Genomic DNA, 144179 nt, shown 5'->3' with positions numbered 1-144179 from the left:
TGCCCCGTCCACTAAGAAAATTGCAAAGTTCGGATCGAGAGAGAGTGTATACTGTAGGTTTTGCTTCCACGCCTCAAATGTTGTAATAGTTTCATTTTTGGTCAAGGACCATTGTTTTGGAGCGCGATTGCCGGCCATAATGTGTTTGACCGTAAGTGTAAACTCGTAAACTATAAACAGCTATCGTGGAAACTGTCCCTGTTATGCGTTGTTTGCCGGGAATTCCTTTACCTTGATTGTTTGGTTCGAGTGTAATCCTTGTCGCTGCCACCACGCCAATAATAAAGGAAAACTGTTAAACAGGATGAGAGTTTATACAACAAGTTTTGGCTCCAAAACATAAAACAATAATATGCAAAAATGATCTCCTAAAACAAAAGAGTTCCTCGTAGTTATTAAGTAAGTCGTACATAAAACACTGGCGAAGGGCACTGTATTCAATAACTCATATTGAGTATTTCACCAAACTAAAACTTAAGGATTTTTTTCATTTGCCTAAATATCATATGTTTCTCGTGACATTGTAAAATATATTTTCTTAATTTTACAGCAAGAAATATAGAGTCTTGCGGCAACCCCCCCCCCCCACTTTTTATGCAACATGTCAATGCAACATATACATGTATACCTAATGCAGTGACTACCTGTTAAAGTTATTGCCAATACTGGCATAAAAATAAGATGATAAATCTTTGCTGTGGTTAAAATTTGAATAATTTTTTCTTGTCCAAAATAAATTGATATGTTTTGAATGTGTAATTACTATAGGTTTTTAATACGTCGATATCTGATAAACAGAAATGAAAATTACTACTATATGGTATTGAAACGAAACATATAGAGATAACCAACAGAATTCAAGATCAAAAGTCCATCAAAAAATACAAAACAGGTGCAGAGCAAACAGGGACCTCCAAACCATCAGAGAAGGATTCAAGTAACATGGAGGAGTGAGCATTCCCTACCGACGGTCGCACCGTCCGTGTGCTCCTTGTCATAATCAGTAAACAACGGGAAAATCCGCCTTGAATTCAGTGTACAAATAATCGGACTACCGATTGGTTCGAAAAACGTCACTCAGCATTTGACTCTTTAATAAATGGTATTTGCTGACAAAGCTATTGTATCGACCATGGAATTACGAAATGATGAATTTAAATGAGTATTGATATTCTTATTTCATCAACTTGTTTGTCGACAATTTACCTCGTTTTAGAAATCATTTGTTCGAAGAGCATGTTTATATATCTCAACTGAGATATATAAACTCCGTATGCAGGTGATGAAGGTATACAATAGAAAAGTTAAAGTCATCACGTTTATCATATAGTTTGGTTGTTAGATTACCATAAGTGTCTTTTTCAAGTAAAAAAGATGAAACAACTGTTCAGACTCCGTGGTATATTTTATCTCAAGCTCACCGGGATACATCGTATCGAGACAAGAATGAAAATTACCGTTGTTAATGTCAATACGTCGTCGATATATCTAAATGTCGAGGCCACATCAAGTGATATCTTCTTTTCACGTAGACATGTACACGGTTTATGATTGTGGACGAATTCTGCTTCATATGAATACAAAAATAGGTCTCCTAATAACAGGGCACTATTGGTACCCATAGAAATTCCAATGGATTATTGGAAGATTGATTGATTGATTGATTGATTATTGTTTAACGTCCCTCTCGAGAATTTTTTACATATATGGAGACGCCGCCACTTGCCCGTGGAGAGCTGAAAATTTTGTCATATCCTCGGCACTCAGAGCAAATTTTGATGATGTGCTAATTTTGAATATATTGACGATATTTCCTTTCTCGTCAAAATTTCCACTCGTCAAACTTCACATTATACATGTATAAATAGCGCCACAAAACACATTGACCGTTGTACAACTTTTCTTCTTGATTTCCCAACCCCTACCCCCACACCATTAAACTATATCAAAGTAACTGTTTAATATAATGTAAATAGTTATGAAATCACATAATCAGTTTTAATTAAAAAAAAAACATTTAATCAAATCTAAACAAATATATTACTGTAAATAATATTATCTCTGCATTCATTTTTTAACCTTGTGAAATCAAAGATACACAACTCATTATTCATATTTCGTCAAAATTAACACTCGTCAATTTTCGTAAGCAGAAAACTTTTCAACTCGTCAAAATAATTACGTTTACAGTATTTAAATACGCGATCGTAACTGCTATACAGATCAGATAAATTTAATCCATTCTGACAATTTGTCAACGTCTTTTTTTTCATATTTAGCCCATCGCCTGGCGTAATCTTCTACAGAATCCATAATATTGATGAAATTCCGACGCCAGTTGAGGATTGGGATCCCTATATTTCGGACGTTTTAAGATTATTAATCTTATTAAGTTTCTCATTATTAACTATATTTTACGTCACCTGTAATAATATGTCTGTAGGACTATAGTTATTGGGTGAAGACAAACAATAACACGATGGAGGGTAATATTAATAATAAACATATTTTGGTTCTGTATTTAAATATTTACTTAACAAGTGTGGAATCTGCAAATCAGAAGACACTGAAACTTTGTATTTGCGGCGTCTATTTATCTTTCCACGAAATGCATGGATATCTGAGTATTAATCTTAAAGGAAAAGGTTGGAACAAGGAATGAAAGAAAGTCACTCTGAGACATACGAAAAGACTGTTTGTAAGGAAAAACATTCATTTTATTAAGCTTTTGTCAATGAAAAGTAATATTCAAATTGTTGAAACAAACTGATGAAGTTCTGTGGTCCATTGTCAGCAATCGTACAATCTATCATTTAATCAAATGCCAACAGACGTTTTTTACAATACAGACACTACAGTAATAGTAAGACTATTATACGAGGGCCGTTCAAAAATTACTCGGACTTGTTGCTCAGAAAAAAAATTTGACGACATAATCGGCCAAAATGTCGCACATAATATAAAAGAATCTTTACTTATATGATCTTCAAAATTTCAGATCAAAATGTTGTGAATTAATATCAATTTTGAGTGATTTATCAGGACATATCATTGAGTCACGGAGCAGCAAAATCTTCGACGTCACAGACATTACAAAAAAATATGTGATTTAGCTTTCATTTTCTCAACGTTTTCCCAAGAGAACCTGTATAGTTTGAGTTACCTTACCTATTTAACATCCAAACACCGTTTCTTGTCGAGCTTAAAATCTATTTAACAAGTAAAGAATATTCTTTTTTTGTTTTAGAAACAAAAATTGCAGGTATTTATGAGATATAGTGTGATATTGGTGATTCTCAATCACGTTCTTCACAGTCCGGGTCAAGTTTTCGTCAATAATATTCTTCCTGTCCTCCCGTATAGCCTTTTTTACAGAGGTCTAACGGTCTAAAATTTCATTTTACTATTTGTGGACGAATGTCACGAATACCACATTTTACTACATGTTTTATAATGCATATTTTGGATCTATGTTGCCGATATCTCGAGCATTACACATATTTTAACAAAAGTGTGGTGCGCCGTCCATTCAGTAGACATCATTTTCACAGTCATTTTCACGGGAATCGCATCAGAGAAAAATCACTGTATCTCTGTTAGTACTTCAGATATCACGTCAGAAATTTAAATGGGTAATAATAGAACAATTTAAAGATATATTTGAGAAAATTGTCGAAAAATATCGCGAATTATAGAAAATTAATGAGTTAAATTTTGGATTCCGTTTGCTTGTGCTTCAATTTTTTTGTCGTGCGCCGTACCTCTCCAGCGGAGATATCAACATACTGATAATTTTCGCAAAATCTTTTTAAAATACAAAAATTTTGCCCAAAATTTATTGGAATCTTTAAGATACATATTTCTGTGACATTTCATAACTATATGACGTCTGTAAGAGTATATAATAGCACAGTCCGCGTAATTTTTGAACGGCCCTCGTATTCACACTTAATTATCAACGAACTTATTTCGTTATTTTACAAAAAAAAAAAAAAAAAAAAAAAAAACAAAAAGGAGAATAATAAGGGTGTTTACTGGCAGGGGATGCTCATTCTTCCATGGCACCTGATCCCACCTCTGATGTTTTAGAGGTCTGTGTTTGCGCTGCTTCTGGTTTTAATTGTTTGAAGGACAGTTTAGATTGAATACTCTTCGTTATTTCCATATGTATCACTTGATCTTTAATTTCAAGAATAAAGAATCAAAGAACATTTTACAAAATCTATCATTTTGGGGATCTGTCTGTGTTTCAGAAGCTTATTTCTACACGTTCAGGAATGCAACATATTTTAGACCATTGACGGAATGACCTCATGGCTTTGATTATTAAGGATCTATGCGAATATTTATTGAGTTTCATAATTGGAAGCCGCCAACCTTTTTTTCCATTTTAAAGCAATATGAGCTGCATTTTTGAGAATTTTATTTTGCTTGTAAAATGTGTTATTATGATTAATCTGATTGTAATCTAGACCCCTATGATCAATAAAACCAAAATAAAATTTAAAAATGTTTCAGAAGAAATATTTCTGTACAACTGAATATACAGTATTATATAAGAAATCATTATTGTACAGGATGAAAATAATTCAATTTCACTTCAATCAAAGCGTATAAAAAGTTCCTTCATAGCAAACATGAACAACATAAGTTTATAAATGTTTTATTTTTCTGTCATTGAAATAGTTAATTACAAATTTGCAACATTTTTATTCCGATGTCAAACATGCAGCTCATATTGCTTTAAGCAATCCAGAAGCATTTTAATCTTTTGATTCACTACTACCTTATGTAAATCAACATTTTTGTCTACATCATATTCGAACAAAACTTTACTCTGTCCCTTTGAAACTTTTAAATAGTCTTCTTGAAAATGCGAAGGAATATCCAATTTTAGATTCCTCGTCACTTGAATATAGACTCGGATTTGTGATTATGGATATTGCATATCATAGGCTTTTTAAACCCGCACGCTTCACGGAAAAAAATGCAGCTAAAATGATCCGTCTTTTCCTTCAACTTCAATATGCCAATAAAGAAATTGATGTGTGTAATATAAGTAACATTCTTAATCACAAAAGGGTCCAGTCTTGTATTCAACGATATTTCAAGTTAAAGACTACACCTTGTATGTCCTACAAATATACATCGACCATTGCTTCCAAACTTTTCAATTACAAAAACACTTTACATGGCCTGCATACCGACTATCTTGAACATAATCCTCCTTCGTGTTCATGTTCTTCTTCGCCCTATAACTATAGTCCTGCTGGACACGTTATTACAGGTGACGTAAATATAGTTCGTAATGAGGACCTTATATCACTTATTTAAGAGGTCCTAAATATAGGTAACCCCGATCCTTCAACTGGCGTCGGAATTTCATAAATATTATATGGATTATGTTAAGAATTATGCAAGACGATGGGCCAGATATGAAAAAGAAGACGTTGACTCCTTGTCAGAATAGATTAAATGTATCATATCCATGTTAAAGTCACGTATTAAAAGATTGATGGGCAATATTAAAACCATATATCCTTCCTATCCTTCTGTGTTCAATAAACCAGAAGCGAAAAGAGAATTAGATAGATTACACGATCAGTACGTACTGGTTCCTGCCGACAAAGCAGGTAACAACATTGTCTTTGTAAGGCCCATTATATAAATTGCATTCTAGAAGAACTTGAATTTAATTCTTCAAGTGGTAATCCTACTTATACTCAACCTTCCCTTTCTAAGGAAGAAATTCTTCAAAATCACCTGTCAGTTTTGAATACGCAAGTACTTTTAATATTCCACAGAGCCAAAATGAATTTTAACTACCTTATATATATTGGATTCCAAAACTTCAAAAGAATCCTTACAAACAAAGATACATTGCAGGTTCCAGTAAATGTTAAACCAAGCCTCTTTCGTTACTCCTCACTAAGATATTGACAGTAGTGAAGGAAAACCTTCAAGGGTACTGTGCATCTACTTCTATATTCTAGAAGTGGTGTGAATCAGATGTGGATACTAAAAAATTCTAAAGAACTTTTGGACAATTTGAAAACTCAAGACTTTACAAAAATAAACAGCTTAAAAACTTACGATTTTTCAACTTTATACACAATAATTCCCACGATAAATTAAAATCCAGGCTTTTTGATGTCATTGACAGCTGCTTCTTCAATAAAAATGGAACTCGTAAATTTACTTACCTTGCCATTGGTCATTTGCATAATTATTTTGTTAAAACAGATTCTGATTGCACACATTCGTAAGTACTCTGAAGTTGACATCAAGAAGATGCTTGAGTTCCTGATTGACAATATCTATGTGGTTTTTGGAGACCAGGTATTCCAACAATCTATTGGAATATGGGTACAAATTGCGCTCCGTTATTAGCAGACTTATTTTTATATTCATTTTAAGCAGAATTTATGCAAAATCTTATGCGTAAAAAGAAGAATACACTTGCTGTGGCCTTCAACTCCACTTTCAGATATATCGACGACGTATTGTCAATTAATAATGGTAATTTCCATTCCTACGTCGATACGATATATCCTGGTGAGCTTGAGATAAAAGATGCCACAGAGTCCGACACTTCTGTTTCATACTTGGATATTTAACTTAAAGATATATATGCCGTATTAGTGTTTTACTTTAAAAGAAATAAATATATGTGGTGTCTCATCAAGTTATATAAGTTATATACTTTCTGCAAATAAGACAACTCCACTCCATCACTTTTAAAAGTTATGAAATATTATTTAGTAAAAATTATTTTCTCTCCGAATCGGATAATAAACCGCCTCTTATTGAAATATTCATGATCACGTGGTCTTGCATGCTCACAGCAAACAATTAATGGTCCAATCTCGTGAATGAACCGAAAAGCATGATGGTTTACTACGTTTTTACTACAAACACGTGAGTTAGGGATTGTCAATACGTGAGCACACCTCATTGTTGGTTGCTTTTTGTACCGAGGAATAATTCACTAGCAGTACAGCACGGGGAAACTCTAAACAAACGGACCTGTACAATGAAGTGGGGAAAACTTTAATTTTTATCATTGTTAATCTTTTGTATGCAATTATGAGCATGGGATTAGTAGATAATAATGTACATAATGCATAAAGCGTGTAAATGCTTGGGAAAATACATGAAGTCTTTCCGAGAGCGATTTTAAAGATATGTATGCCGTGTTAAACAGTATTTTTGCACAGCTGAAACCGAACAAAAATTTCTGGAGTATAATAAGCTACCAAAAATGAAGCATTCTTGCAAATTCGACGAAATTTTATTCGGTATTAACAAAGTACTGGTCAGGAAAAGAACACGGTATTCTCATGCATATTTATAAAGGACTTACGTTTATCCTGGATCTGCGCATGTGCGCGGGATAAGCATCGCGAGAATCATCAGGTCGAGGAAAATATTTTTTGTGACGTCTGTTCATTGAGGGACACAAATAGACCAATCAGCTCAATGAGTTGCATTTAATGCATTTATGGGTTACTACATAAAATACTATATGTGTTTTTCAAAAAGGCTAGTTTTTTTTTTAAATCGCTGTCAGAAAGACTTGATGCATTATGTACATTATTATCTACTAATCCCATGCTCATATTTGCATACAATTAATTAACAATGATGAAAATTAAAGTTTTCCCCACTCCATTGTACATGTCCGTTTGTTTAGAGTTTTCCCGTGCTGTACTGCTAGTGCGCATTTTCGGTTGGGTGAACATTTACGGATCTTCAGTATGGAGCGAATTATGCGCAAAAAATATTTTATGTCAAGTACAATGTATGGAAAGTAATTTAAACTGCTATGTTTACAACCTGAATGGGATATCGTCAATTATCCCTTTGGGTTTTTTAATATGAACTACATAACATATGTAGATGAAACTTACATACCATACAGCTTGCCTTCTTAGAAATATAGTTGGGCTAATAAAATAAAATTGGTCAAGGAATTCCAGGCCTCTGAAAACTTTTCCAGTCTGAGGGCACAACCTAGCATTTCGATGAACACCATTAAGAAAAATTAGGTAGGTAGCATCTTTTTTTTAAAGAGGGTGGGGGAATAGAACAGTTAGAATAAAAATCAACTAGCTCAAAGAAATCTGACAAGTAAAATAGGTTCCAATATCTTTCACTACTAAATTTTCTTCATTCACTACAATACTGCCAAACTCCAAACTTCACTTTCGAATTAGCCCGAGCCAATGCTGATAACCTACTTGCAAGATTTTTTATATTATTTTCAAGGGGTCAGAAATACTGTGGTTCATATGTAAAGAATATAATTATATTATTTAGTAGAATTCTGGTTTTGGCATTCGGTATATTGTGCAGATTTATACATGATATTCTGTGGAATACTTCTTGTTTTTTAAACCATTAAGAAATGCAGAATCGAATGTATCTAATTACCATTTTGATTGATCAAATTATATCATTTGTTTGTATTAGTTATTTCATTTTGGCACAACATGGTTTCCACACTTCTTTATCCATAGTCGCTGACATCTGTAGAAGTTCACCCAGCCGAAAATATCCATTGAAAAGACAATTGCACGTGATTATTCCTCGGTACAAAAAGCAACCAACTCTGAGGTGCTCTCAATATTGACGATCCCTAACTCACGTTTTTGTAGTAAAAACGTAGTAGACCATCATGCTTTTCGGTTCATTCACGAGATTGGACCATTGTTTGGTGTAAACATGCGGGACAACGTGATCATGAATATTTCAATAAGAGGCGTTTTTTTATCCGACACGGAGAGAAAATAATTTTTACCAAATAACTTTTAAAAGTGATGGAGTGGAATTGTCTTATTTGCAGAAAGGATATAACTTATATAACTTGATGAGACACCACATATATTTATTACTTTTAAAATAAAACACTAATACGGCATATATAGCTTTAAAAAAAACTAGCCTTTTCGAAAAACACATGTAGTATTTTATGTAGTAACCCATAAATGCATTAAATCCAACTCATTGAGCTGATTGGTCGATTTGTCAGTTATATTGGTTCCTCACTGAACAGACGTCACAAAAAAAATTTCCTTGATCTGGTGATTCTCGCAATGCTTTTCCCGCGCACATGCGCAGATCCAGGATAAACGTCAGCCCTTTATAAATATGCATTAGGATATCGTGTTCTTTTCCCGACCAGTACTTTGTTAATACCGAATAACATTTCGTCGAATTTGCAAGAATGCTTCATTTTTGATAGCTTATCATACTTCAGAAATTTTTGTTCGGTTTCAGCTGTGCAAAAATACTGTTTAACACGGCATACATATCTTTAAAAAACACTAATGGTAATCTAACAACCAAACTTTATGATAAACGTGATGCCTTTAACTTTTTTATCGTCAACTTCCCTTACTTATGCAGCAATATACCTTCATCACCTGCATACGGAGTATATATACGCAAGAGCATGCTCTACGTATGAACAATTTTTAAAACGAGGTAAATTATTGACAAGCAAGTTGATGAAACAAGAATTTTGCAGTTTCGTTTAAAGTCATCATCTTGTAAGTTCTATGGTCGATACAATGACCTTGTCAGCCAATACAATTTATCACTGAGTCAAATGCTGACTGACTTTTTTCATACCAATTGTTAGTCCATTATTTATACACTGAATTGACGATGAATTTTTTCCGTTATTTCCTGATCGTGAGAAGGAGCACAGGGTGGGTGTGACCGGTCGGCAGGGGATGCTCACTCCTCCATGGCACCTGATCCCACCTCTGATGTTTCGGGGGTCCGTGTTTGCTCTGCTCTTATTTTGTATTGTTTTATGGACTTTGAGATTGAATACTTTTCGTTATCTCCATATCCTTCCCTTAACTTTCTTTTAATTTTTCTTTGAAATAAAAAACGAAAGACACAATAAATATTTATATCAAAATTCAGATATAATTCCACAACAACTTCACATAAGCTATGGTAAAGTATAAAATTAGAATTATTCCATTTTTTTTTAAAATTGTTATTCACATATTTTAAGATCGCATAACAATATAATACATATTAATCATCTATCCGGCATGGCCAGTGTATACTTGTATAATAGCATAGAAGTAATCGGAAACCTGGAATATTGATTGATTATATATTGTTTAATGTCCCTCTTGAGAATTTTTCACTCATATGGAGACGTCACCGATGCCGGTGAAGGGCTTCAAATTTAGACCTATACTCGGCACTCAGGGCCATTGAGCAGTGAGGGTTCTTTATCGTGCCAACGCCTACCGTGACACGGGACCTACGTTTTTAAGGTCATATCCGAAAGACCCGTGACTTTCACTTCTAGTGCCGAGCGCTTGGCGAAGGAACAGTCACTACCTTTGTTTACGTCTTAGGTATGACGCGGCGCCGCGATCGAGAATCGAACCCGGGCCTCCCGATCACAAAGCGAACGCTCTACCACTAGGCTACCGTGACCGGTGAAACCTGGAATAATAACAACATGTGTTAAAGAATGCATTCACAATTGATTCTATATCTTTTCTTTTTTATTGGCTATTCATACGCTGTTTGTTGTTGGCTAACATAATGAGTATCCTTACAATGTTGGCCTGTTGAATTTTGCTCGATGGGTGTGCTGTGAGAGCCTGTTGAAATGCATACAAAGCGGCCTGGTGGTTCCCCGAGATCTGTTGACAGATACCCAGAATCTGCCACGAGATGTCTCTTGTGTTCTCATCCTGATTTTTGTATACCTTATTATGTAGATTTTCTAAAGCTGCTCGTGAACGCTGTCTGTGTCGACACTTTTGTAGCACAAGAACTCTAACATATGTAACAGTATCAAAGTTGGAACCCGTAAATTTGGTTTTTTGTTTTGTAAACTGTAATATTGTTCCAGCATTAATTCACGTATATATGAGATTTTATTGTTAAGTGTTACGTATATGTCGAATGTGGTTCTCATCGTCAGTGTCGAAGAATAGTTCGTAGCGGCGTCAGTATTTCTCGCTGTACCCGAGGCAAAAGCATCCTTCATATATAGCCCTATTTTGACAATTGTCATATTCAGAAAATAGGAAGCTTCATTATATCTATGTGTCTTGTGAAAATACATTACAATGTACAGCATGTCAGAAACACATCCCAACGTTAACTTTGCTGCAAATTTCAGCATAGAAAATGATATTTTGTCAATAATGTACGCCAATTTGTTGCCCCTTCTACCTATGTTAGAGCTTATTTTTTTGAAATAGAATCAATGTAAGATCTGCTTAGTACAAAAGCGGTATTCTTGAGCATAGATAATGTTACATTTTGTAACATAATAATCTGACACTGTTTCAAAGGGTAATTCCAAAATAGGTTCTATCAAGTGCAGGACGTTGCATGGGGCCAGGTAATTGTTTGTCAAATTTTCATGAAATTTAGACATCTCATTAAACAGCGTATTAATAAATTCATCTGAAATCCCAATGGTTTCCTTGCAATTAGTGATGCTAATAGGGAGATGCATAAATGATGCAATCGTGTGACTTTCTAATAGACATGAAAACCCTTTCTCGTATAATGCATTTAGTTTGGAAAACAGTTTCTTTTGTGCTGCACCGAAGATTTTAGAAAGAAACATGTTATTTCTTGGAATAAAGAAGTTAGGACAGAGACCTTCATACACCCATTTTATGACAAGTTTAAAACACATCCAGAAACCCTCCAAAAAATTGCGTGGACCCAAGCAAGGAATTGTATTGTTTTGAATTGTCCAAAAAACGGCTGTCTTCACGTGATAGGAGCACAACAACTTGTTCTCATCTGAAGTGTTGTTGATGACCTCTCTAAGGAAAATCTTCAATAATCCGTAAGTCAAGAATTGACAGTGGCTCATTGAGTACACAAGTTTTTGTCCGGCCAAAGAAAAAAGATTCTCCATGCGACGTCTACTTGATCTTCTAATTTGTTTCCTATTGCCACAAAGTGACAACCACTTTTGAGTATATCATTTAAAATGTAAGAAGGAGGCCAATCTTGACACCTCTCTATCCATGAAGATGCATGTGGAGGCCAAAAGTCGCTGACATAACAACCAGCAAAGTCTAGATCTACTTCCATATTAATAGCTTTACCACTTAGACAAGGTCCGTGCATTTTTATTTTGAAACCAAGTTTAGTTACAAATTGTTGGAAAAACGTTTTGTGGAGAGTACTGGATATGTAACATTTGCCATTTATTTTAACACAGCCGGCGAGGACGGTTTCATCAACTGTTGGCATTGCTAATTGAAGTAAAGCAAACCCAGGTCGACTTTCGGAACTGTCGGCAAGTATCAGTGTTACCTTGGACGACTGGTAATAGTAAGCTTGAGATAAGTCCCAAATCACTCGGTTGTGTTTCATCCAAAACATTAAGTCCAAATCCGATCCTTCCAATCTGAAACCTTCTCTGTGACTTCCGCTAAGTATTTCAACAAGGCCAGATTTCTTTCCGACTTGATTGTTAATCAATTCATACATGCTCATTACATCTCGCCTCATAGCAACAATAGATGATGTGCCCACTTTTTGACACAAACCTGTAAACACACGCTCGGTCATATGCTGGGCTTCCAACCCTCTGTAAAAATTAATTTAAAACTTATTTAATATTCGTAATTATAGATATTCAAAAGCATATTAGATCAATAAGTGTCCGATCAAATGATAAGTATAAGATAATTACTATTGATATTTTAAAAATTCCAACTTACGTATTTACATGCCCTGGAAACTCCATCTTGTTCGTCTGATATTCACCTGTGAAAATTTTCATTTCTTTTTAAATCAGATATAAATTATGTTTCTGTGCCGTTTGCCAGGGAAACCAGATCTTACTTAAAGTTTTACATCTTTGCATTATTCACAATATGATTTTGGTTGAGTATTTCTTCTGCCACGTTCCTAGCAGTTCATTGTTCATTACAAATTTCGTATAATATACTCGCATAACCCTTTTTTAAGATATTTTAAAAATGAAATTAGATAAAATATTTTTGGAGCAAGTATTTGTTCTCCATGTTGAAGTCAGGTTTCAAAATAAAAACAAGAGGCCCATAGGCCACATTGCTCACCTGAATAACTTTGATTATGCCGTTCTTTACCAGACCCACCCCCCCCTCGTACTATCTTTTGTGGCCTTGTCCTACCCCCTGGGGGTCACAATTTTATCAATTTAGAATCAATACTACCCCAGGATGATTCAAGATAAGTTTTAGCTTTTCTGGCCCAGTAGTTCTTTAGGAGAAGATTTTTAACGTTTTTCCCTTATTTTTCCTTGTAAACTTTGATTCCCTATTGTGGTCCCGCTCAACCCCGTGAGGTCATGATTTGAACAATTTAGTATCTACATTTCCCCCAGGATGCTTCAACTCAAGTTTCAGCTTTTCTGGCCCAGTGTTCTTGAGGAGAATATTTCTTGTATATTTCTATGTAAAATTTTGATTCCCTATTGTGGCTCCTCCCAACCATCTGGGGCCATGATTTGTATAATTTAGAATCTACACTACCTGAGGATGCTTCCACATAAATATCAGCTTTTCTGGTCCTGTGGATTTTATAAGTAACCCCACCGTGTGAGAAGTAATGGCCTTTCAATTTAACAATTTGAACTCGCATTTACCTAAGAATGTTTTGTATCAAGTGTGATTAAATTTGGCCCAGTGGTCTTGAGATGAAGTCAAAAATGTGAAAAGTTAACAGACGGAGGGACGGACTGACAAACGGAAGGACGGACGACGAACAAAATGTGATCAGAAAAGCTCACTTGAGCCTTCGGCTCGGGTGATTTAAAAAAGAAATCCAAAAATCCAATGATATAATCCCTCGTATCCTGTTTTCGACATATAGATTACAGAGACATGCAGGAAGGAATTTTTGTGGACGAAAAATCCAGTGGTCTGTAGTTCCTAAGAGGAAGCACATTTTTCATGTATATTTAGTGGAAAAACACAATTGGAAAAGATGTAACATATGATTATTTTAAATAATTTTCTTTGTCTCGTTGAGTCTAATTTAAATTATTTTCTTTTCTCATTGACTTTCCAACTACACTTGCTTTGTATAGGCCTGTTCATGAAAACACAGGTTTTCTGTGTCTATAGAACCGAAGGTTTACAACACAATGATGTCATATGCAAAATATCGATTCCTCAGTCGTGTACCATTGCATCTTCGCTGATGGTACCATTGAGATAATTCACCACCCTAGATGATGGTAGCTAAGGAGTCAAGAAAAAAGTTTTTCTGTACTAGTTTACATGTATCATCTGAAAAAAAGCAAATTCTCTTTTTAAAAAATGTTTATTCAAAATGAGATGAAGTTCAGGTTCAAGGGACTTCTACTATTACAATATTTCACTAATTACATGTTAATAAGAGAGTGTACCTATATAAACACCCGAAATTGACTGTCACCGTATAAGCTTCCGAGGTAGAAGAAACTGGCTAAGATATGTCAATTTAACACAGATACATTTACATGTATTAAAGAAGATAACATATTTTTAAAATACTTTGACGGATGCAAAATGTTACAAACTGTACATGTAACTTTTAAGAGCTAGTGGAAGTATTAATAAAAATGTAAAAGAATTATATTAAGATTGTGGAATATTAGGCAAACATTGATTTTTGAAGAAGCATTGCTTTGCTTTTGTGGCTTTCTTCATCTGCAAGACGTTTATTAATGCAATTCAATAATTAAGTGGAAATTGCTAAAAGTACAAAAAAAACCTACACAGCTAAAATGTAATATCTTTACAGTACTAACTTTCACATACACAATATATCATTTTTCATACATGTATAAATCATTCTGAACAGTTGAATACTTCTGCTATGAATAATGTATAAAATTTTGTTAAAAGAAAGAACAAAAATATGCATCAGTGAACACAAACATCCATATGTAAACAATAAACAAATAATGCTAAGAAAAACATCGATAATAAAGTGGTGTGAACTGTTAAACAATGGTTTACTATTGTTCTTTAGCTGTACAATGGAATCACCTCTGCAACTAAGGTTAATTTGATTACGAATCTATACTCTTAGAGTAAAGTAATATGTTTAGAACACCGTTTAAATAAGAGCCCACATGAGCTTCACAATATGTCTGGAATTCCATAAATGAATCAATGTCCTCTACCGTAATTGACCTCTAAAATAAGTAAAATTATGAATGAACTCAAAGATCTAAAGACCTTCAAGATTACAAATGACATAACAAAATCGCTTTCCTTTAATTACACACTCAGTTATCACACTTGCTGGAGATGATTTTTAAAATAATTTGGATCAGCACCATGTATTATTACTTATGATATTTTAAAAACATCTAGATTACTAAAATGATTATTGTTGCTACTTAAGCTATCAAATTATGTTTGCCTGGAAGATTCTTTCCTCATATGATATTTTTCACATTTTTCATTGGGTCATTTGACAGAAATTTGAAAACCTGGAAATACCTCCGGTAATCTAATATACTGTAATTCTATGGAAACACTATTTCTTCTTAAGCTGTGAAATTTTTCACATATTATTTTTGAATGCGTCCACAGTGATAATTACCAGTAATCGTGCACATTGAACTAAAATGCAAACATAATGTAATTTTGATCAGATGGGTCTTGTAAGAACAAGATACGGTTTCCATTCAAATATTGCCCTGTGATTTGCTTAAGGACCCTCTCTACACAAGTGAAAACTTTTTTTTTGATATTGAGAAAAACATATTGTATAAATGAGTTAAAATTGAGCTTATTTATTTAATTTTTACTGTGTGGTGCGTGGCATTTACACTCGGGAAAAATTTTCAAAGACAACACAGTATCAGTGAATAGAAGTCACTGTTAATTAATTCAATAGAGAAAATACATGTAAATAACATGTTCAGTTAATTTATCTTGGCCTTTTAAATTTTAAGAATACTTGAATTCATTACAAATTTAGAAATATGTTGTAAATTTCTATTTTTTAGAACTTAGATCTAAGGGCAGATAACTCTAATTGCAGAAAAATACCCTAGAATCAGAACTCTTTAGTGTGCAGTGTAGATAGGGTTTTTAAATATGAAACTGATGTAAAAAAAAAAAAAAAGAAAGAAAAGAAAACTCATGCTTTCGGAAACATAGAAATTCCATGCAGAAAAATCATACAAATGCATTTCTAAATGCTAATTGTGACGTCATAAACCTGTGCATTCTCTCGTATTCGCCCTAGAAAGTAATATTAAGTGGATCAGCAGATTAAAAAAATAATTAAACCGTTAAACAAGCATATTTTTTCTATAATTCGTATTCGTATGCAATTTCACGAGGCAATGTCTATTTTTAGTAACAATCCTTTCAAAAGGAGGCCCGGTTGATCCCAAAATTTACACAGATCTGGAAAGTACAAATTCTTCGTTAAGATTCTGGGAATTTTCAACAAAATCTGTGGGTCTGTTATTTTCATAACATGGTATGGATCTTTACCTTAAAAGTTGCAGAAGACACCAATTTTCAATTGAAATTTTCCTTCAGATAATACTGTCCACAGCCATCGCCCATCAAGATTTTGAGTTATGATTTTTGTTGAGTTTTACACAACACATCCAAAAATTAAAGTAGACACTATTTTCATACGGGAAATTACCCTTGAAATTGGTCATTTTGAGACTCTTCTATTTAAAATAGAGAAATGCATCATATCAATGACTTCATATTCCTCGATTGATACTCCCTTGTGTCATATTTTTTCCTGATTTATCACAGTCATTAACTCAATTAATATTTGCGCCAGTTTCAAAACTTTTTGAAAACATTATATTTTAAGGGAAAAATAAAGCTACAATCATGCCTTCTTTGGAAATAGACCTATCCAAAAACTTCAAACTAGTTGCCAATCATAACCTGGTCAATTATGTATTTAGGATCCAGCATCCAGGCAAGTCCATTAGTGTGCATCCTAAGATGTATCATCCAAGCAAGTTTGCTCAAAATAGGGCTCAAACTTACTTGAAAATGAGAACTGCGTATATACATATTAAACTAATATGTTAACTAATCCAGAACATGTAGGTCAGATCCAGCATCCGACGCAAGCCTGGTAGTATACATTCTTAGATGTATCATTAATGCAAGTTAGGTCATCATAGGGATCATTATAAGTTACCTGGAGATGGGACTTGCATCAAAAAAACTAATCTGTTCATTCATCCGGAAAATGTAGGTCAGATCAAGTATCCGAGGCAAGTGCATTAGTGTGCATACTTAGATGTATCATCCATGCAAGTTTGGTCAAGATAGGGTACATAGTTACATGGAAATGAGAACTGCACCAATAAAATTAACTTGTTCACTCATCCAGAAAATGTAGACCAGATCAAGTATCTGGGGCAATTCCATTAGTGTGCATCCTTATTTGTATCATCTTTGCAAGTTTGCTCAACATAGGGCTCATAGTTTCATGTAATTGGATATGAAACTTGCACTAAAACTTTAACTTGTTCACTCATACGGAACATGTTGGTCAGACTCAATATCCGAAGTAAGTTTGGTTGTATGTATCTTTATTCTTTACTTATATCATCCATGCAATTTGCCATTTAGATATAGGGATCATAATAACTTGGAAATAAAGCCAACATCACAAACTGCACCAAAAATGTTAAACTGCTCCACAAATTTCAATTTGGCAATTCCTTTGCTGAAATTGCTGTATTTGAAACCTTATCTGGTACAATGAAACACTGGAAGCATCTTCCATGCATGTCTGATCAATGTAGGGATTAAAATAAAACTGCATCAAAAACCCTAACATGAGACGCCGACAACGACGCCGAGGGTATCACATAAGCTCCCCCAACTTGGTTTAAATTACCATGCATTTTGTTTAAATAAACATTCTGATTGTACACATAAATACTCTCAGTTGATATCAAAAAGATACTCGTGTTTTTGATTGGCATATGTAGTTTTGGGAAGGCTTTCCAACAATCTGTCGAAATTCCATTGGGCACCAATTACGCATAATTATTGGCAGATTATTTTTGTATTTATATGAATTATTCAAAATATCATACATAAGAAAACACTTGCTCGCCTTCAACTCAACTTCTAGATATATTAAAAACGTCAATTAAGTGACTTCAAGTCAATTCATCAATTAGCAACAGTTATTTCTATTCATATGACGATATGATATACATGAATCTCAGTAAACCTAAAATAATAAAGGATACCACAGATCCTGACACATCTGTTTCAGATATTTTGCTACAAAAAGACATTTATGGTAACTTAACAAGAAAGCTTAATGATAAACGTGATGATGTTAACTTTTTATTTATCAACGTCCCTTACTTGTGTAGCAACATACTCTTATCATATACTCTTATCATATACGAACAATTTCTTAAACAAGGTAAATTATTGACGAACAAGTTGATGAAACAAGAAAGCAACAATCTCGTTTAAAGTCGTCATTTGGCAAAGACCGTGTCTACACATGAAATCTATCATTAAGTCAAATGCTTATTAACGGTCTTCATAATACATTTGTATGGGCAGAGGAAAAGGCAAAAATTACCAATAATGAGAAAACAAACAATTATTTTAATTTCAAAAACTTAACAAATGATATACAATGCATGATCAACAGACCTTTTCGTAGAACATACATTAAAGCAAAACCATCGACCTCGTACGTAACAAACATATATGAATGCAAAACCAACGACCAACTTAACAGACACCCGGCTCCCGACGGTCCCGGTATTAATGATTTTTTTTTTCGATTTCTTTTTTGTCGGTGCACAGAAACTCTTCACACTTCTCAGGCACATTTCTGGGTTTTAAAAAATCATGAATACATAAAAACTTAAACAAATTTGCGTATTTATTACTGAATCAGCAGTATCATCTGCAAAAAAGCGGTAAATCTAGTACTCAGTTATAAATGCGAAAACCAATGAAAAAAAGGATACCGATGTTTTCGTAGATTCGCGATTAAAAGCAACAGACTGAGGTATATCTTTTTTTAATAAATGAAAACCCTCATTTATACATGCCAGATAATTTGTATGCACAAAAAATTCCCCCCACATTTTTTTCGTATAGTATAGACACAGATTTGAAGTTAATTTTATTTCATCTCAAAGTTATTGAAACAAGATTTCCACTTTTCTTAAGTATTAAGAATAAAATTAAAATTTGTGAGGGACGTGTCAATCAAACCCGTTTAAAAATTTGAAGTTTTAATAAATTTTATATGAAATAAAATTTTTAATATATTTTTGTGTGAAATGCTATTAAAATATGTAAGGCTTCGCCTCGGTCAATATGAATATTTTTCTGGTGAATAACAAACCATATCCAAAAGAGTCCATAATTGTATAATATTATACAGAAAATATTAACTTCAAATCTGTGTCCATGCACTATTAATATCTACGACACCTTACGTCTCTCTGCATGTATCGATGTCCGTTTTTGGTTAAACTTTCCTTTTTATAACGGAGTACTTCATTTACCGCTTTTTGGAAGGTGATACTGCTGATTCAGTTATAAATAAGCAAATTTGTTTAAGTTTTTACATATCATTGAATTCATTTAAAAAGAAAATGTGCCTGAAAAGTTTGAAGAGTTTATGTGCACCGACCAAAAAACAAAATCCGGGACCGTCGGGAGCCGTGTGTCGGGAAGACTAGGTTTACCGCGTGCACGTTTTTAGTCCTACACGTTACATGAACGCCGACTTTTGTGTGAAACAAAATGATTAATGATTTGAAACACATGAAGTGTAATAAAAAATGATATTTTCCACAAAATTTTACTACAGACTTCGTTGTAATAACAAAACAATTAAGCAATATCTAGCAGTTAAGAATTCAGTCTTTTCATGAATATTGATGAAGGAAGTGCGTAAACAGATTGATTGATTGTATATTGTTTAACGTCCCTCTTAAGAATTAAAAACGTTAAACAGAATGCCTATATATAGACACGCATGACCACGGGAAATCACAGACAACGAGGTATGTTTAATTTTGACAACATTTATTCATAAAAAGTTAATATGCATCATAACAGAGTAGATAGTTGATAGTGATTACATTAAATGTTAAGTTTCATTATAAAATAAGAGTAGGACGCTTGCCATCCACGTCAAAAGTGAGTATTATCTCAAATGGATAATGGATTATCTCAAAGGGTTTACCTTGTTTTTTTCACGTCGTGTTTGTTTATCAATCTAAAAGTAGCGACGGCGTCAATCATGTTTAAAAGCGTTTGCACCTGTCCCTGTGGCTGCATGAACCCACCAATTGCACCAAACCTCACCAAAAATTCGTCACGTGATGGATTTATTTAAAAATAGCCATTTCTCTCCTAGCAGAAATATAAATAATTATAATTTGATAACTTAATGACGCGTTTGATTTTAATGGTGTAATTTACAGTATTTTCGTAACTTTTATTGATCAACAAAATATATAAATCTCCAATCTTATTTTATAACTGGCACAAGTTATAGCGTGTATGCTTTTAAGATTTTTCCGTTTGTCGCATTATCCCTGCCTGATTTCTCAAGCAAAATTCATGTTTTTCTTAATTTTTCCTTGTCTATTGAAATCAAAATAAAATATATTTTTACGTACATAAAATTTCCCCGATCAAAATAATGAACAGAATGTAACTTCTGGCGTCATTTTTAGCCCTCCTGTGTATATGAAGAAAATGTCAAAATGTGTATCTTGATACGATTAACCAGTTAATCGGTGGGAACGTTTTGCAGTTAACCGATCAGCAATTCTGCAATCGATTGCCATCCCTAGTCTAAATACAAGAATTTCTACAGCTGTTTTATTATGCTGTACCCCCATGAAACAATACGCGTATTACCACCGTGTTGATTTCGATCACGGCAAAATGAATCGCAAAATCATTCAAATAGTGCGCCAAGTTTAACGTAAGCTAGCAAAATAAACTGCTTCATTCTATTGAATTTTTTTGTATATTAATTGATTGTAATTATTTTCTCTTTCTAACGGTACAAACAATATTCTGATATTCACATTACTTAGTATAAATTAATGAAATTATAAATGTTTGTGTACACTATAGACACTTTCATCTTTCACATGCATGTGTATTTCTTGCGATAAGCCCTTTCTCCGGATACCAAAAATTTTGACCTTTTGACCTTGGATTTTTACTTGCATTTCAAAAACTTGAATCTTTCGCCATAAGCTACCATACCGGGACATTTACAAATACATCTTGTTATACACAACACTAGAAAAGTGGGAAAGTATATAGTGATCGGGGTGTCTGTCTGTATGTCCGTCTGTTACGCTTTGGGATCTCTTATCCGCAACGTCTCTTATAACCACTGAATGAAATTTAATGAGACATTCACAGATTCTTTGATAAATAGTGCCATGAATTGTGAACTCTTAATTTACTTTTTAATCTGAAACATATGAAACATATGAACAAACTGATACTGTCTTTTTTTCTATAATATTGAAGGGCACCCATATCTTATGCACATCTCCTCCTATACCACTTGAACATTTTAATGATTAACATGATTAAAAAAAACGAAACACACTGAACAAATTAAATTATAATAGAATTCAGGTTATTCCAGGACAACTTCACCGAAACTACAGTAAAGTACAACATAAGAACAATATGTTGTTTCAGAAATGCTATTCATTTAATTAAATATCATTGATTCAAAAATTGTTATATGTTAAATTTTATAATCAAGGAATGTTGTTTATGGAATTTATGGAATTTTTTGTAAAAAGTGTGACAAAATAGTGTATGTGGGAGAAACGGATGATAGTTTATATCAAAGACATGTTTTGAATTTGTCTTTAATTAGAAGGGAAACAAATGATCCTGTGGCTACTCATTTCAATTCAGGTGTACATACAGTAGAAGATTATAATATAATAGGCATTGAAAACGTACTGTATAAGAATGACATTTACCGCAAATATAGAGAAAATCTTTGGAAGAAAAAGTTGAACACTTATACCGGGGTATACCATTTGGTATTAACAAAAGGGAACACTTCTGTCTTTGAATTAGATTTATGAACATTTGTGTGACATTGTGATTCTTATTTTTACAGATATACTTTAAAATAATCTTTTTAATATACCCCGTATTCTAGTATTTTATTCTGTATGATAAAAATTTTGATAACACAAGTACAATTTGTTCTCTCACAATATTTTCAGAGGTTTTTGGCGCAATTTTATTACATGAGTCATGACGTTGCCTCTCAATTTCTATGTTCATTGTGACGTCATAATACTGTTGAGTTGCTATGCATTTAAAGAAACACGACTGATGAAGGCCGGTAACACGGTTGAAATATTTCGAAAAGTGTTTTTAAGTTTTTTATTAAATTTTATATATATATATATATATATATATATATATATATATATATATATATATATATATATATATATATATATATATATATATATATATATATATATATATATAAAAAATCACAACACCGAAATAAACTCAACCGGTTTCATTTCCAATCTTCAGGAGTTTGACAATACAATGCTTAGTTACACAAAATCAACATTCATATTGTGACGTCATAAAGCGCCAATACTTAGTCGCGCTTTAGCAAAGTTCATTATGACGTCATGATAATACGTAAGTAAGTTATTACGGGAAATTAGATTTTTTATACAAATAGCACAGTTATATTATGCGGGTAAAAGTATATTTCTTTAATGAAATATAATTATGCTGCATTTAAAACAGGTTTATGTCTGTTTATAAAATGTTTTTCTTTAGTTTCACGTTCTTTTTCTGTAGTATCCCTTCGGAATTTATAGAAAGGAAAAACAGTAAAATTGGGGGTTTTATTTTTGGCACAGTTTCTGATGTGTTCGCTTACGGCGGTACACTGGTATCTTGGTTCCCTAATTTGTTGTCGGTGCACGGTCATTCTGTGTCTCAGGGTGTCTCCTGTCTGGCCGATATAATTTTCACCACAACCGGCGCAGGTTATTACATAAATAAGATTCGAGCTGGTGCATGACATTGATGTTTTAATGGTAAATTCGCTTCCAGTTTTAAATTGAAATTTGGATCCCTCTGTCAGGTATGGGCAAGTACTGCATCTGGGCTTGTTGCATCTATTGATGATTGCTGGTTCATTGTTGTTAGTAGAAAAGGATGCTTTTGTAAGGATGGATTTGAGAGACGGACTTTGTCGTTTACTCTTAATGATCTGTGAAGTTTCTAATATTTTCTTCATGTCTGGATCTTCCTCTAAAATGTCACATTGTTCCTAATAATGCTGAAAATTTCCGGATTTCTTGGGTTATGTGTTGACACGTATGGTATGACATTTTTTGCCTGTTTATTTTTCACTGTAAGTAGATCTTTTCTTTCTTGAGATTTGGCTTTGTTTATTCCGTTTTCAATCAACTGTTTAGGATAGTGCCTTTGAAGGAGTAGTTCTTGTAGTTCTGTGAGACGAGATTCCAAGATTTCTGCATCGGAAATTATTGTACAAAGACGTCTAGCTAAATTGTATGGGATATTATTCCTGGTGTGTCTAGGGTGACAAGAGTCAAATATTAGGTATTGTTTGGTATCTGTTATTTTGTAGAAAACATCCGTTAATAAACGGTTTTCTTTTTTAATAACCATTACATCGAGAAAGGATAACTTATTTCTATCCGATTCCATGGTGAATTTCAAAGTCGGGCTCAGGGTATTGAGAATATTAAAAAATTCCATTAGTTGATCCTCACTTTTGTCCCATATGACGAAACAGTCATCTAAGTAGCGTATCCACGACTTCCTTATAAAATTTTCAAAGTCCTGCCCGAATTTTTCTTTCACGGTTAAATACAGTTTTTCTTCTAGGAATCCTAGGACAAGTGTAGCATAAGTTGGCGCAACTTTGGTTCCCATTGCCGTGCCTAATTTTTGTCTGTAGACTATGTCATTAAAATGCATGAAATTATTTTCCAAGATTAATTGAAGGCTTTCTAAAACAAAGTTTTTCGGAAATCTGTCATTCAAAAGACTAGGAAATCTGTCTATCCAATGTTCTATTGCAATGAGTCCAAGATCATGTGGAATGTTAGAATAGAGATTGGTGACATCAAATGAAACCAAAATGGATTCAGGGTTGACTTTCTCAAGAATTGTATTAAGAAAATCTACTGTGTCTCGTATATAACTTTGAACTTTGGTAACATACGGTTTCAATAATATATCCAATAGATTACTTATCCTGTGAGTTTCACATGTTGGTCCCGCAACTATGGGTCTAATTGTGAGATCAGCTGGACTTGCAACACTTATGTATGTTGATCCGGAAATTTTACATTCATCTTTAATTGTCTGGCTTTTATGTATTTTTGGCAAACCATAAAAGTTACTGGTTTTAATGTTAAATGACAAAAGATATGCGGTTTCCTTGGCAGTAAGTTTTTGTCCGTATTCATCTATGATAGTCTCGAGTTATATATATATAAGAAAAAAATGACAAGGCAACAATGTTAGTAAAACGTAAGCGCTTTCTTCATTATTTCTTCAGACGTTTTACATTTGAAAACAATTCAAAAATGTAAACGGTAATCTATTCGCTAAGTCCAGTTTTAACTTGTATCTATAGCTAGCTGCAGATCTGTAGCGTTATTTTTTCATATATTTGTCTTTGACCATAACGTTATGGTCAAAGACAGATATATTTAAGAAATAAGGTATCATTTTAAAACATCTATCGGGATATAAATACTGGTTGGTCACGAGATTAAATTCCTTAAAGCCCGAAGGGCTTTATGATTAATTCTAATGCAATAGTTTTGTAAAACACTGTTTGATTGGCTAATGCACTGATGTTTGAAGCGGTAAAACGAGCGTTAACGAGCGTGAAAGCTTTTTCATTGTGACGTCATAAGAGAGCGACGCAAAAACACAATGCTCCGTGACGTATTTCATGTAACTAAATTCATAAAAATAAGACGTAAACAACAAACAAAATTTATGGATTGCATTAGAATGGGAATAACTGATCTTCTAATTACGCGTCGCCGGTAAAACTCAGTTTGCGACCGTTAAATCAGCATTAACGGTCGCAAATACCAAATTACAAGATAGTTATTCCCTAATTTAATCTCGTACCAACCCGTATTAATAGCCCGATAGATGTTTTAAAATGATACCTTATCACTTATATTTACATTTGTGACTTATTCATACTTTATATTTGCCTGATTGTGACTTTTAGCGTTTGAAATGCATTATTTTTCAAGCTCAACGGCAAGTATGTAATCCACTGAACGCCTTTATGACGTCACTGAGAAATTACGTCAAACGATTATCCATACGCACATCTATGACCTCTTAACCCCGTACCTGTATTTATACAGTTATAATTCCAATCTTAATTTTATTTATTGATTCCCTGTGTTTTGATTGGACGAGAGCAACTTCAAGAAAAAGTTTACACATCGATGAATTTTTCAATCAGAACTACTTTCTTGACTGTTGTAAAACCAATGAAAACAGATACTTCTAGTCCGTTTTAGCTAAATTATGATTACAAGAAACTTGAAATAAATATGAATTAATGAATGAAAAGGAGATAAACGGGACTGACAGACGGGAATATTATGTTTTATGTTTATGTCACTGTAGGATCACGAGTGTGAATTTTAAAAAATCGCTGGCTGATCATGCTGTCATTTTCTCGACGTTCCATATCAGCTCAGTTTGTATTGTTGTGATAGGGAAAAGAAACATACCTCAGACTCTTGCCTTATCAGCATCAAAATCATATATTTACATCCTACAGATCCCATACTCTCCCTAAATCTTTGAACGAACCAGAGCAAATCGAGGACGTCATCGGTCTGCTATGACGTTGTCGATAATGTCAACATGGCCATGGTCAAGGACGAATTATTCTGGAGAATACGCGTATTTACGATATTTGTTGACTTAAACAACATTCAATGAGTTTTCATAAGTTTATTTATTGATTATTTTGACATTCTAAGTTGGATTTTATCGATATTAATCTTGTATACGTTTCTTTGCGGTATAAAGTATTCCTACGCAGTACAAAATAACGGATTGTATGGCGGCCTCAAAGAGAAATAATTTTAATAATTAAAAAAAATTGTAATTGGAATTATAAGAATTAAACGTTCTTTTTTCAGAATTTATCGATGTGTAAACTCTGCCTTTTTACTCACAAACTTTACATAAAAGTGCTTCGCACTTTTATTCAGTTTGTGAGTAAAACGGCAGAGTTTACACATCGATAAATTCTGAAAAAAGAACGTTTAATCCTATAATAGATACGCATTCCTTTCAGTGGTGTAATATAAAGGAAAACATTTGCAAATGTAAATATAAAACCATAACGCTACAGATCTGCAGCTAATCTATAGCATAAAATTGATCATAAACCCCGATAATATTGACATTGAAAGAAAAAGAAAAAAATACACCGCGAATTCTTTCTATCTCATTTTGCTTTTTTGTGATTTATTATATTGGCAATCATAATTAGTATTTTTACAATGGTGGCCTGTTGAATTTGGTTCGATGGGTGTGCTGTGAGAGCCTGATGAAATGCATACAAAGCCGCTTGATGGTTCCCTAAGATTTGTTGACAGATTCCAAGAATCTGCCATGATGTGTCTCTGGTGTTCTCATCCTGATTTTTGTATACCTTGTTCTGTAGTTGCTCTAAAGCTGCTTGTGATAGTACTGAGTCAACACTTTTGTAGCACAAGAAGTCTAACATATGTAACAATATCAAACTTGAAACCTGTAAATATCGTATCGAGTTTTGTAAACTGTAATATTGTTCCAGCATTAATTCACTTATGTATGAGATTTTATTGTCAAGTCTGACGTACATATCGTATGATGCTCTAATCATTGTTGTCGAGGAGAACTCCGTAGCGGTGTCAATATTCCTCGCTGTACCCGAAGCAAAAGTATTCTCTTTTAATAGCAATAGCTTGACCTTTGTCATCTTTAGAAAATCAGAAGCTTCATGATATCTATATGTCTTGTAAAAATAAATTACAATGTACAGCATGTCAGAAAAACATCCCAACGTTAACTTTGCTGCAATTTTCAGCATACAAAATGATATTTTGTCAATAATGTACGCCATCTTGTTCCCTCCTCTAACTACGTATACATTAGAGTTTAAATTTTGTGAAATAGAATCAATGAAAGATCTGCTTACTAAAAAAGCAATATTCTGTAGAATAGATACTGTTACTTTTTGTAACACAATAATCTGACACTGTTTCAGGGGTAATCCAAAAACGTGTTCTATCGAGTGTAGAACCTTAACACTTTGGGACAGATTGCGTACCTTCCATGTTTCATAGTGTAAGGTCTCGTGGGACAGTTCTAAAATAAAGTCAATGTCTGAAATCTCAATTGCTTCATTGCAACAATTGAAGCTAATGGGGAGTTGCATGTAGGACATAATTGTGCAACTTTCTAACAGACATGAATATCCTTTCTCATATAATCCATTTAGTTTGGAAAACAGTTTATTTTGTGTTGCACCGAAGATTTTAGTAAGAAACATGTTATTTCTTGGAATGAAGAAGTTAGGACAAGAACCTTCATACACCCATTTTATAACAAGTTTAAAACACATCCAGAAACCCTCCAAAAAATTTTGTGGATACAAGCAGGGAATGGTATTGGTTTGAATTGTCCAAAAGACGGCTGTCTTCACGTGATAGGAACACAACAACTTGTTCTCATCTGAAGTGTCGTTGATTACCTCTTTTAGGAAAATCTTCAATAATCCGTAAGTTAAGAATTGACAGTGGCTCATCGAGTACACAAGTTTTTGTTCGGCCAAAGAAAAAGAAATTCTCCATTCGTTGTTTTCTTGATTGCTTGATTTGTTTCCTATTGCCACAAAGTGACACCCACTTTTGAGTATATCATTTAAAATGTAAGAAGGAGGCCAAAAGTGACATCTCTCTATCCATGAAGATGCATGTGGAGGCCAAAAGTCGCTAACAAAACAATCAGCATAGTCAACTTCCATATGACTTTCCGTATGACCCTTACCATTAAGACAAGGTCCGTGGATTTTCAAATTAAATTTACTCATATATTTTTGAATAAAAATTTTGTAGAGAGCGCTGGATATATAATGCTTGCCATTCATTTTAACATGGACGGCGAGGAAAAATGAATCAGCTGTTGGTATTACTAATTGAAGTAATGCAAACCCAGGTAGACTTTCTGAACAGTCGGCAAGTATGGGTGTTAGCTTGGACGACTGGTAATAGGAAGCTTGAGATAAGTCCCAAATCACTCGGTTGCATGTTCTCCAATACATCAAGTCCATATCCGATCCCTCGAATCTGAAACCTTCTCTGCGACTTCCGCTAACCATTTCAGCGATATCTTTATCGAATTCATTCTCAATCAATTCAGAAACGCTCATTACATCTCGCCTCATTGCAACAACAGATGATGTGCCCACTTCTTGACACAAGCCAACAAAGACACGCTCCGACATATGTTGAGTTTCCATCCCTCTGTTGAAAAACACTTTTTAACCTTAAATTATTAAAAAGCTACAGCTATAGATGTTAAAAAAGCATAATAGATCAATAGGTTGATAATTAGTAAGCTAATGAGTATTGATATAAAAAGATTTTTAAACTTACAAATGTATATATCATGGCCACGTCTGATATATACCTGTGGAAATTTTTTAGTTGTTTAATCACCAAATTTGCACTCATTTACGTCTTTAAACAATGAATACAAGAAAAATGAATAAAGTCAAGGTATGATGTACACTTTTTTTGCCTGAAAATTGCTTATTTTGATCAAGATTTCAAAATTTACATCACTAACCCCAACTTTTTCTATTATTACATGCTCGATACTCGTGACTGATGAGCACCAAAAATCGTAAAAAAAGTTTGACACAAGAAAATATTTTATTGCCTATTTAGATTTTCAATACCGCAAATGTCACTTTTCAGTACTAAAGGTCACACAATAATTGACGTGCATTAATTTGAAAGATATATTCAATGATTAATATTATTCAAACTATTTACGTAAAATAAGATTCTATTAATTTCCATGGTTACATTTGATGAAATATTATAAAGATTAAAGTTAACCAATGAGTTAAATTTTAAGTGCAAAAAGATCGAAATAATTGTACCGTAGCTCAGTAAGATGCACAATGACCCTATTTTCTCTGCGGTTTTGAGTTATACTATGAGCACTCATCCATAATATACTTTTTGGCGAATTAATGGAAATCCGTTTCGGCCAAATAAAGTTCAGTCAAACTTATATGCATACATTTCAGCAAGCAAAACGCCAAATTTTACTCCCGCTTAAGAAACCCGCTGTAACGTATGTATCTTTGCTGTTTGTCAAGCTAACAATATCTCACATAAAATGTTATTTCTTTGTATTATGCACAATTTTACCTTTTTATTGATCCAGAAGATCAAGAAAGTCCTAGACGCTCAAAGTTCAATTAAAGATTCCTGCATGCAGCTCACATAAAAGAAAAAATATAAAATATTTATATTTAGAGCAATTATCGGGTTCTAATGCTGGAATCATGTTTCAAACTTAAAAAAAAAATAAAATTCAATATTATAATCTCTCGTATCCTGTTTTCGACACATCATAAATTCAGTGTCTTATATAAAGGGATATTCAATAGGATGAAAAATCCCTCACTACAAGTTGTATTTCCTGTGTTAATTTTAGAACCGAGTTTCCTTTTGTTTTTGAAAAAAAACTTTAAGCCTCAAAACGAAGTTAGTAATTTTTAGAGAAAACATATTCTTCACTATCTTTAGTAAAAAAAAAAAATACTATTGGAAATGTTATAATGATACATATGTTTCTCACTGACTCTCTTTGCAAGTACTTGGACTTACGAAGTCCATTAATCATTTACATGAAAATTCGAGTTTGATTTCATAATTGTTAACATTTGTATATACAATTTCAGTTCTGGTTTTTCAGTGATTTGTTTGAAAAAAAAGGCGTACAGTGTATACGTCTTATTTGCTAGTTTGTCTGTTTGTTGTCACTTCGAGAATTTTTCAACCAGTTTGAGACGTCACCTTTTGTCGGTGGAGGGTTAATTTTTTTTTACCTATATTAGACACTTAGGGTCATTGAGCAGTGAGAGATCTTTTCGTGCCAGCACCTACTGCGACATGGGACCTCGGTTTATACGGTCTCATCCGAAGGACCGGTGTCTACGTCCCACATTGGGATTCGAACCCGTGACGTTAGGATCAACTCCTTACTCCGCGACTCTAAAACAAATGTTCTAATCACTGCACCATAGGTGCGACCATATTAATTGATTCAGAGAAATATTTATTTATTTTTTGCTAGTAGAAAAATGTTCTGACTTGTTGGCAAGATTCTAATATTCTGTAATCAATTCAATGATTCATAATTGGAATTATAAGAAATTTTAACGCATGATATCTAGTAAGAACAAGAGGCCCATGGGCCTTATAGGTCACCTGAGTATCATGCAACAACTTTCCAATGATTGAATTGGGTTTTTATTTTAAGCCAGATGCTATGGCATTCACAATTTTGAAAGAGGCACCATTGCTAATCATAACTATATTATTAACAAATTGCTTAGTTTGGTCACTTAATACCCATAGGCAAGGTAGGGGAACAAAAAATGCATTTCAACTAATCAGTAATATTCATCAATAATCAGTAGTGTTCCTACCACACATGAGCCCCTAACCCTAGGTCCACACATTGCACAATTTTTGAAAAGGCACCCTTGCTTATCAAAAATATTTGATTAATACAAACTTGCAGATTTCAAACAATTCATTTTCAGTATATAAGATTAGAAGCCCAGCCCCCCAGCCCTCTATGGTACCCCTGACCATGGGGCCTTGAAATTCACAATCAGGGGTTTTCCTGGCTTGTTTTTGGGTCCGTTTACCGGACCCATTCCCAATTAAAAAATCAGCCATATTTTCCCAATTCTGAATCTTTTTTTCCCAATTTTGTATCCTTGACAAAAATTTAAGAAAGTTCAGAAAGAAAACGTCTGAAAATCTCTACAGGTTTCAACGTGTGATCGTATCATCAAGCTATAAATATAAGTGATGCAACACATTTGGTAAATCACCTACGATGTTAAGTGACTAGTTATTACATCACTTGTTTCATTCAAGTCACCTAAATCCTATAATGATCATAAAATGATTGCACCTATCATGAAAGTTGTCAGTGATCTTACACATCCTTGCATGACCTAAAAATAGAAAGGGTTTGACTAATTTGCCTAAACGCAAAAAACCTGTCATCCTACTTCTCTATCTTCCAACATAGGTCTATTCAAAGTTATATTTTCATTTATTTGTTATAATTAATGTTACTACAAAGTGAAATCAATATAGATAACAATTAATTTCCATAATTTTATTTACAAATTGTTTTTTTTTTATTTATAAATCTTTTACTCCAGTTGTGAATGTAAAGTAAAACTAAACAGTTTTCCTGCATTTTTTTAATATACAGCAAGAAAAAATTATGTTCACTTATTCTTAGTCACAAATGGAATATATATTAACAAAAAAATCTGAAAATCACCTTTATCCAATTAATCACTTAAACCTTTTTCCTTACTTCAGTCAAGAATCAATAAAACTAAATAAAATTTTTTTCTGGAATTTTTCATTATCCAATTAAAAAATATTATGGCCATTTAAATATTTTTCTTTTATATAAGTCAAAATATATAGCAATTTTTTGGGGGGCATTTTTTTTTTATCATCCAACAATAGCTGAATAATGTGCGACTCTTTATATCTGTCTACAGTTGTTTACTAAACACAGACACTTTTTGGTCCCTTCATTTTCATTGATGTGGGGAAATAACAAAATTGGTCCTTTTAAAAATTTTCCCAATTTGAACAGTTTTCGCGTCAATTTTCCCAATTCTACGGACCCCGGACCCAGTTTAAAAATGGTAGGAAAACCCCTGACAATTCTGGAAGAAGGGCTCTTGCTCATCATTACTATATAAGTAGTTCTTCTGCTTAATAACCAGGAGAAGAGAAGAACATTTTCAAAGAATTCATGTACATGTATTTTCACTAAATAATCAATAGAGCCCCACCCTTAAACCAGAACCCCTGATCCTTGGGGACTATTTCCTACCCAAATGACCAGATCAGTTGTGACACCCCCCCCCCCCCCATTAGACCGATAGTTTTCTGTGCCTAGGACACCAAAGGTTTAGAACATGATGGTGCTATATTATTTTAATAGCAAATCTGAATCTGAAAGAGATTCACTGCATGGTTAGGTTTTACTTGCACAAAAGCGGAGTTTTTTTTCAAATTTGCAAAATATCAAAGCCTAAGACAAGTTCCTCTGTCCCAGTTTACATGTAGCTCAAAAAAACAATTTTTTTTTTTTTTTTAATTTTTATTCGAAATAAAATAAAGATCAGGTTTAAGGGACTTCTACTAACACAATTCTTTAATCATTATACGTGTATATGTTGGAGAGTTTATCTAGATAAACACCCGAAATTGACAGTTCAGTGTATAAGCTTCCGAGGTAGAAGAAACCGGCTAAGATATGTCAATTTAACACAGATAAATGTACTAAAAAAAGATAAAACATATTTTGAAAGCACTTCAAATGATTCAAAATATAATATGATGCACACACATAACTTTGTAAGAACTATAAGAAGAATGATATACTGCAAATGTTTTATATTTAGACTGTGCAGTATAAAGCAAACACAAGGCATTTCTTTGCTTTAGTGGCTTTCTTATTGTGCAGTAGTTTAGTGGTGCAATTCAATAAGAGGGAGTTGCTAAAAGCACTAAAAAAAACCACACAGCCAAAATGTAACATGTTTACAGTAATTACTTTTTTATACATTGTAAACCTACATCATTTTGTACACATGTATAAACTTAACAGTTGAATACTTCTGCTGTGAATAATGTTTAAAATTCTTTAAAAATAAAGAAAAGAAAAATAAGCATCAGTGTACATGCTCACCCACTTGTAAACAATAACAACAAGAAACATATATTGACGCAAGCGTCAAAAATCGGCCGCAAACCAATATTAATTGTTCCTTTTATGAAGCAACTAAAGACTGAAATGGTGATCTGTTTTAAAATATCTTATATTTATCTGTTAATATAAATCCTCGTGACATTAAACGCTTGTGCAAGACATTGCATGATTTTCTTAATTATATAACGCATGTTCAGTATTACATGTATATATAAGCAAAATACCCCATGTCCTCTGCGTCAACAAACCTTGGGCCTGTATAATTAAGAGGCATTTACATTAAAAGTTTAAAACTAAAGTTTAATGTAATCTACAACTAGATATGCAGTGTAGTTTTAATTTAATAAAAACGCAACAAATATGTGGGACTCTTTGCTCTCTCTTAGAGGAAAAAACTAAACTCCCTCTAGATCCGCCACGACATTTCTTCTCTTTCAGTTTCTCGTTTGTAGCGGGAAAATTCTTGGCACATTGTAAAACGCGCATTATCCTCGTCTGCTAGGGCAAAATCTTGTGATATTCTGTAACCTGCTAGGTCTTTTGATGAATTAACATTTAACCATATTTTTGAGAATGTTTATATGTACATGTGTACATGTCATTTTAAAATAAATACGTACAACAAATCCTGTTTAAGTAGAGAAAGTAAAATTGTGCAATATAGCTAACGCGGTCTTTGCTTTAGACTATGCCCAACACATGTCCTAATTTTCTCCGCACCTCAAACATGTCAAAGTTTCTCAATCAGGATTGGATGAAAAATTTACCCCATTCTTTATAAAAAATTTTAATGTTATGTTTATTGTGCGTTCTTGTAAAACATTTAGACGCTTTTTTAAATATACTATTCTATTAATCTTAAATATTTTTTATTTGAATTGTTTTAACTCCGCAGAAACGCACAGCGACTTCAAACTTTCATATCATATAACCGACCGCCTCCTGGCGGCCGGTAAAAATGCTAAGAAAATCAAGCATCAACTTGGAGACAATTATAATCAATTGGTGTGAACTGTAAAACCGGGTAATATCAATGCTCTATAGCTGGTGTGAACTGTAAAACCGGGTAATACCAATGCTCTATAGCTGGTGTGAACTGTAAAACCGGGTAATACCAATGCTCTATAGCTGGTGTGAACTGTAAAACCGGGTAATACCAATGCTCTATAGCTGGTGTGAACTGTAAAACCGGGTAACACCAATGCTCTATAGCTGGTGTGAACTGTAAAACCGGGTAATACCAATGCTCTATAGCTGGTGTGAACTGTAAAACCGGGTAATACCAATGCTCTATAGCTGTACAAGGGCATCACCTCAACTTCTGCTCAGATTAATTTTGATTATGGATATAGATATAATATCTTATTGGAAAGCCACATGTTACATGTTATGAACACCCTTAAAATTATAGCCTACATATGACATTAACATGTGTCTGGTATTCTATAAATGAATCATTGTCCTCTAATTGACCTCAAAGTAAAACAATGAATAACTTCAAAGGTCTGAGGACCATTAAGATTACAAATAACATCAGAGAAAAAATCAATCATTTTCCTTTACACATTCATTTATAATACAACTATTATGTGTACAAACTTTCTGGACATCATTTTTAAAATAATTTGTATCAGCACCACGCTTTATTACTTAGATATTTTAAAATATCTATATATATTACTAAAATGATAATTGTAGTTATTGAAGTTATGAATTATGTTTGCCAAGAAGATTCTTTCTTTAAATGATTTTTCGTTTTCACATTTTTCATTGAAGCATTTGGCAGAAATAATTTGAAGACTTGGAAATATATCAATTACACTGTAAACATACATTTTACCTCACAAGGTCATAATTCTATGTAAACACTATTTCTATGTAATCTTTAAAGAATTTTCACCGCTACATTATTTTTGAATGTGTACACAGTTATAATCACTTGTGCACGTTGAAAAAAATAAACATAATATACAGCAATTAAAACAATAGTTTTCACTGAGTTTATGTTTTTTTATTCAACATAACCAAGGAGAATCATTGCCTGCACTATGACCATTGTGTAAAGTCTGTCCATTGGCATTTAACTTGATCCGCTTTCATTTGATGAATCATTCTGCATTGGGCCCATATGATTAATAAAGGAAAAACAGATATACAGTATATAAAATACAATAATAATACACACAACATCCTGGTAACAATGATATGTCAATCACAGCATTATGATTATAAGCTCAACACACTTAAGTAAGCTCTTTTGATTTCTTCAAGATTCCTGGCATAAATATATAATCTTTGTTCTCTTAAATCTAAAGTTGAGATTCAGTAGATATGAGAATCCTGATGCAAAAGTAAATTGCACCTTACAAGTACATACCAAAGCCTAACCAGCTTGTATCAACAGATTAAAAACACACACAGTTTTTGGCTGCTCACGTCATGTGTTGTTAATAAATAGTCAGTAATGAATAAAATATAGATAAAAATGCATGAAAAATGTGCAATCCTGAACAAAGTACACATCTATGTATTTTGTAAATATTTGAGGACACATATATGTATATACATTTTCTAATTTAAATATCCTTACAAAAAGATGTATACAAGTGTTCAAAATGCAAAATATTTGTGCATGTTACTGTTTGTGTAGTTCTCATTTATGAATCCTTCATAATATTATTAGCCTTAGCTATATGAACAAAATCTTTAAAAATATTTGACGTTAAACAATTCACTTAGACAAACAATGAAAATCCTGAGATTTCTCTTTGGTCTGTTTCATGAAATGTGTTACATCATTGCTAAAAATAAAAGTCTTCTCAATGTACTACACATGTCATAGTGAAGCATGAAACAGCATTATATCTTATACTGGTATCACTATACAAGTTTTGTCATTTTAGTGAATACTTCCAGGCACATTAATACTACACGTATAACATACAACAGAAACAAGCAGACTGGGACCTTTATAAGTTGCACCGGTCAGTCGTACTTGTGAATAGCAATTCTTTAAAAAAAATAGTCATAAATTACAAAACCTATACAAACACAGAATTCAGCCTCTTGATTGAGCTGTGGTTACGAGTCTGTAGTATATGCCTTGTTTACTCATTAGGTCGCTATGGCGACCCTGTTCTACAACCTCCCCGTGTTTGATTACACAGATCTTGTCCGCGTTCTGGATCGTAGAAAGTCGGTGAGCTATGACGATACACGTCCTTCCCTCTCGTGCCTTGTCAAGGGCTTCTTGGACAATCTGAAAATAATTTTAATGTATTTAATGATATGAATGTATTCAAGAATTTTTCAAGAATGGAACATTTTAAACATTCAATCAATATTTTGTCACTAAATATCTCGACTGTTCATAGTGCAGTTATGGATGAATCCCAGTTATGCCAAGCACAGTAATGTCAAATTCTAATGTCTGGCTAAACAAAATAAAATTTCGCACAGTGGCAACACTTGATATATAGGTAAAAGATTGTAGTTCCTGTCAACACGTCCGCTGCACAACAAACTGTTTCTTTGAATAAATGTTAAACAGGCAAACATGTAACATGTAAAAAGCATTGCTAAACGCATAATTTACTAAGAAATAAACAATGTACCTTTTCACTCTCTGTATCGAGGGCAGATGTGGCCTCGTCCAACAGTAGGATCTTGGGATTTCTGACCAGTCCACGGGCAATGGCCACTCGCTGCTTCTGTCCACCTGAGAGTTGTGTCCCCTTATCACCACAAAGTGTGTCATAGCCCTGTGGGAAAGAGAAAATGTCAGTATTTTTAACAGAATTTACCCATGATGCAAAATAAAACAAGTTACACAAAATTGATTATTTTTTCTCCAATATCTTAAGAACTGACCTGTTATGTCAGCAATGTCAATAACTAACAACTCTTATTTATTAAACTTGTCTATAATACATGATATGAATTTTTTTTTTCCTTGAGCATATACATATAACTAAATTGTACATTTAAAATGAATTGACATGCACACCTATGTTAGATTTTTATAAAGACTGATTTTGATAACTTCAACCATGCAATATATACCATTCCTAATTAATGAAGGGGTGTATCCAAATTTTACTCAACTTAATGCTTCCAAGACCTGAACATTTTCTACCATTGTTCCTTGACACAGACTTACACTTGGTAAGGATTCAATAAAGCTGTGTATGTTGGCTTTTCTGGCAGCCTCGATGATCTCTGCCATCTTAACCTCTCTGAAGTTATCCCCGTACGCTATGTTTTCTGCGATACTGCAATCAAACAGTACAGGTTCCTGGGATACGATTCCGATCTGGCGACGCAGCCACTGGACGTTCAGATCTTTGATATTATTTTCATCCAAATACTATAAAAAAGTGAGTGTAACAGTTACTTTGCTTTTTCAGCGTATGGCTTGTGATGACATTCAATTTGCCAAAAAAAAAACCTGAAATAAAAAGACCTGATAAAATTATCTGTCTTAGGGGTATTAAAAAGGTAAATACTTTACAGCTTATTTTTACTAGTGAAAGTAGATATGAATATAGATTTCTTTGTGAGCTATGATAACATTCAAGTTTCCATGGACACTATGGAGTTTTATGCTTACATGGAATGCAAAATTGCAAATACATGTAAATACCAAATTTGTAAAACAACATTTTAAAAGAAATACACATTATTCAACTTGTTGAAGCTGAATAATGAACAAGAACAAGAATTGTACCAAAAAATGAGATTCCGTCTTTTGATAAATAATGTCCAAAGTTATCTGAAGATGATTCAGTTTAATTGCTCTGTATAAGTACATGTATGTACAAAATACCTTTAATTTAAAAATATTTCTTATTAAAATTGATGTTCAACATTTACCGAAAAAATAAAATTTGCATGAACCTTTTAACCATTTAAAAAAAAAGAGAGAGAGAAGAGTTGAATGGCCTTGCCCTGCTTACCACTACCCCTTCCTCTGGGTCATAGAATCGCTCCATCAGTTGTACTGTGGTGCTCTTGCCACACCCTGAGGCCCCCACTAATGCCACCGTCTCCCCGGGGTTAACTTCAAGGGTCAGACCCTGTAGCACCTCCACGTCTGGTCGTGTGGGATAACGGAAATGTAGACCCTCAAATCGGACCTTACTGTGTACAGTGAGCTACAAATAAAGAAATTTAAAATAAAATCATTGTTAACACTGTAGACCATCAAATACTGTAAACCAACTTTTATTCGCGTGCGAGAAATTTTCCCGAAGTTCATGAGCCTCATCATCACAAATATTTCTCGCTGCGAACAGGTTCTTAAAGTCTATGTGTCTATTCACAAAAGAACCTAAACAGGCTTGATCGCGAAAATTAATCATAGTGAACTAGTTTACCCCTCGATAAATCATGAAATAAAGTCGTCGCGAATAAAAGTTGGTTTACAGTGGTACCTTGTTGTTTACAGTGAGAACAAATGATAAAGTAATTTAAAACAGAAAGTTTAACACAACACTTAAAACTTACATCTCTCTTGCCCTCCTCGGAGTAAGGGTCAATTTTGGGTTCCATTTTCAGCATATGGAATATATGGGCAGCAGAAACTTTGGCTTTAGAAGCATCAGGAGCAAAAGCACTGGCTTGTCCCAGGGCCATGGCACCAAACACAATGGCACTAAACACCCTGTTTATAAAGAAAGAGGAATATTAGATTGCATAGAATGATCTCCCTTTGTTTAAGGCTTGCATCCAAAAGAATATTGACTGAGGGGTTCTAGAGATATGCTCAGATTTGCTTACAACACAAATTCTTTACAATCAGAAAACTAAGCTTTTACCTCAGTTGGACTAAAAAATATTAGAAAAAAATGGGGGGAGGGGTTTAGAAATATTAATTTCTCCCTCGATTTGTATCATCTGACTTACTTAAATACATCAGTGTACTCCATCTCATTCTGTCGGATCAGATAGGCTCCAAACCAGAAGGAGGCGGCATAGGCAAAGAACAGGATTCCCGTGGCGAAGGAGAAGGCGATGGCGGTCAGGTGGGCCTTCCTCAGCGAGGCACTGTAAGGCCCCTGGAGCAGGGCCTTGTAATTCTGAACCATCTTCTCCTCCTTGGTCAGGCTAGCCACGGTACGCATGTTCTCAATCGATTCCGTAGCAGTTTTTCCTGCTTCCTCTAATGCTTCTTTGTTTTGTCCTGTGGTCAAAGGGATAAAACGTATCTTGTTAAAAGGACTAGGTGCAATTATAGATTTACATGGATGCATTATTATAATTTCAAACAAAGAAATGGAAATTAATGTAGTTTTAATGTAGCTAACTGAACTAAGATTTTATAGATGAACATGTGAACACGCTTAGACTGAATTGATACTAAGAGTGAAGTGATATGACTTAATCATACATTTATATTGTAAACTAAATGGATATAAACAAAAATTGTGTATAATGGACCAAACTCATCTGTCCCTGGCACTTCGTTATAAGACTATCTTACTGTATTTGATCTTCACACTCATTTTAATTTTCTCTACTCACACTCATTTTAATTTTCTCTACTCACACTCATTTTAATTTTCTCTACTCACATTCATTTTAATTTTCTCTACGAAAATCCTGAATTATGCCATTTTCCTGGAAATAATTCCCTACAGTGAGAAGACACTCCCTCACCTGCCACTCCTTGTAGCAGCTTCATCTGTAACATCCCAGCAATCATGATGAATGGCAAGAAGGCCATTATGACCAGGGTCAGCTTCCAGCCATAGATAAACGCAATGATGATGGCCGTCCCCAGGTTAGCTATACTCTGTACAATGCTCCCTAGTCTGGCTCCAGAGATCTAAAAGAAGCATTAATTCTTACTACGTACGTTGATAACTTATCTATCACCACTTAATTAAAAATATTATATGAGGCAATCTTGCTTGCAACACTTTTAAATAAAGAAGCCTTGATTTTTCAAAAGGAAACTATAAAGCTACAATAAACCTAAATGGTGAATAAATCAAAATGATCGTAAGTTTCAATCCATGTCCACATGTACTGAATGAAAAGATTTGCACCTACCCCTTGAACCTGCGAGGCGTCAGTGGCCAGTCGTGTGGTGAGAGCACCTGTCGTGTTTTTATGGTCGTCAAACCAGGAGATGTCCTGTCTCAGCATCGCCTTGAACACTAGACGTCGTAGCCTCATCGTAAGGGATTCCCCAGACACTCCAAAACAGTAGCCCTTAAATAACATATAAATATATAATTATGTCATTAAGGAAAGGAATTCTTAAAATTGACACATTGTAGCTATATTTGAATCCTCTATAGAAATTATGACGTACCTGAATGAGAAAGGTGAAGAAACTGACACCTCCAATTCCACAGAGAATGAGAACGTACATTTCTACTTCTCTCTCCTGTTTTTCTTGGTCCGGCTCAGAAAATACCTACAGAATATCAGGTTCATTTATTGATACATACAACCATACAAAGCATATGCAAATTGCCTCAATTTGAGTTAACAGATAACTACATGTGCTCTTGAAAACTCAGAATAGAGAAAAAATAAAAATTTAGATAATTTATCTCAGCAATAGATTTGCAACTGCTTCATTTTTTTTTTTTAAATCACTATCATTGGACAATATTTACGCTGAACAAGGAAAGAGTATTAAATATTTCGTAAATATTTTTTTGCTGATGTCTTCAAAAACCTTACCCCTAAGATTTCAGAGAAAATGACAGCAAATGAGGGTTGAACACCTCCATTAAGCAGGGCAGCCAGACAACCAAACAGAATATAGGGCCATTCCTTAGCATTCATCCTTAATATCTGGGCCATGCTAGCAGGTGGTGGCTCATCAGACTCTTTCTTCTGAAAAGAAATTCATAATATCAGTCACAATTGAGACAACGCAATCATCTTAATTTGAATGTTTTGATATTCAAGTAGTTTTCTGTCCTTTCCAGCTTCATTTCTATTTTTGCTAAGCAAAGTACAATATAAAACAAATGCTTATAGCAAAGTGCCTTGAACAAGTAATTTTGATTTGTTTTTAGCAAGCATATAAAATATTTTAAATTACATTAAATGAATACTCCTTTGCCGTAAGCATGAATTTATTCTAAGCATGTTTGTTGTAACAGTTTAATACCAGAATTACAATGCATTCCAAAGATAAGAAACATCCAATTTCAAACATATTAAATGAGATGCATAAACCTAGAATATCTGTAACAAAATGACAATTAATGCTGTATTCAATAATGCAAAACAAGCTGTGGACATTGGCCTAGGTAGCTCAGTCAGTAGAGCACGTGGCTAGTGATGCAGGGGTCATGGGTTCGATTCCCGGTCCAGCCAAACATTTTCTCCTTTCCTGTAAAACAAACATGGCAAAAAGGGCGAAAATAAAATGGGGGCAAAAACTTTCCCTGTTCTACCGTTCTTTCTTCTACTCACCTTTTTCTTTCCCCCTTTCTCCTCCTCCTCCACCCCCGGGACTTTATCAATGGACACCTGGTTTCTGAGCGGACTCTTTATCTGATAGGAAATCTGACGATCCAAGGACTTCTTCTCTTTCTCCGATGGACTGACAAATTTAGATATCAGCATTTCCTCTGAAAGGTCAAGGAGAAATTAGTGGTTCTTCATTGCTTTTTTATAATGCTAATTATCTGAATGTTATCTTCTGAAGCAAGTAAGATACTTTGTGTCAATTATAGATAAAGTCTATAGAATTTTTTATATATCTTAAAGATTTGTGTAAGGTTTTTTTTATAAAAATATCACAAAAAAAATATACCGGTAGAGATTTTTCTCCCTTTGGTCTAAAATAGTTTAACAACCTTTATCCTAGCTGTGATATTTGATAATTTTTGGAGGGTGGTTTACAACTTTCACAGAAATATGTCTTAAATTTGTTTATTCATTGCTTAAAAATGCACAAAGTAAATATTTACACTGTCATTTATTTCTGCTTCTAGAATATATGATGTCTTTACAAAGTAAGCAATTTCAGCATGCATTTATGCAAACATGCAAATAGATAAATATCAATTTTATTGATAGGTCTTATGATTTTGAGAAGCTTTTAACTTATGAATGATGATTAGTTGTGTACTGTTCAAAACTTGCAATGACGTTTTTTAACCTAGAAATGTAAAAATTTTCACTACAAAAAAACTAAAAGATAAAAATTTACAAAATGAAAGTGAGCCTGAATTTACACATCTGATGCTAAGAAACTGATGTATCTTTAATTCTCTTTATAAAGGTCAAGGACACTTGGATGGTACCCTGCTATTTTTTAAATATTTATTCAGGAAAGATTTTTGTCGACAGTGACAATTTAAACAAAGCAGTATGCTTTAGTTTTGTTAAATTATTAAATAATGATCAAATTTATTAGGTTTTTTTGTTAAATACGACAAATCTATGAAATTAACATACCTTCTTCATCTTGTGACCTTCCTGTGTTAAAGTTAGCATGAAATGAGACGACAGTAAATAGAAAAGTTAGCATATTAAAGAATACTAGAAAAACTAAACCAGATGGTTATTCATTAACTATACAGTGAAATATGTTTTAGACCACAAAAAAAACACCAGTCATAATTTTATAAAATCTTTAATTTCAGTTAAAGGTAAGGGTTTCTGAATACCTGTGTCTTTTTACTCTGGTCTAAAACTTATTTCATTTCACCAATGACTGGCATTAATAACATACTAATACAACTATTAATAAAACGTGCACACTTCATATCAAAATATGTAAAATATAGTGCAATATGTCATCCAAAGCAAATAATCCCCCCCATCACTACTTTAAAAAAATATGTTTTTTGTTCCTTTATCAATAGGATGTAACTGATCCCCTTCTCTCTGACAATCAAAAACATTTCAAACACAAAAACTTCTCAATTTATCTTTTAAAAAATACCTCAATACAATTACATGTAGCTAAGAATAACACTTAATATTTTCATGTTTAAACTTTGGATGACTTGTGCATGCATACATACATTCTACATTTAAGTGATATACAAATGTATGGTGCCAAAAGACTACAATATTAATATATTGTAACTAATTCACTCCAACCATTCTTCAATGCAACCATTAAATGTATAGATATGGTGCATTTAGCTATACCAAGATTGTCTTCAGCCTTAAGTATATATATATATATATATATATATATATATATATATATATATATATATATATATATATATATATATATATATATATATATATATATATATATATATATATATATTATACAAAGCATCTATACTCTAATTAATTTTTTTCGATCTTGAAGAACTTCATTTTAATTGAGCAATATATTGAAAAAAAAAATCATCCTTGTGCTGAAATAAGAACTGAAATTGTTGTGACCAAAGACAATCTTTTGATCTCTAAAAGATGTGCAGCCCAAAGAGCCATACAGGTACAAACTAATGAAAAATAAAAACACAAAGACAATACGTATTAATGAGTAAAATTAACAAAAACATTTAACTGACCTTCTTCATCTACTTCCCGAGTCTAAAACGAAAACCCAAGGCAAGATTAACTAATTTATTCTTTAATTCTTCCTCCATTTATTCAACATTTCAAAATCAGGTAAAATTTCAATCTTTCTCAATCACAGAAATTTTTTTTCAAAAGCAAAGAGGAGTTTGATTGACAGCCATTGGCCTCACCTGATTGGTCACCAGTGTGAAGTACACGCCCCCTTTTTTCATCAGTTCGTCGTGTGTTCCATTCTCCACTATGACCCCTTCCTGGAATCCCGCTATTTTATCGGCCGTTTTGATGGTGGACAGTCGGTGTGCGACCACTACAGTTGTTCTTCCTGCTCTAGCCTAATCATAGAATTTACATCTTAATACTGCACTTTTAACATAGTTCAATAATTCATTCTGAAACTGTTTAACATAAAAATTGCCTCTTTTGGTGGCTTTTGAAGAGGGGTGGCTTCATTAACCTCTGACAATACTGTAGATCACTAAATTTTCACGACACCTTATTTTGGCGAGATAGTCATTGACTTTTGAAAAGTGAGACAAAATTTTCGCGAATTGTGTTTATTCCTGTATATAATCTTAAGGAATATTATCATACACGAGAATTAAATTTTCGCAAGCACACTGTCTCGCGTAATTACGCTAAAATAAAGTTCTCCCGAATATAAAGTGATTTCCAGTATTATGAAACATTATACTACTTAATAATTATAAAAATTCTGAGACAAAGACTTTTCTGACACAGGCTTCAACTTATATCTCCAAGATTACATTCCAATACAAGTATTTCGTAGCTGTCCTATATTATGACCTCTGACCTTGTCGAGGGCCTCCTGTACCACTGACTCGCTCTCTGTGTCCAGGGCTGACGTGGCCTCGTCCAGCAGTAGGATTTTGGGATCCCTGACCAGGGCACGGGCAATAGCGATCCTCTGTTTCTGTCCACCACTCATCTGGGCCCCGCGCTCTCCTACCAGCGTCTCGTATTTCTAAACAAACAATATGTAATGCTTCTTTAAACTTTCATTTTTATAATTGCAAGTAAAAATAAAGTGCCCTGCCACAGCATGATACGCCCGTCAAATATATTGTTCAATAATCATAAATTGGTAAAGGTGCAAGAAAATCAGATAACATTGATTAACAGATTGACACAGATTTCAATGATCTAATTTCCATTTCTTATCATGTTTAAAATATTGTACATATATACTTCTCTAAGAGACTTACAGTGTAGAGATTAATTATTAACAAAAAATACATCATATAATTCTACACTGGCTGTGTTAGAACTTAACAAATATCCATCTGCAGCTTTAAATTGTTTATTGCATATTTTATGGAATAATGGAAATGCTACAGTTTAATAAAAAAATCAGAAATAAATTATTCTTCAGACTATAAAATTCTAAGTGAGACATGACTGTTACTAATTTAATTTTAATCATACACTAAAACATCAATTTGTTTTAATTACATTACACTAATTAAAAGATCTTTATCTGGACTATAGCCATCAAGAACTCTTAATTAACACAAGCAACTATGAGGCCATTTCTTTTTGCCCAACTCCCAAGAGATAAATTAAGATAACAGCTGCATTATCAGAGATGCTCTTAGTCTACCAGTTAGCTCCTGACAATAAACTCATTAATTGCTCTCTAATTTGACATGCGAATTTCTGCTATCAAAATTCTTCTTGACCACTGCTTGATAATTATGCCCATAGGACAAACTGAATTCCTCTCAAAGCATAAAGATTTGTTACAGATTGCTGTAAAATGTATAATGAAAAAATAAGTTTTTACTTGATTTAACATTTTTAAATAAGGATACAACTATATTTTTACATTTTCTAGGATTATGAAATTCAAAATTTTAAAGACTTAGTTTTTTAAAAAAATTCACTTAAATTAAAGGTCACAGTGACCTTGAAATAGGTCGTGACACACCTTCCACCTAAGATGTATAATTTTGCCAAGTTTGAAAGCTCTAGGTCTAATAGTTTTCTAGTTATGAGCCGGACAGGATTTTTCCATATTTGCCCATAGCATCTTTATCAAAGGTCAGAGCGACCTACTTTTTGTGCGCGACACACTGTCTACCCAAGAAGTATCAACTGTCAAAGTTTGATAATCCTAGGTCTAATAGTATTCAAGTTATGAGCTGGACACGAATGGACAGACGGACGGACATGAAGCCTATAACATAATACGTCCCGTCTTGAGACGGGCGTATAACAAACCCGGAAACACAAGTATTCACAATGACTTTTTTTCCCCTTACATTAGGAAGTTTCATGATGAAGTCGTGGGCGTTAGCCATTTTCGAGGCAGCCTCGATTTCTTGCTGGGAAATCCCTTCTTTGCCATAGCGGATGTTTTCTGCGATGGTTGTGGCAAACAAGACAGGTTCCTGGCTGACCACTCCTATCTGCTGTCTCAGCCATTTTGTATTCAGACTTCGGATGTTTTTGCCATCAAGAGCGACCTGGATAATGGATTTAAACATTCAGTATAATTCTTTTTCCAATTTGTATCAAAACTTGAAATAAAATTAAGTAAACAGACATCTTTCTTAAACTTCTGCAAAACTGACTTCAAATACAGAAAAAAACTGAAAGTCTAGATAAATCATAAAATGGCTCACAAAGTCTTGTGTCAAAAGACATTCCAGTTTCAGAGTGAAATCTTAATGCACTGCTTGTTGCAAATTGTTCTTTAATAAATTTCTAATTTGTTTCAAATTAAGCAACACACATATATTTCAATTATCAAAAGATAAATCATTCAAATATACCAAAATAAAAATTTGAAAGCTTACAAAAAAGGTTTAGAAAACACTTGAGAGAAGTTATTTTTATGCTAGTAATTAAGACATCTAAAATGCACGAAGCAATTGTGCTTCCAAACACAATTAACTTTTTCTGTCTCCACCCTATAACAGACTTACCTCCCCTTCCTCCGGGTCGTAGAACCTCTGTAGTAGCTGTATGATGGTACTCTTGCCACACCCACTTGATCCCACCAGGGCCACAGTTTCTCCTCGATTGATGTCCAAGCTGACACCTTTTAACACCTGTTAATTTACTCAGGTCATGAACTTAATGCAAAATTACTCTTGGAATGTACAGAAATAAAGGTAAAAGTCCAATTTTTCTCTTATATTTATTTCTTGTCACTCTAACTTTTGATTTTTGCGACTGTATTCTTATTTTCAAAGGAATCACTTCCATGTGTAAAATTATAGTACAGTATAACTCAGTTATAATGAAGTCACTGGGGCCTATGAAATTACTTCACTATATCTGTAATTTGCTATATCCGTAACAAAAAATTCGTTACGTTAATATAGCTGGGGATCCAAGATAACTTTGCTAAATCTGAGAATTCCCAATATCTTTGTTTGTACTAAGAGATTTTTACAGTAAGATTTTTTAGTTTGTAAATTTTTTTACCTGTACTTCCTCCCTGGCCGGGTATCGGAATCGGACGTTCCTCAACGTCAGGTTTCCGCTGACGGAGGACAGTTTCTCCCCCTGATCAGAGGCCGAGTCAATATGAGGCTCCTAAATTTTAAATGAACAAGACTTTTATGATTCAGTATTAGTTTCCTAGATCACTTCTCTCATGATATGATGGTATTGACTAAACGTCATCGTATCTACTAATGTAGATGATAATACGAAATTTCTTCTTAAATACTTAAAGCAAGGCAAATCCAGTATAACTGAACTCCTCTCATTTTCATTGCTTCATCAAGCCATGATAATAAAGGGTAAATCTCTGGCAATGAAATGCTACACCCAGCTCTATACAAGTCCTACCTGTTCTATCAAGGCATAGACAGTGAATGCAGATCCCCTTGCCACAGATAAACTTTGCATGCTGGGAGCTGCGTGTCCGAGAGAAAATGCTCCAATCAGAACACTGAAGAAGACCTGTTAAACAAATGTGTATAGTATAAAGATTAACATTTCAATAAATATCCTGATGAAAAAACTTTGTCTACAAAGTTGTCTGGGCCTGAGATCATGAAACAACCTAACAGTGAGGACATAAATGTAAATTTACAGGAGAACAAAAATAGGGTAACTTACAATGAGGATAAAAATATTTCAACCTATAGTTAGGACAAAATTGTCAACATACAGTGAGGAAGAAAATGTTAATTTACGGGAGAATAAAAATTTCTGCTTTATACAAGAGGACAAAAATATGTAAACTTACAATGAGGACAAACCTGTACTGTAAACTTACAAGAGGACAAAAATATACTGTAAACTTACAATGAGGACAAACCTGTACTGTAAACTAACAAGAGGACAAAAATATACTGTAAACTCACAATGAGGACATTGGCGACTGTAAACTTACAATGAGGACATTGGAGACTTTGTAATCATCGTCCTCGCGGATCAGCTTGGCTCCATACCAGAATCCAAGACCGTAGGCACAGAACACGACCAGATAAACCAGACCCATGGACCAGCCCACAGTGATCCCCTTCTTCACCCCGTTCTTCTTAGCTTCCTCCAGGTGACTGTCATACCTGTACAACAGAGAGACACTTAATAAGACCTCAAAGTAGAAGGTGGATAATTTTTTTCTTTTTTAAATAAAACTTGCATACAATTTTTTTTTATATAACAAAGTTGAGGACAGTACCGTCTCCTTTCTTTACATTACAGATTTAGGAACACTTCTAGTATACCGGTCCCCATAAATATGGCGCTAAAATAGGTACCGCCGAAGGCGGTGTACAATATACAGACGATCGCGTGAGCGATCGACAAAATTGAAAAAGAAGCCACAAATTGCAAATTTGACCCCAAATTCGTGTTCCTTGTGAAAAATTGGGTTTAAAAAACTGGTTTTTAAACACCGGTAGTCACATGATCAATTTTTGACGTAATCTCATAACTATTCATGAGATGCGTCACTTGTGTTTTGACGTAATGAAGAAATGCCTGATAGAACTCAAAGTGCAATGCTATTAAAATTGCGTTATTTTTGTGAGAAATACAGGGATTTAACAAATGTTAGCTAATTACTAGTCAACGATGGATTGAAATGTGCATCATTATCGATTTGAAAGGAAAAATATTCTGAATATTTGGACATTAGGAGGTCAGGATATCGAGCTGCACAGTTAACCAAGTTAACGGTAAGTCGCTTTTACAATAACTTGCCTAAACTCAGCGCTGAAAATCGTCATGTTTCGACAATAGAGTTGATTTACCCGAACTTTCATTTCTTAAACTTTCCTGTTCATTGTTAAGCAAAAATTTCATGAACTAAACCAAAGTGTAAGATATCGGCATGATTTGAAAGGTTGATTCATGCAAGTTTTTGGTCAAAAATTACATAAATTCAGAAAGATTAAGAGTGGATTTATGAAACAACCCCAATTTTAAAAACTATATAACCTAACCCAAATCACTCGATCGGATGCGTTTTGTTGAAGCTGTTTGTTTACATTCTGCATAGCAACGACAAGGGAAATAACTGCTCATGCGCAATCGCGTGATTCTGGGGACCGGCATACTAGAAACTTCCCCAGATTTATATGATTCCAGTATATTATTCCTTCTATGCAAAGTAATAAAATTATAAACACATTTTAAAACTAACAAGAATTCTGGGTACTGACACAGCACTGTCTTATTGTAATCAAACACAGCTTCTTAAAAGATTGAAAATTCTCAAAGAATTGAACTTTCCATCATTCTTTATTTCATATCTATTTAAGCTTATTTTAATTTTGAGGCTAGGGAAGTTTGCCAAATTGAACTATCCAAGCTAATTCTGTATGAACACATACCTGGCACACTCCTTGGTCTGTCCACCAAACGCGGCGACAGTTCTGATGGCTCCGAGGACTTCCTCTGCCACCGAGCCAGCCTTAGCGTAAGCTGTCATCTCCTTACTGGCACTCAGGGACAGAAGCTGAAATCAACAAACAGTATAAACACAGATGCCACACACATCTTCATCATAATATGATTATATATAGGGATTAATATTTCTTTACAATATTTTTACAACCTGCCTCAACTCTCTGTTTTTTGTTAAAAAAAAAATTATCCTGAATATAGGTCAGTCATAGATAATTTTTTGAGAATATTTAGACTGTGTTATTTTCTTTTTCTTGGAAGTGCTTCAGAAAGTGCTGACAAACAAGACACACTTATACAACATTACCCATACATTTCAATATGGAAACTACAGAAGCACTTTCTCAAAGATTATAAAAAATAGGCTTTTAATTTTGATGACCACAAAAGTCAATATTTCAGAGGCAAATCAATCAATCAATCAATTACTTCATCAATCAATCAATCAATCACTTCATCAATCAATCACTTCATCAATCAATCAATTAATCACTTCATCAGTCAATCAATCAATCACTTCATCAATCAATCAATCAATCACTTCATCAGTCAATCAATCAATCACTTCATCAGTCAATCAAATCAATCACTTCATCAATCAATCAATCAATCACTTCATCAATCAATCAACTAAACAGCAAGAATCTTTGTTGCTTACCTTGTTCATCAGTGTGGCTACTCCAGCCAGCAGTGGGGTAATGGCCAGGATGACCAGCGTTAGTTTCCACCCGTAGATAAATCCGATAGTGAATCCTGCGAAGAACCCAGACATCCACTGAACAAAGGTCCCCATCTTGTCACCGATTCCCAGGTGGATTTTATTGATATCACTAAAAGAGATAGAAAGAAAGAACAGTTAAAACTGACAAAAAATAATTTGATAAAAATTAGTTTATTAAGCATTTTTTATAAAACAGTTACCCTAATTATCTTGAACTCAATGGGACTGAGAAAAAAAATTGAGATATCCGAAAATTCAAGATATAGAGGGTAAAACTATTTGGGACTTCCGAATCAATTCAAAATATACATGGTATTCTAGATAGCAGTGTTTAATACACAGAAGTTGTACTGTATTACAAGCAATTCTTACTCTGCGAGTCTCGTGCTGAGCTCCCCTGAATCATGAGTGTCAAACCAGCCTATCTCCTGTCGCATTACATTGCGGAAGAACGAGATTCGGATTCTGTGGCACTGTCGCTCTGCGGCGGTCACCCAGCATACCACCTGACCATATCCTAGCACCAGTACACCGCAACCAATGGCTGCACAAAAGAAATCAATTTGAATCGTCAATAATCCTTATTAAACTTCAAGACAAAATTTATCTTTTCATCCAAACTTCATAATTTATAAGAATTTTTCTTCAATATTCATGTGTGCCCATCTTAAACTAGAACTGTCCAATAGGGACGAATACCCCCCGCTGGGTTTTTCAGAGAATGTGCCAATTCAAAAATACTTTATGGATCTAGAGGTGTTCACAATTTACTTACAAAAATTTGCAATGAAATATAATTGCTCATCATGTTTCTTAATGAATGAAACAAAGGTGCAACCAAATGAAACATCAATACTAATACATTGTAATTCCATTGTAACATTATTTTTTTTATTTAATTTTTTTATTTCTGCATTAAAAAAATATATTGCAATTATGTGTTATGTCACTCTGCACACTGATTGTTAAAAAAAATATATCATATTATACCAAATCAAATTAATCTTGATAACTTTATATCAAATTCATTTGAAAATAAAGAGGTGGTCATCCAGTAATGAAGTGCTTTGACAGACAATAAATTACAATTAAGAGAATAAGAGAAGAGAGATCTTTAATTCTTGTGCCTGATTCCCAGGAGATTACACATGGTTGATAATGAGATGCCTTAATGTTCAACTTCCCACACCAAACTCATTAATTTATCTTTAACTGGATGCATGTCCAGTCATTATTCCCAAGAGACAAATGAAATTACATTATCTTCTGTGCAATGTAAAAACTGTTTTTAGCACTTGATGATGTTTTTTTTTTTAAGTTTATATGAGTAGTTTTAAGCTGTAGTATTTTTGTACAGATATTCTAGATTCTATGTCTCAAACCTTATACATGAGCCCAAAATGAACAAGTCAATTAAAATAAAAAATAAAACCTGTAAAATGCAAAAAAATGAACAAAAAGAGTTGAAAATTCCAATTGCACACCTTCATATGGTGAATAATAAGTGTACAAATTTTCAGATTAATCCTTGCAATAGTTTCTGAGAAACGGTCTGGACAAAACCATAAAATAAAAATGAAAAAAACACCTGTAAAATTCAAAATAATAATCGAATCAAGATGAAAATATCCGGTGCACAACTTCATACGGTGAATAATATTTGTACAAATTTTCAGATTAATCCTTGCAATAGTTTCTGAGAAACGGTCTGGACAAAACCATAAAATAAAAATGAAAAAACACCTGTAAAATTCAAAATAATAATCGAATCAAGATGAAAATATCAGGTGCACAACTTCATACGATGAATAATATTTGTACAAATTTTCAGACCAATCCTTCCAATAGTTTCTGAGTAATAGTCCGGACAAAATCTCGTCTACAGACAGACAGACAGACGGACAGACGGACAGACGGACATGGTGATTCCAATATACCCCCCCTAAACTTCGTTTGCGGGGGGTATAATTAAAAAAAATATTTCATACATAATGCATACATGCATTTGTACATTTCTTCCTATCCAATATAATGCAATGTTGGAACCCACTGGTTTTCTCTGTATGGCACTGCAGAGAAAACATGTTGGTTCCAATAAAATGGAAATTACACCGTAGCTTTTGTCTACAATGTTATTGTATGAATAACTATTAAATTATCTTTCAATTTAATGAAATATGTTGGTTTTTTTATTCAATAATGTATCAACACAAGATTTTAATATCTTTTATTTTTACTTACCTATATAATAAACAGCAAATTCTGTCATAGTGTCCAACAAATCATACTGTATGGAATTGTTGTAAATTGAGAAGTCTGTTACGTTGTAATATGTTGTCAAGTTTGACAAATGTGGCCTAAAATCAAACACAGAGGTTCAATCAGTTTTGACGATGAAAACAGATATGAAAAAGTTAACAGATATCACATCACGAAAAGTTTGTAAAAGCAGGCTGGAGTGTGATTAATTTGACTTATTATAGTGTGATCATCATAAAAAAATAAACAAAAAATTTTCTTTTTTTACTTCGAACTTAACAAGAATTAGTGCACACAAGTGCTTCATAGAGCGATCTGTAAGACTTAGTACAGGCATACAAACTGCAGCATTTCCTAACAGTTCAACATTCAGGCATGTAAGATATATATACTATAGGATCATCGTTTGTTGGGAATCTACTGTAGATCAAGTGCTATATTTTCGCGACGCCTTATTTTCGCGAGATAGTCATTGACTCTTGCTAAGCAAGGCAAAATTTTCACGAATTGTGGTTCTTGCTCTATATTATCCTAAGAAATACTTTTATACGCGAGAATTAAATTTTCGCGAGCACACTCTCTCGCATAATTACGCAAAAATAAAGTTCTCGCAAATAAAAAGTGATATACAGTATGTTTGTGGATTTTATGAGTAGCCCTTAACTTCCAATTAACTAGGTTCCCATGAACATGAAACATAACATTTTCAAGGTAAATTTATTTCTCTTTATAAAACATGCAGGTCTCCTACAAAATGACATCCCCCTAAGAACCAGTCAAATTTTGATTACCCATGAACACTGACCCCCCCCCCCCCCTTTGAACAATGATTTCAGTGCTCATTGAAGAATTTTGGGATTCTTCTGATATTTTCTACACTTAGTCCGAACACTTTAACATTCAGGGGCCCGTTTTACAAAAGGACTTATGACTTAAGACCAAAATTAATTCTTCATATAACTTTTGAATTAACTTTATACCATAAATAATTTTAAAGTTCTTAAAAGAAATGTGGTAAAATATTACACAAAAAATTTCAAGGAGAATTATCAATTTTGCTAACTTTTACAGTCATCTGAAGTATTTGGTATAGTCCTAAGTTCTTTTGAAAACCGGCCCCTGACATATCATGCATATAGATTACTCACTGTAGAATTTTAGGATTCTTGATGATACTTTCTACACTTAGTCCCTAACCCTTTAACATTCAGATATGTACAATATACTCACTGCAGAATTTTTGGATCCTTGATGATACCTTCTACACTGAGTCCCTGGGATTGTAAGTAAGTAGAATTCAGGCTTTGGAGGAAATACTGGAGCTTTCCCGACTCCACGAAGGTGTCAATCATATTCCCGAACACGATGATCATACAAGGCAGGGCGGCGCCATGACACAGGGCACAGAACGATCCCAGGAACATCAGAAACACATCCAAACAGTCTGCATACTTAAACTAGTAAGAAAAGAACAACATGCATTATTACGACTTTAAGTGATCTTAAACTCCACTCTAAATATGCTAAATTAATCCTTCCTAAAATTTCTGCTTACACGGTAGTTTATAATTTACAAAATAACATATGTATTTCCAAGTAGAATTCTATCGGGTAGAACGTTGAAGTCCACACTTACGATTTCACAAGTGCCGACCATTTTCTGGGGTTCTTTCTTCTCTTTTTCTTTCTCGTCATCTTTGCCCGTTTTAATTTCCACTTTGTCCATGTCCACTGTGGACGCTGTTGCTGGGCGACCATTAACGGCCAACTCCCCCTCTCCCTCAGAATCTACAATACAAGTTATATCTCCTTATTAAAACATCAATGACATAATTCTAACAGATTTCAAGAAACTTAAACATTTTTTAACATTTCTTTGATGTAGTGTCATAATTTATTGTTTATTTCTTCAAGATTCACTGCTTGAATTATCTTAGTCTTTCACAACAATGCATAATAATTTATTTTGGGGGATTTACACACATAAACTGATCGAACCTTTTTTCAATTCTTGTTCATAAACAGGATTTAAGCTTTTTAATCTAAATAATTTTATGAATTTCAAGTTTATATTATTAATACCTATAAATAAATTAAGGGACAATGACAACGAACAAAGTCTTATCTTAGAGATTCATGATTTAATTATTGATTCCTTATAATATAAATATCTAGCAATTATATTTAAAAATGTATTTTTAAAATAATTAAAATGCTAATAAGCTGATTCCTATGTACCCCCACCCCACCCCGGGTAATAAAAATGAATATGTCCTTATAGTTAATAAATTATAAAACATTTAAAAAGGCATTGTATTAAACTGGTACCCCTTATCTTTTTTCATTTAATTCATCTTTTAAAGAGACCACATGCATGAATTGAATCCTATAATAATTATTTTAAAAGGTGAAATAAATAAAGATTTTCTTCTATCATTATCTTATTTTCCTTGTCAGTTATCGCAACTGAACAGGAAAAAAATCATTACCTTATTTAGTCATGTGACCGAATTCTTCAAATACATTCAATGCGTTCAATATCTAGTACTGTGACCTAGAGTTTAAATACCGGGACAATGCCCTCGTAGACACATGGTGTAAGATTGCACCACGTTACACAATCAGTGTATAGAATTCCTGTTTTATAATGTTTTTACAAAATCACTGACTGAATTCTGTATTATTTGCTTGTAAAAGGTGATATTCAAAAGGTATAATTTTAAATAGGACTCTAATTCATAAAACTTAAAATTAAACTTTTAGCTGTAAAAGAGAAAAAATAGTTAATAATTGTTAATTAAAAAAGAAGAATGGTAGCCAAAAGAATTTATGTTCCTTAGTTATAGACAGAGTTTTTTTTTTTCTCAAAGGCAGGGTATACAAAACTGTAAAACCCCGGAGCCAGCAGAACTCCTAAAAGCTGATTTCCTTTTGAAATTTAAAGAATGTCAACTTTTAATTGAATTAAATCTCTATAATAAAAACATTCAAACCTCTGACAGAATTTTTCATTTCCCTTTTTTACACCTGACCATTCTTCACATACCCTAGCAGGGAGATACCTGTCGTACATATGTGAGATATGGCAGGCACCCATTTCCTGTGTGTGTATCGATTCTGATCCAGAAACATACCTGTGTGTCTAGGAATTTCAACTACACCCCAATACACTAACATACACATTGAAAATTTTACGAATTCTTATCACTGAATGTTTTAGAATACTTGCATAATGTTTTCAAAAAATATACATGTACATGTAGCGATTATCATTACCTACCCGGTACATCTGCAAAAATATTTTTAAAAATTGTATGATAAGATAGAGCAAGAGAGAGAGAGTGAGAGAAAGAGAGAGGGGGGCAAGAAAAAGAGAGAGAACCAAAAACAATAGTTTTAATGAAAAGTTCTTGAGAAGGGAAAGGAGTCCGAATGAAGATTGGACCAAATCTCGATCTTAATAACAATATGATGATTGAATTCATGGATCCACCCCCGTGTTAGGTTAAGGGTAGTTAAGGATGACATGTGACTTCTTCCTTACCTTTTCCAGCACCTTTTCCATTCATTTCCATGCTGTTTTTGCCTTCATTAAGCCATGCAAATAAAAGAAACATGAACCAGAAGTCTCTGTCGAGACTGTAGCTCTACTGGTTTGTACTTATCAAAAACCATTGCACTATTTTATGTATCTTTGTGTAGTCTACTTGTGTGCCAACCTATTTTGAAATCAAACTAGAACTGTAGAAGGAGTAGCGTTTTTAAGGAATTTCACAGAAAATTCTATTTTTAGTAACCATGGTAATACCGTTAATCGAAATCAGAAACAGATGCACTATTCTATGTATCTTAGTGTAGTCTACTTGTGTGCCAAGTTATATTGAAATCAGACCAGAACTGTAGAAGGAGTAGCGTTTTTAAAGAATTTCACAGAAAATTCTATTTTTAGTAACCATGGCAAAACCGTTCATCAAAATTAAAAACTGATGCACTATTCTATGTATCTTTGTGTAGTCTACTTGTGTGCCAAGTTATATTGAATTCAGACCAAAACTGTAGAAGGAGTAGTGTTTTTAAGGAATTTCACAGAAAATTCTATTTTTAGTAACCATGGCAACACCGTTCAACAAAATCAAAAACCGATGCACTATTCTATGTATCTTAGTGTAGTCTACTTGTGTGCCAAGTTATATTGAAATCAGACCAAAACTGTAGAAGGAGTAGCGTTTTAAAGGAATTTCACAGAAAATTCTATTTTTAGTAACCATGGCAACAAAGTTCATCGAAATCAAAAACCGATGCACTATTCTATGTATCTTAGTGTAGTCTACTTGTGTGCCAAGTTATATTGAAATCAGACCAAAACTGTAGAAGGAGTAGTGTTTTTAAAGAATTTCACAGAAAATTCTATTTTTAGTAACCATGCCAACACCGTTCATCAAAATTAGAAACCGATGCACTATTCTATGTTTCTTTGTGTAGTCTACTTGTGTGCCAAGTTATATTGAAATCAGACCAAAACTGTAGAAGGAGTAGCGTTTTTAAGGAATTTCACAGAAAATTCTATTTTTAGTAACCATGGCAACACCATTCATCGAAATCAAAAACTGATGCACTATTCTATGTATCTTAGTGTAGTCTACTTGTGTGCCAAGTTATATTGAAATCAGACCAAAACTGTAGAAGGAGTAGCGTTTTTAAGGAATTTCACAGAAAATTCTATTTTTAGTAACCATGGCAACACCGTTCATCGAAATCAAAAACTGATGCACTATTCTATGTATCGTAGTGTAGTCTACTTGTGTGCCAAGTTATATTGAAAACAGACCAAAACTGTAGAAGGAGTAGTGTTTTTAAGGAATTTCACAGAAAATTCTATTTTTAGTAACCATGGCAACACCGTTCATCGAAATCAAAAACCGATGCACTATTCTATGTATCTTAATGTAGTCTACTTGTGTGCCAAGTAATATTGAAATCAGACTAAAAATGTAGGAGGAGTAGCGTTTTGAAAAATTGTTTACAGACAGACGGACAGACAGACGGACAGACAGACAGACAGACAGACAGACGGACGGACGCCGGACGCATTACTATCACATAAGCTCTTCTGGTCTCTGACCAGTAGAGCTAAAAATCACCAAGCATGCAACATTTACACCATCACAAGCAGCTAGAATTCAACAAACACATGTACATACATTGTAAGAAAACTGAAATAAAAAGATCTACATGTAGATTCGTAGAAATGGTTCATGAAATTCTACAAAATCATACAAAAAATCATAATGATAGTGAGTCAAATAGAGAAGCTATACATGCAAACCTATTAGTTTTTAGTAGCTTTTACAATTTTTATGTTTGAGCGAACCAATTTTTTTTCCCTGAAGACAAGCAGTTATTAGTGACAATGCACAGCAGCTGAAATTATTTGACAGATCAAATTCAGAATCCTTTGTGTTATTCATGCACCCTAAAAGTTTGACAGAGTTCATTTACCTCCCTTTGAGGGAATTCTATAATGTTGACAAGGGTCGCAAGATAATATTTTCTTCCCATTCTTTTCAACAGGAACCTGACACTTATAAGAGTACAGAGAGAAAAGTGCCAATCTTTATTGATTAAAATGAAGGCACACATTGCCTGTCACATCCTTTATCTTTTGTTTACATTATTATATTCAGCAACCTCCTCCAGCAGACAAACAGCAAATCTTTCCTTAGAATCCCCCCATCTTATCTATGTAATTTATAAACAAAACCACACTTTCCTTAGACAAGACGACTTTTTTGTTTATAATAACAAGAGCCTGACCTCAATTCATATTAAAAAAGATCAATACCTATTTATTAAAGTTCGTCTCATCAATGGTTGCTTTGCTGAAAAAAAAATTCTACTTACTCTCCATACTGCTGTTCGTTCTTAAAATGGTCCCATGTATTCCCAATCCTTAACACTACTAAGCACTGATGGATTCAAATTTCCCAGAAGTATGCAAAATCTGAATGATTATGCAAAATACCCACGGATTTCATCAATCACTTAAAACGGCTTTGAGTAGTTTAGTACACATACACCAAAACAGTTCAAGGTATACAAACAGCTGGAACAGGTTTCACAAATTTTCAGCGAGAGGATTTGGTGAAGCTCAATTTCTTGATGCTGAATAATTACAGGTATACGTAAATATACCCACGTGGGGTGCTAATATATTTAGAACTTGATCGAAGTAAACAAGGTTTTAAAATGAACATCTCGTTGTCTGTGTCCAATACCCTGAAATGTGACCTTGTTCTTTTACACCTGAGCAGGTAAGTATAGGAAATTCAGGGTTGAAAGAAAAAAATCGACAGACAAATGAATTAAACTTAAATGCTAGTACACACGGTTAATTTACTGCGTAAAATTTTCTTGCTTTACATGCTAAATGATAGATTCTATTAAATTTTTGCATGCAGTAGAAGTATTTCTATTAATACAAGAAATAAGGACATGCAGATGAGTCATTGACATCTTAGACCCAAAACAAACAAAGAAATCTATATTAATATATGCACGTATTAACTGGGAATGTTTAAACTTTTTTTTTCACCCACCCCTTTTTTTGTTCAAAGTTTACTGACAAACAGACAGACTTGAGACACTGCATGGAAACCCTGCACTGCCATTTAGAGTTTAATCACCTCAAAACTGTTTATGATGAAAATTTATGTATGAATGCATCAACTGATTTAAAATACTGATTTATTGATTCATCTTAAAGATTTTCTGCACAACCACTGAGGTATATATATATTTTTTATATAAAATGCCCTTGATGTGAGAAATTAAATTATTTAAATTTTGTCACTGAGGCCAGCATGAAATAACATTTTGTTTATTTATCAAATACACACATCCTGTCGGTAAGGTTAACGTCCATTAGAAATTCTTCAATCTAGAGGAGGTAAATAAAATCATTTAAAAAATGTCTCTGAATAACTTCATAAGTTAACTGTGTTGGTACTATAATTAAGAGAAAGACGCACCCCCACCCCCTTTAAAAAATTAACTTCATTTAATATTCCAGTACAATATGTATTTATTATTTTATTTTTTCTAAGTTAGCTTTGCTAGATAAACACTTTTGTAATGAGATAGCTATAAGTTTCCAAACAATTTAAACATGTTAAAGGAAGTCAATCTACCTGGGTATAAAAATATCAAAGTTGTGAATAAAAATCTGGCTGTGACAGCAAATAATTATACAGTAAGCATCAAATAACAGGCTCGGATAACAGCGGGATGACCAGAGTAATCTTCTGATATAAGGTCGGGAAATTTCAGCCAGTCACCAGAGCATATCGAGAGCTCCAGTTTATCGTTCTAAATAATAACTCCTCAATGCACTTTTTATTGCCCCACTCCTGCATTTCCGCACAATAAGCAGGAAATTATTCTTTATTGCAGATCAGGATTTACGATATTTCTATGTTTAGGAAAGATGCAAGGTGTCCCAAATTGTCTTATCTTTTGACCATAATCAGCAAAAGAAGCACTTTTTATTTAACCACTCCTGCAAATTCCCAAATATTGAGCAGGAAATTGCTCTTCAGTTATGATATTTCTATTTTTAGGAAAGATGCAAGGTGTACATGTCCTAAAATCATCTAATTTTTAACCATAGTCAGCAAATGACAGTCATTCACCTGAAGAAATTGTATTAACTCTGGGAAAGACATCCACTCTAACTGATGTTCAAAGGTTTTATAATATACCTTGCTTCCTAGAAAGTTCATATTTTTTCAGTGTGATGCTCTAGCTTGTTTTTCTTAAAAATTATAGTCATAATGAGTTGCTATCAATTTATCAAATGATATGTGTACTACCTGTATTATTATTTATAGACGATAATCGTCAGTCTTCACTTCGACCTTACCTGACCCCTCGTTGGAGGTCGGCGTGTAGCCAATCAGCTGGGGCTTCCCCGACATCTTAAGTACAAATGCACCAGGTTATCTCTACAAAAATACCAGAACAAAATTAATTCATAGAATAAGGTCATATTATAAAAAAAAAATAATTACTGAAGATGCATTTGACCTCTATCCTTGATGTTTGATTCTAAACTGTATTTAGGCCAGTTCCTCTGACCTTGACCTTTAACCTTGATGTTTGACCTTCTCTTAAGCTTTGACCATCAGCTCAAGATACAACAAAATATAAACTTCATTTGAGTTTGTTCAAGCCAATTTCTAATGTTGGGGCAAAGAACATGAACAAAATGCCAGACCAAATAAAATTTGCTCCCAAGTTTCATTTCTGTTTAATAAGAAGTGCATAAGTACTACATTTGTATAAGCAAATTCATAATTTCATTCTCAAAAAATTGAATACTGCTAAACTCTTTCACATTCATTTAATAACTTTCCAAAGCGGCCATACCTTTCTAATATAAACCAAATCCAATTCTGAAAAATTCTACGAATGTGAATGTACATAACTCAATCCCTTTATTTAAACAAGCCTATCAGAATCCTAACGGAGTTCCAGAGTGTACCTCCTACATAACACAGAATATAAATAATTACCAGGATCCCTATAGCTATACAGCTAGGTCACAGTTCTCGATATTAACCTTTAATATACTGATATCAGAGAAATGTCTATTCATTGATACATAACAAGCAGTGATAAGTGCTATACATTATAACAAATTATAACATACGGATGATACATATTTACACATCATACACTTACAACATGATACACGTTGAATAGGATCATGTAAATTTTTACACACAGGCAAAATTGAAGAAATTTTTAATATCTTCTTTAATTACAATGCAAAAAAACATACAATTACAAATGCTTGTGTAAAAAGATACTACCTGATTGTGCAGAGAAATATTCTCCAGACCAAAGTATAACCTGATTGTACACAGGTGAAGAAGTCACCTATTACAGGTGAATTACTTAACCCGTTATCTGGTTTTAGGAGCTGCTTGTTCAAACAAACCCATCTGTAATTGTAATCGTGTCCTTATATGGCTATAATATCCTCAGAACTCAGCATTAATGATTTGTGTTTCGTATAACAAATGTGATTCAATTTTACACAAGGTTTATATATCCACCTGTTGAAATCTTTCAAACTAACGAATTTTATTTCCTGTACATATCTTGGATATACAAGATTGTAGTTAGATGAACTTGTAGTTAATTGAAAGAGCTGTGACATATGCACATATTAATATATAACATAGCAGTTTTATCAGGCAATCTCACATGGATATTTTGGATCCGGGAATATTGCTATGAGTAATTATCTTTTTGTTAATTATTGTTGAGTGAATATGGAAGTTCCAAATCATGAATGATTCTTGCCCTTGTAAGCTTCCCAGTTATATCATTTATTTACATCAGGAGACATATATACACGTCAATCATCCTCAGTAACAACTTTATAATGCTGACAAATATACAAATATAACAGAAGGACATTATTTTTTGCCATACATGTATCATTAAATGATTAATAACATTTTATTTCTAAATAGGATATGAGAAGATACATGCCTAATTACGGATATTAATTGTGCAAACACACTTGGACAATGAACTTGAGAAATCACAAAGCCTGGTGTGATCACTACTACTATGAAATGATCAATGAATACTTATATAGAGTGTCATCAACAATATCTGAAAAAATCCCTAGTTTACAAATTAATATCGTGACACATCCTCATGATCCTAGGAGAGAAAAAGATCAATTGGGGAAGGAGGAGGGGGTGGGCATAGAAATATCTGTGTTAATACAGGATTTTTTTTCCAATGAACAATAATGAATTTCTTTTTATACAACCATACCTGATAGCTTTTCTGTTAATTGAATAATGAATATTTATGCCTGGTACAGTCTATACTTTATATAGAGCCTATCGCTGACTCACTGCTAGACACAATAAAAACATGCATAATAAAGAACCAATATGAGATAACAATTTTACTCCAACCCTCTGATAACAAGAATTGATGAGAGACTTTATATGACTCAAGTAGCAAAGACTGAGCAATGTCTATAAATATCAAAGTAGGCCAGCAAGTGGATTTCAAGCATTCAAAAGTTAGCTCCCTTGACTGCAATACCAATCACTTCATAAATTCTTTGATCATTAACTTTCTAACCCATGGGATTAATATGTGACAATTTTTATAAATGGCTTTTTTAAAACTCTTTGACATACATAATGAAAGAATGTACATTATGTTCACTCCTTAACTCCTCATCAGACTTCTATCAAGTTTGACATAAATAAGGTAATAGTTAGTTTATACCATACATAAGAAAGTTACAGGTAATGACCGTAATATTTCATGAGCAGATGGTGCACACCAACAGAATTTCCCTTAGATGTGAGTAACTTAAAATATTAACAAATTGATCGCACATAAAAATATGCTGTATTAAATCAAATGTAAAAAGAAATGAAAAGGAAGAATTTGATGTAGTCATATTTACATTCCGTATTTTGTTATGCTTTTGATAAATAATCATGCAAACTACCAGTAATTTAAGTTTAAGCAAGGTGAGGCAGATGACAAGAAAAGTTTCAAGCCTGCTCTCTTTATGTATCAGACAAAAATATATATATTTAAAAACAGCTTAAAGAGACAAAAGGGTTATATTTTTATAACATTAAATGAGACAAGAGGCCCAAGGGCCTTGAATCGCTCTTCTGATGAATTGTACAATCTATCACTTCTATTTGAAGCCTCTAACCTTAAGTATCCTAAGACCCAAGTTGCATCAAATGACAAAGTTTGATGATTTTTAGCCAATAATGACTGAAAATATTTTTAATAATAAAGCTATAAAAAACCATAAGTACATCACAGTGACCTATATTAAGATTGAAATTTTCTGAGGACTCAAGATGCATTAATAAACAAAGATTGAAGATTCTAAGCCAATAAGTATTTGAGATATTTAAAAGTAGGTCACCATGACCTACCTTTTTGTCTACATTCTTTGAAAACCCAAGATACATCAACTGACAAAGTTTGATGATTCTAAGCCAAACAGTACCTGAGATATTCAAAAGTAGGTCACCATGACCTACTTTCTGATCGACATTCTCTAAAAACCAAAGATGTATCAACAAACAAAGTTTAGTGATTCTAAACCAGTTATTACCAGAGATACTTGAATAAAGCCATAAAATGTCGAAAGTAGGTCACAGTGACCTACTTTTTTGACATCATTCTCCGAAAACCCAAGATGCATCAACTTACAAAATTTGATGATTCTAAGCCAATAAGTACCGTAGATACTTAAATAAAGCCATAAAATGTCAAAAGTAGGTCACCATGACCTACTTTTTGGTCATCACTCTCCGAAAACCCAAGACGCATCAACTCACAAAGTTTGATGATTCTAAGCCAATAAATACCTAAGATACTAAAATATAGCCATAAGAAGTCGAAAGTAGGTCACAGTGACCTACTTTTTGGACATCATTCTCCGAAAACCCAAGATGCATCAACTTACAAAGTTTGATGATTCTAAGCCAATAAGTACCATAATTACTTAAATAAAGCCATAAAATGTCAAAAGTAGGTCACCGTGACCTACTTTTTGTTTGTTACTCTCCGAAAACCCAAGATGCATCAACTCACAAAGTTTGATGATTCTAAGCCAATAAATACCTAAGATACCAAAATATAGCCATAAAATGTTGAAACTAGGTCATCGTGACCTATATTTTGGTCGACATTTTTCAGAGTCACAAGATGCATCTGCTGACCAAGTTTGATGATCCTAGGTCTGAAGGTAATCAAAATATGCCTTTTAAATAATTCGAAAACAAATGCCTGTAAAATTCAAAAAGTAGGTCACAGTGACCTACTTTTTCATAAATATGATTTAAAGTCCCAAGATGCATCAATTAACAAGATTTGATGATTCTAAACCTCTCAGTGTCTGAAATAATTGGATTAAATGTTTTAAGAAGAATTAGTCATAAAGTTCAAAAAGTAGGTCACGGTGACCTACTTTTAAGCTGACGTTGTTCAAGGACCCAAGATGCATCAACTGACAAAGTTTGATGATCATAGGCCTTAAAGTGCCCGAAATATGCCTTCAAATCAATTTGAAAACAAATGCTCACAAAATTTAAAAAGTAGGTCACCGTGACCTACTTTTGAGTTAACATGATGTGAAGTCCTGAGATGCATCAACTTACAAGATTTGATGATCCTAGTCCTAATAGTAAGCAAAATATAAACATTTTTATTATTTGTAAATTTAGGTCAACTTTGAAGTGACCTTGAGACCACGCCCTTTGCCCCAGGGTCATGCCTTGAACAATTTTTAATCTTCAACATATCCTGATCCTTGTATGTAAGTTTGGTGAAAATCTGCCAAGTGGTTCTGGAGAAGAAGATTTTTTAGCAACCAGTACTTTTGGTTTTGTTTTCCTGATTATCTCCCCTTGTTTAAGGGTCTCAACCCTTATTTCAGTATAAATGGTAGCCCTTGGGCCAAGGATACCCTGTGACAAATTTGACAATAATTGGCCAAGGGGTTCGTAAGTTATGGCCCATAATCTAAAAAGTTAACGCACACCGCACGACGCACACCGTACAAATGGCCATAGCATTAGCTCTTTGAGCCTTTGGCTCAGAAGAGCTAAAAATGTATTTCTGGACTTGGAATAAAACCCTGGACCCTTGCATGACTATCATTAGTTAGGTGCTCTACCCACTGAGCAACCCAGGCCAATATTCACAGTCCAAACCAATACATTGCACCCTTCTTAAAGTGTCTTCACTCAAAGTCGAACCCTGAACACCTGTATCACTGGTCCAGTGTTCTATCAACTAAGTAGTCAGAAATAACCTGCCATTTTCCAGAGGTTTTTTTTTTTTTTTTACGATTTTATCAAAGGCCCAAACCATTTCAATATTATTAATAACATGTAGTGCATAATGGAATACAAAAATGGGGAAGGAGAAAAATTTTCTGCGATCAATATTGTCAACACCTTATCAGGCATGCAGACATCTACACTGGTATGATCTTCCGAAGAAATACGTTAATTATTTCAGCAGAAATCGTTCACCTCGGCTCTTGATGATCGTGAAATTTACATCATTGATTAAAAATCGAAATTGAAATCGCATGATGTAAATGCCATAGCATTTGACTTCTTTGTTTGATGTAAGGATACAAAACTCATCATGGTCATTTATGCAATCATGCAGACTGGTCATTAAAACAGGTCAAGAGCAATGATTAGGCAATAAAATAAATAAAACAAGAGATAATGGTTATTTTTATGTCTGTTACATAGCAGAGTACAATATCACTCACCTTTCATTCAAAGGTCGCAATAAAAATGATTTATTCTGCTGACAGCTCTGTCTTTATCATGATCATGCCGCCAAAGATTGTTTTGTGCAATATCCGGAAATTGAAAAACACGTACAAGAGTGGAGCGTGTTCCGCATCCATTCCGGAAAACGTTTCGGGCGATGACCTAGAGTCTATAGATATATATAAATACATGTAGGCCTACAAGTATATCATGAAAATACACCCGTGGTTCAGAATTTCAGACACGAAGAGGGCACAAAAGTCTTAAGATTTCTATAATATAGAAATAATTATATATACAAACACAACTAAGGTTTCAATTCATAGGCGTCGGAACCGAGGGGGGGGGGGGGGCTAAGGCCAGGGGCTTAGCCCCCCTCCCCACTTTTTTTGCAAATATAACGTTAGATAATTTCTATGCATTGAAAATAGGGATTGACCTATTTTTGTTGGTTTAGCCCCCCCCCCCCCGGCCCCCACTTTCAATTTGCCCCCCCCCCCCCAACTTTCAATATTGGCTTCCGAGGCCCATGCAATTACAAAGAGCAAATTCAAAGAATTGTGGTCCCGCTTTCGGTGTCTTTGAGTGTGAGATGTCTTTTTTTAAAGGTTATTGTGTCAAATTTGAACGCCCTTTCATATGTCATTCATAACTGAGTTATCACCGAAGTCAGGGACCTATAGGTCTCTGCCGAATTTGATTTTTTTTAATTAGGTCAATCGTGAAGGTCAAGGTTAAGGTCAAAATCATAGTATGCTCGGAAATATCTTGTCACATGAATTGCACATATCAATCATGAAAACCTCATCTCTTCTTAATCAAAAGTTATAAGGAAAAATGACATTTTTTAAAATATGGTCAAACTTAAAGGACAAGATCACAAGATCAAAAATCATAGTGTATTTAGAAAGGTATTGTCACAAGTAATACGTACATTACATGAAAACCCTATGTCTTCTCATTCAAAAGTCATGAGCAAGGCTAAAATTTTTTAAAAGAAGGTCAAACCTCAAGGTCAAGTCACGAGGTCAAAAATCATAGTGTATTTAGAAGGGTCTTATCACAGATAATACACATACATGTATTTAATATGAAATCCCTATCTCTTCTCATTCAAAAGTTAAGGCCATTTTTTCTATACTTTTAATTTACTATCATCATAATGAAATGCATTTTCATTGAAAGCTAGTTGCCCAGTCCCCTTCATCTTTTTTGATCCAGTATAATTAGATGTTTCTGTTCTCTGTTCATGGACCCTAACCCCACTTCTATAAGTCATTTTTTATGTACATGCATGCCACTGAAGTTTCATCAGTCACTTAAAACATGTTTGCTAATTTATTTCTTTAATACTTTTTTTTTAATTAATCAAAAAAAAAAAAAAATGATTTTGTTATATCTTGTTCAGCCTGTACGAGGGTTGTCTGTAAAGTTCGTGGACAAGCATGAATTTAAAACAAAAACGGGGTCATTGATATTTATTATTAACATATTTATAATCCTTTACTAAATGTGAATTACAAAATGAAAATTTATATTTAATTTCAAATATATACTTTGTTATATCTTGTTCAGCACGTACGTAAGTTTTGTTTTTAATTATAGTCAATTGGAATTAGACCTTCGATGCTGATGCATCCCAAACTCATGTAAAAGTTAATTCTTGGCTAATTCTATAATATAAAAGTACAATAAATCTAACTCGTGTTTGTTTCATAAATTGGGGTTTTCATGAATCTGGTTTCAACAATAAGAGGAATCAGACGGACAAATTTATACCCTAATAGCTACACCCGAAGTACAACATTCACCGTCAGAAAAATCAGTCAGAAAAGTTATGTTGAGATGCATGTAAAAGATTTTTAGCCTTGTCGTGATTTGAATTTCGCTCGTTTAAGGATTTTTTAAAAATATTTAAATTTAATTATTTTTGCATAAAAAATATTTGAGAGTGTTCTTTTATCTGTATATTATGGTGTTCTGCAGGTTTCAATCATTTCGCCCGGTCCATTAAATCAAAATTATTACCGGACATTTTATGTCTAAATATATTATATCAAAAAGAATTTGATGTATTAGCAATGGAATTCAAACAAACAGAAAAGGGGGGTTGAGATCTTTCACCGGGCTCACAATATATCACCCCAATCTTCGGCCAGAACATTGTACCCTTCAGGTGTCGGAATATTCGTATTGACGAAAAAATCAACATGCATGCAGACGTATAATGACATTGGCTGGAAAAATGTGTAACTTTTGAAATATGTGTTATTAGGTGGATTTTGTTTTGTCAAACGAGAAAATAAAACTTGACAAGCAAAAAATTCCTATTTCGAGGGGGTGGGTGCACGTGGGTAGGGGATGGGGGTGAGATCGATCTTCTTTTCAGTATCATTTTTTTTCTATACTGCAACAAACAGTGCATGGGAACGGCCTTTCAATAGACCCAAATTTTCAATCCCTATAATTATGTCTTTGTTAAAAAAAAAAGTGGGGGGTTTACCCCCAACCTCCGAATCCGACGTTTATATATATATATGTATTGGTCCTGTGCCAGAAACATATACTCGTATATGTATATCAGTATTTAAGTTCAGAATACTGGATTTTCGATTCCATTTAAAAATGGCGATGTTACGTAGACGTATGTACCCTCGTTGCTTTTGCTATATATAACATATCTTTGAGAGCTTCAATAAAATCTGAAGAGTCCGAAAGGCATGTACTAGATATTAGACCAAAAGGAACATTGTTCAATAAACTTATGACTAATGGATTCTTAATCATTGCAGTTTGTCTTTAGTATAAAAACCCTCTGTATGTTCATAATACCAAACATAAGAATTCATCATTTGACAGGAGATACTGGATAGGATATAGATCTATGTTCAATTTGTAATGGAGGTTTGTATACCTTTCAAATTACACACAACAGTAACAAATGAGTTATAGCATCCTTATATACTAAATACAGGATGCTATATCTCATAATACATATACCTGAATTTAACTATATATAGAGATAGCGGTGTCCGTCAGTCTGTCTGTACGTCTATCTGTCACGCTTTGGGGGTACGCATGCGTGCCTCTCTTATCTGAACTCATCCTATACCACTGAATGAAATTTAATAATATTTTTCAAAGATTCTTTATTACATAATGCCATTGTGCACCTCCTATTTTACTTTTTGATCTGACGCTTATTTCGGGTCTCCTAGAGCAAAACATGCATGGACTTTGACGTCGCAGTAACGTCGCAAGCCAAGAAAGCGAAAATTGTGCCCATTCTATTTCCACAAATTATAGAATGGATACACAACCCGTGGCTTGCTATGATAGAGCCGGAGTAGGTGCTGGCACGAAAATGAACCTTCACTGCATGCTCATAGGCCATATTGTCGAGAACAAGCTATATGCAGCCCCCCACCGGCACGTGGTTGTGTTTCAATATGAGTGAAACAACATAGCAAGTGAACTTTAAACAAATCTTCATATAATAATTGCGATTGCTTTGAAAAATCCTGTAACTAACAATTCGATGAGGTCAGGAATTTTGTGTATATTATCAATCATATTCGATATTGGGAGATTCGATGTATTGCAATTATATTGAGGGATCCTTCTCAGAAATCCGGTGTATTGTAATTACATTGACGGATCCGACTGAGGTTTCCGGTGTATTGTAATTACATTGACGGATCCTACTGAGGTTGTCGGTGTATTGTAATTACATTGACGGATCCTACTGAGGTTTCCGGTGTATTGTAATTACATTGACGGATCCTACTGAGGTTGTCGGTGTATTGTAATTACATTGACGGATCCTACTGAGGTTGTCGGTGTATTGTAATTACATTGACGGATCCTACTGAGGTTTTAGGTGTATTGTAATTATACATTGACGGATCCTACTGAGGTTTTCGGTGTACTCAGTATTGTAATTACATTGACGGATCCTACTGAGGTTTTCAGTGTATTGTAATTACATTGACGGATCTTATTGAGGTTTTCAGTGTATTGTTATTACATTGAGAGTCCCTACTCAGGAATCCGGTCTATTGTAATAACGTACAGTGAGGTGCCCTTCTCAGTATCTGAGTATTGCTATGTAACGGGAGAGGAGAAAATGCAGCGGACCAGTACTTCCGGGCCCCCTGAAACTACGGTCAGGTGCTCTGCCAACTGAGCTATTTGGCCACTGGTAATCAAACCCAGCTGACCGCCATATTCCTCCCTCCTTAAAGGTCTTTGGTCCCTCAAAGATCCTAACCCAGGCTCATCCCTGGCAGGTCTTTCACTTGTCAATTCCAAATCCTGGTCACGGCACCAAATGTAACGGGAAAGGAGAAAATGCAGCGGACTAAATTTTCAACCCGGGCCCCCTAAACTCCGGTCAGGTGCTCTACCAACTGAGCTATCTGGCCACCGGCGATCGAGCTCGGCTGACCGCCACAACTATAATACTTTGTGGAATCCCTTGAATCGTACTTCAACCAATATAACTGTTATGATCGCTGCATTCATATATTGCAATAACATTGAAAAACCTTACACACCCGTATTGCAATTGATGATTCTTAATCGATTGTAATGATTACTTTTGTGAAGAAATCGACAGTATTTAATCTTTAATCGAAGAGATTTTTTTACTTATCTTTTTTTTTTTTTTTTTTTTTTATTACTTTCGATTACTTTAAATAAATGATATAAATTTACGCAAATGAATGTTCATATATGGGAGAATTATTTCCAGTCAGTCGCACATAAATATCAAATACAATCCATCGAGTGATATGTGTTGATTTTCTAACTTGTGCTTTAAGTTTTATTAATATTCAGTATAAAATTGCTGGTCTGGTACCTTCTTCTGAATCTGGTACCTATTCTTTTGATAATTACTCTTGAATTTTCCCTGTCATTGCTGTGAATAATTCACGGATCTTTTCATGGGCTTTTCCCCCAAAATGTAAATATAGTACTTTAAATTATTTTGGTGACTGCATATGGGGACATTGCATCCTAGATCCCTGATTGTTATACATGCAGGTCTGAGGACTCGTGGGGAAACAAATAAAAAAAACGTTAAATCCGACACCACAGAATTGAGAGAATAGCTATACATCCTGAATCCGCCACTGCCTGTTACAGGAATTGAGAAAGAAGAGAGGACCCCATTGGATCCGCCACTGGCGTTCAATACACACATCGGTCATGTTTGCTTGTCGCTGAATTATAGACAGCTTTAAATAAATTTTAAGGCGACATTGTTTTATTTGCATTCAATTAACACTTTAAAGGGGCACCCGTATTAAACAGCTGGTGACTCGCCTGAGTACGTAAAACTCTCTAGTATAGTGGGGTTGAAAACTAGTACACACGGTAGTTTAGGTGTTGCGAAGGCGAATATATCGACATTGTGTACTGATTCTTTAGCCATACACCGGACACGGGGTATTTCAACAGAGCCCGATGGTAGTGTGTGATCAAACTGTACGAATGAGATCAAAAATCGTTTTGTAACACTGGGGATTTTAGGACTCGTTCACTGCATAAATCAGCATGTCAGAGGTTTGTGCATACCTTTGATTTATTTAATTTTTGTATTTTAATTGATAATGTGCCCCCAAAAAATGCAGGGACATATTTACCCACGTACATGACGTACTGACCAAATGAATAGAAATGTGATTGTTACACTGTTACATAACTTTTATTGTGCGCATGTACGTCCACTTACAATAATCTATTCTGCATTGAGAAGTTGATCACTCGTTTTAATACTCTTTGAAGGGGGTATTAAAATTCTCAATAGATAGAGAATAGCAATATCCTGTGGGATTTTATAATTTTTATTATATTAATTAATTGCATCTATCAGTGCCTATTTATAAACAAATGATAAGGGATTTCCCTGTATTTTCACATGTAATGGGGTGTGTATAATCATGATAATGGGGGGGGGGGGGTAAATTATAACGGTAGTCGTCGAGTACACTGGTACATATATGTGCAGTGTGCATACCAGGTATACATGTACATTGTGCATCTACAGGTAGGTGTCTGTAAAACATATGTACCTTATATATATACTTACTATTTAAAAATTTACACTCACACCATTCTTTTCTTCAATATTTGCTGCACTTTCTGGATATATGTTAGTACTGTGCAGCTGTATTTTAAGATTTTCCCCATTGCATTTAATGCGGGCGCTGGTCAAGGATTTTTTCTAAAGGGCGCGGGTGGGGGGCCATACCTTCAAAATTATCCAACTAGAAATTTCTTGAAAAAAAAAAATACACTAGCTCCAAGCAGGGTCCAAGGTCTCTTTAGGTTAGTTTAGTTTTAGTCCGAAATATCTGACGTTTTCCAGACTTTTTTTTCCTTGCGATTTTGATATTTAACGTGTAACGTGGAAGGAAAACTAAAATATCAAGATCGTAAATAAAAAAAGCCTGGAAATCTTCTGATATTTCGGATGATCTAGTAGATGACCGTTACTTCATATCTCTTTGGTGCTACATGTAGATCCATTATGATGTCATTTTCAATTTCATCTTTCTATTTCCAGTACTTTACGTATCTAATAGAATTATGTACAAATAAAGTACATGTATTTTCATTGGATTCAATTTGAAATCATGTGAAAAGTAATCCCGATACTTGTATTCAATGTAATATTATTTTAAAGAAGAGGCCAAGATCATACAAATTACCCTCTTCTGAGAGACTGTAGGCAATCTGGATACATTTCTTTTGTCTGAGATGGAAAAAACTCCTGTATTCATGACTGTTTTTTTTTTTTTTTAACTTTTCATTGAAAATGACAGTTCAAAATATTATTTTTCGTCTTATCTACAAATTATGCCCCGAAACACCTTATATTACCAAGCTAAATTTATAAAGCATCACTAAAAGAATTTGTTTCTCAAATATAAGAAATCTGTAGGCACCTTTTATTTACTAGATCTTGACCTTAAGTACGTATATTTACATCCGCAATTCCAGGGGAGGGGGCGGGGTCGACCCCCCCCCCCCTTCTCTAGATCCGCGCATGTAATGAATCCCAAAAAACAAGTATTTTTAGGATCTACGTCAGAGGCACTTTATTCCGTAATATTTTTAACCCATGAATCACAATTAGATACTAGAACATGGATTAAACAAAAATTAGGTCTACCGAATCAAGTTACAAACTATGTAAAAAGTGCCAGATACTTCGTTATAGAGACTGAACGTGATACGTATCGTGATACAGAGACCTAAATACCGGTCTTTTGGTTTATATTATAAAGTCCAGAAATTATTCATTTATTTGTTCAATCTTTCAAATAACAATTACAGAAAGTGTAAAAAAAAATGTAAAAAGTGAAAAGAACGGCATCTTACCGTCCAAACATAATTGATTTTATATACATATAAATTTCAAGAAAGTAAAATTTTGTTTTTCTAGCATATTCTTTAGAAAAATAATGAGTTTTCATATAAAATCATTGTAAAAACTTCTTTTAAAAATATCATGATATTATCGTGATATTGTGGGAAAAAATCGTGATATATCGCGATACGAAATTTTTGGCGATACCCATCCCTAATGATGATGGAAGCTGAGTTGTGTGTAGGCCTATTATGAAAAACGATATGGAAATGGCAAGTAATGACTTGCTGTTTCAGACTTGTGCAATTGTGTGTTATACTTACATATGAGATCTCTAAGAATATATCGAAAACGGCAAATAAAATCATTGAGGGTTCCTTCAATGCAGGCTGAATTTTCTTTATTTTGCCGAAAGAAAAAAAATGTAATTCCTGTATCATACACATTTCAGGGGTTTGCTGTCTGACTGGGGTCTAACAGATAAACAATTCTTGCAATCTTGTCAGTTTCACTTGCCCAATGGTTGCAAGTGACCACCAAAATACATAACGTTATGTTAATGATGTATGGTTTTGTGTCCATTTCATTTAAAAACCCTTTCCTAAACGATTCAGTTTAGAAAGTGCAAAAACTTATTTTAACAATGAATTGATGAACTTGCCATTGTTTGCAATGTCCATTGACATATCAATGTGTCATACTCATGTTTTATTGTTATGCCGCCCTTCGAAGAAGGGAGGGCTTTGATGTTTGTTGGTCAGTTTGTCTGTAGGTCCACTAAGTTTCTGTTCATTTTCTTCAAAGCTATTACACATACTGAAATGAAATTTTGTATACAGATTTATCATATTTTTGACAGAGTTAATGCACCTTGGACTTAGAAAAATTCGAATTATTTTGCAGTTTCCATTCATTTTCTTTGCAGCAGTTGCACATACTGAAATGAAATTTGGTATACACTATACAGATTTATCATAAAAATATCCAAGTCAAGTTCTGTTTTACCATCTGCGAAATGATAAAGAATAATTCTTGAACTTTTAAGAAAAGTTCATGAATTATATTCTTGAATCAGCTCATGAATTGTTCATGAAGATCCCATGAAGTTAAAATTGGACACTCATGATTTCATGGATTTTTAAGATACGATCGAGCCCCTTGGACCTAGAAAAATTCAAATTATTTGCAGTTTCCCTTCATTTTCTTCGCAGAGGTTGCACATACTGAAATGAAATTTTGTTTACAGATTTATCATAAGAATAGTAGGTCAAGTTCTGTTTTTGGTACGATCGAGTGATTGGGACAGAGTTATGCCCCTTGAACTTAAAAAAATTCCAGTTATTATGGGGAGGGGGGCATAAGTGTTTTACAAACGTCTCATGTTGTAAACTTCATTTTTGTTACCACAAGAAAGAAGTTGGCAGAGAGAGTCTTAATTGCATTGCTCAATGTGTCGAGAAAAAAATAAGTTTGGATCAATATGTACAGTCCAAATTTTTCTCTTTGCCCACAGTGTACACGCATTGTAAGCCGTCATAAGAGCTTGCAGTGCAAGCAGTGCTTCGTGCCACTAGCTGTTTTCTCTGTAATTAAAGCAACTTGGGTTAAAAAGTGACTTGAGGGACAAATTAATATTATAATAACCTACTTATAAGAGGAGGTCATTTGAAATAATCTGATTACATCCATTAAATTACCCAGTACTGTATTCTTCAGATTAAAGTTTTCAATATGATTTAAGTCAAGTCAGTCTTTATAATTCCAGAATACTGGGGCATGATATATATATATGACATTTTTAAAGTCTAACATATATTTTTTTTTTGTTTCAGAAAAATTTCAACAACACAGTTATACCTCTTGATGGTGAGTAATTACATGTTTATTTTTTTCTTCTCAAATGTCGATCTTCACCAAAAAAAATATAATTATGTCATCTCCTGTACATATGTACCGGTATCTTTGAAAAAAAAATTAAAAAAACGAGTTAGGCTCAGTTAGCTCCTGGGCTTCCAAAACTGGGATAATTTGATTTTTTTTGTCTATTAATGGATTCTTACAACAAGGGCTTTTTCTTCAACCCTCTCCCCATTAATGTTTTGTGGGAAATACAAATTCATGTACAGATAATTGCAAAATTTATATATTAATTTAATTTTAGTGCTCCAAAAGTGTCTGGAATTCTTGAATATATAAATATATATGCTTTTCTGATTGAAAATAAATATAATTTTTTAATTTAAAACCCCCCCCCCCCCCAAAGAAAAACACCACAAGGATTTTCTATCATAAACCCACTTTAAGTGTTACATATAGATATGTATCAATTTCTATGATTTATAATTAGATTACATGTATTAGAGATAAACACTTTGAAACAAAATTCAATCTGCTGGAAAGGTTCAATTTTCTTCTGTATTAACATACTGTTAATTATGTACCACTTTCCTCATATGTTATTTCATTAAAATGTGATTAGGACAATTTTTTCTTTAAAAAAAATGGATTTTTTACTATAAAAACAGAAAACACAACATTGAAGAGAAATTCAGAGTTACCACCCATGGATAATGACACCCCACATACAGATATAAAAAATTCCAGCCTCCCACCCATAGGTAAGGGTAGTAATTGCTTAGCCCTATAAAGCCTTTAGTTACAGTGACCTTATGTAAAGGATTCTGTCCCTGTCTCCTTATCTAACTGTCTTTATAATTAACAGAATCTGCTAAATTATGACTTCTGTTTTTCATTTCTTTCTGTAGCAAATTAACAAAATATTAATTTTGATACATATTGTTTTAAAATATTGTCAGGAAAGGGGGGAGGGGCATTAATTAATGGAATTACAGAATTTGATTTACATTGTATTTAATATTAAATTTTATGGCATTTTAAACAAGTATCAATTGACTGTTTCTTTTTGTTTTATGATGATGATCATGCAAGAAGACTGCATGATAACCAGTATTTAATTAAATTATCAATCATACAAAAAAAGATTTATGTAATTACATTTTACAAATACTGGGTAACTTAAAATACTTTAACTAGTTATTCCACAGTTTCTATAGTATAATGCACTTCCCATAAACATTATACAGTATTTTCAGATAAGTATATTAAAACTGTTATTAGTACACGGGTTAGTACACAAAGTATGATGGCTTTATTCTTGCATATCGATTTTTTTTACTGTGCATTCATATTTCTTCTGAACTAATAATAAACTGTAATACTTATATACATCTGTTCATGTAGCAGTAATCAGTATTTATTTTTTATATTTTATTTAATTGTATACCACATATCTTCATTCTTGTATTCAAAGACAAAGTAAGAATGTACATAGAATTTTAGAATGTGGAATGTAGAATGTTGTATTATTATAAATGTTATAGCTGTAGTTCTTTTATCACAATTAAGATTAATTTAAAATTAATTTCTTTGTCATTATGACTTTTAGTAGAAAATGCTATGTGTCAATGAAATCAGCTAAAAACAAATGTAAATTTTATACTGGTATATAGTTATCATGTAAACGAATTAATAAAATAATTATTTTATTTAATACAATTTTTAGAAAAAATCTTTCAGAATTAAGCTAATTTGTTATTAAAACTTGATGATGTTGAATCTATAATATACCTGCAACATTTTTTGACATCGAATCTATAATATACCTGCAACATTTTATACAGATTCAGGCAAACCAAAGACCAAAAATACCTCCCCCCTCCCTCCCATTGGTAAAACAGGTGGGTCAGTACTGTAGTATGAACATCTCTGTAGTATGGTGCGATGGATACAGTTCTGTAGAATATAACCGTTCTGGTAGAATTTAACGACACTTTTCTCTTCAGACCTACAGGAAATCTGGTGTATTAGATATTTTGCCAGTTTTTTATTTTCTACAAGAGACACAAATATATCAGATTTTTAACTTTCATGGGACTTAGATTTCTCTGAGAAATTCCTCACTTTGAAGTGGTGGAGGTAATTTCTGGACATCTCCAGGGACAATGGCTCTGTCTGTTGCATGGTACTTGACAGGAATATGACTCAAGTTGTTCATGAAAGTTGTAAATTCAATAGACTTTTGCATAATTTGTCATCAACACAAACCAACAGTTTATTTAAGTCAACAGATGTCTTATCATCAATGTTTTGTAATTTGTTACATCCAGTGAAGTTTGCTTGAACCATATGATTTCAATGTAAAAAAAAAATCATAATTATTTTGCAATAACCACATCATTATTTTCATATTAACTTTAAAATACTAAAATATTCCATTCACCTTTATCAGATTAATACAGATTGAAGGGTCACAACAGATATGACTAGTCAGCAGGGGATGCTTACTCCTCCTTGGCACCTGATCCTTACCCTTTATTATTTCTGCCTGTTCATTACTTCTCTTAGAGATCTATTATCTTATGAATAAAAAAAAAATGTAACTCAATGAAATGGCGACACGAGGAACGTACATGTACGAAGAATTTCTCTAGCAAAGAAAGATGATGATCCATATCTACTTGAATACTAAAGACATGATCTCATTATAAGGTATTTATTGTTAACTTGTGACTAATCTCTATTACAGGTAGCTCACCTTATGCTTCTGTAGGGGATAATAATCTTGCAAACCCTCACCTAAGATTTATACTACCCATAAAAAATATTCTCTAACTATATCGGCTAAGTAGAAAGAATTGCGCAATCAGATCTGCAGTTAACTTCCATGTTGCCAATATTATTAAACTTTTGCAGGCCAGCAATCTATTGCATTCTGATGAATTTTACATTATTTGAACATTATATTCCTGACATCAATAAATTAGGATCCATGCTTTCAGTTACAGTAGTTCATTTCTACCTCGGGTATTGATTTACATTCTATTACGGACATATGATATTTATAGACCAGTGTGTACTAGATCTTGAACTTTTCATGCATCCTCTTGACTATCTTTGAATGCTCTGTTACACTCATTCTGTGGATTTCCATACAGAACTCTAACCTGTTCTAGATCTTGTTCACAGTTTATTTAATTCCTCTTTGTTTTTGGATTGTTACTTTCTGCTGGTGTAGGATTTTATAACTCTGTCATGGCTGGAAGTAAGATCTATCTAGACATTTGTTTTATTTCTCTAGTACAAGTCTCTGACTATGTAAATTGTCTTATAGACTTCTATCTCTTAAGGGATTAACATCATGATTGCAGTATTTAGATGCATAGTAATCAATGTCAATTTTCTGTGTTTAACATGCATGGCCAGAGTTCATGCATTAGGGATGGACATCTATTTTAATTAAGAAATCAAAGAAGTATTTTCATGTTAGAAATAGTAATAATGCTCTTAATTCCTGCATGGTTAATGACTTTACAAAAAAATTCATAAATTCAAGAAATATAATGCTTTAGATATTATTCTAAAAACACTTATAATGGCTTGAATAACTAATTAAGACTTAATGAAGACAATATCACATGCTAATATTTGTTTCAGTATCAAAAATTTAAGTTTGCACAGGTATTTTGAATTAAAATTAGACCACGCAGGGCTATTGTTGAAATTACTTTAAAGGGGAGCATGCACATCCTTGACATTCTAAGAATTTTATGATATAGATGCATGTATATAATTATTTTTCTTTTTTTGGCAAATAGATTCAAAAGGTACCAAGGAATTGGCAAATGGAAAAGTTGAAGAAGAAGGCAAGAAAAAGGATGGGGAGAAAGAAGAAAAGAAAGAAGAAGAACAGAAGATGGTTGGGCCTCTAGAAATAGTAAGTCGTGGTGATCAGAAAATGGAACACAAGTGAATTTCTGAGTTAATTTTATTCTGATATATATGTAAATCATAGTTATTTAACCCAACCACTTGAAAATGTAGCTGCTTTTTGGTACATAAAAAAGATCATATATAGATCTCACATACAATCAAGTGTGATGATAGATGATTGAACTGAGAGGGAACTTTCCTTAAGTAGTTCAGCTGTAACTTTTGGTGACATGCTTTGGTTATTTCATGATGTCTGTTACAATTTAAGTATGGAACATGCTTTGATTATTTCCTAAGTTATGTTACAGTTTAAGTAATTGGAACATGCTACAGTTTAAGTACGGAACATACTTTGATTATTTACAGTTTAAGTACGGAACATACTTTGATTATTTACAGTTTAAGTATGGAACATGCTTTGATTATTTACAGTTAAAGTACGGAATATGCTTTGATTATATTGACAGTTTAAGTACGGAACATGTTTTGATTATATTTACAGTTTAAGTACGGAACATGGTTTGATTATATTTACAGTTTAAGTATGGAACATGCTTTGATTATTTACAGTTTAAGTACAGAACATGCTTTGATTATTTACAGTTTAAGTACGGAACATGCTTTGATTATTTACAGTTTAAGTATGGAACATGCTGTGATTATTTACAGTTTAAGTATGGAACATACTGTGATTATTTACAGTTAAACTACAGAACATGCTTTGATTATTTACAGTTTAAGTACGGAACATGCTTTGATTATTTACAGTTTAAGTACGGAACATGCTTTGATTATTTCTTGATGATCTTTGGATCAATCTGTGCCGTGATTCATGGCGCTGCCCTGCCCAGTATGATCATCGTGTTTGGAGATATGACAGACACCTTTGTTAACTCAGGGATTTATTATAACTGGCTGCTCAGTATATCAGCCTATCTAACAAGTGTTGGAATCACTATCAGTCAAGCTGTGGCCAATCCTTCCATTCTCAGGTAATCATCAGCATCATCTGCATCTTCATAAGCATAAACATGATTGTTATTTTTCATCCTCTTGTCAAAGCATGAAATAATCATTGTCAAAAGAAAAATCAGTTTCATTTTCTGTCATCTTTAATACTGTTATCCTCATCATTATACCTTATCATAATGGTCTGGTCCATTGCATTATTCTTCTTTCATGATACCTAACAATAAGAAAGAAATATTTCTTTTTTTTTTTATTTTCTTTTTGCATTCACACCCTATGTTGTGTGCTTGTATTAATTTATCAAAATATTAAAAATGTTCCTTTTGTCTCCCTGAAATAAAATCTGACCTTTTTAAAAAAAAAAATTAATATGTAGCAAACAACTGCACTAGCCCCAATTGCATCCTCAAAATATTACATGTACTTATTCCAATGAAATAGGGAATTTAAATTCTGATGAATTTCAAAGTGAACATCGCTTAGTGATTCCCAGTATTTTCAGTACTTTGATTTTGATATTGTAGCTCACACAAGACAGCCCTGGCAGCCGCTCCCTATAATGTGACAGATTTCAGTTCCCTTGACAAAGCCATCTCAGAGGATCTGCTGGACACCATGACCCTCTTTGTTTATTACTACATAGGTATGTCATAACAAGATTATTACATAGGTACGTAATGACTATAGATTATTACATAGGTACCTAATAACTAGCTAGATTATTACATGGGAATGCAATTAATTGATTATTACATAGGTACATAATAAATAGCATTACTATATGTGTTATAATATTCGTTATTAAATGTGTTATTGTAGGTACTGGGGGAGGTGTCCTTATTTTTGGGTATGGTCAGTTGGCCTGCTGGTTATTATTTGTTAGGTATTGGGGGAGGTGTCCTTATTTTTGGGTATGGTCAGTTGGCCTGCTGGGTGACCCGCTTGAGAGTCAGATACACAGTATAAAGATTGCTATATTTATGCCCCCCTTCGAAGAAGGGAGGGCATATTGCTTTGCTGCTGTCTGTCGGTCTGTCGGTCCATTCAGTTTCCGTTCATTTTCTTCATAACCGTTGCACATACTGAAATGAAATTTGGTATACAGATATATCACATGAATATCTAGGCCAAGTTTTGTTTTGGGTACGATCGCACCATTTTTGACAGAGTAATGCCCCTTGGACTTAGAAAAATTTCAATTATTTGCAGTTTCCGCTCATTTTCTTTGCAACCGTTGCACATACTGAAATCAAATTTGGTATACAGATATGTCACATGGATATCTAGGCCAAGTTCTGTTTTGGGTACGATTGCACCATTTTTGACAGAGTTATGCCCCTTGGACTTGGAAAAATTTCAATTATTTGCAGTTTCCGCTCATTTTCTTGCAACCGTTGCACATACTGAAATCAAATTTGGTATACAGATATATCACATGAATATCTAGGCCAAGTTCTGTTTTGGGTATGATTGCACCATTTTTGACAGAGTTATGCCCCTTGGACTTGGAAAAATTTCAATTATTTGCAGTTTCCGCTCATTTTCTTTGCAACCGTTGCACATACTGAAATCAAATTTGGTATACAGATATATCACATGAATATCTATGTTAAGTTCTGTTTTGGGTATGATCGCACCATTTCTGACAGAGTTATGCCCCTTGGACTTGGAAAAATTTCAATTATTTGCAGTTTCCGTTCATTTTCTTTGCAACCGTTGCACATACTGAGATGAAATTTAATATACAGATTAATCAGATGAATATCTAGGTCAAGTTCTGTTTTTGGTACAATCGTGCCATTTTTGAAAGAGTTATGCTCCCTTGGACTTAAAATAAAATTCCAATTTGGGGGGAGGGGGGCATAAGTGTTTTACAAACATCTCTTGTTATGTTTATGGCTTGTAAGGTATTGTGGGAGGTGTCCTTATTTTTGGGTATTTCAGTTGGCCTGCTGTGTGACTGTGGCTGAAAGTCAGACATATAGTATAGGGATTGCTTTATTTATGTTTATTATTTTTTAGGTATTGGGGGAGGTGTCCTTATTTTTGGGTATGGTCAGTTGGCCTGCTGGGTGACCGCAGCTGAGAGACAGACACACAGAATTAGGATCGCTTTCTTTAGGAACATCATGAGACAGGAGATCAGCTGGTTTGATACACACGACTCCGGGGAACTGAATACCAGACTGTCCGGGTAAGGCAATCAATTCATAACTAAAGATTTTAATGTGACTGTATAATGATTATTTTATATGGCTGCTGTTAGATATGTAGTAAAACTCGTTTAATATGAACACGGATATTGTGAATTCACAGATATACTGTATAGGGGGAAAATAACTCGCGGTGTTAATATTCGCTATATTCACGGTGTTAATAATTCCGTGAATTCAAGAAACAGTGAATAAATTTTCAATAATCTCCAGGTTTTATTTGGAAATTTGAGAATAGACAACGATAGGGCTACATACATATACGTGCAGTACATGGTCATTTCGGCTGGTAATTACGAGTAGTACTCCTCATTCAATTGATTTAATTATCACGCTTTACTTAAATTCAAATCAGCAGATAATAACCCGTATTTGTTAAATAAGCTGTTTTAATAGCTAACGCTACATGTTTCATCAATCAAAACACGTGTGTCATGGGTTCTGATTATCCATGCGTAACTAATGTTACCATGTATTTATTAATGCATCTCTACATTTTGGTTTTAAAAAATCATTCAAATAACTACCGGTATAGAACTTACTGAAGATGTGGAAGGATATTTCGTCGACCTTTTCCAACATTATCCAGTGCTTTTTCGTTGAGTTGTATCGAAGATCTTAGGGTGTACATGCACTCATTGTAATAGCATATAGGAAAGACATTTGATGTTTAGAGTCAAGGACTTTTGATAACTGCACTTGTTTTAATTAATCGTCAATTTTTTTTAATATATCAAATCTAATTATTTTATTTAAACTTACCCCGTTGTTCGTGAAATAAAGTCATAACACTGATTATTAATATCGTTTACATGTAGCTATGGTATGGATAAACGGATATAGACAAGGGAGGTAACTTTTATTATGTACCAATTCCGCGAATTCAAGAAACCGCGATCTTGTGAGATGAGAGAAATTACAACCCGTGAAATTAATCCCCTATACAGTAGCGAAGTTATCTTGGATTCCCAGCTATATAAATTTAACAGATTTCTTAGACGGATATGATGAATTACGGATATAGCAGAATAATTTTCTAGATCCCAGTGACTTTGTTATAACCGTGTTTTACTGTAGTAATTTTATACCTGTATGCATATATTTAAAAATATAAAAACTGACTGGATTGTAGTATAAAACTTAAATATTTTTTGTCTTTTTAGTGACGTCAATAAAATCCAGACGGGTATCGGGGACAAGATGGGGATCTTTTTCCAGTGGTTTTCCTCCTTCCTTACGGGGGTGATTATCGGCTTCGTGTACGGCTGGAAGCTTACCCTGGTGATTCTGGCGTTCAGTCCCCTCATTGTGATAGCAGCTCTCATCCAGGACAAGGTAAAATATAGCGATAGCAGCTCTCATCCAGGACAAGGTAAAATAGTGTATTAATTGTGATAGCAGCTCAAACTCACTTCAATGCTACCTGCACTGATGACATTTCTGACCAATGAAAGGGAAAAAAAACCCATTCATTAGAACTTAATAAAATATAGTGACACCGTGAACAGATTATGAGTCCACAACGTTTAACTAATTCTGATTGATTTTTATCAGCTGATCACAGCAGCCTCTTCTAAGGGTCTGGATTCCTACGCTAAAGCAGGAGCCGTGGCGGACGAGGTTCTGGGGGCCTTCAGGACAGTGGTGGCCTTTGGGGGACAGGACAAAGAATGTGACAGGTGAGGCGGTCTCTGGCAGGTGCTCCCTTAGCCCCTCCCACATCAATGTCCCATTTATGCCCATATTTTTGCCCCTGAGAGATACTTTGAGATGTTCCTGAACTTGTATGTCAATTTCATGAAATAAGTTGAAATAAGTGTAGAAAAACAAAAGTCTTTTACTTGTGCCTTTGGAGTTCTTATTTATTCTAAATTGTGTTGAAATTCAAAATATTTATGTTTAAATTAGCATTGACAGTCTTGTCTGTTATACAAATTAATATGCATGAGACCTCATTAATAAGAAACTCTGACTTTTGTTTTAAGATACAACGTGCACCTGAGTGATGCCAAGAAGACGGGAATCAGGAAGGGGCTGACGGTGGGCTTCTCTATGGGACTTATCTACTTCATCATTTTCTCCGTATACGGTTTCGGCTTCTGGTACGGAGCTAAACTAGTGAGGGAGGACAGTGACTATACCCCAGGGAATGTCCTCATTGTAAGTTTACAAATGTTCAAATGTACATCAGCTGTTCCATGTGTTTGCATACAGGAGAACTTTTTTGCCTCTCCCCATTTATTCTTGCCCCCATTGGCCCTCTTTACAAGAGAGAAATTAAAAAAAAAATTGTCAAATTTAAAGAAAAAAACCTGTTTCCCTTTTGCACCAGTGTGTTTGGGTGAATTTAATTCTAAAGAATTTTACTCAGGCCAATTCAAAGGGCTAAACAACATATGGGACAAAAATAATCTTGTATAGAGTATACATCTCTGTTTACACATTTAGGAGTTTCTTAACTATAAATGATAATGGATAGAATTTAGATTCTGTTTGGGAATGTTCTAATTACAATTTATTTTTTGCTTCCACACAAATATCACATTTTCCTTACTCATTCTGATTGCCCTGACTGTTTGATGAAAGTTGGATTTTCAATTTATAGGTGTTCTTCAGTATAATGATATCCGCCTTTGCTCTGGGGTATGCCACGCCGCCGCTGGGGAAATTCTCTGAGGCTCGTGGAGCAGCGTACACTGTGTATCAGCTCATTGAACAGGTGAGCTTTAATGGTAGTTAGTCTGAATAGAGGTATTGATATCAGCCTGGATAACTCCATGGTAATGGTGTAGATTTATAGATATCAGCCTGGATATCTCCATGGTTGTGGTGTAGATATATAGATATCAGCCTGGATAACTCCATGGTTGTGGTGTAGATGTACAGATATCAGCCTGGATAACTCCATGGTTGTGGTGTAGATGTATAGATATCAGTCTGGATAACTCCGTGGTTGTGGTGTAGATGTACAGATATCAGCCTGGATAACTCCATGGTTGTGGTGTAGATGTACAGATATCAGCCTGGATAACTCCATGGTTAGGGTACCAGAAACTCCTGGAGTAAATAAATATGCTAAGAGCTGTTTGTCTCTCATTCATACGGAAGCCTTTTTAGGATCTATCAAAAAATATATTTGAATTCGATATAACGAATTGTCTAAATTGTTAGAATGAATTTAATTCGTTATAACAATTTTTTGAATTCGTTATAACGAATTTAATTAATTATAACAAATTTGTTGAATTCGTTATATCGAATTCAAAAATTTGTTATAACAGATTAAATTTGTTAAAACAAATTCTAAGATTTGTATTAACGAATTAAATTCGTTAAAACAAATTTTGAAATTTGTCTTAACGAATTAAAATTGTTTTATCAAATTTGATTTTTGGGGCCTATAGAAAAGTATTTGTGAATTTGTTATAACCAATTCAACAAATTTGTTCTAACAAATTTAATTTGTTATAACAAATTCAAAACTGTAATAACGATTTTTTAATATGTTATAACAAATTTTAGAATTTGTTTGAACGAAATTAATTCGTTATAACATTTTTTTGAATTCGTTATAACGAATTTAAGATATCTGTTATAACAGATTTAATTAGTTATAATGATTTCTAGGAAATTGTTATAACCAATTAAATTCGTTTTAACAAGTTCGACAATTCGTTATATCGAATTCAAAAAGATTTTTTGATAGGTCCTAAATGGGCTTCCGTACATTCATGCTTTTCTTGCTGTGACGAATTATTATTTCAGTAGTATTAAGTGATTATAGTATTAACAGTAAGATGAACACCACTTGTTTCAAAGAAATTGGTTGGATTAAAAACATTCTAGATTGGACAACATTTTAAACAATTGAATTTACTGAAAGGGGCTTGTGGTTTCCATCGTATTAAACAAGAATTTCAGCTTAAACAATATCCCGACTAGACAAGTTTCATTGTATTTATAATTGTTAATATTAATTTGCTCCTTTTATAGGTTCCAGAGATTGATTCTGCCAGTGGTGAGGGCTTACAGCCAGACGGGGTCACGGGGAATGTGGAGCTACGGAATGTCAAATTCCGATACCCGGCTCGACCCGAAGTGCAGGTCAGATTGATGTTTAAAATCAATGTTGTACTTTGATGTTTCAAAAAATGAAAATAAATGGTACATGTATAAAAAGAAATATTATTATTTATTCTCAGGTTTTGAAAGGTGTGTCACTAGAAATCAACCGAGGGGAAACTGTGGCCCTGGTGGGATCAAGTGGGTGTGGCAAGAGTACCATCATACAGCTACTACAGAGGTTCTACGACCCTGAGGAAGGGGAGGTAATCCATTATTTAATAAAGGTTCAACATTACACATGAAAAAACTACTTAAATAACTTAATACTGTAAACCAACTTTTATTCGTGGGCGAGAAATATTCGCGAATTTAGCTACCTACATGTACTGTATCTCGCGAATATAATAATTTGCATGAATCAATGATTTTGCTTTGTATTTGCATAGAATGTTCCACCAGTCATGAAAATTAATGATCTAGGATTGATTTCAAACTGACAATTTGCGAATAAAAGATGATGTGAATAATAGTTGGTTTACAGTATACAGAAAAAATTTAAATATTTTTATAGATGAACAATCAGCTGCAGCCATGTATAGCTGTTAGCATTCCATACATCTGTATTTGATTTGGGATTTCCTTAATTTTCCATATATAGGTCTGTTTAGACAATAATAATTTGAAGACTTTGAATGTGGGATGGCTTAGAAAACACATTGGCATTGTGAGCCAGGAACCTGTATTGTTTGCCACGACAATTGCGGAGAACATTCGTTACGGGAAGGAAGGCGTGACTGACGAGGAGATTCAGGCTGCCTGTAGAATGGCAAACGCTCACGAATTCATCATGAAGTTTCCCGATGTAAGGGAGAGCATCCAATTTTTAAAATATTTTCCTTTTATGTCTTTCATATCTTTGAGCTTCTTATACACAAGTTTTTTTTTGAATTTACCAACCTGAAAGACAAGTTAATTATAGTGATTTAAATTAAGTGTGATTTTTCATTTTGCTTAGAAATACGAGACTCTGGTAGGAGAGCGTGGTGCCCAGATGAGTGGAGGACAGAAACAAAGGATCGCTATTGCCCGGGCCCTGGTCAGGGACCCCAGAATCCTACTGCTGGATGAGGCCACGTCAGCCCTGGACTCGGAAAGTGAATCTGTCGTACAGGAAGCCCTTGACAAAGTAAAGGGGGAAAATTTTTTGGAAGCAAATGATGAGATTAGAGAATTTTAGAAATGATCCCCATGCAAAATTTTCTCAAATCATAATGCTATTAACCCAAGTGAAAAAAATCCTCAAACAAATCACTTTAAGAAATCACTTATAAATCAGTGATTTGAAGATGATTTGTAAGTGATGCAAATTCCCATGCAAATGAGCTAACAAATCACTCTTAATAAATTGTAAACAAATCACCCTGAAATCACAACGAAATCACTTTGAATAAATTGTGTAGAAATCACTTCTGTTGAACAAATCGCAACCAAATCACTCCGAATAAATTGCAAACAAATCATTTCAAATAAATTGCTAACAAATCACTTCAGTTTAACAAATCACTTTCAAATCACTCCAGGTGGATACACACATGTGTGCATGATGCTCATGTAACCATCGATCTCTCAAATATTTGAAACACATGCATATTTGTTGTATATTAACAAAAAACTTATGGCAAGAGTATTTTTAAATATAAACTTTTACTAGGATGTATCCTCATTAAGATGGCATCATGTATTTTAGATATACACACATGTACTTGGCTGAGACTAAATTCAGAATACGAAATAAGCATTACTTGTTGACCTTTTAGAAGTTGGTAAATGTTTTCTTATCTGAAAGAAATATTTGTCTGGCCCTTTTTAAAAAGCCAGTACTTTGCTGAAGCTTATAGCTTTATATAGATTTTGTTTTAGACATGAATTACAGCCACCGACTTTGTTGTTGGTAGAAGAACAATAAATTGCATGTAAACATGGAATATTAACTGAATCTAAGGAGGAAATGATAGCATAATACAGTTATACATACCTTAAAAATGTATTCTGCATAGTTATGGAAAAAACATCAGTTTCAACAAAAGAAGAGAGGTGTGAATCTAGAACAGCACAATCTAGCTCCTTTCATTTCAATTCAAATGTGATGAATGAAAATTGGCGGTAGAGTTTCTAATACTGACCAATCAGCAAGCCAGGCGGAAGTTATGAAGTAAATCATTCTCAAATCACTCTGAAGAAGGACCATGAGTTCAACAAATCATTTACAAATTATCCAGAAGAAAGACTAAGTTAACAAATCATCTTCAAATCACTTCGAAGAAAGACTAAGTTCAAGAAATCATTTTCAAATCACCTTGAAGAACGACTAAGTTCAACAAATCATGAAGAAATCACTGCAGCAATTTCCTAAGTTTAACAAATCACTCTGAAATTGTCTGAAATGGGAAAGAAATCACAAGCAAATCACCCTTTCATAACAAATTGTAAGCAAATCATAGTCATCACTTTGGTAGAAAATGATTTGTGCATGATTTGTTAAATGAATTGCTTACAAATCACTGAAACAAATCACTTTTAGGTGATTTTAGAGCAATTTGTAGGCAATTTGTAAGTGATTTGTTTGAAATATTTTTCACTTGGGAAGTTAAACATGTAGTTTGCATTTATTTAAAACTTTTCTCTTTATTTTCATTAAAAATAATCTCCATACGAAAGGACTTGTGCAATATAAAAATTATTTTAAAAAAATTGTGTTTGCTGCAGGTGTTGAAAAGGAAATTAATAAATATTTGGCCTCAATCTCCATATGGCCAAAAAAAAAATGAATACTGTATTTTGAATCTTAAGCTTACAGCTTTCAGTTTTCTTAAATTCTACAATGATTTATTTTGTTTTGCAGGCACGAGCTGGTAGGACCACCATTGTTGTTGCTCATCGTTTGTCTACAATCAAAACTGCTGACAAGATTGCAGGATTCCAACAGGGGGAGCTGGTAGAGAAAGGAACTCACGATCAGCTGATGCAGAAAGGAGGCGTGTACGCTACACTGGTCAACATGCAGGTCAGGTGCACTTATCTTACTGTAAATTCTGGAAATGAAAAAAGCATCGCAAAAATTAAAATAAAAGATTTGATTGTAATAATTCATGACTATTAAATTAATACAAGAAAAATTGATGTACAATACTTTTTCTCCAACTTTTTTCATCTGAATTTTTCTTATGTTTTACATTATCACATTATAAATATGCAAGTTGAGTTTTGGAGCTAGATTTTTATAATTTGTTTTTCAGACTAAAAATCAAAAAGTAGATGAAGAAGGTAAGCTAGTTATCACAGTTTACAGAATTTTCTCAGTGGTGTGGATTGTATAAAATCATGTATTTCATAAATTTCTTTAAAAATATCAATAAAATATATTTGTCAACCTATGGCATACATTTACAATCCTAGATTTTAAAGCATACAATCAATGTTGAAAATAAATTCATACATGTAGACACTTGTCCTGTCACTTACAAACTTTTAACTATAATTGTGTTTGAACATGTACTATAAAATATAGATATCCTTTTCAAAGGTACACTTGCATGTATTTCCATAATTCGATTTGACAAGATAATTCATATTTCTGAACTTAAATTACATTTAATTAAAGAATGATGTTCTGTGGACTGTTTATGCACCAATGTTCAATACTCTGTATTTGACTCGATCTGGAAGAGTTCAAAATTTAATATAACCTGTAATTCATTAATAACATCCATCTTATTTACTGAGAAATACTGAGTACTGGTAAAACATAGATCAGTACCTCTAATCATGCAGTATTCACTTTTATATATGTATCCATCATTTTAAAAATATGCACTTCTTTTTCTTTTCTGTCATTTACTCACGGATAACAGCAGATAAAGAAGGTAGGGACAGATATTGTGTCATTAGAAATAATGGTAAAACTAAAAACAACATTTTCAAAAACAAGATTTATAATCAGCTCTCATCAATGCCATGTGCTTTCCTGCATGCTAATTATTAAATGTTTACCTTGTGCATTTCTAATAATTACTGAAGGAGGTAAGTTTTAGGTAAATTCATGTTGTGGAAATGTAAAAAACATGTATTAGTTCATAATAAATGTTGTGGAGAAATGCTGGTAAATCACATTTCATGGTTTTTATTCTTATTATTTTATAGATTAGATAGCTTAATTAAAGGGCAGGAAAATTCCAAAATTTTCTAATTTGAAGAGAGAGCTTTTTGCATATAAACTTGTCCACTTGTATCAGGATTACAAGACGGAGCATGCATGCTTTTTTCAACTTGGCTTATTTTTCAATACATGGCTTTATCAGTAAAACATTCTGTTGCATCTTACTTACTTTACTTATATGCCTGCTACCCCTTTAATGCCGCTGACAAGGTTCCTCAAGGCCCTTCTGTTGCATTTATATCTTGACAAAACTTAAATTCACTAGAGAAGAAAGTAAATAAAAAAAACTTCAAAGTTTGCTTATAATCCTACATCCTTTGTTTCCTACGGGGGAAACTGTACTATCCTATAACTAAATGGGGTTTTTACTATTTTTTCTTCAGAGGAAGAATTGATTGCCGAGTTTGTGGGTGAAAAGGACAAGAAGGCAGAGAAAGTGGACCACAAATTACAGCGCCAACACACAGTGCACCATTTACCTGTAGATAAAGACACTAAAGAAAGCGAGGACAAGGATAAGGTGTGTCTACTGTGGAATCATTTTATTTTGTGACATGGCTCGGTATTCGTGGAATTCATACACTGCTTCCACAAATTCAGATTCTCTATTAATTGATATTTAAGGTTTTAAGACTCATCTTCCCTTTTTGTAGATTTGTGTGATTGCATGAAATTCTGTCCCTTCAAACCTATAAAATTTAAGCAATCCAAGAAAATTGGCCCCCTTGAATTTTAATGATTCGCTGGTATTCCTCAAATACATTAATTTTTTTCCATTCATGATCTCAAAAATTTCATGAATTCAGCAGTAAAATTTGAAATACTTAGTCAAACACAACATTGAAATATGTATTTACAATACACTATATGTGTATGCTATTAAACTTGAAAAACAAATGTATAAGAAGTAATGAATAAGTACTGAAACATCAATTATTAAACTTCTTAACACCTATCTTTACAATGAATAAAAAAAATTAAGATTTAGAGAATAACAATTAACTGTTACTTCTTAGAAAAAGGAGGAGAAGGAAGAAGAGGCTGGTATTGGTCGAGTCCTGAAGATGAACGCCCCCGAGTGGCCGTTTATACTGATGGGGAGTCTGGGAGCTATCGTCAACGGAGGTGTACAGCCAGCCTTCGCCATCATCTTCTCGGAAATTCTTGGAGTAAGAAATCATAATTGACATTTGCTATCGTCTTCTCAGATATTCTTGGGAGTAAGAAATTATAATTTACAAACCATAGACTGAAGCCAAAATATTATCTGTGTCTTTGAATATAAGTGGTGCTTAGGATGTATTGCATTAATTATATATATCAAAGAAGTAATGAAAACAAAGTTAAGAAGAAACATTTAATTTTGAATTTGTTTTCAGACCTTTGCCATCTCTAATAACAGTGAACAAGAAGACAAGGTGTTGATGTGGACGTTACTACTGGTGGGGGTGGGGGCTGCCAGCTTCCTTACTTTTCTACTTCAGGTAAGTAATGTATGTGGGAAAGTAGAATTTTTCAGGGACTGTAGAAATATGGCTACATTGGAGTGAACTTTAAGATTATAACCAAGTTATTTCCCATAAAGTTGCTGTGTTTTAAAGATTGTTTTTCTTTGCAGGGATTCAGCTTCAGTGTTTCCGGAGAGAACCTGACAATGAGACTGAGACAAAACTGCTTCCGTTCCTTACTGAGACAAGACATAGAGTACTTTGATGATCCGAAAAATTCAACTGGAGCTCTGACCACCAGGCTAGCCACAGAGGCCGCAGAAGTCCAGGGGGTGGGTAGTGTAAAAATATGTAGAGGGAGCTCTGATCACCAGACTAGCCACAGAGGCCGCAGAAGTCCAGGGGGTGGGTAGTGTATAGATATGTAGGGGGAGCTCTGACCACCAGACTAGCCACACAGGCCGCAAAGTCCAGGGGGTGGGTAGTGTATAGATATGTATGGGAGCTCTGACCACCAGACTAGCCACAGAGGACGCAGAAGTCCAGGGGGTGGGTAGTGTAAAGATATGGTCGGGGGAGCCCTGACCACCAGACTAGCCACAGAGGCCGCAGAAGTCCAGGGGGTGGGTAGTGTAAAGATATGGTCGGGGGGAGCTCTTACGACCAGGCTAGCCACAGAGGCTAAGAAGTCCAGGGGGTGGGTAGTGTAAAGATATGGTCTAGGGGGGTAGCAGTAGATGTCAACAGGTCTAGCCACAGAGGACGCAGAAGTCTAGGGGTTGGGTAGTAGTGTCTTAACAGGTCTAGGGGTTGGGTACAGTAGATGTCTAGCAGGTCTAGTGGTTGTAGAAGTAGATGTCTTAACAGGTCTAGTGGTTGGGTACAGTAGATGTACTTAACAGGTCCAGGGGTTGGGTAATAGTTACTTCAAAAGTACCGGTAAAATACCGTTTCATTTAATATCGGTACTGATAACGGTATTTCTTAATCTTTAAAGCATTGTTATACATTTAAAATTATTTTTTGAAAAAGATTATAGTCTCGCCAAAATGGAATTCTTAACAGGTCATTGGGGTTGGGTACAGTAGCTAATAACAGAAAGTCAGTTAAGTAAGATACATCCTTTCTACAGCCGTATTGGGGAAACCAATGTGTATTAAAAATATTGGGTACATTAATCTTGTTTAACAGGTTTAATAGAAACTGGGTATAGTAATTGTCAAGGTTAGTGGTTGGGTAAAGTAGATGTCCGTTGGGAATTTGGTAATGTCATCTCTCTCCAGGGGTTTCTCATGTTTCAGGTCGTTTAGGGTTGGGTACAGTAGATGTCTTAACAGGTCTAGGGGTTGGGTAAGCGATGTCTTAACAGGTCCAGGGGTTTAGCAGATAATTAGACAGGTCCAGGGGTTGGGTACAGTAGATTTTTATTTTGGGTACAGAGATTCAGATCTAATTTGGGTTGTTGATCATTTAATAACAGGTTGAATTATAGATATCTTAACAGGTCAGGGGTTGGGTTAGTAGATATCTGAACAGGTTGGGGTTACAACAGTAATAATTTAACAGGTCACATTACAGTTATCTAACAGGTCCAGGGGTTGGGTACAGTAGATGTCTCAACAGGTCTAGGGGTTGGGTACAGTAGATGTCTTAACAGGTCCAGGGGGTGGGTAGAATAGATATCTGACCAGGTCCAGGGGATTGGTAGAGTACCGTTTCATCCTTAAGGGTTGGTACAGTAGATATCTTGTAGAAATCCAGGGGTTGGGTAGTGTAAACAGGTCTATATGTAGGGGGTAGATGTCTTAACAGGTCTAGGGGTTGGGTACAGTAGATGTCTTAACAGGTCTAGGGGTTGGGTACAGTAGATGTCTCAACAGGTCTAGTGGTTGGGTACAGTAGATGTCTTAACAGGTCCAGGGGTTGGGTACAGTAGATGTCTTAACAGGTCTAGGGGTTGGGTACAGTAGATGTCTTAACAGGTCTAGTGGTTGGGTACAGTAGATGTCTTAACAGGTCCAGGGGTTGGGTACAGTAGATGTCTCAACAGGTCTAGGGGTTGGGTACAGTAGATGTCTTAACAGGTCCAGGGGTTGGGTACAGTAGATGTCTTAACAGGTCCAGGGGTTGGGTACAGTAGATGTCTTAACAGGTCTAGGGGTTGGGTACAGTAGATGTCTCAACAGGTCCAGGGGTTGGGTACAGTAGATGTCTTAACAGGTCCAGGGGGTGGGTAGAAAAGATATCTGACCAGGTCCAGGGGATTGGTAGAGTAGATATCTGACCAGTCCAGGGGGTTGGTACAGTAGATATCTTAACAGGTCCAGGGGGTGGGTACAGTGGATATTTGTGGCGGGGGGAGCTCTGACTACCAAAATAGCTACAGAGGCTGCAGAAGTCCAGGGGTGGGTACAGTTAACATTTTGGGGGGAAGGGTTCTGACCAGTACTTCTTTTGTCCCAGTCTTTCTTGCTAATTATAAAATTCACCCAGTTTTGCACATAGCTAGCTGACACCGAGGGATAGTTGTGCCGAAAGAGGGATAACTCTCTCTCATTTGAACGCTCCCTCTTCTGAATTCACTCCAGAGAGAAAGAAGGCAAAAATAAAACAGGGACAGACATTTCACTATATAGGTTATTGAGGACAGTCCCCTCTACTGAAAACTGATAGATTGTTACAAAAATGATTTTAACTTTGTTTTATCTGAGCCAAATGCAAAAATGTACTTTAATTATAAGTGAGAAGTTTTAAGATTTTTAGGGGCAATATTAAGACCTTAGTTCAAAAATACACATTAGAATATTGGATCACACTGTATATAAATGTGGCAAATCAAGATACCGTACATGAAAAAAGTAGAAAGCTAATTGAATCTCTGAAGTACATAGTAATTTAAATTTTTCAAGACCTGTCAGCTTTAAAAATTAAGTTGAACTTCAGTATTTGGAACAAAGATATCTCGAATACCATGGATACTGTAAATCGTTTTAATTCCACGGTGTTAAAATTTCACGATTTTTCAAAAACTATCTATCGCAATGGTTTTTATTTCACGCTGCAAGAAATTATTTAAAATTTCGTATAATCATTTAAACGTTTCTGAAACTAATAATAGGATTCATGATGGGTTTAATTTTGCGGAGAAATTATAAAACGCGAACATAGTGAAATTAAAACCATCATGATTATTTGCCAATCTACAGTATGTCAAGGTGATTGGGAAGTCCTAAGCATTTTTATTAATTTCTTTAAGTATTTTACTCTCAATATCTTGATCATTCGAATATCTCAAAGTAATATTGTAGATTCCTAAAAATATGCTTGGAACATATTATCTTGTAATTTCATAAGAAGCACCACACATGAAATAAAATGACTTGCCATTATTTTTATGATGCTAAAATCTATGTAAAATGTCTTGATCAATCATCCATTCAGGAATTATTATTCTCGCAATTTGACATTGAAGAGCCCATTCAAAATAATAAGTAAAATGTACTGAGTTTGAGATAAGAGGGTTAGACTGTATACAAGATTCCTATATGTTATATTGTACAGGCATCGGGAGCACAGCTGGGAACCATGTTACAGAACCTTGCCAACATAGGGACGGGCATCATTATAGGGTTTGTGTATGGCTGGCAGCTAACTCTGGTCATCCTAGCGTTTATCCCAATCATCGGAATAGCTGGGGTTCTGCAGATGAAACTTTTGGAGGGAGTCTCAGGTAAAAAACTCAATTGACATGACCCTGAAATACTACTTCTCATTTTGAATTACTTTCAAATTGATGTAATGTACTGTAGATCATCAAATTTTTGCAACACCTTTTTTTTAACAAACAAAATAAAATAATTTTCACATATTTTGGTCATTGCTCTATATTAAAATCTTTAATTGTAGAATTAAGGGTACTCACAGGTTAAATGTATGGGATATGAATTACAGGTTAATTGTATGAGTAATTTACTGTATAAGATATGACTTACTGGATATTAAATTGTAATTGGATGTTAACTGTATGGGATATGACTTACAGATTAACTGTATGTGAGAAAATTCTTTAAACTTTGTGGAATGACAAAGATTATTGCACATATATATATGGAAGCTGCTGGTAGGTAATTGTTACAGTATGGAATATGAGTGTATGGGTGCATTGAGAGGTTATAGCTATATGGGATGTTACTTACAGATTTATGGTATGGAAGGTTCCTTACAGGGTTAATTGTATGGAATATTATTACTTACAGGTCAGAATAAGGAAGCTTTGGAAGAATCAGGTAAAACAGCGACAGAGGCGATAGAGAACATTCGTACGGTGGCTAGTCTGTGTCAGGAGGACATGATGGTAGAGCGGTACAAGTCACAGCTGGACGGTCCCTACAAGACCGCCCTCAAAAAGTCCCACCTGACAGGAATCGCCTTCGCGGCGTCCACCGCTGTCATGTTCTTCGCCTACGCCACCGCCTTCTATTTTGGTGCTTACATGATAGAGGAGAACGAAATGACATTCACCGATGTGTTCAAGTAGGTTATCATAATTTATTCTGAATAATTCTGTTTAGTTGATTTTTGAGAATTATATGTAGTCATGGGTCTGTGCAATGAAAAAAGTATTGTAAATTTGAACGATATCTGAAAGACCTTGCGCAGACCTATTTTCTGGATTTGATAATTGAAAATTCACTTATGGTCAGAATGTAGTTCATGGATAAAACTATGTACATGTACATACTGAATGAAGGTGGACTTGGTCAGATATGGAAGACAAATTGAAATAATTATGAATTAAATTTCCACTTCCAAAAGTATTTTTTGATTTTTCTTGATAGTTATTCAAAAGAACTTATAAGTAACTACTGTGGTTTCATTCTTTCATTTCCATGTTAATCAAATTTTATCAATTTATTTAAGGAGAAAGACATTTTAATTGATAAATAAATTTCTGAATGGATTCCTCATTCTTTTGCAATATGCATCACAAATAAAATAAAATTTATATTGTGGTGGTCACTAGATATTGTGAAAGGGCTTTACTATGGAAAGAATATTAATGACAATTGGCGTTCAGCAAAATATGAGGAACTCGTATGCAATATTCATTTAATTATTGGATTAACAGCTTACCAAAAAATAATTTGATGTCCTTTTTCACAGAGTATTCAGTGCTATTGTGTTTGGTGCCATGGCTATGGGTGAGGCCAGTGCGTTTGCACCAGATGCTGGGAAGGCCAAGAAGTCCGCTGCATTAATCTTCAAGTTGTTAGACAGGGAGCCCAAGATTGATCCTTACTCCGAGGAAGGAATCAAAGATGTAAGGATTTCTTAAAATTCATTTTTGCAATACTTGGAATGTATTGATGCATTTATTGATTTACTTAACCAAAGTCCATATTAGTTATGGTTCAATTTTCAAAGTTTTTAGGTCACCTGAGTAAACTCAGGTGACCTATTGCTATCTGTTTTCGTCCGTCGTCGTGCGCTGTGCGTTAACATTTGAACATTTTCAGCTTCTTCTCTGCAACTACTGAACCAATTTCAACCAAATTTGGTACAAAGCATCTATGGGTGAAGGGGAACAAAAATTTTGAATTTCAACCTTGCCCCCATGGGGCCTGAGGGGTGGGGCAAAACCACGATTTGTTAATGCAATCTTTAAAAATATTCTTCTTTACTCCTGGACATCAAGCAGTCAAACTGTTTGCATGATTGTTATCAGCATGTATCTACCAAAATTGTGAAATTCTTGGCCCTGAAATACAGGGGTTCTTTTGCTTAGGGCTTTCAAATTGATGTATATAGTGAAAATGCATTATTTCTTTGAAAATCTTCTTCTCTGCTCCTGTATTATATGAACAAACTACGTACATAGTTAGGATGAGCCATAGTGCCTCTACCAAAATTGTGAATTTTATGGCCCCAGGGTCAGGGGTTCTGGTATTAGGGTGGGGCTCTATTGATTATATATTAGGGAAAATACATAAATTCTTTGAAAATCTTCTTCCCTGATCCTGGATATTAAATCGACTAACTAAGTGCATAGTTATGATGAGCAAGAGTGTCTCTACCAAAATTGTGAATTTTAGGACCCCAGGGTCAGAGGGTCTGGTGTTGGGGGTGGGGGCTCTATTGATTATATAGTGAAAATACATGAATTCTTTGAAAATCTTCCTTTCTGTCCATAGGTATTAAATAAACTAACTAAGTGCATAGTTATGATGAGCAAGAGTGCTTCTACCACAATTGTGAATTTTACGGCCCCAGGGTCAGGGGTTCTGGTGTTGTGTCAGGGGGACTCTATTGATTATATAGTGAAAATACATGAATTCTTTGAAAATCTTCTTCTCTGCTCCTGGGTATTAAATAGATAAAATAAGTGAATAGTTTTGATGAGCATGAGTACTGTTACCAAAATTATGAAATCCATGGCCCTCGGGTTTGGGGTTTTTGTGTTGGGGGGGGGGGGCTCCATTGATTATGTAGTGAAAATACATGAATTCTTTGAAAGTCTTCTTCTCTGCTCCTAGGTGTTAAATAAACTAACTAAGTGCATAGTTAAAATAATGAGTAAGAGTGCCTCTGCTAAAATTGTGAATTTTAAAGCCCCAGGATCATTTTTGTGTTTGGGGGGGGATACTCTATTGATTACATAGTGAAAATACTTGAATTCTTTGAAAGTCTTCTTCTCTGCTCCTAGGTATTACATAAACTAACTAAGTGACTGCATAGTTATGATGAGCAAGAGTGCCTCTGCCAAAATTGTGAATTTTAGGACCTCAGGGTCAGGGGTTCTTGTGATAGGGCGGGGCTCTATTGATTATATAGTGAAAGTTCATGAATTCTTTGAAAATCTTCTTCTCTGCTCCTGGGTATTAAGCAGTTGAACTACCTAATATATAGTTATGAACCAAGACCCATTCTTCCAGTATTGTGAATTTCAAGGCCTCAGGGTCAGGGGTACTATAGAGGAGGGGGGCTGTACTTATAGACTGAAAATGAATGAATTGTTTGAAATCTGCTCCTTGGTATTAATCAAATATTTTTGAAAAGCAAGGATGCCTTTTCAAAAATTGTGCAATGTGTGGATCTAGGCCTAAGGGTCAGGGGTTCATGTGTGGTAGGGGCACTACTGATTATTGCTGAATATTACTGATTCGTTGAAATGCATTTTTTGTTCCTCTGCCTTGCCTATGGGTATTAAGTAACCAAACTAAGTAACTGCTAAGTGTATAGTCATGATGATCAATGATGCCATTAAAATTGTGAATGCCATAGCATCTGGCTTAAAACATGATTCAGAATCAAATTCAATCACTGGAGAGTTGTTGCATAATGCTCAGGTGACCTATAAAGCCCATGGGCCTCTTGTTAATTTTTATTTTGACAATCTGCAAGTCGTTTTGAATTTCGTTTTTCTCTATAGCGTAACAGTGTTTGTGCTATTGCTAACAAAAGCTAATAATAATAGGATTTTAATTATCTTTCTTCCAATACATACATATTTAACTTTCAATTAAAACCATTTTCCTTCTTTTACAGGAGAGTTTCACTAGCGCTGTGTCCTTCAGAAACATCCATTTCCGCTACCCGACTCGGCCGGATATGGAGGTCCTACAGGGTCTGAATCTTGATGTGACCCCCGGGGAGACCCTGGCGTTAGTGGGAGCCTCAGGTTGTGGCAAGAGCACCACCATGCAGCTGATTGAGAGGTTCTATGACCCAGACACGGGTGATGTGGTCAGTAGATACCACTATGTTGTGTTATTTTTGTCATTCTAGAACTATTTTACATAGTATGGTAGATGTATAAGCAGAAATTTAAGGGAGAATTCAGTTTTGGCATTTTAAAGAGAGTGTTGATATCGCTAAATTGAAATATCTCTATCTCTATCAATTTGTTTGTAACTGTTACCGTATAGCTTGTTATTTTAGCGAGGTGCTAATTTTGGCTTATTTTGGCATTTTAATTGCTAAAATATTCAGTATTCTTCTTAGTGTTCATTTGCAAAGAGATAAAACCCTGTGTCCACTAAAATAAATTATGCCAAAATTATTCACATACCTTTGAGCAGGCAAAACGCCAAAATTTACACCCGCCAAGAAAACCCGCTATACGATATGTTTCAATGCACAATAAAATTGCTAAAATTACATTTCACTAAATTTGATAACTGATTTTTAAAAGACAGCCTGCAAAATCTGCTAAAAATTCCACTTAAACAGTATTTTGAAAACATTTTAATTTTCAGTCGAAATAAATGTTAAAACAATGAATTGTGTCAGCTAATTTTCTTGATCATAAAATATCGATGTTATAAGCACTGAATAATATGTAATCATATTCAACACAATTATATCAGTGTAAATTTACTAATACTCAAATGACTGCAGATTTTTTTGTAAAATATCTCTTTGACAATATATTTTAGCTACTGGATAAGAATAATTTAAAAGATCTGAACGTCCAGTGGTTGCGTCGTCAGATTGGAATCGTATCCCAGGAGCCCGTGCTGTTTGATTGCAGTATTGCGGAGAACATCGCATACGGGGATAACTTCAGAGAGGTTCCGATGGCAGAGATCATTGAGGCCGCCAGAAATGCTAATATTCACGAGTTTATCCAGTCTCTGCCAAATGTAAGAAAATGAAATATTTGTCATGTACTTAAAAAAAAAGATCTGTAGTTATGAAATGAATCGGTAAGAAAATCATGTCTATGAACTAAAGTTAATTTTTTTTTCAATTTGATAAACTTTTTGAGGATTTAAATTACTTTCAGAAGTAGCTGTTTACATGAATGTGTGATATGCACTTTAAATTATAAGCTAGAAACCAATCAAATATTTTTGAGAGCAATTTTTTAGCATGAAATTCTGTGTTTCACAGGGCTATGACACACTTTGCGGTGACAAGGGGACACAACTCTCAGGTGGACAGAAGCAGCGAGTGGCCATCGCCCGTGGACTGGTCAGAAATCCCAAGATCCTTCTGTTGGACGAGGCCACTTCTGCCCTTGATACAGAGAGTGAAAAGGTAATACACTGTTTAAATATCCTTCACTGTCCATACATTCAGGAAGTTTTTATATCATCAGTATCAAAATTATTGTCAATTTCTAAAGTAAGATGTCAACCCTTTTATGCTATTTGTTAATGTTGAATCCATTATGTTTGGAAGCTTTTACATTAAATTCTGAATTTGCTGCCAGTTAGGGCTAAAAGAAAGAATTATGAATACATCTGCAAGCTAACTAACAATATTTTACATTTGTAATTTCTATTATGAACTGCATAAGAAAAGAAATTGCTAATGCAAAAAATGCATAATATGAAGATTTATGGATTGCAATACTGTATTCTATAACTTAATTTAATTAATTTTCTAGATTGTCCAAGAAGCCCTTGACAAAGCAAGAGCAGGAAGAACATGTATCGTCATAGCTCACCGACTTTCCACGATTCAGAACGCAGACAAGATCTGTGTCATCAAACACGGAGAGGTCGCGGAGCAAGGTCGTCACAGTGACTTAATGTCCAAACAGGGCATTTACGCTCGCCTGGTCAACACTGCAAACAAACGAGGAAAGAATTAACAACAAAGAAACTTAGTATTTTTCGAAAGACTTTGTTGATATTTGGGGTGTTTCAGTTTATTTCTTTTGATAAAGGAATTAAGTAAAGCACCCCAGCAGCCCTAAGTAAGTGATTGTATGCAGGTCTGCAGTGTTTGGCAAAAGTAAATTTCTCAAAACTTTTTCTCATTTTCTGAGTTTGAAGTGCTATGAACGTGAACAAACATTTGTCATGTCTTCTCAATTGTTTAAGATTTAATTGAAATATGTATTAATTTTGATATATGTATTTGATATAATTTTAGCTCTGTTAATGGAGTACCATGTTTAAAGATTTCCTGTGTTTGACTTTTTATCAAAATGACATTTACTTCCTTTGTTCATGTGTGTTAAGAGAGAAGAATCACTAGTTAAACTTTGGTATCTCAAGCATGGAAATCTCAAATACCATTAATTTGGCAAAGTAATGTTAAAGTCCCACAATGATTTTTCTTATTTTATCCTTGATATGGAGTTTTTGATATCTCGGAAGTTTTTTTCTCTGCCCCATTCAGCTCGAGATAATGAGGTGTGACTATATAATTATCTTCATGTCCATTATGTTCGATTTTAGGTATGGAGTAGATACTTTCTGTTGCATGACAATGAAGAATTACTTCAATATACTCTATTCCTTTTTTGAATCTTACTCTTTAGATTAGTGCTAAGTTAAATACTGGGACTTATATCTGTAAAAAGTGTTAATGTATAGAATTTCACTTTTTTTAAGACTGAGAAATGATTTCTCAGAGTAGTTTTAAATACCTAAAAGTCTTATTGCCCTCTGTAACATGAACCAAACAGCATTTTATAATAATATGAGAAACGTGTAAAAACGGGTATCTTTTATTTATTCCATGAAAGAATGGCACATGTAGATATCAAAAGTAGAATATTAACTTTGCACTTTAAGGATAAGGATGTAAGATATGTTGAAAGATTACAAAAGTTCAATAGATTTTACCCAACCTTTTTTCATTGTTTATTTCTTCAATCCTTTTACAATATACAGCTGAACTTATGTATTTTGAACACTGACATCTCAGATACCATGGATGTGATATTTATAGTCCCAAACCCATTATTTTTTTATGTTTATTACCCTGGATATCTGGAATCCTCAGATATCCTGAATCATTGAGATTGAGATAACAAGGTTGGACTGTAATTATTTAATAAAAATGTCATATGTATTTTATTTATTAATATAGTACAACAGAATACATGTACATGCATATTCAAGTGCCTGATATTATTTAAGTATTTAACAAGAGTAATTACATTTCAATTATCTTTTGATAAATTTGAATATATGTATAATTATAGTCACATTCAAGATACATATTTACATGTTTATTTACATACCTTTATAATAATGTTACATATATATAAGGGAAAGATAACTTATGTACTACATGCCCCATCACTGAATCTCAATTTAATTCAGATAAAGAAAAATATGAAAAAAGAAAATGCGTGTTTGTCAAAGAAATATATCTGACCCATTTATACTTGCAGTCATGGGCTGTGATTCTCTACATTGTCATAATTTGAAATCCATATTAGTAGTGTAGTAGATTTTGTGCCAAATGTCAAAATGTATCAAATATATTTGTGATGAATTCTTGTTATAAAATGATCATGCTGTGATGGTCATTATGAATTGTGATATTTTTTGTTTTATATTTGTTTATAAATGTTGTAATCTCTAACCTTTTGACACCAAGTCTACATTTACTCATAAAATCTCTCTCTCTCCAAATATTTTTAGATTATCTCCTCTTTTCTCTCTCTTGAAAAGAACAATGGGCCATGTTTTATATTTTATTATTCTTTAAGTTTTGTTAAGATGATAAATTATTAAAGAAAAATACCATGTTCTTCTGATAGATATTTCTTCAATGCATGATGAGGCTCTTCTTCAGTTACTTTGATTAGTTATGTAGTCATAATGTTTCTTTTTAATATGTGAGATTCTCATCTGATTTTTAAAGAATTTTTCTATCTTAAATGAAAGACAATTTTAAAAATAAAATTCTATATTTTATCAGAGTTGTTATTTTTATGCCCCCCTTCGAAGAAGGGAGGGCATATTGCTTTGCTGCTTACATGTTTATTTAGTTACATTTTCTTCACAACCGTTGCACATACTGAAATGAAATTTGGTATACAGGTTTATCAGGTAAATATCTAGGTCAAGTTCTGTTTTGGGTATGATAGCGCCTTTTTTTTTACAGAGTTATGCCCCTTGGACTTAGAAAAATTCCACTTATTTGCAGTTTCCGTTCATTTTCTTTGCAGAGGTAGCACATATTGAAATGAAATTTAGTATACAGAATTATCAGATAAATATCTAGACCAAGTTCTGTTTTGAGTACGGATGCACCCTTTTTGTTAGAGTTATGCCCTTTTGGACTTAGAAAAATTCCACTTATTTGAAGTTTCCGTTCATTTCCTTTGCAGAGGTTGCACATATTGAAATGAAATTTAGTATACAGATTTTTCAGCTGAATATCTAGGCCAAGTTATGTTTTGGGTATGATCGCACCCTTTTTGTTGGAGTTATGCCCCTTGGACTTGGTAAAATTCCAATTATTTGCAGTTTCCGTTCATTTTCTTTGCTGAGGTTGTACATATTGAAATTAAATTTAGTATACAGATTTTTAGCTAAATATCTAGGTCCAGTTATGTTTTGGGTAATGTATTTAGACAAATATATTTTGTGAAAAGATCCAATTTGGGGGGAGGGGGGCATAAATGTTTTACAAACATCTCTTGTTTAAATTGCTTTGTAGTCTTTGTATCAAAAAGTTGTCATTATGAATTGTGATATTTTTTGTTTTATATAATTTGTTTATAAATGTTGTCATCTCTAACCTCTTAACACCAAGTCTACATTTACTCATAAAATCTCTCTCTCTCTCTCTCCAAATATTTTTAGATTATGAAACTGCCAAACCAGTTTCAACCAAATTTTGTCTCTCTGTGGGTGAAGAACAAAAATTTTTTTAAGGGTGGGGCCAAAACCACCAAAATTATTGCAATCTTTAAAAATACTCCTTCAAGCAGGCAAACTGTTGGCATGAATGTAATGAGCATTTCCTCCAAAATTGTGAAATTCATGATGAGGGGTTTTTGTGCTAGGGCTATATAGATTATATAGTGAAAATGCATTATTTCTTTGAAAATCTTCTTTTCTGCTCTTGGGTATTAAGTAAACTAACTAAGTACATAGTTATGTTGAGCAAGAGTGCCTCTTTGTTTTTATGGCCCCATTCTGGTATTAGAGAGAATCATATAGTGAAAATGCATTTATTCTTTGAAAGAATTCTTCTCTGCTCTTGGGTATTAAGTAAACTAACTAAGACATAGTTATTAAAAATAAAATTTTAATTTTATGGCCCCAGGGTCAGGGGTTCTGGTGTTATTTTTTAAAAATGCATTTATTCTTTGAAAATCTTCTCTGCCCCTGGGTATTAAATGAACTAACTTAACACATAGTTATGTTGAGCAAGAGTGCCTCTTCCAAAATTGTGAATTTTATGGCCCCAGGGTCAGGGGTTCTGGTGTTAGGGCGGGGCTCTATTGATTACATAGTGAAAATACATTAAATCTTTGAAAATCTTTTCTTTGCTCCTGGGTTTTATGCCAATGATCCAAGTATATGTACTTATGATGAAGAAAGGTGCATCTAGTATTCATCAACCATTTTATGATAAAATTTGCAAAATTTTGAAATATGTGGCCCCAGGGTCAGTGGTTCCTTTGGGATGAGGTGCACAACTGTTTATAAAGTGGAAGTGCATTTTCTCTTTGTTACTCTGATCTACATCTGGGTATTAGGTAAATAGAGTAAGCATGCTAAGCTCATAATTATGAGGAGCAATGGTGCCTCTTTCAAAATTGTGAATTGTGAATTTCATGGCCTCTGGTTTAAAACACGAACCAATTTTAATTGTTTGAAAGTTGTTGCACGATACTCAGGTGACCTATAAGGCCCATGGGCCTCTTGTTATGAAATAAAACTGTAGGTTTAGATTTTTAAAAATGTAGACTAATGGATTTAAAAATTACATGAGGACTCCCATGCCAATTTCAATATTCCTCACCCACTGACGTCAAACACAAAGACAGCCTACAAGATTTACATGCATATTTGACCTCATTAGCTTCTGACCTATTGATTTGCCTAATTTAAATTCCGGTAGAATTATCATGAAATCAACTCCACTAACTTTCAAAGAGTTATCCCAGGGGAGAAAAAAAATTAGAAATGGAAATATATATACTGTATACAGGGAAAATTTCATCCCCATTTTATTTTCGCCCTATTCATAGGTGGGCGAATTCAAAACGGGGCGAATTAAAAAAACACAGCAGAATTTCTTAAACAGAATTTGGCGAATTTAAAACCGGGTAAAATGTTTGGAAATGTGAAAAAAACGAAAATAACACGGGGCGAAAGTAATCCTGTATACAGTATAGTATAAATGAAGAGATTTACCACTGTGTCGGTAAGTTGATATAAAGAAAGATTGATCTCTGTATATAGTGTAACAAAATGCAGAAGTTTCTACAATACACACTGTAAAATGTACAGAGAATAATAATATATATATAGGTTAAAAAGATCTCTCTCTACATTGTACATTGTATTGTGTATGGAGAATCTCTACCTATAAAATATAGTGATCTCTATATGATCTCCAGTCTACAAACCGTTCACAGTAGCTCAGTCGGTAGAGTGCTTGCTCACTGATAGGGAGGTCGTAAGTTGGAATCTGGGCCACGACTGAGCCAACTAAAAAATTGGGTAGCTACTGTTCCTTCGCCTTGCGCTCATGACTTGAAGTGAAAGTTGCGGGTCCTTCAGATGAGACCTTAAAAGCCGATGTCCCTTGTCAAGTCAGGCGTTGGCATGATGAAGATCCCTCACTGCTCAGTGACCATGAGTGCCGAGTCAAGGTCAAAATTTGAAGCTCTTCACCGGTATATGGTGACGTCTCTTCATGAGTGAAAAATTCTTGAATGGGATGTAAAACAACATGCAATCAATCAATCTCCAGTCTACATTGTATAGTGTATGTACCAGAGAATCTCTACCTACAATTTATAGTATATAGAAGAAGATGCAGAATAGAAGATGTCTCTCTACAGTGTACACTGTAAATGAATATAGAATTTCTATATACAATATACATTATTGTATAAAGAAAAATCTTTTTACAATATATAGTATTTATAGAGAATCATTATTCAAAATTATATATAGTGTAAATACATATAATATGTCACATACAATATAGTCTCAATCACCCTGGATGTCAATAAATCACAAAAGGAAGGAAATCTGTCCCATTTGATATATCACATATAGTAGAGTCTCATTCACCTGAATGTCAATAAATCAGAGGAAGGAAATCTGCCCGATATGATATGTCACATACAGTAGAATCTCCTATACCCGGATGTCGATAAATCAAACCAGGAAGGAAATCTGCCCCATATGATATGTCACATACAGTAGAGTCTCATTCACCTGAATGTCAATAAATCAGACCAGGAAGGAAATCTGCCCCATATGATATGCCACATACAGTAGAGTCTCATTCACCTGAATGTCAATAAATCAGACCAGGAAGGAAATCTGCCCCATATGATATGCCACATACAGTAGAGTCTCATTCACCTGAATGTCAATAAATCAGACCAGGAAGGAAATCTGCCCCATATGATATGTCACATACAGTAGAATCTCATTCATCCGGATGTCGATAAATCAGACCAGGAAGGAAACTTACAGAATTGACGATAGGTACAATTCTATTATAGATGATCGGTGTAATTAATTTGAACTTAGGTAGAATTTAGAGATAGGTATAATTATTTACACCTATCTTTAAATCAACTGTACCTATTTTTTTTTTTAATTGTGCCTTTCTGAAATTTATTTAAAGATAAGTTAACGTTCAATTCTTTAAAGATGATATAATTATTTGAATATTTATGTTTATTTAACATATTGTCAACTAAATCTGAGCAGTTCCGATTTTTCAGAAATTCTGAGGGCCAAAAAAAACAAACTCTCTTTAAGATAACAAGTCAGGAAAATACGTCCCAGTTTTAAGTTGCATGTACTATATTTGCTAATTATAAAATCACTATTACGATAATAAATTTAGAAAAGGCTACCTTTGGAGGAGATTGCTGAATTTCCTGCAACATTAACGTATGTGCGAGTAGCCTGTCTCGGTTAAAAAAATTAATTTTACTTGGAACCTGCTTTTGAATATTGAATAAACTGTACATTTAATCAAGAAAGTTGGAAGATGGAAAAGCTGAAGTTATTATGTTCCCCAAACGAAGTTGGGGAACATATTGTTTTTACTCTGTTTCTTATTATTATTATTATTTTTCTTCTTCTTTTGAATTTTTTGTCCGGGATTGAATAAACTATACATCCGACTAAGGTGAAATGTTTTTAGGGTCAGTAGACATGTTATGTAGATTTGCGGAAACATTTTGCGCGCACGTGCTTGCAAGAGCGTGCACGTGCAACATGTGAAATGACCGATTTAATTGATATAGGCGTAACTGTTTAAATTTTTGATGAAATGCTTTGAAACTTATAAGGATATATTAGAAGCATAGACAATATGACATGGTCAAAATAGCAAGATCTCACGCGCATGCACGTGCGCTTTGCTCTGATTGGCTGAAACTAAAGTTTCAATATCTTTCTTATTTTTTGACGAAATCCTTTGAAATTTTGAAAATAGCCATGCATTAGGATATCCTACAACAAGATATATAGCAATTATCATGAAAACACGTGCATGCACGTGCGCTGCAGATTGGCTTAAACTTTAAATAGCTATAACTCCCTTGATTTTCAACCAAACAGGATGGAATTTGGAACATAGATAGATATACTGGACTACTACAAGAAAATATGGTCACCATGCACATGCATACACGTGCATGTACGTGCGCTGCAATTTGATTGGCTGAAACTTTAAACAGCTATAACTCCCTTGGATTTCAACCAAACGGGGTTATTATTGTAACGGACATCTACAGGATTTCACCATGCTCATTACGTGCGTGCACGTGAATTTTAATAGGATCTTTTTAATACTTTTGGATTAAATGCTTTAATATTTAGTATATAAAAATATATAGATTTTGTAGACAAGATGATATGGTCATTACGCACATGCATTCACATGCGCACGCAAAATTTGAATGAACTTGGTACACTTTTGGGTAAACATTGTTAAAGTCTCAAATGCATAGAGTTTGTCTTATTTAATGAAGCTTACAGGGAATACGAAAAAGGGAGTTGGGGAGCGTAACTTCACAATTAGCACTAGTTTCGTTTGTCATAAACTTAGTTGGCCTTTGTCGACTAATATAGTCAGAAACAAAAGATTTAATTTTCTATAACCTTCCATGATACAATCATAAAACACTTAATATTTTTATTATTATTCAGTTTTAAGCTCATTGTGTGTCAAATTTTAATAGGAAATAGTAATTACATATTTATCAAGACCGTCGATTGATAAACATGTACATGAGGTTTTGTATTGATGAAAAGCAATAACTTCACAGACACCAAACGTTACAGTATCTTATTTCGAATCTACCCCTATGACATAATATACAAGCAGAAATACATGTAACGAGCAGTATTCAAGCTCAAAAGTCCATCTAAAACATCAGAGGTGGGATCAGAAAATGAAGTGCGCGTACACCTGTTGAATGTCTCATCTCCTTTAACTGATACGCATCTCAGTCTTATTTGAAATTAAATGCCGTTTGAATGTACGTGTACATCCCCAATGCATGTGTGTGAGTTGTTGGTATCTGCAGTGTATTATTATTAGAATTCAAACAGTTTCAATTCCAAACAGACTGACCTCCCCCTCACTCACACGTGATTTACAAAGTTCTCTGCTGGTTCCATGGGCCCGAGTAAGGGTTGGCATTTCTATAAGGGAGATTACGACAGGGCATGCAGAGTTTCTGGCGATGAGATGGTGCAATTCCGCAATCATCTCCCCGAATTTGTGTGCCCCCCACCGGTGTTTCTAACAGGTACTTGCACTCCAGTCAGTAAAGGACTTGGTCTCAGCATTTGAAGGATCCAGTGGATTTGTTTTCAAAAGGTGGTGTTTAATATTACACAGAATTTAATTTTGAAATACTGAGTTAAATTTGGAACAAGCTATTTATTCAAGAACACCTTTATGATAAAACATATATTCTTGTATAAAGTTTACTGAAATGAATTATGTCCCTAGAATGTTTCCCCGTTTTTATGATATTTTATTAGGTATATCAGGTAGATAATTCTAAGATTTCTAAGTTATCTAACTTATATTTCATGAGTATTTAAAATCATTATTGACTCTTAGTTCTTGTCTTATCATGTTTGTGCATTCGTATGGTAGACTCGATCCTTTTTGTGTCATTTCAGATTTAAATGTCACACAGTAGATAGCCTAAAATATTGAATTTTTAAAAAAATAAAGACCAATAAAAACATTACATATAACAACATCTTATTGAATTCTTTTATAACTTGTGAAGAATCTGAAGGAAAAATATTTGCAAATGTAAATTATATTAATTAGCAAATTACTAAAATTTGCCAAAGAAGGTTTTTTTTTCTTTTATCAAAAACATATGTAATATACAACATATATTGGACATAAATTATAACATACATTGCGATTAATGTTTTAATGATCATATCAGGGTAATGATATGACTTCTACATAGGGAAAATCATATATACATTATATGTATCATATCTATATATTAACATTTGTTCTTTTATAGCAGTTTCTATGCATTCACATTTTTGCAGTGATTTTTAAAAAGTACGTATACAAAGGGGGATCCAGGGCCGGGGCGCCGGGTGTGCCCCCCCCCCCCCCCCCCCCTCGGTTTGAAATTTTCGCATGTTAAACTTATATGTCCATTATCCTAAAATCAAGGAAAAAAGGCCTCTTGATTGTAAGAACTTGTCAGCTTCCGGGGCCTTAGACCCATTGGGGGCTTCAGTATAGCCACTAGACTCTTTGCCTTCTACTGCCCCCCCCCCCCCCCGGTTAGAAAATTCCTGAATCAGCCACTGGTATAAATTGATGCAAAGACATTCAATGTATAATATACAGAAAAAAATATGTATATGTTGAATCCAGGTAGCAAAGGGGTCTTATTCAACACCAGCACTGTCCTTAATGAGGACCCCTAGATACCACACTTGAGGACTGATTTCTTCATGTTTGGATATGCAATTGGCTATAATATAATTTACATACGCAGTGAGGTGTACCTGTATTCAGGGACGTAGCAACGGGGGGGGGGGGCAGGGGGGCCTGCCCCCCCTTTTTTTGGGAACATTACTTTTACTATTGGAAATGTTCATTTAAATGCTGGTTGGCCCACTTTAGAGTACAGTAAGTTAATAAGAAGGAAATGTAGTATAAAAAGCAGGGAAATTGGTACCGAAAGAAGTATTGAAAAAAGTTGGCCTCTACCCCCCCCCCCCCCCCCACCCCCCACGAAATAGGATTTTCGAGTTTGGGTATTTTCCCTTTTTTTTTTGCTTGTCAACTTTTTTCAGGTAAGTCAAAATTTTTTTCTCTGGCTGGTCCCCCCCCCTTTTCAAAAACGATGCTACGTGGCTGGTATTTATACAGTTACAGATACGCATTGCTTTCTATGGTGTTTTATAAAAGAAAACATTTGTAAATGTAAATATGAAACCGGGTGGAAATACACAACTCAAACACATTCCATCTGGTTATAATACGTGGGTTTTATTGTGATGGTAGACTATTGCCCATTATGGTAAAGATGACATATAGATGACCCTGTAATACGTATTAAAATTATAAATACAAGAACAATAACTCTGCATGCAAATTTTCACAAGCAAAGCAGTTATAACATAAAATAAAACCAAAATTTCCAATGTAAACTATTATCCTTTTCAACAACAATGTTGTCATAAACTCATTATAAATAAATTTAGAATATTCATAGTTTCTGATGAACACAAACTAGGTAAATTTCAAATAAGAGATAACCTCATGCAAAACTCTCAAATTACATGAATTGAACAAATAAAGAAAAATGAGTTTAAATACTTTCAAAAATAGCTTATAATTCATCAATATTTAAAAATGATGCTGTGTTCATTTTTATATCAACACACAGTTAACCTTACCTCCCATGAGGTGCAAAGGTCTGCTACAGTATATATACAAAACTCAGCTGTCTCAATAATATGGTACGTGTTCTAAATGTAAAAAAATGATATACTGCTCAATGTAGGGAATTATTTAGAAAAATGAATACTTTAGGAATTTGTTTACTTCAAAACTTTATAACTTAAAAACACTCATTTTCTCCATTCTAATTTTAGCAAATTATTTAGAAATAAAATAAACTTTATTTAATGCTATTATATTTACATTACTTATTTACAGCTTTCATACAAATCTCACAAAAGACTTTCACTCCCTAGCATACTCAGTCTAACATTCAAACATTCACACAAAGTAGATAAAGTAGGGAAAATAAAGAAATGTGAAAACCTAAACTAAACACTAACCTGGTAATGGAATAATCTCAGTCCATACTTATTTCAAACTAGGAATATCAAGTACTGATCAAACCAAAACTTCTAAAAATGTCTCAGAACATACACACCCATCAGAACGCTTGGGCATGAAAAACAAGAATAGAATTCCCTAAAATCACCTGACCAATCCAGAATGACCACTATCTAACCAGATCTATAAATAACTACAAATCTACAGGTAAACCCAAAAGATAACTAAATACTTTACCTGTAAGACTTCATAAATGATAAAATAACAAAACACATACTTTAATTTATAGTTTGAATGAAATAAATCTTTATTTAAATATTTCAATTTAAACTCTGAAAATGATCATAAAATCAAAGAAAATACCTGAAAAATAAATTCATTAAAAACATGTAAAATTTCACTCTATTACAAATATATAATATGCTAGTTTTTTTTATCGGTCGACAGGACATACTCACTCCTCTAGAGCACCTGATCCCACCTCTCTAGGGGGTCCGTGTTAATTGATTATATGCCCTGTTCAATTTTTGTTCTTTTTTTGAAAGATCGGATCATTGCAGCCACGTAGCATCGTGTAGCGATCTATGTGAGCGGATCAAAGGATCTGATTTTAATCAGATTGAAACAGACACAAGTTTAGGTACGACACTGATCAGTCTTTTTCCAAAATTCTCTTTGTTTTGTTTGTTTGTTTGTTTGTTTATTCAGGAAATGGCACATGTCATATATGCAGCATAAGATAGACACATAAGAACATAATTGGCACATGGAATCCAAAGAAATCATAAGTTTTCGTAAAAAATACAATTGTAATAAAACACTAGCATTATATCATAAAAAGCAAGTACTTGAGAAATATATTTAATTCAGTATATCTAAAAGAGAATGGCGGGTAACTATATAATTTTTGTACTAAGTATAGCCATTTACCGGAGGATGACCCATGAAAGCAATAATGTGCTTATTTCCAATGGGGTCCTCATAGATTGTAATAGTAATTAACCTATACTTAGCACTAAATGCTATATATGATATAAATAATCATAAATAAAACATAAATAAATAAGACAATATATATGTTTTAAGAAGCTAATAGAATAAAAACTCATTATATACTCTCTATATAATGAGAAGTTGGCGGTTCGTTATTACTTTCCCTGGGGATAGTAATAACAAGAGTCTAGACGTCTACGTACATTTCAATTTGGAAAATCAATTTGGTTTTCAACAATTCAAACTGTGAGGAGAGAAGAAAATAACAATACTTGATACTTCTCACCTTATCTCGTCTCTAACTTATCGATGCATTTGTTAAACCAGTTTTTAAAATTGTTTCCTAAATAATTCTATCTTTTAATAAATTTCTTTACATTTCTTATGTTTTAGCGATAAGGAACGAAGTTAGACCCGTCACCACTCAGTGAAATATTAAATAAGTGGCAAATAGTGGCATTTATGTAAGGAAAACATTTTCTAAAACGATATACATGTATCTTTTTATTTTTTCTCCTTCAAAACATTACCATGATTACGATGAATGCGTTAAGTTTACAAATAAATTTCACATTAAAATAATTATTTTACGTAGTTTCACTCAAAACCAGACAAAAAACACGTAATGATGACCCTGATTACCAAACACAGACTTCCTGTGTAATGCTACGTATACACAGATTTTGACATCTTGGGTATAGATAGTTTTCGATAGGCCTGAATTTAGCGAAAGTTACCTCCCGTTGGCCGCCATATTGGAGGTAACCAAGTTTAAGAAACTAAAGCAGAAATATTTGGTGGAAAATCTTTATCAAATAATTTTTCTTAAATAAAGGAGGCTTCCAAAAATTTATATACTTCAGAAAAATAATGATTTCTAATTCAGAATAGCAAATATAAAAATTTTAAATTGGTTGAACAATGAAGGAATATGAGCGTTTGGACCTCCAGTATGGCGGCCAACGGGAAGTAACTCTTGGTCAATCGAAAACTATCTAAAAAATTGGGTCTTTAAAATTTCCCGCCATTATCATTCGATTTCCAGTCAGCGGAGGTAGAAAAGGCCTACAACATGTCAGCCTTTGGCAGTTTGGCATTGTCGTCAGTCTCAGTTGTAAAGTGAAAAAAATGTAAACAAGAAGCCCAAGGGGTGAATGTGAAAAAACAACGATGGTAGACAGAACAAGTCTGACTCTTTTCGCATTCGGAATATTCTTTGGATTCAGCGTTACGTATTTGTATTCGTTTTACAGCCGTGTGAACATTAATCATTCCCCTACACAGAAATCCAACCCAGGGTTTATTTTCGGAGGGTTTTTCCCTCAAAGTCCACACAGTCACGGAGAGAATGATAATGTAGCCGGTCCTAATCAGATCATTGAATGGGCTGACCAACAATTCAGCACCCACTCAGGTAGTGTTCTATGTTAATGACGACTGTTTATCATGTTTCTGTAAGGCGGATCTTAGTTTTTCCGGTGTGTTTAAAGGTACAGTTTACGTGTATTCCTGATAAGGTTTCGTTTGACCTTACCAAATAGGATCTATCTCTGCAGGGAAACTCTAGTGATAACAGATAAATAATTTCAAAAGGTTTAACATATTTAAAGGCAATTGGTTTTCCATGTATAGCATGTATAGTGATAAATCCACATGACCACAAGATGACAATCTTTTGGATCTATCTATATATAGCTTGTTTTACTGCTTCAAGATAGCTCTTTTTTTCATAACATACTTTTTTTATTAGACAAGTTAGGTTACATGTGTGCACAATTTTTTTTTCAACATGTAAAAAGTTGCCCTTGACAGGTCTTGTCTTTACCTAAGAAGTGTAGCTATTTCAAAATACATATATTAGGTATTTACATTTACGTACTTTTACCTTATTAAGAAATAGAAGTAATAAGCAAGGCACATATTTAAAACAAGTTAGACTATTTATCATGTTATGCACTTTATTGAACAACAAAATTGGAATGTTTTGAACATGCACTTTGGAGAGTTGGAGACTGCATGAAGACAAAGTGCATAAAAAATCCTCCCCAAAAACGTTTATTTAAGAATTAATGTTTATGAACTCAAAGACATTTCAAATTTCTTATTATTTATCTTTGATCCTTTACCACAAGAAATTAATACTGGTTGTAATTGATGTGAAATTTACCATCAAAAAGTAACAACTTTCTGTCAAGAATTATTTTTATTAACCATCATCATGCACATGCAGTGTGACTGTTTAAGAAATTAAGTTCTCACCATATTAATGATATTATGCTGTTAGATGCACCTGATAAATGGCACAGAGAATTTTAAAATATTCACTAGTGAAACTTAAATTTATGATATTCTTTTGAATACTTTTCCCCAGGGAAATAAGTAGACATGTAAGTCCAATTCCAGTTAGATTCTGGCCAATTGTATGATATCAAACGATTATTAATTACGTGTAAATTTTTGTCAATGTTCCTTGGCATCATGGTTATTCATAAAAATGATAACTTTCTTTAACTCTGTATGCTGACACAAGATCATGTTGTCCTGAGCAGAGTAGATAATGTACCATCACTAATATGTTAAATTAATTATGCAGGGCAGGATTTGGATCTTTTTCCTTCAATAAACTTTAAATTGTCTGTAGCTATAATTATTGTGTGTATAATCAGAATTTTTGAAGTCCTTTGCAGGTTTGTGATGTCTCCATATGAGTGAGAGAAAAAAAATTACATGGGATATTAAACATTTTAACATTCAATCAATGACAATCCTTTCATCTTTTGCTTATTTTAAGATGAAAATTTATTTACCAGTACATATAATCTATAAAGAGTATCGATTCCTTCATATGAAGTAAAATGAGTCCACAGTACCGCTCAGACTTAATTAAAGGGATTGTTCTCGGGGTCATGGAGGGGGGATGGGGATGTTAGAGGTTTGAGTTCCTTTTTGATGTACTTATGTTGTCTGGATGAATTGATATTATACATGTAACATGTGTAATGCAAACTGTTCATATTGACTTGCACTGAAACACTATCTGCTTGTCGAGACACCTTAAAGTATTCTTTAAATTACAACTCATTGATTGAAATGCAATACATTTATCATCACCAAGCCCAGCATAAAATCAACAATACTGAAGGGAAGATACTTTATAGATAATCATGATAACAATAAGGTATTCTTCTTTAAAAATTGCAGCACATGTTTGGTGGATGAATATTAATCTCATCTATAGATCTTATTTTTCTTAGGATGGGGCATGTGTGCACTTTTTATTGTGCTATAAAACTCTTATTTCTTAGAGCAAAACAAGGAAAACAACTGTTTAAATAATGGTTGCTATAATCATAACAAAAGTCAACACATGTGTTGTGTGTACTATTCAAATAAAATAATTTAAAAACTTTTAAGATTTTCTCTGTAGACTCAGAGATATTAATTGACCAACTAATTAAGATTTTTTGGATAAAATTATTTGATTCGTATTATACATAGCTGTTTTTCTTTAATTCAGTATATGATAAACCCATTAGATAAAGTGTCAGAAGTTGTGCACTGACTTGATTATTAAAGTTCTGATCAATAATGAAATGCAAGACTGGTTGAAATTCTCATGGTTCAAAAATAAGCTTCAAAAATAAGTTTTACACAATATTTGCATAGATACCAAAAAAACATGTAAATCATTTTTTTTTTTGGTGTGGCTTACAGTGGGCCCCTACCCTGACTTAAAACTGGTTGGGCCTCCCCTTTTCAAGATTCCTGGATCCGCCACTGTATTCATCATAGTAGCCAGGCCTCTTTAGTATGTTTTTTTCACCACATTTATTCTATTACAAGTTCCCTGTTTTTCCTTACAGAGGAGCTTTCAGAAGTGGCCCGAGTCTTGGAAAAGAAAGTACGAGTGTTATGTTGGGTGATGACTAACCCCACAAATCACCAAAGTAAGGCCCGCCACGTCAAAGCAACCTGGGGCAAGCGCTGCAACAAACTGCTGTTCATGAGTTCTACTGCTGATGCCTCGTTGCCGGCCGTTGCTCTGGAAGTTAAAGAGGGACGTAACAATCTCTGGGCCAAAACCAAAGCCGCTTTTAAATATATTTACCAAAATCATTTCAACGATGCAGATTGGTTCATGAAGGCAGACGATGATACATATGTTATTGTGGAAAACCTAAGGTAAATATTTTTAATGCACTTTGTACAATGTTGTACAGTGTATTGAATGTTTCATGTCAGTAATTTGTTCCTCTCATGTGTTTAATCCTTCATGCCCCTGAGAAAGACATTGAGTTTTGCAAAGCCCATTGAACAGTGATATAACTAGGTTTTATTATTTTAAATCCTTATATGCTTAAGAATTTGTCAGCAGAATAAAAAGCAAGAGAAAATATTTATTTCTTTTCTCTCGATCACCTCTAGTCAGTGATTCATTTGATTATACCTTCTGTTGAAGAGGACTTCCATTTTTATGTTTTCTGTAATAACTTTGTCTGAGAAGCTTAAAGATAGCTAAAATCTTTATTGTCCATGTTATCATAAAATGAATATCTTTCTTCTACACTAGGATAAAAAATTATCAATAGACCATACAAAAGCGGGAGTAAAGTTTGTGTTCGGACTTTTGATATGTTAAAGCTGGGAACACAGGTATTCAGTTAAGCTGATACAATTGAAAATTTGAAAGCTTCTGGTCATAGGTAATGAAAATATTCCAGTTATAGATTAAACTCTGATAAGACAAGCTATCGCTTTGGTACGAACAATATGAACAAACCAGAAAACAAATAAAATGCCAAGAAGTATGAAGTTTATGAACTATCTACTCCACTTTATTAAAAATATTTACAAATGTATATGTCTCAATTGTTTATAAGTGTTTCTCACTGCAATAGCAAATTAGCTGTACATGTACATATATATATATATACAGATGTTACTATCTTGCATAAAATCTTGCTGTTATTATGAAAGATACTTAAGAAACAGGATATTTAATGTTATGTGCATGTTGAATGTTTATATGACTGCACCGGTTTGTCACACTGTTCTGATTTAAGGTTCAATCTGCAGCAGTACATCCATTCCTTAAAATAAACATTGTAAGGCCTAATCTAAAAAATAAATATCAAGGAAGTATGATATTAAAATAATTGAATATCACTATTCAATATTTTTTAGTGTAAGAAATAATGTAAGTAAAATGTAAAATACTGAAATATATTCTACCTACATGTAAAGTAAACTCTGTTATAATGAAGTCAACGGGAACTATATAAATTAAATTACTTCGTAATCAGTCATGTGGGATAAAATGGATAAAATTTGATTTCAATTGAGTGCTTATTTTTTTAAATTTTGAATCTGGGATAAATTGGCCTGACATTTTCCAACTGGAAATACATGAACTACTCCAACAATGATCATAGAGTCCTTTTCCAAAATAATTTTGAGTACATGAATTTGTAAGAACAATTTTACTGTACATCACACTACGTGTGTATGTCAAATGCTAGTATCTTGTGTAAATTTATTGTCTGTGTAGTGTGAGGATTTCCAAATTAACCGTACAAAAACTGTCAATTGATTGACATTTATTTTAAGGGCCAAATATTTAGACTGTATATGTGGTCCCTTGTGATATTTATTGTTATTTCTTATTTCCATCACTACAATGTTACGTAGATGCATTTTGTTTTTTGTGAGATATGTGCCCTTTCTTACTTAAATGATGCAAAATACCAACTAAAATTATTTTAAGGCATAAGATAACAGAACACCTGTTTGATAAATGATGAATTGCATGACCTTGAAACATCTAGGAGATAATTAAAGCAATTTATTTGATGAATTAGATTAATGAACACACATTAAACGGCGTAGTTCATAATGAACATTTAAGGGAAACTGATTGATGATATTGCTAAAATAGAAATCTACCATAGATATTACAATGAATTTCAATTTTATATATGAACCACACATTCAGCTAACTTTCTTTTATCATATTTCATTATGTAGTTATTTATGGGATGAAATTCTTTCATAAATCAATCAGTATTCATGCCATTTCATGGTAAAGTGAGGAATTTAACATCGTTTTTGTTCAGTTCACTTTTTGTTACATTCATGTGCTGTCAACATTGAGACTAATCTGGGTGTATAGTTATAAGTGATATTTATCATGTTTATGTATTTTTATACCTTTCTTTATCATGATTCTCATCAAAACCACAAAGCAGACAGTTACCTGTGTAAATGATCTAGATTATGGATTCAGAACTGTAAAACAGTAAAAACTATGCTGATCAAAATCCCAACCTTATTTAACAGCTGTCTCACGCCCCGCCTCTTTCATGTGTAAAATTAAACTTAATTAAATTATGTTAATTGGGTAGGTATAAGTTGTCCCTAATTTTGGACATAACATAACTGTTAAGAAAAACATATTTATCATTCAAGTTGAAATTTTTCTCTTTATTATATAAAATTTTGCTGCAGATATTTCCTAGCGGACAAGAAGACACAGGAACCAATGTACTACGGTCGGCGGTTCAAACCCTACGTCCCTCAGGGCTACATGTCTGGTGGGGCGGGCTATGTCCTTAGCAAGATGGCACTCAAGAAATTTGTGGAGAAGGGAGTAGACGACCCAAAGTTTTGTCGGGTGGATGCGGGAGGGGCGGAGGATTTGGAGTTTGGAAAATGTATGCAGAGAGTGGGAGTGACCGCAGGTGAGATTAAGCAGGAGGAGGTCAAAGGTCAAGGTCACATGTAAATTGTCAATATACTGATATATATAAGAATTGAATGGTAAATATCAGAAATGCTTTGAATAGACCCAATTATTATTAACTATGAAGTAATAAAAGAAGACAAAATAAATAAATGCTTTTTTATTGTGGCTATCTGAAAAAGTTTTCCACAAATCAAAATCAAGGTAGAAAATTTTGCATGCCAATGGTGAGAAGAGGTGTAAAGTTCAGCACACCTGTTATCAGATCAGGAAGCCATGATTGAGGAATGGTCATGGAAGTAGATAAGGAAGCAAGTGGAAATTACGAAGTAAAAATAGATAAGGATACAAGGTGGAATAGTGCCGTCATACGGGTTAACGGTAAACTAAATAAGGATTGACACAAGGTGGAGAAATTTTATGGTTATGAGAATGAAAATTTGTATAGAAACAACATTGAAGTTTTACTTTCTTACTTTTATTTCCTTGAGGATCGATATACAAGTCCATTTCACTAGAGTTTCAAGCATGCAAATTAATTTATTCTCATATTACTTGGGTAATGCATATGATTTTTTTCAGCTTCACCATACACATGGAGTATGCTGTCAACATGTAGAAACTTGTAATGATTATAAGTCATATTTACAATTGTACAGATACCTACCATGAATTTATCAAAACCACAAGGTTCACCTTTGCCTTATTTGGCCCTGTGTATTTTTTACTGAAAAGGATAAAAACTACATAGTTTTAGTTAACAATGCATTGAATATCCCTTAGATCTTTGGTAAAATTAAACTTAATCAAATTAAATAAATATGTTAATCATGTTCTAGGGAGTCTAATGCATTATGACATCAAATTCTCTCAATTTCCTATCATTCAAGTTGAAAATTTCTCAAAAATTTTGCCAATTTTTAAAGCTATTTTTCAATAGTTAATATAGAGCGCAACCTCTGATCTAAAATATGGTGGGGCAGGCAACTTGTATATGATAAAAAGTTTTTGGAGAAGGGAGTGGATGAAAGACAGGTTTTATTTTTTGGATGCAGAGAGTGCGCAGAGGATTTTTCTTCCCTGAAAGTACTCAATTATACTGCTGTTTACGTAGGAGGTCAAAGGTTCAAGAACATTGCAATTTCATAAAGCCAGTTCTCCAAGACCAGGAATTTTAGGAGAAAATTTTTAATACGATATAAAGCACTATATATGTCTTATTTTATTTTAATGCTTCAGATTAAAAATCAAGTGTCGATCAGTCAATTGGTATATCTACAGGGCCATTTTATTCATAAAGTGAACTGACTTCTTTGGTGGGGTTTAATTTTCGTTGTTTTCAAGGTATGTAGAGACCCTTGAATTCATGACCACCACAAAATATAAAATTTAATGTGCATTACTAGTCAACACATCTCCAACCAATGAAATCAAATCCCCATATATCTTTCTTTCTAAAACCTCGAAAATTTGCCCCACAAAAATATGTGATTTTACAATACATTAAATATGTGGTAAATGAAAACCCTGTGTACCAAACTCCTGGGAAACTGAAGAGATATCTCCAAGCTTAATTATTCCAGACCTGTGGTTCTGACCTTCAGTTTGGCCCTATCATACAAAAATGAAAAAAAATGCAAAATCTACTTAAATTAAATCCCGGGGCAGTTTTCATTATTTAAGGTTAAAGCCATGTGTCACTTTTATTGTTTTACTTGATTGAGCTTATAAGTAAAATCTACGTATTATTATGATTGATATTTTAGGTGACAGCTTGGACAAGCTGGGGCGGGAGAGATTCATGCCATTTGTACCAGAACACCACTTAATTCCCGGGATCCTCCCCAAAGATATGTGGTACTTCTCTTACAACTTTCACCCAGTCAAGCAGGTAAAAGCTCAGACAATCACAGAAAATACTAAAATTATAATCTGCCAAAGCATATAAAAACTCAACAGTCACAAAACATGCTACATTTATAATCTGCTATTTTAAAGCAGGTGTTTAGAATATACTTGCTTTTTTCATATACAGTGCTTCAAATATAAGTCTGCAGTGCTATAAGGGCAAATTATGAATTTCTACCCATTTTAACTTTTGTGCTCGGCCTGTTTATTTAATGCATGATTGAAGATGTGTTTCATTCATTTGCTCGAGTTAGTGAAATAGTGATTTGCCTTTTCAAAAGGTAGCTGAACATTATAAAAAAGTCATTCTTAGGTAACTTACAGTATTGTCTAAATTCTATAATTGTGTGTTATTACACCTGTCCAGTATTCTTCTGTATCTTTGACAGGGACCAGAGTGTTGCAGTGACTACGCTATCTCATTCCATTACGTGAACCCCAATATGATGTATGTCCTAGAGTACCTCATTTATCATCTAAAACCATACGGTATCAACACCATCACCAAAATAGAAATGGACGACCCAAAATCTGAACCTCAGAAAATGACCCGAGTTGACAAGGAGGAAAAAACAACAACAAAAAAGACTGAGCCTTCAACAACAGCAAAACGCAAAGAAGATCCTGCAAAAAATACCCTAGCCCCAACCCCTCTCCCCACGAAAGGAGGGAATGAGGCAGAGCAGAAAAAGACATTGGCCCCAAAACTGGACATACCTAAGCCTGTGGGGTAGGGGGGTAACAAACCCTCACGGTAGTGCTAGTGATTATGTTTGGATACCATGACTGGAAGGATGCTATTTTTGTTTTTAGAAGTGGGAGTTGGTTTGCTATGAGATAAATGTGTAAGATTTAAGGGATGAATTTTGGTAAAAGTTGATGAATAGATAGAATTGTTAATGATTGTATACTTTGTTCAGTAAACTGCTTGCCAATTTTGAAGATTTTGGACCATTGTTATTGTTTTAAATGATATGGTTATGTTGTTATTTGTGTATCTTGTTATTTGTGTATAGTGCTGTCGCAGAGAAGAGTTAGTAGCAAAAGAAATGACTATACACAGTGCACATATTTCAAAATACAGAGAATTATTTTTTTTTTATACAGAATGGAGGAATTATTTAATCATTATGTAGATACTGGGCTGTAATTTAGAATGATTGTTTTTTTTTTTTTTTTTTTGGTATTTTAAGACTGGGTGTATGAGTTGTTTCCCTTTGGTTGCAATATAATGTTTTTGAGAAAAAGCTCATTGAAGTTATTGGGTAAAATCAATATTTAATGGGTTAGTTATTCTATATTTAGCATTATAAGCATAGAAAAAGATTTACAAAGTTCCTCAAAGTGCAGAATTTTACAATGTAACATATGAGTATGGTTCTGTTAGCTGTTTTGTTATGGTCATTCAATATTCTTTTTCTTTTATCTGTTTCTAACAGCCAATGTTCAGCATATTTAATGCTAAGATGCTGTGTCCCAGTATTATAGATGTCATACGACATTGTGTTTAATGATTTATAATTAGATTAACTAAGTCCTATACATGTACTACTGTTTTTCATATTGGTTTTATTTTCAACGCCCTTACACACTGTAAACAATTTTGCTCCTATAATGCCTGTTTTTCATGCACAGAGCAATATAGTTGTGTCAAAAAGATGATGCCATATTAAAAAAAAATCATTTGAATATTGTCATATGAATTTTTAACATTAACGTACATCATATATACACTGATTCAGAAGTAGAAATTTTAAAACCATTACATTTATGACATTACAACAGTAATGCATGGAAATTTTGGACTGTGTCTTAAGTATAAAAAACACAAACTTTTTTTTCCCCAAAATTCAAATATCTTTGCTAAAATATTTGCCTATCCTACTTTATAAGTGAATTTTGTATAGTTTAAATAGCATACTTTAAGTGTTTGTAAATAGTTTAGAAATGTATGAAGATTTCTTACTGAAAAGTTTCTGGGGACATTTTCAAGAGGGTACTTTAGCATTTTACACAATTAAAATTTCTTAATTACATTTCCATTGAAAAAAATATTGAAAAAATACCATTGTAACTTGCTGTGTACATTGTAGGAGATAAAAAAATGTTTGTGGTATATATCCTTAAATGCAACCTTGCACTTCTAGTGTTCACTACAGGATGATTTTATTTCTCTGTAAGTTTTATTCTTTTGTATGTTTAATGTGTGACCAATTACAATTAATTTTTCTTTGTGCTTTGTATAAGCAAAATCACAAATTTAATAGGTTAGCAGTTACTTAAATTAAACATATTTTTTTAAATAATCCAATAAGGATTGGGCAACTAGCTAGTAGTTAAACTTTATATCAAATTACCATCAAAATGTGTTGTGACTTCTCTTCAGATAAATGTGTTGTTACTTTTATTTAAACTTTTACTTTGGATATGTGTTACTTTCTATTTAATTGTTGTTACTTTCACTTTGGATGGGTTACTTTCTCTTTGAAATGAGAAAGTGAATAAAATTCCTGTTTATTGTGATGATATGCATATATTCTGGTGAGTCTAAATTGATTTGGTAATACTGAGTATTAACCATCAAAAACATTTTAAATTTAAGTGTTATGGTTTTGCACAAATTTTAAAAAGATGTAACCACTTGTTATCACTAGTTTTTATGTAAATCTCTCACTGATGCACCAACGACTGATCAGAAATCAAAACATACTAAGTTATTCATGTAATCTGTGGTGTTCAAACATAGAACTAGTCAGTAAAATTTATTTAAAAGTACTTAGTATAACGATTGTATTATCAGTACAGATTGTATTGGCAGTGAGAGATTGTTTTTGTTTTGGTTGTTCAAATTGTAATTTCCATCATGCAGGTAGTTTAGATGTGTAGCTATACTGAAATATAAGGATGCTAGAGTTGTCTTTCATAAGAATTTTCTCCTCAATGCTATTTTTAAGAAAAGAATGTCTCACGTAGACTGAAATAATTAAAAATTTATACAGAGAGAGGGGAAGGGAGAGAGAAAACTACAGTTCGTAAAATTTTTGCAGAAAAATCAGTACGCTTATACTCTATTGTGGGATGTAAGTTTTTCATGAAGACCCTTTATTCTCAAAGGTAAATACGTTATTGTAATTACATCTATGTTTCACTAATGTATTAGAGTATACTCTGCTCATTATTTTTCTTAAGATTTGCAAAAAGAATATCAAGTTATAATCATGAAATTGAAATAATTTATTATTTAATTTGCCATATATATATATATAATGAACTGACAGGAAGTTATTATGTCTCCTATGGTACAAATAAAATTTCAATCAATGATGTTACAAGTTTTTTTAGGATGACCAATTGTATTAATGACAGAGAACTGTATGTTAAATATTTTGTGATCTGTTAAAACTCTGAAAGTATTTTATATATTTAATAAATGGACTTTAAAATCTTTATCAGCAAATTTTATTTTATTGTACAGTTGGCCTCAAATGTATCTAAAATAGACAAATACCTAAAACTGCTTTAGAAATTTGGTATCTCAAAAAATTATTTCAAATAAACAAATATCGAAATCTACTATGGAAATTTAAGTATCTCAAATAGTCCCTGCTGACAAAGCAGAAAAACAACATTGTCTTTGTTTGTAAGGCTCGTTATATTAAATGTCTTTGTTTGTAAGGCTCATTATATTAAATGTATTTTTAAAGGGGATTTGGATTTAATTCTACATTAGTGGTAATCTAACTTATACCCGAAGTTCCCTTTCTAGGGAGGAAATTCTTCAAAAATCATATGTCAGTTTTGAATATTTTTAATATTCCAAACAACCAAAATGAATTTGAATAACCATATCTAAATTGGACCCTGAAACTTTATAAAAATCCTTACAAAGATACATAGCGGGTTCCAGTAAGTGTTCAACCAAACTTCTTTCTTTATTCCTCACTAAGATATTAACAGTAGTGAAGGAAAAAACTTTAAGAGTATTGTTCAACAATATATTCGTGAAGGGGTGTAAATCAGGTATACTAAAAATCGCAGGAACTTTTGGAACACTTGAAATCACAAAATTTTACCAAAATCAACAGCATAAAGACTTACGACTTTTGAATTTGATATACAATTATTCCCCACGTTAAATTTATGTCCAGGCCCTAAGACCAAAAACTAAGAACAGAACCGAAGTCAACGTTAACATTTCAAATCGATGTAACTCTTGAAATAATTTGAGCATAAAATAAAATTCTCATCATTTGAATTGAAATGTTATGTACAATAATGAATTTTTAAGCTAATGAATTAAATAAATCTTAAGATATTAAAAATCCAAATTTTGACTTAAGTTTGTTCTCAGTTTTAGTTTTTGGTTTATAGGGCCAGGCTTTCTGACATCATTGACAGTTGCTTTTTCAATAAAAAGAGACTCGTAAATTTACTTACCTAGTCATTGGTAATTCGCAGAATTACTTCGTTAAAAATATTTTAATTGTACACACAAGTACTCTGAAGTTATATTAAAAAGCTTGAGTTATGGTTTTGGGGCCAGGCTTTCTGACATCATTGATAGCTGCTTTTTCAATAAAAAGAGACTCGTAAATAAACTTACTTAGTCATTGGTAATTTGCAGAATTACTTTGTTAAAAATATTCTGATTGTACACACAAGTACTCTTAAGTTATATTAAAAAATTCGAGTTCCTGATTGACAATATCTGTTTTTTTTTTATGAAGACCATTTCTTCCAAGCATCTATTGAAATCCCATGGGTACCAATTGCGCTCTATTATTAGTAGACCTATTTTTGTATTCATATGAAGCAGAATGTGTTCAAAATCTTTTACGTGAAAGGTAAAACAAAAGAAAACAAAACACTTGCTGTTGCGTCCAAATCGACATTGAAATATATCGGCGATTTATTGTCAATTAACATTAAATCTATTCATATGTCGACACGATATGTCCAGATTAGATTGAATTAAAAGATACCAAAGAGTCTAACACATCTGTTTCATATTTGGATATCCTACTAGAAAAAGACGTTAAGGCCAAGATAAAATTATAGTTTGTTTGGAATTGCCTCCCGCCTCATTGAAATGCCCCCTCCTGAAAAAATTTTATTGACCAAAGTAGGAAGATTTTTTTTTATTTAATCATTTTTTTTGCCCATTACATGTATCACAAGGTTTTATTGTTGATGGTAGATATTTTTTTTAAAGTCAGAAAATGTATACGTATTTACTGTTTACTGAGATTTTTATAAAAAATTTAAAATTTATCTTCAATTAAAAAAGCGACTAAATGGGGCGGTCTTTCGGATGAGACCGTATAAACCGAGGCCCCGTGTCACAGCAGGTGTGGCACGATAAAGATCCCTCCCTGCTCAAAGGCCGTAAGTGCCGAGCATAGGTATAAATTTGCAGCCCTTCACCGGTAATGGTGACGTCTCCATATCAGTGAAATATTCTGGAGAGGGACGTTAAGCAGTATACAATCAATCAATCAATTAAAAAAAAATAATTTCCCTCCCTCCCTCCTGTGTCTAAAACCCTTCAGGCGGCAATTCCAAACAAACATTTTTTTTAAGGATGGCCTAATGGTTATCAAATAACTAAGTTTAACGATAAAAGTCTGGGGCCCGTTTTACAAAAGAACTTACGACTTAAGACCAAATTTAGTTCTCCGTATAATTTAACTTTCTAAATAACAATATATTGAAAATGATTTTAAACTTTCTAAAAGGAATATAGTAAGATATTTTTACACTAGAAATTTTCAACAGAATCATTAATTTTGCAAAATGTTACAATCATCTGAAGTTTTTGGTCTTAGTCGTAAGTTCTTTTGTAAAATGGGCCCCACAAACTTTAACTTCAATCGTCAACTCTCCTTACTTTTGCAGCAAGATACCTTTGTCATCTGAATGCGGAGTTCATATATCTCAGTTGATTTGATACATATTCTACGTATAAACAACTACGCAATTGGCAAACAAGTTAACGAAGCAAGAATATCATCAGTCTCGTTTAAAGTCATCATTTCGTAAGTTCTATAGTCGATACAATGACCTTGTCAGCAAATACAATTTATCATTAAGTCAAATGCTGACCGACTTTTTTCATACCGATTGTTAGGCCATTATTTACACACTGAGTTGTCCAGAAATTTTCCGTTTTTAAACATGACAAGTAGCACATGGCGGGTATGACAGGTCGGAAGGGGATGCTCACTCCTCCATGTCACCTGATCCGACCTCTGGGAATGTGTTTGCTCCACTCCTATCTTACAATGCTTAATGAACTTTTAAGCTCGAATACTAGAATGAAATACGTGTAGAAAACGAACACACTGTATAGAAAATATACATTATCCTTGACCCAAGCTCTCATGTGCAAGACATGCTTAATTTGCATGCACCTCCATTTGATGTTTTCTTTATTCCTTCTTTTCGAAATGTTTCCATGAATACAGTTGAAAATTTATTCAACCAATTACATTATACTTTTCTTTCTTTCCTTTTGCTGAAAATGCTGAACAACTAGATACGTTAAAAATATTATTCATTGTATAAAGCCCTATCCTTTACATGTACAATACAACTGATGAGTTAATATCTCTTAAGAAAACAGGGTTTGAAACACTAATGTCTTCCTATTCTTACTCTTACCCCCATTCAAACAGAGCTGCGACTTTACGACGATCATCCCTATCAAGCCACGATCTGAAAAAAAGTTTTGGATTGGGGCGGATCGGTGCCGATCGGCATCAAAATCGAGCAATTTGGCAAATTATGGTCTTCATTACGACCGTACTATGATGCCCTACGTCAAACGTGCTGCAAAGACGCTTCTACGATGTTACGCAGAAAGTTGTCGACCAGCGGCCATGTTTAGTGCGTTTACGATACGCTGCCGCTACGACATTCAAGATCATACTACGACGAAACGCAGACGTAGATAACTGTACGACGATAACGGTACGGTAGTTCCGATCATATTTAATCTAATTAAAACTAGATTGGATCATATTGCGATTGAATTACGCTTCTAGTACGATTTTGGCTATGATGTATGTATATCTTGCAACCGCAGATTTTTCTAGTATGAATTTGGCAATGATGCATATGTCTTGCAACCACAGAGTTTTCACGCCCTTACCATGTGGTTTATAGGACATTTTCAATTGTAACTGTAACAATATTTGAAAAGTTCGTAGTCTCAGCTGCAAATGATCGTCAAGTATAGTGTCACCCTTTACATGTAGTTGACAAATGATGATTGGTTAAATATCAGTGCTATAAAACAAACTGCTACCTGATAGTTCGTAGTATGATCGGCGTAAGGTCATTTTAGGTCTTCTTAAGATCGCCAAGAACGTACAGAGATCGTAGTGGGAACGTAATAAGAATATACTGGGAGCGTTGTAGGAGCGTACATGATAAGTTCCAACGCTTTTACTGCGCTTTTGCTACGATCACGAAGATCACTCCACGATGCTTCCGCGCTGCTTGTACGATTATGGCCGGGTGCGTGACAAGAGCGTAGAGCTCTCCGATCATGAAGACCCTACCGAGATCATACTGCGCTTGTGAAGACTCCACTACGTTTCTCCGGCGATTTGTCACGATTGGCCACGTTCTCGGCCACGCTTTGATCGTAGTAGAAGCGGCGTCTATGTGTAAACGGGGGATTAGTAATGGCTTCAGTTTTCTCAAACACAAGTCAAACTCCAAGGTCAAGAGATAACAATGTTGGTGACCAAAGAAGGGTCTCGACACAAGGAATAGTTGAATACATCCGTGATATATATAAGCCCCAACTGGAACTGTTAAAAAAAATATGACCAATGTAATTTTTTTCAGTTAATCAAACTTCAAGGTCAAAGTTTTAATTGTATGGTGCCCAAAGGAAGGTTTTGTCACAGGGAAAACTCATCTTAAATATGAAATACCTAGCAACAACCATTCAAGGGTTATATCCAAGGTTAAGATTTAAAGCAAAAAGTAGGTCAATCTCCAAGGTCAAGTATATAAGATTGGTACCCAAGAAAAGTACACAAGAAATACACGTGAAATATGACAGTCCTAGCACCAACTGTTCAAATCTTATGGACTAGGTTAAAGTTTTTCGAAAGTAGGGTAAAATCCAATGTCAACGGGTAAAAAGAAAAGAAGAAGGAACCCCGATTTCTCAACTGGCGTCAAAGTTTTTAAATCAGTTATGATTTCTGTGGAAGATTACACCAGACGATGGGTTAAACATGAAAAGGAAGACCTTAACTCTTTGTCAGATTGGATTTATTGTATCAGATGTACGAGTATTTAAATCTCCCATTAAGCGGAGGAGGAGAGTATGAAAACAATTTATTCTTCTTTCATTTTCAAAAGTGAAGAAAATATTACATAGACTACATGATTATATGATTGTACTGGTCCAAACCGACAAAAGCAAGTGCATGCACATGAAACGACATTGTCTTTGTTTGTAAGGCTTGTTATTATTATACTTCCTGCTTGAAAAGTGGGAGGGTATATGGTGATTGGGATGTCCGTCCGTCTGTCTGTTATGCTTTGAAGTACATTCTTCTTATCCGCAACTCCCCCCACACCACTAAATAAAATTTATTATTATACCTCATTATAAATATTCTAAACAACACGTTATCTAATTGGTTCCAAGTTATCACGTGATCGGGCCGTAAAACTTCATATTTCCCGACCGTCGGCACGTACGCTTTTCATCATATTTCACCTCTTCGGAACACCTAGTGTATTTTCCCGCAATATAGTTCTCGTTCGTTGAACGAAAACCCCCAAGAGAAGTAGACGTCACAATAGCCTGGTTTACATCACAAAACTGATGACAATGTGTTGAACAAAGGGTCTTATAGTAATGCCCTGTTCACACGACAAGTTTAATTCGCAGTAAATTAATGCGAAGTAAATCAATGCGAATCAAATTAATGTGAATTAAATTGCGTTCACACGACAGCTAATGTAATGCCCTGTTCACACGGAGAGTTTAATTCGAATTAAACGTAAGTTTACTGCGAATTAGCTTCGCATAGCGTTCACACTGAGAATTTAATGCGAATTAGTTTAATTCGAATTAGTTTACTGCGCATTAAATTACTTCGCATTAGCTCCGTGTGAACGCTAAGCGAAGCTAATTCGAATTAAATTCTGACGCATGCGTAATAGCAAAATTTGGTCAAATGCCACTTGTCGGTGGTCAGCTATAGGTACTTGTGCTATTTTTGAGTGAAAAACTAAGGAAAATTTTGTTATAATCATCAAAATGTGCATACAGACACTTTGCCATTATGTCAAAGGGATCTGCTTTTGCATAAGGTGACGTGATCTGCAAATGACGTCATAATAGCCGTGCTGACGCCGGGCTGCAGAAGTAAAATTTTAATTCGCATTAGTTTCCTTCGAATAAGCTGTCGTGTGAACGCAATTTAATTCGCATTATTTTAATTCGCATTAGTTTACTTCGCATTAATTTACTGCGAATTAAACTCTCCGTGTGAACAGGGCATTAATTAAAAATTTTCTTCTACAGTCAGGCGTCAGTACATGTAAGTCTATCATGACGTCATTTGTCAACACGTCATGTATGCAGAGCCATCCTTTGATACAACATGTAGTGGCTACAGGTATTCATTGATTTTAGTGATTAACATACTTTCCCTCAATTTTTGAACCAAATATAGCACAAATATCTATATATAACCACCAACACGTGTCCTGTGTCTTAATTTTGGCCTTAAGCATGCGTCAAAATTTATGCCCTGTTCACACGACGAGTTTAATTCGCAGTAAATTAATGCGAAGTAAACTAATGCGAATCAAATTAATGCGAATTAAATTGCGTTCACACGACAGCTAATGCGAAGTAAACTAATGCGAATCAAAATTCTACTTCTACGGCCAGGCGTCAGTAAGGCAATTATGACGTCATTTGCAAATCACGTCACCCTATGCAGGAGCAGATGCATTTGACATAATGTTACAGTGTCTGTACACACATTTTAGTGATTAACACAATTTTCCATAGTTTTTCACTCAAAAATGGCACAAATACTTCAAGCCGACCACGGACATGTGGCATTTGACCTAATTTTGCCATTACGCATGCCTCAAAATTTAATTCGAATTAGCTTCGCTTAGAGTTCACACGGAGCTAATGCGAAGTAATTTAATGCGCAGTAAACTAATTCGAATTAAACTAATTCGCATTAAATTCTCCGTGTGAACGCTAAGCGAAGCTAATTCGCAGTAAACTTACGTTTAATTCGAATTAAACTCTCCGTGTGAACAGGGCATTAATTCGAATTAGCTTCGCTTAGCGTTCACACGGAGCTAATTCGAAGTAATCTAATGCGCAGTACATTAATTCGAATTAAACTAATTAAATTCTCCGTGTGAACGCTAAGCGAAGCTAATTCGCAGTAACTTTTACGTTTAATTCGAATTAAACTCTCCGTGTGAACAGGGCATAACTTTACGTTAGAAATGCAAGTGACTTTGAGAGCACAGGGGCCTGTAACATACTGTATTTGATTTTACGTAATCACTATACAGAACAGAACAGAACATTTTATTTCTAATTTAGAGCCCATAACAGACAAGTATGAAATTGTTACAATAATTAAGGAAAAGATAAGCCAATGAATAGCAAAACAATTATACAATTAGCAGTTGACATAAATCATTTCAACAATAATCCTGTCTAAAAGGAATACATCAAATATGCATGTATGTGTAAAAGACTAATGGTACTATAACATGTTATCATTTATAAATTTGCCCACAAAATTAAGAGTTTCCTTATCTTCTGTATTGAGTAACCAATAAAGTTTTTGTTCATCATCTAAAGCTGAAAATAGTGGAAATTTATGTTTAATTAACTGAAACATTTCTTTTCTTTGATGATCAAATTTTTTACATGTTATGAAAAAATGAGTTTCATCATCTATGTTGTTAGAATTACATCTATTACATAATCGATCTTCTCGAGGAATATTGGTAAATCTTCCCACTTCAATTTGTAATCTGTGACAGGAAATTCTTAATTTACATAAAGATTTTCTGTGATGAAAATTTTTAACAACTGATAAATAATTCTCATAACCCCAATTTTGTTTGAGTTTCACATATGTGGATAATTTGCCATCGGTGTAACTTTTGTAACTTGTATACCATTTCTTCACATAATAATCTAATAAAATTTTATGACAAAATGACTTAAATTTATATTTCCCATAACAAATAACTTCATCTTTAATATTCAGTAATTTTCTTAATTTCTGTATAAATGCAAACCATGAGTTCTTTCCATTCACAAAAAGCTTTTTACTACATTCATATGCATCTCTAAGTAAAGGAAATTCTATGGACAAATTCTCAAATCTATACCAACTTTTAATCAGTAACCTGGCAATATCATAATGCAGGGGGAACCTTCCCAGTTCAGACAGTACTGCAAAATTTGTGCTTTTCTTATGAACGCCGAGAATATATTTACAGAATTTAAGGTGTATTCTTTCACAGGGTAGATTTTTAAAGCAGTCTTCAACTGTTAAATTTTGGCAGTTTAGGAATTTTTTAGTATTTATATTACTTGCACCCCACACCTCTGCATTATACAAAAGAATTGGTTTAATGGTAGAGTCAAATACATGTATACTGGTTTTAATCCCAGGGTTCAAATCAATAAAATCCTTTCTTAATTTATAATATGCTTTTAATGCTTTTTTATAAAGCTCTAATCTTGCTACATGAAAGCTTCCAGATACACTTAGGTGGACTCCAAGATATTTGTAGCTGGGCACACATTTTGAAACATTAGTTTTTGTGTAATATTACGACCAGCCTTATTAAAGATCATGACTTTTGTTTTTTGAATGTTTACCTTTAAACACCAATCAGAGCAATACTTTTCAAGTTTAGCGAGTCTTGCTTGTATACCTTTAGCTGATGAGGATAAAATAACAATGTCATCTGCATACATTAAACAATTAACAGTTTGTGTCTGAAGCGATACTTCATCAATACATGAATCTAAATATGAAGGAAAGTCATTGATAAATATTTTAAATAAGGAGGGGCTCAAATTATCCCCTTGACGGACGCCTATAGCTATTTGAAATGGATCTGAGAAGAATCTCCCAATTTTCACACATGCTTGACTATTTTTATATATATTACTAATTATATTATAAAATTTAGATCCAACATTCATGTTAATTGATTTTAGCTTTAATCCTGTATGTATAACACTGTCAAAAGCTTTATGAAAGTCAACAAAACATGCATAGAGTCTTCCTTCTTTTGTGCTACAGTATTTATCAATTAGACATTTTAGAACAAATAGGTGATCAGATGTTCGTGCATTTTTGGTAAAACCCATTTGAGACTGATGAATTAAATTATGTTCTTGAAGAAATTTATCTAGTCTAAAGTTCAAAACACTGTTGAATAACTTGCCAAGAGTGCTGGTATATGTATACAAAAATATATACTGTAGTTATTAAGTAAAATCAAAAACAGTATGTTACCGGCCCCTGTGTTTGAGAGCGGTGCCGAATTTGAAAGTTTATGCTTATTTCAAAGGTTTTGCTTGTTTCGGTATAATAAACAATTCATTGTATGAATGTTCGGGAAACATAAAGACTTATTCAGCCAAGAAATATCATATTCCCCTCGGGCGAAGCCCTCGGGGAATATGATTTTTCTTGGCTGACTTATTCAGCCTTTGTATTTCCCTCACTATCATGTAATAAATGTATAATATTTTTACACATTTTTTACATAATGCCATACTGCACTTCCTATTTTTACATTTTGATCTGACTCTTATTTTGGGTCTGCCAAAGCAAAACATGGACTTTATAATCCATTATAATCCTTATATTGGTTACGGATGTATCATTTAGTGAGCTCAGTGTCTGCAGTACCTCTAGTTTTGATTGTATTTTAGAGGAACTGATGGGTATTAATTCTACAAGTGCTAATTAAACTTATAACAATAGCTCCCTTGATAAGGATAAAATAAACTTGAATTATTACTTTACCTATAATGGACTCATAAACTGCATTAGAATTCGTAAATAGATGGAGCGGGTTACAGATAGGTTTCTATGAGACCTCTTTCTTTTCTCCAATGTAAAATATTCATAGCTGTGAAGGAGGAGGTTTTGGAGTATTGTATAACAATATATTTGATAATTTGAATGTAAATCAGATATATAGATACCTAAAAAACTCTTCAAAAAATCAAAAATTTTACATGTATCCATTACATCGAACGTATATACTACTTTTCAAAAAAAAAAAATACAACCATTCTAAACGATAAATTAAAGCTCAGGTGTTATGATACCGGTATCATTGACAACTGCCTATTCAATACAAATAGAATCCGTAAAAAAATTTTTCCTTGTCATTACTCTTTTGCAAAAATTATTTTGTTAAAAAAAAACCAGAAGATGAAATTAAAAAGATGCTTTTAATAGTTTCTTATTGACAATATCCTAGAAAGTTTTGGAGATCAAGTCTTCCAACAATCTATTGGAATTCTCTATCGGGATCTGTTCCACCTACGAACAACATCTAAAACGAGGCAACCTACTGACAAACAAGTCAATGAGACATAGATATCAGCAGTATTTTAAAGTCTTCATTTTTTCCAATTTTTATACTACATAATGACATGGTCGTCAAATACAATTTATCATTAAGTTGAATGATGACTGATGTTTTTTAGAACTTTTTAGACCATTATTTTTACACTGAATAGTCTACGGATGTTCCGATTTCATGACAAGGTGAACACCGCGGATGTAACCGTTCTGTAGGGATGCTTACTCTTCTATGGCACTTGAAGTGAAGGTCCTAGAACAACATAATGAGTACGATAAATTAGTATCAGATGTATAATAGGTGTGGGCCTAGTCCGAAAAATCTGACGTTTTCCTGAGGTTCTGACATTTTCATGGCATGTAAAATATCAAAATCTTAAAAAAGCCAGGAAAACGTCAGATTTTTCGGACTAGTGTGGGCCTAGAAATTCTCAAAACAGACGTATTATTTAGTATAAATATTTAATTACAATAACATACAATTTGTTTTTGAAAGACTTTAATTTGTGTTTGTTACAAATGGCAGGAAAATACGTGTAGGTGAATTTCCAGTTTCATGCACATTCTATTAACACTCAAAACAAACCCTCCCACGATTCACCGTTGTCTTCTACCTATTCCCACTTCTTGAAAATCATGTAGAAAAAGGTAAGATTTTACGTGGGAATAGGTGTAATTTTGTGTAAACAAATAATTAACTATGTTCTTAAATTTAGGTATTTGCTTTTTCTTGTAAGATCATTTTATTATTTCAAAAATCCGAAATAAATCCTATTTTCTCATAGATGTCTTCATTATTTTCTGTCTTAAGATGTACAAAATACAGGTAAATCTATACATCTATTGTTATTTGCAAGTGGGAATAGGTGGAATTGAGATTTTTAAAAAGTGGGAATAGCTAGAAGACACCGGTGAATTGTGGGAGGGTTTGTTTTGAGTGTTAATAGAATGTGCATGAAACTGGAAAACTGTTTTTCGCACCCAAATAATGTTTTCATTCATAAACTAGTCTCTGAATTTTCCATACCTCAATAATAATACATGTACTATGATTCAGTCTATAAAGGTATGGGAAATTCCGTTCCAAATATTGTAATAATATTTATTATATGTTCATATCGCTTTGGCCCAATCAGCCTTTGATGACTGAAATAATGGCTTTTTGATGCAAAACAAACTTACATAAATAACAAGCTTCTATTGATACCTTGATGGCTTTGAAATGAAATACAAATAGGCATGTATTGTTAAAAAAGAAACACACCACGCCACACCTAGATTTATAGTGTAAATTTAAAAAGACCCTTCTTTTGGTAAATCCCCTTCCTTCCTTCCTCCATTAATCTCTCTGAACATCAGTGTATGCAGCTGATGATAAAATAACAGTGTCTAGTTGTTATCACTGTGCTATCCTCCTTGAACATGCACAGAGCTTGATCAAAAATATAAAAGTGGACGATGCACGCAATTCTGAAGGTCATATGTGTTATCTTTTCTGTCGCAAGAGGGTGTCTCCGCTGCAAAACACTTAAAGCAACCCTCTCATCTGAAGAGGGTTAAGTGCTTCTCTTGCTTCCGACCTTTTAGGGTAAGATTCACGCGCCAAAATTCCTCAGTTCTTAGTAATAGTTATAATGGTCTATATAAATACATACATGTAATTATATAACCAACAGTAGTTTTATGTAATATTTATCTTATTTGTGGGCTTTTTCATGTCTCTCCCCAGATTTTTTTTTCGCACTCATATTGAGATGCCACCACTTGCCGGTGAAGGGCTGCAAAATTAGACGTATTCTCGACACTATGGACCCCTGAGCAGTGAGGGATCTCTTTTTAAAATAATTCTTATAACATTCTTTATAATCATCACAATTGAATTGTGATGATTTTTACTAAAAATGTAAAGAAATTAAACAAATACACTGTATAATACATATTCACTTGTGAATCAGGGTTGCTTAACAATGTTGAAATGTATTTGGAAGCATTGAATCTTGCCTCCACTATTATTATATTATTCCATGATTTGAAAAATAAACGACGTTAGTGGTATAAGATGAATATCAATAAAGAATTTATATTTTAAAATACTATACTATATAGATATACGTATCTGTAAAAAGCTGAAAGTTTACATTTTTGTATACTTTTCTTTTGATATTTCCGTTTCGCAACGCTTTTGAAAAAAAAAAGAAAAGTTGTAGGATTTTGAGAGGAAAACTTTAAGACCTTGTATATTGCTTCCCAATTACATGAAATGCGCTCTACAAAAATATTATAAACTGTTTTACGAAAATTACAGAATTGATAATGAAAACACGAATCTTTAAAACATTAGGGATGGGATCAGGTGCCATGGAGGAACACGCATACCAAGTCGACCGCGGCCAAAAAATTTATAGACAATTCAGTGCGTAAAAATATAATATATATGTTGACATTAATCATGGAATTTTTTTTTGTAAATTTCAATTTTTAAAAAAAAGTTACTTGGAGTTTTTAAATATTCATATCAGATTTACAAAGTTTCTTAAATATATTGTTGTACAATCGTTCTGAGGTTTTTCTTAATGTACAGTAACTGTAAATATTTAATAAAGGGAAGTAAAGAAAGAGGCTTTTATGGGCATTTATTGGAACCCTCCATTTATCTTTTTAAGAAGTTTTATGATGTTCAGAAATGTAGTACGAGTATATGTATGGTAATACAAATTCATGTTGATTGCTTTGAATACTACCGGTAGAAATAATATAAATCTATCATAAAGTGTTTCTTTCTTCTTTCTCTCTTTTTTTTTGGAAGGGCGCTATGGATATAAGTTGGATTACAACTTGCAAGAAGGCCGGGATATGGTTAAAAATCACATATTTTTAGAAAGGAAAATTAAAAATGTAGATATAAGATGCAAACTTCGTAACAACTTAAGAACTTCATAATTTTAAAGCAAAAATTTGACTTTTTTTCCCCCTCGATTTTCATGATATATTTCTTATGTTTTTCACAATATGAGAACAAAATTCATAACATTTTATTTAAAAATAAGATATAATTGAAAAATTATGGGATGTAAAAAATGGTTGGACATGTGATCAAATCCCATGAAGCCCAAAGATTTGAACGTTATGGTAGATGATGATATCGATACATTTTAAGATGCATTTGAATACACAATAAGTCATTTTTTTCGATAAATTTGCAGTGCAAAGTTTTTTGGGGGTATTTACAAAACAAAGAATGAAACTTAACAATTCAGCAAATAATCAGAAAATGATTGATGTATTATCATGTCAAAATACTGGTAAAAGCACTTTACTGGCCTATGATTTACATGTACTCAGAAATACGTTTAAGGGGATGATGCATGTATTCCTACGTATCCTGATAAGAAAATAAACACTAGTTTACAGTTTTCAAAGCAAATGAATATATAATATACACTATGCATATGTATTTACTGAGTACATATTTGTAATTTCGTCATTAAATGACCTTTTTCCATCTTATTTCATGCTTACTTCCCGAGTCATTGTGTGGACATCATACATCCGATTTACGGATTAAAATATAACATTGCGTGGTTATTTTATTACTCACAATGTCAGTGCATCATCGATCTATAAAAATTGCCACCCACTTTTTAAGTACTGATGTATCCAGAAGTGATCAATCGGTGCTACTTAGGTGATCTTTGTGAGTCAGTTTCCACTTTCAAATAAAGGGCTTTAATTATATTGGGGAAATAGTCCTCTATATTGTACTTTAATTTTTAGGACGACGACTTCAGAGCCTACACCGTTAGTTCACGTGGTTATTATCATGTTTTAAAACAGGTCTATATAATAAAATCATTGATGAATATTACTCACAGTGTCATACAATTTGACTTCATTTAATATTAAACCCGTCTCTGGAAAATTATTTCTGACACATCTTTACTTTAAAATATATTTTATTCATAAAGAAATATTTCTGACACATCTTTGAAAAAGACGTGAATGGTAATCTAACAACCAAACTTTATGAGAAACGAGTTTACTTTAACTTTTCAATCGACATCTTTCCTTACTAATGCAGCATTAACCTTCATCACCTGTATACGGGGTTTATATCTTTCAGTTGATTTTTTTAAACGAGGAAATTTATTGGCAAGCAAGTTCCTGAAACAAGAATATCAGCTCGTTTAATTAATCACCATTTCGTAAGTTTTGGTAGAAACAATGACCTTGTCAGCAAAAGAAATTATCATTACGTCAAATGCTGACTAACTTTTTTCATACTTTTGCTAAAACCTTATTTACATAATGAATCTTCGACTGATTTTACGGCTATTCCCCAATCATGAAAAGTAGCACACAGCGGGTGTGACCGGTTGGCAGGGAATGCTAATTCTTCCATGACACTTGATGTTTTGGATGTTCATTTTTGCTCTGCTGCTATTTTGTATTGGTTTATGAACTTTTATCTTAAATACTGTACGTTATCTCAACATATTTCATTCCAATATGTGGAAATTGTGTTCTCTCTCTCTCTCTCTCTCTCTCTCTCTCTCTCTCTCTCTCTCTCTCTCTCTCTCTCTCTCTCTATGAGAGTTATAAAAGCTATCCAAGCTACGGGTTTTGTCTGTTCTATTTCAAGAAACGATATAAGTCAGATTGGGTACTTACAACTTGAAACAAAATAACATTTCATAATTTTTAAAGTCTTCGAACTTTTACAATGTATGTGCTTTGTTATTTGCTGTCCAACACATTAGAGATTGCTGTAGACAATGAGCAGAAAAATAATGAAGGTCTATCCCTTTCCGTACTGGTGGCCAAATATTAAATTCATATAAAATTTGACGTGCCGTGCCATATTATATACTGGTGTAGTACTTGTTGAAGTCAAGGGACTTTTATTTTCAAAGCAGAATTTACGAGGGCTGTTCAATAAATAATGTCCTGAACTGTATGACATGCAATTTTTAAAGTCTTCGAACTTTTACAATGTATGTGCTTTGTTATTTGCTGTCCAACACATTAGAGATTGCTGTAGACAATGAGCAGAAAAATAATGAAGGTCTATCCCTTTCCGTACTGGTGGCCAAATATTAAATTCATATAAAATTTGACGTGCCGTGCCATATTATATACTGGTGTAGTACTTGTTGAAGTCAAGGGACTTTTATTTTCAAAGCAGAATTTACGAGGGCTGTTCAATAAATAATGTCCTGAACTGTATGACATGCAATACAGATATTATATGACATTAAGCTTGACTTTCTCTCATTATTGAATCTTTGATAAATTTATAACAGTTTATGTGACCACATTTCATCACATAGTTTCATTGTGAGAAGCTGGAAAATAAGGGCTATTCGAGACACTGCATTATAAATGAATGGTAAAGAATGAGTAAACAAGAGTGAAAATAAAAGCTTCATTAAAGCTGCTGTAAAACTTTTTAAGAATCCAAAAGAATTATTCACTGAAGTATGTGAAATTTACAGCAATCAATGCCTATTTTTATAGACAAATGAGCAGTTGGATTTCAATGATAAAGAATTATATAATCGGCATCAAAAATGGGTACTGTCCTTGCCAACAAAAATTATGAAAACTTATGTACTGTTTGCCAAATTTCTTTTAATATTTGATGATGTATGATTGACTTTAAGACACATAGCAAATTTGATAGACATCATTTCGGGAGTAGTGTACACTGTTTTAAAGAAACGTTTGACGGTGAAAATGGCTTAGTACTCAACGGTCACCCTATTTTTTGAAAAACGAGTGAAAACGACAGCGTGTACGAATGTCTTAATAATTATTTTAAAATATAAGTAATTTTAGTTATACACGTTTGTTTGAAATTAACAGATCATAAAACTTGAATCCCTTAAAACCCTCAAAACAAATTTGACCATAAGATGTACTTGACAAAAACAGCGAAGTTCTGACAAGAGCAAAGAATTGCAAGAGCACAAAGACAAATTTATATGCAAATTTCTTAAATATTAGTGGTACTGTTGTTCAAATTCGTAATTGGGGAGACAGTTTACTTTCTACAGGAGTCTAGAAAGCGATTTTTTTGCAAAAAAATCGAAAGGTTTATTAGAGGAAGGACCCAGAATCAGGAATACACTACATTAAATTTCTTCATGACAGCGTCCAAACCCGCACGTTTTATTTTCTTTTTAAGTGGATGGGTTAATATACAAAGAAATAAATCATTACACATCTTTCGTGATAAAGTACATGCATGTATTTCGAAATTGACTATCAATTTATCATGAGACATAATTACATGTACTTATAAATGACGATAGATATTGTTTTTGTTAAGCTCATACTGTAAATAGTAATTTTAAGGAAGTGGTGATGCATAATGAATTAGTAAATAAGATTAAAAATCGGAAACTTTAATTTTCATATTTTCAAACTATGTATAGATCATGCAAGCTGAATTAACACCCCCCTAAAAGATGGAATATTTCCCTTAACTAACCTTCCTATTTTTTTTAAAAAAAAATCTTATATAGCTATGACGCAAAGAACAAATTTTAAAGTATTATTTTAGTTCTCCTGCTACAGGATACTCTCTATGCCTCCTATGAGAAATATTAGCCTGATAGTGCAGTGAAAAACAACCAAACACAGATATGCAGTTTTGTTGAATATGTCATTTAATTGACATAAAGTAAAATGTATAACAAATCATTAAGGGGGATCACCTACTATTAAACAATACAGGTTACATGAACATAGGTGAAAGGTACAAGTGTGATCTCCCTGAGACTGACTAGAAATTTACATGCAGTGAACATATCAGAGTACATGTAAATATGCATAAAATATAACATAGATGAGTAAATCCTTGGAGGCGTCCAAACAATTACGCCACAAGCCCGCAAGAAGTGAGGGGTTGACGCCAAACAAGGAGAAAAATCAAAAGAAAACATTTCAGATCTATAAAAACAGTAAAATACAGAAATTTACAGCATTTTTTGAAGTATTTTTTCAATATATAACAACACTGAAGTTGAAGTTCATATGATATCACATACTTTTAAGACTAGGTGTTCTTGACAAATAACAAATACTAGTACTGATGTAACAAAGACATTAACATTCACCTGTTAGCTGTTCAATTGTGGATCAAGGGAAGCCAAAATCACTGCAAGGAATGTTTAGTATATATGTAAAATTATGAAGGTCTTAATCTAACCTCAAGACAATGCAGGCAGAATTTTTAACAAACAATTTACATGAGCAGCAATTCGCTGAACTCATGTACCTTAATTAACTAAAGACTATGCAAGCAGATTTTATCATACAATTTACATGAGCAGCTATTCGCTGAACTCATGTATCTTAACTCAAGTCTATGCAAGCAGATTTTAGCATACAATTTACATGAGCAGCTATCCGCTGAATTATGTATCTTAACTCAAGTCTATGCTGGCAGATTTAAACATACAATTTAAATGAGTAGCCATCATCTTACATGTACCGTATATACTCGCCTATAAGTCGGTTTTTTGGGATTCAATCTCTGGTTCAAAACTATGTGTCCGACTTATAGGCGAGGTATAAAAAAAATGGTTTTATATGAGGTCAGTACAACTAAAATATAAGCTTATTAACTACAACCGACTTATAGGCGGACCGACTTATAGGCGAGTATATACGGTAGCTCAAAGACTATACAGGCCGGTTTCAATGCTGAACTCATTGACATTAGTAAGCAGATTATGGAGACATTATAAGTACATCAATACTGGGCTCAGTAACTAAAATACATTTTACGAAAGCAACTAGGTGCTGACCTCATAAAAATTGAGCTGAATTATACATAGTTGATTACTATAGAGGATTTACATTGTGCAATATTTGATAAACCATTTGTTGGTCTCATGACCAGATGTACAAAATTAATGATAGAACAATTAATGTTCGTTACATAAGAAGCTAATACATTGCCATATCTTACTTTACACAGTAGATAAATGACAGGTGCTGACAACTCTATATATGATGTTCCTTGGCAGTACATGTTAGAGAAAATGATATTTGCCATTCAACACAGATATCTACATAGAATCCACAGGAGGAGCTTGAGCATATTGAGTGTGTAGCTTGCCCTTCCTGGTGGTGGGGATTTCAAACTTTGATGGCATCATTTTCCAACTGTTTACTATGAAGGCAGCTGGCATCGTGTCCAGAGCACCTAAATTTCTTGAAAGACCTTGTTGATCGCTTGATCATACATCCGCATTAGAGGTTCCATTTGAGAGCACTGTTTCAGCATTTTTAAGCGCTAAGCGCAGCGCAAAGCGCTTTCTGTCAGCGTAAATCTACTTCCGTTCGCGATCCAGCGCCACTAAGCAAGTTAGATAACTCCACTTGTTTATCTAAAAATATGCAACTGGAAATCACCGACTCTCTTTCTGCTACTTTAGTGTAATGCTGCGTTACGCGCATTTCTAATAATAGGAGGCAATTAGTGAAGTAAATAAATTTTCCACAATTAGTAAATAAGAGCAGTTCTTATCATGCTCTTCTCTATACATTGTAGTTCTTTTAAGTCGTGTCGGCACACTTTATTTTTGTACCATGTAGCTAACAATTGCTGCACCAAGGCGCAAATACTTAATTAAAAACAGTATATTATTTATCATGCACATGTAATATAGTGATTGAATAAGT

At 33.6% G+C, this 144179-nt stretch overlaps 2 protein-coding genes across 10 annotated transcripts; one reads left to right on the top strand and one right to left on the bottom strand.

The window, feature by feature from the left end:
* Nucleotides 1-35619: 35619 nt before the first annotated feature.
* Nucleotides 35620-65994, bottom strand: LOC134262028 (ATP-dependent translocase ABCB1-like). 7 transcript variants are annotated; one of them, XM_062744414.1, is made up of 28 exons: nt 65882-65994; nt 60443-60524; nt 56069-56110; nt 54161-54312; nt 53755-53981; nt 52507-52622; nt 50638-50809; nt 50203-50374; nt 49472-49596; nt 48025-48199; nt 47475-47588; nt 47106-47216; nt 46601-46726; nt 45935-46138; nt 44467-44637; nt 43826-43987; nt 43646-43667; nt 41577-41734; nt 40833-40988; nt 40456-40560; nt 40191-40352; nt 39795-39963; nt 39042-39318; nt 38643-38799; nt 38093-38290; nt 37297-37503; nt 36752-36898; nt 35620-36396 (listed from the first exon to the last, which is right to left on the bottom strand). In XM_062744414.1, the coding sequence occupies exons 2-28, from the start codon at nt 60495-60497 to the stop codon at nt 36196-36198; spliced, it is 4083 nt and encodes a 1360-aa protein (XP_062600398.1). In that variant the 5' UTR covers nt 60498-60524; nt 65882-65994; the 3' UTR covers nt 35620-36195. The 7 variants fall into 7 exon arrangements, with proteins under 7 accessions (XP_062600398.1, XP_062600409.1, XP_062600393.1 ...); XM_062744425.1 differs by lacking the exon at nt 65882-65994 and adding an exon at nt 62377-62397; XM_062744409.1 differs by lacking the exon at nt 65882-65994 and adding an exon at nt 61395-61593.
* Nucleotides 65995-71152: 5158 nt separating this feature from the next.
* Nucleotides 71153-125298, top strand: LOC134262071 (ATP-dependent translocase ABCB1-like). Of its 3 annotated transcripts, XM_062744475.1 has the most exons (33): nt 71153-71453; nt 75096-75129; nt 75789-75881; nt 78939-79057; nt 79822-80045; nt 80547-80665; nt 82045-82216; nt 83399-83570; nt 83790-83914; nt 84221-84395; nt 84841-84954; nt 86229-86339; nt 86438-86563; nt 86959-87162; nt 87316-87486; nt 89203-89364; nt 89597-89624; nt 90900-91036; nt 91533-91685; nt 91896-92000; nt 92135-92296; nt 95526-95694; nt 96221-96497; nt 97128-97284; nt 99510-99707; nt 100400-100606; nt 100857-101003; nt 101356-101501; nt 114458-114618; nt 117068-117386; nt 119709-119941; nt 121710-121834; nt 122241-125298. In XM_062744475.1, exons 1-33 carry the CDS (start codon nt 71445-71447, stop codon nt 122583-122585), a joined length of 5199 nt encoding a protein of 1732 aa, XP_062600459.1. In that variant the 5' UTR covers nt 71153-71444; the 3' UTR covers nt 122586-125298. The 3 variants fall into 3 exon arrangements, with proteins under 3 accessions (XP_062600459.1, XP_062600445.1, XP_062600452.1); XM_062744461.1 differs by lacking the exons at nt 75789-75881; nt 114458-114618; nt 117068-117386; ... (1 more) ...; nt 121710-121834; nt 122241-125298 and having other exon boundaries at nt 71441-71453; nt 101356-102938; XM_062744468.1 differs by lacking the exons at nt 71153-71453; nt 75096-75129; nt 75789-75881; ... (3 more) ...; nt 121710-121834; nt 122241-125298 and adding an exon at nt 78240-78385 and having other exon boundaries at nt 101356-102938.
* Nucleotides 125299-144179: the final 18881 nt, after the last annotated feature.

The sequence above is a fragment of the Saccostrea cucullata genome, unplaced genomic scaffold (genome assembly GCF_032062105.1).
Source record: "Saccostrea cucullata isolate Sc308-1 unplaced genomic scaffold, CSIRO_AGI_Scuc_v1 ctg356, whole genome shotgun sequence".
Taxonomy (NCBI): domain Eukaryota; kingdom Metazoa; phylum Mollusca; class Bivalvia; order Ostreida; family Ostreidae; genus Saccostrea; species Saccostrea cuccullata.
The sequence above is the reverse complement of the archived record's forward strand: the minus strand, read 5'-3'. Positions and strand labels throughout refer to the sequence as shown.

Bases quoted from the DNA above. Each gene is read 5' to 3' on its own strand.
- LOC134262028 (XM_062744414.1), bottom strand. From the start codon at position 60,497: ATGTCGGGGAAGCCCCAGCTGATTGGCTACACGCCGACCTCCAACGAG. The intron at 40,561-40,832 runs GTAAGGTTTTTG...GATATTCTGTAG, and splicing joins TTTTCTCTGAAATCTTAGGG to GTATTTTCTGAGCCGGACCA. The intron at 36,397-36,751 runs GTACATTGTTTA...AATTATTTTCAG, and splicing joins TCGATACAGAGAGTGAAAAG to ATTGTCCAAGAAGCCCTTGA.
- LOC134262071 (XM_062744475.1), top strand. The intron at 84,955-86,228 runs GTGAGCTTTAAT...CTCCTTTTATAG, and splicing joins TGTATCAGCTCATTGAACAG to GTTCCAGAGATTGATTCTGC. The intron at 99,708-100,399 runs GTCAGTAGATAC...AATATATTTTAG, and splicing joins ACCCAGACACGGGTGATGTG to CTACTGGATAAGAATAATTT.